General features: G+C 42.0%; 1 protein-coding gene and 1 long non-coding RNA gene across 7 annotated transcripts; one reads left to right on the top strand and one right to left on the bottom strand.

Annotated features, from left to right (window-relative positions):
* Positions 1 to 22,328: 22,328 nt before the first annotated feature.
* Positions 22,329 to 110,508, bottom strand: RNF152 (ring finger protein 152). Of its 6 annotated transcripts, none has more exons than XM_055297387.2 (3): positions 110,223 to 110,508; positions 108,889 to 109,012; positions 22,329 to 30,851 (listed from the first exon to the last, which is right to left on the bottom strand). In XM_055297387.2, the coding sequence occupies exon 3, from the start codon at positions 30,714 to 30,716 to the stop codon at positions 30,105 to 30,107; it is 612 nt and encodes a 203-aa protein (XP_055153362.1). In that variant the 5' UTR covers positions 30,717 to 30,851; positions 108,889 to 109,012; positions 110,223 to 110,508; the 3' UTR covers positions 22,329 to 30,104. The 6 variants fall into 6 exon arrangements, with proteins under 6 accessions (XP_055153362.1, XP_055153355.1, XP_055153372.1 ...); XM_055297380.2 differs by having other exon boundaries at positions 110,227 to 110,508; XM_055297397.2 differs by lacking the exons at positions 108,889 to 109,012; positions 110,223 to 110,508 and adding an exon at positions 108,690 to 108,859.
* LOC129492286 (uncharacterized) lies at positions 39,513 to 45,307 on the top strand. The gene is made up of 3 exons (XR_008660776.2): positions 39,513 to 39,622; positions 42,128 to 42,168; positions 44,900 to 45,307. It is a non-coding gene; the product is annotated as an uncharacterized lncRNA (long non-coding RNA).
* Positions 110,509 to 110,865: the final 357 nt, after the last annotated feature.

Raw genomic sequence — 110,865 nt, 5'->3', positions numbered from 1 at the left:
AAAAATATCTGATTAAACCACAGCCCAAATGCTTCTTTGTTTTCTCAATACTCTTTCTTAATAGAGCAGCCCATGCTTGAGAACATGATTGGCATTCATTCAGACAAAAATGACTTTGCTTACCATGGTGGTTGGTGCCTTCGGATTGCATAACTAATGGTCTTATCAATTATTACAGGTCTTGGAAAGTTTGCTTCCTTGTTAGATTAAAGGGAATATAAATACAAGTAGTGACAGTCTAGAGCTCTTTTGGAATGGTTGATGATTTGCAGAACTTAAGGAAATTAACATATTACTTCTAAAAAAGTGTTATATGAATATTTTAACCCTAGTAATCATGCTGAAAAGATAATTAAGCAGTGTGAAGGCAGCAATCAATCCATTTGATAAATAATATAAAAAGTCTTAAAATGTTCTATAATACCCTAAAGGAGCTACACACTTAACCAAATCATTTGGGTCCATAATCACTCATTTATTCATTAAACAAATACTTACTGAGCATCTATTCTGCTACAGATTCTAGGTGCTGTGGATAAGCAATGACTCAAACAGGCAAGAGGGCTGCTCTTATAAAACTTTTATTCTGATAACATATTAGAATATATATTTGTATCTATTCATCAAAATACTGTTAGAATTGTCTAACAGCAGTTGGGTATTTTTGGCAATGTAAATATTATCTAAATTGTAAATGTCATCAATACTGACATTGCTATGTCCTTTTATCATACCAACAAGAAGATACAAAAGAAACTCCAAAATTTACTATGAAATATTCTTACTTGTTGAATTTTTACTTTGGAAAAAGTTAGTATGCTTTAATATTGGTGTGCTGTAACAATTGGATTAAGTATAAATCATAAATTACATAAAGTATAGAAAGGAAATAAACTCAAGTTCCTTAAGGTTAACAACTTGTGGTTATCTTGGGTCTATTTAAGTTGATAGACATCTGTTTTAGAAACTTGCTGGGAAGAAACGGTATCTTTATTTAATGAAGGGCAGTGGTATCTATCAGTTAGCTTTTGCTGCATAACAAGTATCTCTTAAATGAAGAAAATAAACAACATTTTATTTAGCTCGAAATTCTGTGGGTCAGCAGGGATTTTCTTCTGGAATGGCTAAGCTAAATCTATCCAGCACTCTCATGCACTGTGGCCAACTGGTGAGATGGCCTCACTCAGATTACTGGCAGTCGGCAGGCTGATTGGTCCGGGGTCCTCCACTGAGGTGAATCATCTCTGCTCCAGATAGTGTCTTTTAAAAATTTTTTTGATTTTTAATTTTTGTGGGCACATAGTATGTGTACATATTTACGGGGTACATGAGATGTTTTGATACAGGCATGCAATGCATAATAATTACATCATGGAAAATGGGTTATTCATCCTCTCAAGCATTTATCCTTTGTGTAACAAACAACTCAGTTATACTCTTTTAGTTATTTTTAAATGTACAATTAAGTTATTATTCACTGTAGTTACCCTGTTGTACTATCAAATAGTTGGTCTTATTCATTCTTTCTATTTTTGTGTGTGCCCATTAACCATCTCCACATTTCCCCAACCACCCACTACCCTTCCCAGCCTCTGATAACCATTCTTCTACTCTCTATGTCCATGAGTTCAATTGTTTTGATTTTTAGATCCCACAAATAAGTGAAAACATGATGTTTGTCTTTCCGCGCCTGGCTTATTTCACTTAGCAGAATGCTCTCCAGTTCCATCCATGTTGTTGCAAATGACAGGATGTTCTTTTTATGGCTGAATAGTACTCCATTGTATATATGTACCACATTTTCTTTATCCATTCATCTGTTGATGAACGCCTAGTTTGCTTCCAAATCTTGGCTATTGTGAATAGTTTGCTCTAACAAACATGGGAATGTAGATATCTCTTCCATATACTGATTCTTTTCTTTTAGTTATATACTCAGCAATGGTATTGTTGGATCTTGTGGTAGCTCTATTTTTAGGTTTTTGAGGCACCTCCAACTGTCTCCATAGTGGTTATACTACTTTACATTTCCACCAACAGCATAGGAGGGTTCCCTTTTCTTCACATCTTCGCCAGCATTTGTTATTGCCCGTCTTTTGGATATAAGCTATTTTAACTGGGGTGAGATGCTATGTCATTGTAGTTTTGATTTGCATTTCTCTAATGATCAGTGATGTTGATCACGTTTTCAAATGCCTGTTTCCTGTTTGTATGTCTTTTGAATAATGTCTGTTCAAATCTTTTGCCCATTTTTTGATCAGATTATTAGATTTTCCCTATAGAGTTGTTTGAGTTCCTTATATATTCTGGTTATTAATCCCTGGTCAGATGGGTAGTTTGCAAATATTTTCTCCCATTCTGTGGGTTGTCTCTTCACTTTATTGATTGGTTCATTTACTGTGCAGTAGCTTTTTAACTTGATGTGATCCCATTTGTCCATTTTTCCTTTGGTTGCCCATGCTTGTGGGGTATTACTCAGGAAATATTTGCCCAGACCAATGGCCTGGAGATTTTCTCCAATGTTTTCTTGCAGTAGTTTCACAGTATGAAATCTTAGATTTAACTCTATAATCCATTTTGATTTGATTTTTGTATATGCCAAGAGATAGTAGTCTACTTTCATTCTTCTGCATATGGATATCCAGTTTTCCCAGCACCATTTATTGAAGAGACTGTCTTTTCCCCAGTGTATGTTCTTGGCACCTTTGTTGAAAATGAGTTCACTGTAGGTGTATGAATTTTTTTCTAGGTTCTCTATTCTGTTCCATTGGCCTATGTATCTGTTTTTATGCCAGTACCAGCAGTTTTGGTTATTATAGCTCTGTAGTATAATTTGAAGTCAAGTAGTATGATTCTTCCAGTTTTGTTCTTTATGCTTAGGATAGTTTTGGCTATAGAGAATAGAGAATGCAGAAACAAATCCTAAACTTTGGGATTTTTTTTCTAGTTCTGTGAAGAATATCTGGTATTTTGATAGGGACTACACTGGATCTGTAGTTTGCTTTGAGTAGTGTGGACATTTTAACAGTATTGATTCTTCCAATTCATGAACATGAAATATTTTTCCATTTTTTGGTGTCCTCTTTAATTTCTTTCATTGGCATTTTACAGTTTTCATTATAGAGATCTAGATGTTTAATTTTGTAGCTATTGTAAATGGGATTACTTTTAAAATTTCTTTTTCACATTGTTCACTGTTGGCGTATAGAAATGCCAATAACTTTTGTATGTTGATTTTGTACCCTGCAACTTTACTGAATTTTTTAATCAGTCATATTAGTTTTTTTGTAGAGTCTTTAGGTTTTTCTAAGGATCAGATTATATCATCTGCAAACAAGGGTAATTTGACGTCTTCCTTTCCCATGTGGATGCCTTTTATTTCTTTCTCTTGTCTGATTGCTCTAGCTAGGACTTGCAGTACTATGTTGAATAACAGCAGTGGAAGTAAGCATTCTTGTTTTGTTCTGGATCTTAGAGAAAAGGCTTTCAGTTTCTCCCCATTCAGTGTAATATTAGCTGTGGGTCTGTCATATATGGTTTTTATTATTTTGAGGTATGTACCTTCTATACCCAGTTTTTTTTAAGGTTTTTATCATGAAGGTCCACGTGGCCTCTTATCTCCAGTAGGCTAGCCTGGGATTCTTCACATAGCAGTCTAAGAGTTCCAAAAAAACAGAAAGAAAGAGCAGGTCCTAATATTCAGTGGGACTACTTTTCTAGTTTCCAATTGTGTTTGCTACTGTACCATCAATCAAAGCAACTCATGTGGCCAAACCCAGAGTTAGTGTGGGAGGGTGCTACCCAAGGACAGAAAAGGAAATTATCGTGCCCATATGCACAAACAATCTACCCCAGAATCCCATTGCTAGGGTATAGATTTTTTAGGGGGGAATTCTCCAGAAACTGCTCTTTTGTAGGAGAAGTTCCCAGTTTGGTCCTGGGCCCCATATACACTGAGTTCACATTGTTCCTGGTGAATATAGTCCAGGGAAGATGGCACCTTTCAGCATCACCATCCTTCATGCAGTTCCAGGATCTGGAGGGGCACACCCCCTGCATACCCTAGACCATGCTAGTTCCATCTCAGAAGCTGAGGCTTTCCTATATTAAAATGGCTTTATAAATTGTATATATACCCCTAATCTCCAAGGAGACTAAGCCACTATGTTTTTAAAAGAAGAGAAATATATTTGTGATACTATTGTGAATGTCCCTATCTCAGGACTCAAAAACAAACTGTCTTCTCCTTTCTTCAGCCAAAAGTATGAGTGAGTCACTGTTAGAACCATTTGTAGGGAACTGGAGATGCAGAATCCATGGGAACTGGGTCAAATAAGGAGCTCAGGAAAAAGAGGCAACTAAACCTCCTGGGCAGACTCAGATTGGTGATCCTGCCTCAAAGAGAAGAGGAGGCGTAATCAGGTGAAGAAGGCCAGCAGAGTCTCTTCTAGTATCTACATCTCTTTGTTTGGAATTTAAAATTCCTTTAATAAATTTTCCTCATCTGGGCTTTGGATATAGAATATAATTGCCACTAATCACTCTCTATCCATGTACAGGAGGTAGCTTAGTCTAGCTGTTAGGAGACTAGGCTCTTGCAAACAGAATCCCTTCAAGTACTGCTTCTGCCATTTTTTACCTGTGTTTCCTTGAACAAAATGGCCTGTGCAGGCCTCAGTTTCTCCATCTGTATTAGTCATGGATCTTCAGAGAAACAGAACTAATAGTAGGTAGATAGAAATACAGATAGCTCTAGACAGAAAAAAAAGAGGCAGAAAGAGAAAGAGAGATTGATGTCTTTCAAGAAATTGGCTCGCACAGTTGTGGGTCCTGGCAAGTCTGAAATCTGCAGGACAGTCTAGCAGGTGAGAAGTGAGGATAAGAGTTGATGTTGCAAGTCTTGAGTTTGAGTTCCACAGGGCAGCATGCTGGAAACTCAAGGCAGGGTTTGTATGTTACAGTATTGAGGAAAGTTTCTGCTTCCTCAAGGAACCTCAATCTTTGCTCTTAAGATGCAATTCAACTGGTTAGATGAGGCCCACCCACATGATGGAGAGTAATTTGCTTTACTCAAAGTGTACTAATTTAAATGTCAATCACATCTACAAAATACCTTCTCAGCGACATCTAGACTGCGTTTGACAAAACAACTGGGTACCATAGTCTAGCCAAGTCAACACATAAAATTAACTGTCACGCTATCGTTAAGGGGAAGAAAAATAGTACCTATATCATAAAATTAGGAAGCCACAATGCATACAAAGCAATGAGGATGGCTCTCAGCGTTAATCCTAGTCATTATTATTGTTGCCCATCCCCTACAGTTACAGTAAAGGATGCTTGTCCATGAAAATTTGGGGTGAACGGAAGGTTTGGTGGATCTGCAGCAGGCAGGCTGTCTTATTCCATGTACAACTTGAGCAGAGCATTTGGGGTTAGTTTTAAATTGATGTTTGTTTTCAAAAGAAAAGGTATTTAAAAACAGCCCTGTTCCTTTAAGACTGAACTATTGCTTCAGAGACCCATCACCTAGCAACAGGAAGATAATGTCTCTCTCTTCCAACAGGTAAACCTCCAGCTTATCCAATTGAAATTTCAGGCTACCTGCCACACTCCTAAAAAACTATCACTTTAAGGGGATCAAATCGTACAAGCCAAACAAAGTCAGATTTGAATGTGCTACTTTTCAAACGGCAGGCTAATGAGATTTTCATTGGGAAAAGAGATATGAAGCTTTACAGCTCATAATTTAAGTAGCTTTGTTCCATTGGCATTCACTGAATCTCACAACAGAAGTCTGCAATAAAATTCCGATTTGACTTCTGTCTGGGGATCAAAGATAAATGTTAAAGCAGAAACAAAGTGTAAATTGGAAGAAAATAAAGAATTAGCTAGACTTTTCACCAGGTTGAGTTATCTTTTATTCCTCCCTCCCTCTTCCCAGACCCTCCCCTGCCACAGTCATCACAAATGTCATCCATTCTGCCTCTCATTTCATGCCTTTCCATTTCACTGCCACTGCCCTTTTCAGGGCTCCTAATTGGTCTCTCTGACCAGACTGTCCTGCTCTAATCCACCCTTCGCATAGTTGGCCAGTGTTTTCATTGCAAGACACAGCCTTTCCTCATTCCACCTCTCTGCTCAAAATTTTCAATAGCTACTATTGCTTGATTTCAATGAAGTTCAAACTCTTTTGCCTGGCATTTAAGCCTTCTTGTGTGATCTTATCCCAAATTTTCCTTCTAAGCTTATTTGTACCTTTTTTTATCCCCCAATTCCAGACAAGCACAAACTTCTTGTCTTCCCTAAATGCATTCTTAAGTTTTTTTTTTTAACACCCTGCCTCTGTTTATACTAAAACCTCTTTGAATGTCCTCTCCCTGAATCCAAGTAATTCTGCATACAGTAAAATTAGAGTCAAATGCCACTAGTGAGGCCACTTCCTCCAAGAAGCGTCCCTTAATTTCCCTTCTCCTAAGTAGAAGCAGACTCTTGCCTTCCAGTTACACCTTTGTCGTGATATTTATCAGATTTAGACAAGTCAACAGGGCACAATGGTTAAGAGCACAGCTTTCTAGCTGTGTTACCTTGGACAAATCATTTACCATCTTTAAGTCACATATTATGTTTGTTTGTTTTGAAAAAGGAGGTACCCAGTGGTTGTGAAAGTTAAATAAGTTAAATCGTGGAAAGTATTTAGCCCAGAGCCTGGCATGTAGCTGACAGTAAATATTAATTCTTATCGTTAAAGAAAATCATATTTAACTTGTATTACAGTCCCTTTGTATATTCTCCATCTCCTTCCTTCATTCTAAAATTCCTTCCTTTGGGGGCAAAATTTATACCATAATCCCATCTTGTCTCATTCCCCACAGTGCCTTCCACGCATGAGGACTATAAAACATTTTAAGTGAAAAAAAAATTTATTCAAAATCACACTAATTGGGGCCATGCAAAGCAAGGACTTCCTGTATTTGACTTTACTAGAAAGTATTAAACCACACAGGGTCAAGACATTGAAACTCAATTTTTGGAACATTTTATTTAGTTTCACATTTTTTCTTTACATTTCAAGAATGTTTTTCCTATTAATATAAATTACCGTGACTTCCCAATAACAATGAACTTCATTTACCCTGTCTTAAAATTTCTGTTTGTCACAGCCTCCCTTCTTCATCTCGGAGCCACCATTCTTCCTAACACATAAGTCATATCAGTTACAGAGTTATAATCATAATTAAACATTGATTCACTGAAAATGCCACAGTATGAACTTACACAGCTGCTATCTTCTTTTGGTAAAAATGCCTTTATCATCTTAGGAAGAGCCTCCTTGTGCAAAAATAATCAAGCCAATCCAGAAGCCATGAATTCCTCCCCCAGGACTGAAGGATGAATTTGCATGAGTCCATCACACTTTCTGCCCTTTAAACAAGGACAGGTATTGGCAAAAGGATGAGACATGATAATTTAATGCCATCGGATATGGAAAATGCCTTGACTTCTCAAGAGATGAAGTCCATTTCTTCATCTATGCTCTAGCCATTGATAATCTAGCCAGTCTGCACTCATGAGTCGTGTTTGTTCTTAAAGACAATCCCAAACCTATTGATTTATTATTGACAACAACCCAATCTATGCTTGTGCAAAACAAAAAACAAAGCAAAACAAAAAAAACCACGTCTTAAGGTACAGTCTACGCACTTGAGGGTCTTAAAATCTAGCTGGGGTCATGAGACAGATATATTCATTGACTATGTCTTCAGAAACAGAGAGTGAGGCAAAATAATTAAATTTTCTTTTTTAGAAAATATGGAACTTTCTGGCATGCCTACATGACATTATAAAAAATAATATGTGATAAGAACCAAGAGGTATAGACATAATAATTACTACAGGAATGAAGAGATACCAAGGAAGGAAGTTGAAAGACGGAAAAGTTTTACTAAGGAGGTGAGATAAAGGAAAGGTAAGGCCAGGCTCAGGGGCTCATGCCTGTAATCCTAACACTTTGGAAGGCCAAGGTAGGAGGATTGCTTGAGGCCAGTAGTTCGGGACCAGCCTGAGCAGCAAAGCAAGAACCCTATCTCTACAAAAAAAAGGTATTAAAACAAAAAGGGAAAGGTAAGACTTAAATCTGATATAGGGAACTCAAATGGCCACAGAGGCCAACCAGAGAGCATAAATGAATGAGACTAAGTATGGGATAGAAATATTAATTCTGCATGTCCAGGGCAGACGGGGAAAAACCACTACCCACTCTATGATACTGGTAACACACATCTTCTGATTTTTCAAGAAAAGTTAGAAATCCAGATATTTGTAAGAAATAGCCAGATTTAAAAATATTGGCAACTAAGAGAAACACGTTTGCAGGTCAAATGAAACACAGTTTCTGGCTGGATGGGACTATCGCTTTGCAGCTCTGACCCAGGTCAGCTAAATGAGCAGCTTTTCCTCTCACCCAACACTTTGCATTTCAAATGACTTCAGTTTTAGTGTATGCAGAATATATTTAACCCCGGTTACCCTGATATAGACACAGTGCATTTACTCTGGATAATTCCCTAATTTTAAAGAGAAAACTTAAGATATTTTTCTCCCTACCACATGATTTTGCTGTCAACAGTAATTGTTCTGAGCCTTTGGTGCACTGCTAAGAGCTGGTGAAAAAGGCCTTGCCCTGATTAATTAAACTCTGTTTGCTGAGAGCAAGTGTCAGAGTCTCTATTTCGCTTCCCACCTCTTTGGCTGCCTCAGGAGGAAGCTTTGGTCTCACAAAACTGCTAGCATTCCTCCTCATTTACTTTTTATCTTAATTTTTTTTTTTTTTTTTTTTTGAGATGGAGTCTCACTCTGTCACCCAGCCTGGAGTGCAGTGACACAATCTCAGCTCACTGCAACCTCTGCCTCCCAGGTTCCAGCTATTCTCCCACCTCAGCCTCTGGAATAGCTGGGATTACAGGTGTACGCCACCACACCCAGCTAATTTTTGTATTTTTAGTAGAAATGGGGTTTCACCATGTTGGCCAGGCTAGTCTCGAACTCCTGACCTCAGGTGATCCACCCCCGTCGACCTCTGAAAGTGCTGGGATTACAGGCATGAGCCACTCCGCTCGGCCTATTTTCATTTTTTTTATTGTGGAAAAATAGAAATAATATTTTCCATTTTCACCATTTTTGAGAGTTAGTGCCAAGTCAGTGGCATTAAGTATATTCACCATGTTGTGCAACCATCACTACCATCAATTTCCAGAACTTTTTCATCATTCCAAACAAAAACTTGGTACCCACTACACAATAACTTCCTATTTCCCCTCCCCTAGTCCCTGGTAACCTCTATTCTACTTTCTATCTCTATGAATTTGCCTACACTAGAAACATAGTAGTATAATCATTCAATATTTGTCCTTCTGTGCCTGGCCTATTTCACTCAGCATGTTTTCAAGGTCATCCATGTTGTAGCATGTATCCCACTTTTTAAACATATTGTTCTTTTCTCCCATATTTCCTTCACCATTTGCTCTACTTTAGTTGTAAATACATACAAAAGGAATAATGCTTTTGGCATTAAAACTGCCTAATTATACATCGTTCAAAGCTTTAATTCTCTGAAAAGGAAAGGATATTGATATATCCAAATCTATGGTTTTCAGACAGCTTGGATTTTAACCTTGCACCATTAGCTACCTATAAGGCCCTAGGAAAGTTATTTAACCTTTTTGTGACTTAGCACCCCCATCTGAAAAACCAGGATAATAATAATTCTAATAGCCAATGTCATATATAACATGCATATACATGTACACGGTAGCATGCATTTATTCAGAAAACTTATAGTAATTTCATTCCATCTCAGGGACTGGTTATAGGATAGAGAACTATTGATCTTTATAAATATGTAAGTATATTTCAGTACTCTATATAATTTATTTAAATTAGTCCTTATTAGTTATTCAGACAATTTGCTAACCAGAGACTGATGATTGATAAAGGATTATTAATGGTAAGGATAAGAGCTACCCAAGTCCAGGCACATTTCCCCGTAAGACATACAGTGGCCTCATCTTCAGCCTTCACACTGAAAGTTGGAATCAGAGGACACTACACAGCAGGCTCACAGGGACAACTCTCAGTAGGGAAGTTGACAAAAATATTTGGAAAGAAAGAAGGAAAAGAGGCAGGGAGGAACAGAAGAAGGAAGGTTGGGGAGGAAGAATCCAGCCTGGTGTGGTGGCCCACACCTGTAATCCCAGCACTTTGGGAGCCCGAGGTGGGAGGTTGAACCCCTGAGTTCGAGACTAGCCTGGGCAACATAGTGAGACTCTGTCTCTACAAAAAATCCAAAAATTATCTGGGCATGGTGGTGGGGGCCTATGATCCCAGCTACTCATGAGGCTGAGGCAGGAGGATCACTTGAGCCCAGGGGGTCGAGGCTGTGATGAGCCATGTTTGCACCACTGCACTCCAGCCTGGGCAACAGAGTGAGATCTTGTCTCAAAAAAAAAAAAAAAAAAAAGGAATCCAAGCAGAACAAGCTGTAGCCATTCAGTGTAGGTGCAGAAATCCTGACTTGCCTTTCAATGGCCCCTGAGAGCATCAACTTTTCTGATAGCCAAGCACTAAACAACGTGGTGTGGACAGAAGGAAAAAATGTAAGTAAGATCCTATCCCTCTTTACAGGCAGATCACAATCTAGTAGTGGACAGAGACACATAAGCCAATAAATGCTAAGATGATTAACACAAGAATACAAATCCTTAATGTACCAGGGAACCACAGAGGAGGGATAGCTGAGGTCTCTCTTGTAGGGTCAAGAAAGCTTCCTGGTGCATATGACATCTGTGCTGGATTTTGAAAATTGAAAGAGAGTTTCCCAGTCAGACCAGACTGACAGGCAGGGAGAAACAGCATATGGACAAATGCAGCTAGGGAACATTTAAAATAGTTTAACACTGCTGGAGCTTAGAAATAGACTGGAGGGGTATGTAGGTAGGAGGAGTTTCATAAGGAACCTGAGTGTTATTATGCTAAGTTACCTGGAACCTGGTCTTCTTGATGACAAGGAGCCAGAAAAGGGTTTAATGAGGAGAAGGGCATGCTCCGAGATCTGTGGTCTTTGAATGAATGCACAGCTTTAGTAAAGAGTCGGTGGTAGAGACAGAGCAGAAGACAGGGCCATTAGTCAGGAGGAGATTGGAAATTCCTGATGAACATCTAAATCAGGGCAGTGGCCATAAAGAAACAAAAGAAAAATAAACAAATACAGTGTTTCTTTTATTAGTCTTTATAGTCATTCATTTAACAGGCATTTAATGAGCATTCACTGTAAAGGGAAGCATTTCATTAATATGTGTTATACTTTTCAGCTTTTTGAAGCATTTTTGCAAGCTTCATTATATTTCTTGATGCCAGAGTAATTATGTCAGGCAAGAAGTATAGGTTTTATCATCCCCATTTTGCAGATGAAGAAACTGAGGTTCAGAGGGATGAACTCATTTTTCCCAAGGTTAATACAGATCACACAAAGTATGAGTTAGACCCAAATCTGCTTACTGTGGTCCAGGTTTCCTTCCACCATCACTCCATGGAATTATCAGCTCAAAACAATTTCCTGGCCAGGTGTGGTGGAGCTCACACCTGTAATCCCAGCACACTGGAAGGCCAAGGCAGGAGGATCATTTGTGGTCAGGAGTTTGAGACCAGTCTGGTCAACACACACAGTGAGACTCTGTCTCTACAAAAAATAAAAAAATTAGCCAGGTGTGGTGGCACACACCTGTAGTCCCAGCTACTCAGGAGGCTGAGGTGGGAGGATTACTGGAGCCCGTGGATTGATGAGCTGTGTTTGCACCACTGCACTCCAGCCTGGGTGACAGAGCAAGACCCTGTGTCAAAAAAACAAACAAATCTCCCCTCCCCACAATTTTCCTACTTATGCATCCCCAGAAAATTAAAGTTTGCCCAACAATATGCTATCCGTCATGGGAATGAAAAATTTTAAAGAAAGTTGAAAGTTTTAGCAGACTGTAGGAGTCTCAGAGTTATTGATCTAGACACAAATGGCCTGGCAAATGGGAAGAAATGCAGGAGTGCCTCTGGTTTGCTTTTTAAATAAACAGTGAATCCACTTAGACACATGGCTCTGGCACAGTGAATGAGGATTTATGAGGTGCTTGACAGGATGCCTTCACCTCCTCTCTGCTGCCTGGGTAAAATTTCTGCTTTAGATGGAAAGGCTAAAAGCGCTGTGAAGATCTGTCTCCATCACTAAGAAAACCAAAAAGCATCTGGTGACCTTTTTAGGCTTAATTTGCCTTTAGGCTTCTCTGACATCATGAGAAGTGTGCTGTTGTTTGGCACATTCATATACACTAATTTTGTTTGGTGTCTCCATTCTCCTGCATCCCAAATATGAGTGCATTCAAAAGGCCAAGGTCACATCTTCCCCCTCTTGCTAAGCACATCATTTATTTATTGCTCCCGGATCTACTTGTTGAAAAATATTTTCCATTCAGAGTTAAATCTGGCTGATTCTGCCAATGTATTTACATGACTGGGTCTGCGTTTATTGCTATAAAAAGGGATTAGTCCTTCTGTAATAATATTTTCCATTTAGAGAGCACTTTGGGCTGAGAGGCCCATTCAAAGCCTCATTGTTCTGAGGCTGCCTTTTCAAAAATCAGCCGCTTTATCCCATTGAACTTTGACTGTGAAGAAAACAAAAGGCCTTTGACCCACCTGATAGAGGGAATGAACTTAAAGAAGGGTATGTTGGCAGTTTCTTTCCAGAATCCCTTTGAGAGAAGCTGCCCAAATCCACATTTGGATCCAAACTGGTTAACCAAATTTTTGGGGAAAGACTGGCTGGAGAAAAAGTATAGTAGAACTGGAAAGCACCTTAGAAATCACCAAGAGGAGTGATTTTCACATTTCCTTTTCCCAGCACAACTCCTTTTCCCAGACAAAAAGTATGCTGGATTGGTTGGAGTGGCCACAGCCTTCCCTAGTCATTCCCTAGTGGCTCCTAGGGCTCTCAGGGAACATCTTTTGAAAATTACTGCAGGGCAACCTTGTCATCTTTCATATAAGAAAAGGGAGGTCCAGAGAGCTAGGTGGCTTGCTCAAAGACTGACAGCAAGTGACAGGAACAGCGTGGTATCCCCAAGGTCTCCTCAGCCCAGGAAGGACTTAAAAGAAGGACCAACAACAGCATTCTGGTTTTATTTCTATTGTTTCAATATTAGTACTTTTCTCCCAAATGGGAATCTTCAGACGATCTTCAACTCTGGTTCCCTTCAACAAGGGAAGAGTTTTGTTCCTTCCTGGACTCTCTTTAGTGTGGACTAGCATCTTTCCCTTTTTCTCCTTGAATCCAGGTTGAAACTACTAGAGACCTTTGGAGGACACACAATCATCCGCCTCAGAGCCTTTCCCTTATTGAATCACAAAACAAATAGCCCTCCAGGGGAACAGCCCAGGCCTTTGCAGGGCGGGTGGCAGGTGCCTCTGGCCTCCCGTTGCCCTCACACTGCCCCATGAGGCTCCTCTCTGATTACTCCTCTCTTACCCTGGGGCTTAGCAACACTTCTCTTGTGCATGTCAGTAAAAAGACAAGCAGTGTGAGCCTAAAATGTCCAGATCCAAGAAAACTATAAGACCAACTTGCTTAACCAAGCACTTCTAGAAGGGAAGAGTCCTTTTGACTAATGTTTTTAGACTGTTTGCTTACTCTTCATCTATCACCAGTTCTTGTTTGCCATTCTCAAGCAGATCATTTATATGTGCCCAGAATCCCTGGGTAGTGGGCAAGCTGTAAGAATCAATGGAATAAATAAATTAGTTCCTAAGCTTCTCAAATAAATCCAGTTGAATTAGATGTATCTAAAGTCACTCAGTCTTGAAGAGTAAAGTGGAGATGGTAATGAAATGAGAAACAGGCTCTTTATTTGAGGAAAAAGTAAGAAAAGGGGGAAAAAGCTCTCCAAAGGCATGAAAAATTCAAGGAAGTCATATGTGTACAGAGAATCTGTCATTGTTATTTTGGGGGCTTTGTCTCCCAACCGCCTTTTCCTTAGCCTCAATTCAGCTTATCTCTCTAGAACCTCCCATTGAGATTTCAATGCAGGTCTTCTCAAGTAGAGTCAGTTGGTTGCTTGATAAATACTGTATATTCCCAGAGAAAAAGGAAGGTTGTTTCCCCTCAAGATCTCACCCTCAGAAAGGAAGAGGTAGCTCTCACTTACATCGTCATTGCCCTTTCTAGTATGAGGTTCAGATGCTTTGAACAACAAAGTTCTACCTGGGTTAGACACACGGGCTAGAAACACCTACACGTGTGAGCGCACACACACGTAGCAATGCTTTGCTGAGACCTCCCAATATGCCAGGAGCTGTCCTAAGTCTTTTATTTGCCTTAATTGTTTTAATCCTCACAACAACCCTCTAAATCAGCTACTATTACTATCCTGATTGTAATATGAGGAAACTGCTAGTTTTATTTTACCTTATTTATTTTTAGTTTTTTATTTTTTGAGACAGAGTCTCATTCTGTCAACCAGGCTGGCGTGCAGTGGTGCCATCTCAGCTCACTACAACCTCCGTCTCCCAGGTTCAAGTGTTTCTCCTGCCTCAGCCCCCTGAATAGCTGAGATTACAAGCACTTGCCACCATACCCAGCTAATTTTTGTATTTTTAGTGGAGACGGGGTTTCACCATGTTGGCCAGGCTGGTCTCGAACTCCTGATCTCAGGTGATCGGCCCGCCTTGGCCTCCCAAAGTGCTAGGATTATAGGTGTGAGGCACCCCACCAGACCAGAAACTGCTGGGTTTAGATCCTTATATAGGTCACCTGATATAATTGGTATTTTAAAAAGGCAAATAGAAAAACATAAGACTTAAAACCTGTTGCACAATGAAGGTGAATTATATTTAAAGTGAACATTTCACATCTACATCTACAAAAGTTTACATCTTCAAGCTGGCCTAAATCATATTTTGCTTTGTTTGTTAGGTCTTCTCACTGGGAAGATAAAGTATCACCTTGTAATTTGGATTATTTTACACTTTGGCATATGCCATATTTACTGAGCACCTACTATGTAGAGAAGACTGCTTTGGCAACTGTTGGGAAACCAATGATGTATATCTGATCTTGCTTTTGATCTAGTTACAGTCAAGACTAACACATGCTCACACACACTCAAATCTTCCCCCTCCCAGTGCCAGGATGGGGTGAGGAAAGGGAGACCCCCGAAGGAGTGAGAGCGCCCTAAAATGTTCCACCCTAGGCGCCTTGCCTGCCTCACCCCAGCCCTGCCCCCTGCCTCTTAAACCCATACCAAGCAAGCACCATAATTGATACAACAGAATGGAGTGTAATTATGTATTCAAATTAATGGACTATGGGGAAAATGCACAGCATCTGTAGATGGTCAAAGTAATAGGGCAGATAGAGACTTGACATTAGTTAATTCTGATTTACAACCCAGTTGCCAAGCCAGTCAGCCTTGAGCATGAACATTTTGAGGAAGAGAAAATGATTTTATTTCAGGAAGACAGCCGAACAGAAACAGCTCATTAAAATGGGTTTGATGGGAGGGAAAGAGAAAGCGAACTATTCCCCATAGCATTTGCAAGACTCTAAGTGCAGAAAATTATGAGATCTGCCAAGAAAAGAGACCCAACTACCCCGAATATTCCAAAACCGTTGGTGCATCCCGAAGCCTAATAATGTTACCCAATTGTCTCAGCAGACAATATGACATAGACACTCATTCATCCAGCAAATATTTACTGAGCAGCAATTACCCTCCTAGGTGCCGCGGGATGCAGTAGTGAGTGGCAAGAATGGATAGATGCAGTCTATCAGTGACATTGCAGGCAGGAGCAGCGGGCTCTCCCCTGCCAGTGGTGCCAACTTCAAAAGATCTCATTGGAAGTCTTCCCCATTTCACCCCACGTTCACTAATTCTGCTTCTCTGCAAAATTTACTGTTTAGTCTATCCTATATTTTGTAAGCAAAACATCACTTACGTAAACAGAAGTCATTGTAAAATTAATAACCATTTCCATATAAATATACAAAACTATCAATATCTTCTTTGTGAAGGGCTGGAGAAGCTAGCCTGAAACTTAAGGAGGCACAAACATTTTACATAGGAATGAATTTTACCTCTCCAAATGTGGGTGATGAGGCAACAATATGGGATTTTTAAAAAGTAGACAATTTCTTGGTTGTCTGACGTAACGCTACGAAGAAGGTGTGATTTGTCCTAAATGGTTGGGGCAGGGGTATAATTTAATAGGAAACTTAACCAATGCACAGTGGGATCTCGTGTGTTTAAAGTACATAAAAACTGATAGAAATTTATAGAACCTGGATAGTTCTTGTCTTGACTATCTCCTGAGCATATTTGAAAGTAAACAGTATAACTATTGATTTTATTCCATGAAATTTTATTTCAATTAAAATGATGTTTTATGAAATGTATAATTGCTTTGTTTCTCATTTATATGTATTGCCCATGTTCAAAAATTCCTTTTTTTGTTTGCCTAATCTTCTAGGGAGTGGTTCTCAATGCATGGCCCTCTGCCCACTTGGGAGGGCCAATAGGTTTTATTAACAGGTTGCCTACCAACCCCAAAACTTCTTAAATGCCTGAATGAGATCAACTCATTAATAACTGCCTACAGATGATTTGCTAAATTTTGCATTTTTTGAACCAAATGAGTGCTTTTCAGAGCTTAGAGAGTTTAGCAATTGCTCCAATTCTGTATTTTGCTAATTCAATATTTTCCCAACATTGCTAGGCTCCTACTGCATGTGCAAATAATTGAAATTCCTACAATTTGTGGGAAGGATATTTATTATCAGTACTGTCTTGAATTGATCATGTTTTTCTTAATTGCGGTTCTTCTTGCTTAATAGCAAATTATTGTTGGTTTTGCTCATCATTATCAGTTTAGTTTGTTGTGGGTTATTTTTAACCCCACAATATGTAGCAATGAATATTTATAAAATTTAGGCTATAATTTTCTAAAACTAGACTCTGATATGTATGCACTGCATTTAAGTATGATTCATCCATACCCTTATTGCTAAAGCAGATGTATACATATTTCCCCCACAATTTGCTCATGTAAGAAAATTTCATTGGTAATGTGTGCATTACATTTTAGCTTGCAAATTACTTACAATATACCATCAAGGCAAATCTAATATAAGTATTGGGTTATTTTATGTTTACATGATATTGTTTTAAAATAAAAAACAAACCATGAGCTAATGGTTCAATCTTCTTTTGTAAATATGAGCACTTAATTTATAGGTTGGTTGGTTGGTTTGCTTTGGGCCAGCCTTTGATTATCACTTCAACCCAGAAATGAAAGGAGTAAGTCAAAATAGTGAATTATCATTCAAGGCCAGTATTCCCCCAACTGTGTTCTACTAGACATCAATAGACATTCTGCAAATGATGGATTCTTTACTCAAATAAATTGGGAGAAAGTGTTACATGTTATGTTCCCATTTTAGAGATTTCCAGGGCCCCTTAGCATATTGTGATGGTTAATTTTATGTGTCAATTTGGTTAGACCATAATACTAAAATATTTGGTTAAACACCTTTCTGAATGTTGCTGTGAAGACATTTTTTAGATACGATTAACATTTAAATCAGTAGACTTTGAGTAAACCAGACTGCCCTCCATTATGTGTGTGGGCCTCATGCAATCAATTGAAGACCTTAAGAGAAAAAAGACTGACCTCCCCCAAAGAAAGGGGAATTCTTCCAACAGGCTGCCTTCGGGCTCAAGCTGCAGCATTATTTTTTCCCTGGGTCTCCAGCCTGATGACCTACCCTGCAGATTTTAGACTTGCCACAATCTACAATCATGTGAGCCAACTCATTAAAATCTCTCTCTCTCCCTTTCCCCACCCCCACGCCCAACACACACACAATTGGTTCTGTTTCTCTAAAGAACCCTGACTAATCTGCATATTAAAGGCTCTGAAAAGTTATGCAATTAAAAAAAAAAAACTGTTTAACCCAGTTTTTTCCCAGCTTATTTAATCACAAAACATTTTTCATAAAATACCTACCGTTAATAATATCTCAAAACACAGCTTGGAAAATGCCCTTTTCAAGACTATACCTCAGACAGAGGTTTATTTGCAGCCTGTGTCAGCAATATTGGAGTCTGAATCTGTCTAATTCAGAAACTAGTGGCACAAACATTGGAATAAAAGATTCTGTGCATTGTTTTCTTCTGCACAGAGCATAGGCAGAAGAAAATAATTACATGTTACATGAACATGATGAAGCAAATGTCCATTGCAGAGCCAGTTTCACACGTAATTATGTCTTATGAAAAAGTATCTACCTATAAAATCAACCCTATAGTTGCGCTTTTGTAAAATGCTCTTCTATGGGTGCCTTAGTCTGTTTGGGCTGCTATAACAAAATACTACAAACTGGGTGACTTATGAGCAAAAATTTATTTCTCATAGTTCTGGCAGCTGGGAAGTCCAAGATCAAGGTGCTGAGAGATGTGGTGTCTGGTGAGGGCCCATTTCCTGGTTCATAGATGGTGACTTCTAGCTGTGTGTTCACATGGCGGAAGGGGCAAAGCAGCTCCCTTGGGTCCCTTTTGTAAGGACATCAGTCCCATTCATGAGAGCCCTACCCTCATGACCTAATCACCTCACCAAAGGCCTCACCTTCTAATAACATTATCTTGGGGTTTAGCATTTCAACAAATGAATTTGGAGGGGGACACAACATACAGACCATCGCAATGGATATTCTTGGGGACTGGCATGTCACACTGAAACATCATCAATTGCAGTGTAATTGGCACAAGACAATGTACAAACAGCAGGGAGGCTAACAGGAGAAGTCAACTTACCCCAGAGAGAAGTCTCCATGCCCTATGCCTCCTTTTTCTTTTGTGATCCCTTCTTGAGTGTGTTTCCAGAAATGTTCCTCACCGATCCCAATTCATCCCTCAGCTCTTATCCTAGAAGCCACTTTTTCCAAAATGCCTTTTCTGACTCTGCTCCTACCCCAAACCCATCAGGCAAGCCTTCCATCTGTCTTCCTTGTTATATGCATTCAAATCCCCTGCACCTCTGGACCTGGACATTGTTTATTATCAATGCCTGTCTTTCCTACAAGACTCTAAGGTCCACGTGAAGTCAGGGTTCAGAACATGATACCCCAATGTATGGCACCTTGGCATACTGAGTATTTTAAGCTGAAGGAAATTGAGAAAGCTTCAAAAGCAGGAAGGTCTCTCTGACTTTCTCCACCCTCTTTCTCTTGAACTGGGCCATAGAAACTAGAATTCCACCTGCCCCTTCTTTTCTGAAGCAGACCTTAAAACCTAGGAAGCTCACTCTCTGATCTTCTTCCTCCTTTCTCCCCTGAAGATCCCTGTGTGACAGATGTGTCACCTTATAACCAGAGAAAAGAAATGGCATGCAGGGATGCCAGGAGGAATCTGAACAAACAGGTCCTACTAAGTTCCCCCCAACCCCTAGTTTATTACCATAAGATCAGGCCCTTTTGTCCTCCAATTATATTTCTGCATGACTGTCCATAAAAATAATTGCTTCTGAGTCTTTGGGTCTTATTTCTGAGGGCTTCCATGTCACATAAAACTTATATTAAATAAATGTGTTATGCATTTCTCTTATTAATGGGTGTCAGCCATAACCTTGTGATGGTTGAGAAAAGAAGTTTCTCTTTCTCCCCTACATGGTCAGGGACTGTTCCCACCTTGCTCATCTCAGCAGCCATAGTGCCTGGCCATCATGGAAACTCTCAGTGAAGTAACAAAAGGTTGAAGGGACTTTCCTTCTCCCTAATTTTCCTCACGATTCCATAGAAATAATCCTTTCTTGGCCGGGTGCAGTGGCTCACGCCTGCAATCCCAGCACTTTGGGAGGCCAAGATGGGCGGATCACCTGACGTCGGGTGTTCGAGACCAGCCTGACCAACATGGAGAAACCCCGTCCCTACTAAAAAAATACAAAATTAGCCAGGTGTGGTGGCGCATGCCTGTAATCCCAGCTACACGGGAGGCTGAGTCAGGAGAATCACTTGAACCCAGGAGGCGGAGGTTGCAGTCAGCCAAGATTGCACCATTGCACCCTAGCCTGGGCAACAAGAGCGAAACTCCATCACGAAAAAAAAAGAAGACGACGTAATCCCAAACCAGAGTGTTTTCCTGATCCCTCTTTAAAGACCTTCACCCTCTTAACCTTGAAAAAAATCTATGCCAAGAGTCCATGAAATGTTCACATATGCACTCGTATACACACACATGCCCACGCACATGTCTATACATTCACTTACTCTTGCAAATAATAAAAACAAATAGGCATGTGCCAACACAATAGTGTAAAGAGGGGATTCAAGGAGCAGTAGTTTTGGGGAGTGAAAGAGACTGAATCCAATTACAGCTGTGTCACTATATGGGTCAAGTAAAATTGTGCAAAAGTTTTCAAATCTATAAAAAGAAAAGCAGAGATTCAGTCTTGATTCTAGAAACCCTTCCCCTTCTCCCCTGCCATTTACGCAGCCTAGTGCTATATTGTGTACACTGAAAATGGGTTTCTCTTCCAAGAATTATCTCTGAAAACAAAAGCATTAAGAAAAAAATAATGTATTGGCAGGTAGACGGGCTTTCATTTCAGGAAATTTGGCGGAGTGTTGGAGAGCTGTGTGTGTGGAAGGCCTGAGGGTGAGGATGGCATGCAGTGAATGCCAGACCTGGTTACCCTCTCTCTGCACCTTCATATCCCTCTGCCTGATCTTCAGCTACTCACACACATTCCTCCTTTGCAGGGAGCTGGCATGGCCTCAGCCTCTCCTTCCAGGCCCACATCCAGAGGCAGAAAACCTGTGCCACCACCAGTAGTGTCATCTGAAGAGGTTGCCAGTGTGTCTATTCCCAGGCAAGACGCACCTATAGGGCTTTCCCAAGAACCTCCTCTCCTTTGCTGTGTCCCCATCAAGTCTACAGGTGAGTCTTGATAACATAAGACTATAGACACCATTGGCTCCAGGCATGAAGGAGTTAATACCTGGAGAAGTCAGGGTATCTAAATGCCTTCCTTAAATGCCTCTCTGCCTTCTTCCAATCAAGTCCTTCTGTAGCTGATAGAGAGGTTCAAGCATGAGTAACCAACTCTAACAAAGAAATTCCTACCCACCCACCCACCTCTGCCCCACGCTACTTGAAACCAGGAAAATTCACAGATCAGAAAAGTTTAAATATGCCAAATAAATTTTGCACATTTAAAAATACAGAGTAATACAATACTCCTTGCTTTTTTGGTATAAGAAGTGCGTATTGAATCACAGTAATGTCTCTTATTTATTTATTTATTTAGGAGACAAGGTCTCACTCTGTCACCCAGGCTGGAGTGCAGTGGCACAGTCAGGCTCACTGTAGTCTCAAACTCCTAGGCTCAAGCGACTTCTAGGCTCAGCCTCATGAGTAAACTAGGACTACAGGTGTGCACCACCATGCCTGGCTAATTTCCTCATTAATTTTTGTAGAGACAGGGGTCCCACTATGTTGCCCAGGCTGGTCTCAAACTCCTGGCCTCAAGTGACCATCTAGCCTTGGCCTCCCAAAAAAGCTGGGATTACAGGTATGAATCACTGTGCCTGGCCACATCTCACTTTTAAAACTATGGGGATTACTTTATAATTTCCCAGAAAGCCAGAGCATGCTTACACCTGCACCCATGCATATCAGGTCATTGATAGCCCTTAATTAGGAATAGGCTACCTGTTAAACTAAATTGAAATTCATTGATATGATCCAGTTATCGAAAGACAGGGTGCTTTTTATCAAAAAAGTCTCTCCAAAATACCCTATTGATGAGAACATTAATTGAAGGACACCTTTCCAGGCTCAGGGCCAAGAGGCCAAGTCACTCTAACCGACTTCACAGGGGCTGCATGAAGTTGTTCTGTATACGGTGCAACAAGTTGTTCTGTATATGGTTCACCTGGGGCCTGGGGCATGCAGCACAATTTCTAAACAGTGGAGGATAAAGGAAGGGCCACCAGAAGCCATGAAAGCCCAAGTTGCAAAGACAAGCTTGGGCTTACTCATTAAAGATGTGTTTTTGGCCTCTCGGAGGAGCTACTTGAAAGTCACCTCCACTTAAAATCCTTGGTTCAGGATCTTCTTACTGCTTTATCACCCAAGTCTACTAAAATCCTTAGAATAACTGATGATGAAAATCTCAGCCAATTTTTTTTCTTTTCCTGGGGTTAGAAGGGGGAAAAAAACCAATACGTGAGTCTATTTGAAATCATTTTATGAATTTTAATCATAGCAAATGTGTTTTTACAGTAGTCATAAAATCAACATTACCACATATACAAAGGACAAGACACCAGTTTGGCATACAAAAATACCATATATTAAAATTGGGTTCATTGGAAAACTCAGGACTGGCTAAGATACCATCTATAACAGAGAGAGCAAGCAAGAATGCTTTTAAGACATTCAGATTTATAAACAGCAGCTTGATATCCCCTTTACGAAGTCAATATTTGGCAACATTTGGACAATATTTTCTACACAGCCCAGCAGCTCATTTATCTGTAGGGCTATTTGGCCCTTAAAAAAAAAAAAAAAAAAAAGCTCCTAAAATAAATAATCCACATAATTGTAAATGAAACACACCAAGGATTTGAGTTAATAGCCTCTGAGCAGCATTAATATAGCCATTAGACTGGAGTATTTGTTATCAAGAGGGCCAGGGAACCCACCGCTGAAGCCCCAGGGTGGGAGGAACCCTGGGTTGCAGCTACACGGCTTATGTTGGGAGTTTGTAACAGCCCCAAGCTGAAACCAGCTTCTATACCTATGACTGTTGAGTGAGGCAAACACAAACAAGTGGTGAAATGAAAAAATATATGACAGCAACCAGGATATATAAACTGAACTATTCTTGAACTCATTTTCCCAACAGTACTAACATACTCAAGTCAGGATAGATCCACAGGAATAGGCCTTGCATTCCATGGTTAAGAGGATTCCAGAGTCTGTCTGCACTGACGTGGCAACCAACTCTAGAGCGGGCTCTGAAATTGCCTAGTGTGCTAACAATCCAAACCACAAGCACAGGACAGGGTGATAGGGAAAATGGGGCCTCCTTGGACCCTCATCAGCTGAGCACATTACCCCACATGTCTTCAACTGAAGCATCCTGAATTGAACTTGATAGTCCATACTGGAATGACAGATTGTGCTTGACTAAGTTGTCCTAGTTGTCATGTGCTTCTTTCTCCAGCTGGTTTCTGCCATGTCTGGCCTTCAGCTCCTATATGTCTTGTTTTGCAGCTATACTCTTCCTTTATTAAGTATTTTCTCCCTCTGTGGGTATATCTGCCTGTCCCTTCACATAGACCCAGCGCTTCACGTCTCCCTCTCCCTCTCCCTCTCCCTCTACTTAATAGTTGGGTTGTCCCTCAATCCAGAAAATCCTATGAGGATTTGTAAATGAAATCTTCATAGGATTTTCCTAAAGCACAGTGTAGGGTACCAGCTACTGTGTTCTCCCACTATTTAACAGAGGTATCAACTAGATCCCCTTTAAGAGGCATTTGTCATCTCTATTTCCTTCTGCTTACAGCCCATGCTCTTCCACCACTATTATATCCAACTGTCTACTTCTGGATTTTCAAAAAGCAAATGTTGAATTACAAATGGACCATCCCTTTGGAAAACTCCTGTTAGAATAACCCAATAACTCACACCCCAAGGAGATTACAGAAGATTTTCACATGGGCTACTAGCCCTACATCCCATGGCAATAAATTTAGAGCAGTGTTTTAGAACAAAGACAGCTACAGGGAAGCACTCCCACGAAAACAAAGAAAATGCATGCTGTTGCAGACTTCAAGAGGTCCCTCAGTACTCTGCCTCAAATATTACTGATTGTCCCTAAAAATATCATAGTATGAATAATATAAAAAACCTTAGATTAGAATAATAAAATCTAGCTAATGAGATGAGTGTTTCAAGCACCACTACATCATAGGTGAGATATATATAGTGGGATACCCCAGGCAGTGAATTCTGAAAAACAACAAAAAAAAAGTCATTGGCTTGACTGAGCAAGAAAATTTGTGCAGAAAAATGGGAACCAAATTGCAGGGGTTCAGGAATAATGGTGCATTCGCCCTAACCACTTGAGCAGATCCAAAAAATAAGGTATTTGGAAGAAATTAAATGCCCCATCTGCTTATGTTCTTCAATGATCAATGGTTTTCCAATAAAATGTATGCAGTAGAACCTACCTCTTCATACATTTGAAAGGTTTCAAGTGTTTATATAGACACTCCCAAATGTAGTTAGTTTGACATAATGCATGCAGCCCATAGCAACAGTTAAGAAATTAGTATCTAATCCAATATTGTATAACTCACAAATTGGAAAACATGACTAATAACAGTTTTTTACTGATTTTTAACTCCAATTACAGCTAAATCGTGGTGTGTGTGTGTGTGTGTGTGTGTGTAGTAAGTCAGTTGTGTCAGAAAAATCAATGGCTTGAATTTCCACTTATCTTTTAGAAGTGTTTCATGTTGGCTGAGTGCAGTGGCCCATGCCTGTAATCTCAGCACTTTAGGAGGCCGAGGCGGGTGGATCACCTGAAGTCAGAAGTTGGAGACCAGCCTGACCAACATGGAGAAACACTGTCTCTACTTTAAAAAACACAAAATTAGCTGGCCATGGTGGTGCATGCCTATAATCCCAGCTACTCGGGAGGCTGAGGCAGGAGAATAGCTTGAACCTGGGAGGTGGAGGTTGCAGTGAGCAGAGATCATGCCATTGCACTCTGGCCTGGGCAACAAGAGCAAAACTCCATCTCATAAATAAATAAATAAATAAATAAATGTCTCATGTTGAACAAAATCCAGCAACTGAACATCATTGCTTTTTAAATAGACTATTACTTTCAAAACAGCTACTGAATTATCTTGACTATCTTATTCTTCTCAATAGTTTCTGTTTTGGTAAGAATTACCTTGTAGGTGACAATTTACTGAGAATGATGGAAACGTCAAGGAACAGCTTCTCTGTCTAGGTCAGGGATGACAAACTGACTACCTGACACTTCTTATGTGGAAACAAAATGCTGACTGGTGGGCAGCATCATTTTTCTGAGAAAAGATAGAAATCGAGGTCTTTTGTGTATCACTCCTTTTGCACCGATAACTTTTGAACTTCTATCTTCCTATTAAGGCTAAAGAAAGATTACTATCTTGGCAAAAAAAAAAAATTAAATGATTTTTAAAGGCAAGCTAAGGAAAGTCTTGCACATTGATGACTTCTAGAAAACAAAACCAACCCATTTCTGCTAAAATGAAGTAAATGTATTTTGTATATATTCCATTTGGAAAACGATGAAAAGCAGACTAACCAATTTTGAAACAACTTAAGTTTTCAAATAAAGGGATGGGAACTCTTCAAATCAAAATCTAGACTGGAATAAATACCAGATTATCAGTAAGAATCTGGTCTTTATAGGAAAATATATCTCAAACCGAATTTTCTGCTTCCTTTTATTTAGCTAAAAAATAATTATTGTATCTTTAGTAACCTTCAAGTCTCTAAATTTCATGGGCAATATTTTTTACTGTTAAAAAAAGTGCTTTTGTGCAAAGCTTCAAATCTTCAACTCTTTCAGGGATAACTGAAATTTTGCTTAAAAAAGAAAGACACTAAAACAATGTCAAATCTTATTCTAAAAATAGTATCTACATTTTAGTTTGGCATCTGAAAAATGATGCCCACATATGCCTACACCAAATACAATGACAAGCTGGCCGACTTCAAGGGCAAACAAAACCAGTCTGAACACTGCAAAACATGCTTGCTCTTATATTTGCACCTTACTAATACAGCAATGAAGTTTGGATAAGATATTGGAAGTGAACAAGAATTTCATTAGGCTTTTTTTTTTTTCCTGTAACATTTACTTTTTGGCCACAAGACCCTAGACACAATTTCACAGTACAGATCATGCATAGCTTGCAAGTCAAACGTTTTACAGCTACTGTCTAACTACTATTTTTGGAAAATAGGTTAACATGCAGCTAATGATCCCAGAAAAGGGGCTTAATTATGCACTCTTTAAGCTTCACTGATCATTCCTTGGCCTAAAATCTATAAGCAACAGTTCCAAAGGGCAACAATGAATTTTTACTGTCATTCTTGAGATCACATACTTTTTAAGCCCAGAAAGGAATGTTTTGCCTTTTGCCAACTGCATGTCACTAGCCCACAAACTCTCATCTTAGCCTCACTGTTACTCCATTAATACCTTGATGCTGGATCCCCAAGCACTATCACCCGGAACTGCGTCATTCAATATGGCAGCCACTAGACACATAGGGCTATTTAAATTTCAGCTAATTAAAATTAAATAAAATTTGAAATCCAGTTCTTCCCTTGTAGTAACCCCATTTTAACTGCCTAAAAGTCAATGTGCCCGGTGACTACTGTACCAGACGGCACAGGTTTTCAAGCATTTCCATCATCACAGAAAGCCCTATTGAACAGTGCCAATCTAGAAGATCTCACAGGTTATACCATCACATGGTTTAACCTTCAAGAGACCCAATCTGTAAGCCATGCAAAAAATTAAACTTAATTCTATTTTTAAAGAAAATATCTTAGAGCTTTCTGATCATTAAGTATGACTGGAACCAAAAACCAAGTTGCCTTTTCATCACAACTTATGCCCCAAGTCATTATACAAAATTTTTCCAAAGACAATGCTTCTTAGTAGCATTCTTGGCTCTACTTAACATATTAAGCATTCTCTTCCTTATTTCAAGGTCATTAATAAAGATGAAAATTCATGCTTCTTATAGTTTACTATTTACACAACACTCACTGTCCTTTACATACAAGTGGGGTGGGAGGTTTGGACACCAATGTTTTACAATCTTCAAAATTCAAACCACATGGTTTGATAGTTGTCTTTCAACATCTATACTCATCCCTAAGTCAACCCTCCTTTCATTTTCCCAGAGAGGTAGATGCTAACTAAAATGAGTACATAAACCTACAAAAAAATCCGTTAAAGCAATAGTTGACTCAGTAAAGGGTATTCATCAATCCTAGAAAGGATCGTAGCCAGATAGAGACGTAGACAGACCTAGGATGGAGCACGAAGACACTGCAGTGTGAAGTTCATATCCCCCCTTTCCTGCAGAATTACAAAATGGACTCATCTACAAAATGAAGCCACCGGAGGCTGCTTTCAGCTCTAACTTTCTGTGCTTTCCAGTTGTGACTTTTCATTAATGTGCAAGTATGAATCTTGGCCTCTTACGTCAGTGGACTTTGGTCACATGGGTAGATGTGTTTGTTAAGGGTCATTGGTAAATGCCAGAAGAGGCCAGAGCAATGGGATGCCAAGCAACATTAAAACATCATTAAGCCTCTAAAATTATATCTGGCAGACAGATTCTCTCTCTCTCTCTCTCTCTCTCACACACACACACACACACAAGAATGCACACCCCAACAAACAGGTACACAAATAACTGCAAGCAGATCCATTTAAACAATTTAAACAATGTTTCTTAGGTCAGTAAGACTTACAAAAAAAAATCTGATTTGGGTTGTTATTGTTAAATTTAAGGTCAAGAATCTACCATAGAGCCGATTAATTTTGCACTGCTTAATGGCAACTCTAGCATGGGATTGTTTTTAAGTAAAAGTTCTATGGACATTTTTACTCTACAGATTTGCACTAAGAACCACAGGACACTATCATCACACACATTAGTGTCTATATCTAACCTACTTTAACAAGTAGAACTCTATCACGTACTACACTACAGGGTCAGTCATTTCATACTGTACAGAAACATATGCAGATATCACTCACAAAATTAATCTGAATATGGCATAGCTTAAAATTGCAAGGGCAAAGTCTATTTGAAATGTAGCATTCTTAATGCAACACTTCTGTGGTGTGTGTGTGTGTGTGTGTGTGTGTGTGTGTGTATTTTCCTCCAAGAGAAATAGAAATTAGGTCAGACATGCATTACGGCAGCCTGGGAGAATTTGAGAAATTGACACTAACCCAACAGTATATTATGTTATGTAATAGAGGATAGTATTCAGCTAATATGATACCTAAATTATTAATACCAAATAAATCCTAGATTATTTGTTGTATAATGCCCAAGAGCTTACACAATAAAATGGCATTTTAACCTAATTTCTATTTTGAGCTTTCAAATACATTTCCTAAAGGTTTTATGACAAATTTGAAAAATCAGAGCTCACAATTTTATGTTGAATTCTCATGCCAATTAGCAATATTAGCTTTGTATTCTAGCCATTGTATTTTTGTTTTATTTCACATTAATTCCATCACTTTCATATGCATATTTTGTGCTGCTTGAAGATAACAGGCAGCATGTAAATAAATTGAATTGTCTTGACCTCACAGGGCTATTTTGTAGCCTTGCTTTTTGGAATTAGCCCTGCTTGTCTTTCCTTCACTTCCCCCCACCCTCCTCACCATTTTCAGGGATTGAGTGGAACATAAAAACAGTTATATTTATAAGTGGAGTCCTTGTCACATACCACTTGCTTCATGAATTCCATAAAAGAAGTTAGATGAGAACTGTAAAGCTCACAGCTCTTTCTGAATGCGCATGCACCCAGGGATAGGAATTTATCACTTACTTCTAGCAGATCTTTCTTCATGAGCATCTATAGATCATTACACATTTAAGAATATTTGACAGTTTATGAGGAACCGGTCCACTTATATTGGGAATTTGAGCTGTTAGTTTACCTTGCCACCTTTCTCAATAAAAACGTGTTAAAATACAGGAGATCTTCTCTCATATCAACAAGAAGAAACTGGAATTCTAACTGGCTTAACTCTTGTGGAAGAGCATCTTTCAAAAAAGAGTCACAGATCATCTATTAAAATGTCCGCCCGGGTTGGCCATCAGTCACAAACTCATGGCCAGCACAAGACTCCAAAACCAAGAGAAAAGACACTCTTCTGTTACTCTCCATTTGCCTCTTACAAAATGCAGGACTTAAATACACAGAAGGGGAGCGAGTGTTGCAGGTGACGTGTAGGAGACTCCTCGCTGGGTCAAGATGTCCATGAAGTGGCCACCGCTTCAGAGACTTGACTCATTCATGCCCATTGAAGTCTGAATCCCAGGATTCTTCAGCAAAGACTCAAACACCTGAGGTAAATCAAATTAGACACACATACACACACACACAACTACACAATATTTACATTTGAAATTCTTATTTTGTGAGATGGCTTGAGGAAAATCGGCATACAGGTTTCCTGTGGGATTAGACGTTTCTCATGATTTCTCAGTTTATTGCTCCCCTGTTGAGCTTTCAGTTTCATAAACACGTAGCGAGGTCTAATTACAAGTGAAGAAAAGGAAGGTTCATGACAAAACACAACACATTGGAGACACTTGTTCAAATATTTTCTCCAAAAAAAATGACTGTCCGTTTTGACTTATTTTGTTTTGGTGCCATTCAAAATGTATAAAAAGCCTTAGCAACTAAATGAAGACTGGGTTTCAATAAAAAGAAAAAAAAAAGTAAAGAAGCCAGCAGTGCATGTCTTCACTGAATTTTTACACAGATTTGCAGGTTTAATTCTACTTGTCTACATAGCATCTTTGTTTGAATCTACTGCATTTAGAGAAGGTCACATTGTACGCACTTGCACAGTTTAACGTCTAAGTAGAATATGTCTATCTTGTAACATGATTTTGAAAAATCATAAATTACAATCCATTGAATACATGATTATGAGGATGCATGCAATCATCTTCCAAGCTGTTGCCATCAACACTCAGAACAATTCACCTGGTATCTTGTTGAGACCTCACCTTCTGCCCTTTGTGTCTGTCTTGGGGTAATCAAGAGGCAACCCAGAGGCCAGCGCTCAGCACCAAATGGTCAGTGTCGCCCCCCATCTTCTCACCGGGATCTCATCATCAACCTGCTCAACCCCTAAGTTGGCACCCACAAGAGACTTCCCTGCAGCCCTCTTCAGCCACAGGATATCACAGTGAAGCGCTTAGAAATGCAAGACATGTTGTGAAGCACGATGCCGAGGAGGAAGACCAAGACGCAAGCCACCAAGATGACAGTGCACACCCCCGACCAGGTGGAGCTTTTCACCACGCCCCGCCTGTCCTGCTCCTCCTCTGCCACCTCCTGGGGAGCCCCGCCTTGCAGAGGCTGCTGTTCAGCAGGGATGGTCACCACGGTGACGGACTTCTGCTGGCTCGCGGGCAGCAGGCGGCAGCCCATGTCTCCGGGCAGCAGCGCACGCTCCTTGGAGATGGGCAGGGGCAGCATGTAGCACCCATTGCTGGGAAGTTTGATGAAGACCGGGGTGTGTTCAGAAGTGTGTGGAATGGCGATGACAGCCAGGACCTCTGGGTCGTCCGGGAGCTGCGACACGGAGAAGCCAGGGGGCAGCTTGGTGACACCACGGCACCAGGGGCACCGCACATCCTTCTGGCTGGTCCTCATCTGCTGGAGGCACACTGAACAGCAGGTGTGCTTGCAGTCCAGCAACTTGGGCCTGCGCCGGGGGCTGTAGTAATTGAAACAGATCTGACATTCCAGCAGAGAGTCCTGGGACAGTGTCTCCATGGTGGACCGTGAGCAGGAAGGGCAAGGCCAAGGTGAAGGGGAAGGAGCTGCTTGTCAGAGGCCACCGCCCTGTGCCTTTGCAGTGCAGGTGATGGCAAGCTCACAGGCATCCAGTACTCGCAGGTGTGTTCATTTCTGAGAGAGACAAATAATGCAAACAATCTTAATTATTTCAAAGAAGTTGAGATGTCAACATATCTAATGGATTTATACCATTGCTCAAAAGTCTTGACACTGGGCCAAAAGCCTAAAATTTTACCATTCTTCAGACTACAGGATTCCCATAACGCCCAGTGAAAGGTGAATGAAAGTTGTCTCAGAGAGCATGTCATGGCAAATACTTTGTTCAGTTCTAAAAAAAATGAACAACTCCAATAGTTGCAGACGATGCGTCCGTATTTCATAAAGAGGGAGTCTTTCGTTTCTGTTTTGTACATTTCAGCAAACTCTGGGTCATCCTTCTAAAATATACTGGAGAAACTCTCCGGCTTCCAACAAGTTCATAGCATTTCCTAGAAGTAAATTTCTCTCCTTAGATCCTCTGACCTTTTTTCCTGACTCTACTTACCCACTTGTAAGTCTTAATTGCAAGATTTAGGCAACTTCACAAACCTAGGTACTTCCTGTAACTAGCTCGCTCAGTTTACATATATGGGTTAGGATTGTTCCTCTTCACAGAGGAGTAAAGTGACACTGCAGAAGAAGCACACGAAGGCATCTTTTATCTTTCCCAACAAACCATTTGAAGAGAACAAAACAAAAAACCCCAAACAGCAACAAAACCAAAAGCAGCAGCGAACCTTAAGGCGGTGTGGATCACAAAGGCACACTCCTCACAAAGGCATCACTGACATTTTCCAGTCAGTTCTTTTTGTTTCGTTACTACTTAGGCTTGTACCAAGTAACACAACTAAAAGCAAGTACAACTGACCCACGAACAACACAGGTTTGAACCACATGGATCCACTTAAGTACAAATTTTTTGAATAGATACAGTCAGCCCTTTCTATGAGTGGGTTCTGCATCTGCGACCAAATGACATCAAAAATACAGTGTTCTCAGGATGCAAAGTCCCTGTATACCGAGGGCCGTCTTTTCATATTCTTGGGTTTTATAACACCAACTGTGGGCCTTGAGTATTTGCAGGTTTTGGTATACATGGGGGTCCTGGAACAAATGCCCTCAAATAGATAGATGACTAAACCATTAATTCCCTAATTGAAATCAAATATTCTATAGTTAAGGGTTGTCAGAGAAGACTGGCAAGCATTCCTCATTGTAAAAAAAAAAAAAAAAAAAAAAAAAAGAGCAGTGTTAGCATCCTGGTATGGAGGGGAGGCAGAGAAACTTATTTCAACTTCACTGAAGTTTGGGAATGTCCTCTAATGCTCCACTGGCATTTCAATAAAGGCTGCCTGACTCAGTTTCCCATTGAAAGCATCCAAATTATGTATCCCTGGATAGAGCCATGATGACTCTAGAAAGAATTACTCAACCACTATTGCAGAAAAAATTGCTAGTCCTAGAATCCCACCAACACCTAGAGATGGGAGCTATAACAAATAGATAAGCTCCTTCACATTTTTCTTAAAAGTGACCCTTCTTTTTCCTTTCTAATTTCCTTTGTGAAATTAAGAAAGCATCCCCCCCCCATGATATATAATGTGTTAACAATCAAAATTAAGAACGCACCAAAAACCAACCTGGCCAATGTGGGGGCTCACACCTGCAATCCCAGCACTTTGGGAGGCTGAGGAGGGGGAATCGTTCGAGCTCAGGAGTTTGAGACCAGCCTGGGCAACAGAGTGAAACCCTATCTCTACAAAAAATACAAAAACTAGCTAGGCATGGCGGCAAGCACCTCTAGTCCCGGCTACTCAGTAGGCTGAGGTGGGAGGACCACCTGAGCCTGGGAAGTTGAGGCTGCAGTGAGCCGTGTTTGCATCACTGCCCTCCAGCCTGGATGACAGAGTGAGACCCTGTCTCAAACAAAACAAAAACAAACAAACAAAAAAAAAAAAAGAAAAAGAAAACCAGTTCAAAGACAAAAATAACCACTGTTAAAAACTAGTAGCAATCAGAAGATCAACATACTTTAAAATATATTAGCTATATTAAAAAACACTTCAGTTACTGAAAGTGAAATACAGTAATGTAGCATTCAGAAAGTTCATATCAAGATCAACTACACAGCTATCCACTAATTCAAAAAATATTCATGGAATATCTGTTGTGCACAAAGCACAATGCTAAATACTGTAGGATATAAATCAGACCCAGATTCTACCCGAAAACAACTTAAACTTAGGTAAGAAGGAACACATGAATATATATTTTTCTTTTATTCATTTATTCATTCAAATTTTCATTGAATATCTACTATGTGTCAAGCATGATGTTTCTTTTTGTCCCTTGTAACTAAGATCTTGTCATTGCCCATAAGAAAGTCCTGGCCTAGAGATAGGAGTGCTAAGTACTTAGACAATTGTAACGTAAATACAAGGTACCCTAAGGGAGCCAAAGGAATCAGGGGGAGTTTAGTGAAAAATCTGGATTATGGAATTAGACACAAAAAAATCAGAGGACAGGCTATTTTCAGGTTATGGAATCAGAATTGAGCAAAGGAAAGAAGGTGAGCGATTACAGAATTATTTCCTATTCTACCTGGGACACTGGCTAGAGGACTGGTTCTAATACTAGAGTAACTTACGGAAGTCTTCTCTAAGAGTTTGATCGTTTTAGCCCTTACAGTCTCTGATACAGATGTCTTTTAAAGAAATAAAACTCTCAGAGAACCTGCAAGCACTCTCCCCAGACCCAACCAGGGATAGCAGATCCCACAGGGAGGGGAGAAATGAGCTTAGTCAGGCACAGGCCACAGACTGTGGACTGTGGGCAGCCCCCAGTGCCAGGCCAAGGATTCAGGAGTTTAGAGTGAGCAATGGGAAAACACCAGAAAGGTTAAGAGTAGCAGAACAATTCATTCAAGGGAAGACTGGAAAGACCTATTAGGAGGCTATTACATGAGACAAGAGTTAATGAGTAGCTGAAGTGAATAGTGATGATTAGGACGGAATGATGAGATGTGAGAAGAGGTTCACAGAATTCCAGCAGGATTTTGCAGGGTATTGCAATGAGGTTGTACAGTGAAAGAAGCCAAAAATGAAGCCTTTAGAGGAAGGTAGCGTCATTATGAGAAATAGGGATCAGGAAGAGAAATGCAATGAGTTCTGTTCAGCCCATATTCCACTGGAGGTGTTGGGGAAGGTATTTAAGTTATTCAGGAAGATATTAAAGAGTCAAAGAGAAGTCAGGCACAGTGGCTCACGCCTGTAATCCCAGCACTTTGGGAGGCCAAGGCAGGTGGATCACTTGAGGCCAGGAGTTTGAGACTAGCCTAGCCAACATAACGGGACGCTGCCTCTACTAAAAATAAAAAAATTAGCTGGGTGTGGTGGTGCACACCTGTAATCCCAGCTACTCAGGAGGCTGAGGCAGGAGAATCACTTAAACCCGGGAGGCGGAGATTGCAGTGAGGCAACATCGTGCCACTGCACTCCAGCCTGAATGACAGAGTGGGGCGCTATCTCAGAAAAAAAAAAAAAAAAAAAAGAATCCGGCCGGGCACGGTGGCTCACGCCTGTAATCCTAGCACTTTGGGAGGCCCAGGCAGGCGGATCACAAGGTCAGGAGATCGAGACCATCCTGACTAATATGGTGAAACCCCATCTCTACTAAAAATACAAAAAATTAGCCGGGCGTGGTGGTGGGCTCCTATAGTCCCAGCTACTCGGGAGGCTGAGGCAGGAGAATGGCATGAACCCAGGAGGCAGAGCTTGCAGTGAGCCAAGATCGCGCCACTGCACTCCAGCCTGGGTGACAGAGCGAGACTCCATCTCACAAAAAAAAAAAAAGAGTCAAAAAGAGTAGGATAAAATTCTTCTATAATTTTATACCCAAGGTAATACATTTTTTTTTCTTAAAACAAAACAAAATACAGGGTTCATTGGTGAATCCTGCTCTATCTCTCTCCAAGTTAAAGCGCGCAGACAGCGATCGGGTGAGACTATGATTGACTCTACTGAGATGTAGCTGTGCCTGCGGGGAAGGATTGCTCACGGTGAGCTACAGGTGGGTAGGAACAATAAAATTGAGGCAGGGTACAAAATTTTACAGACTCCTGCAATTTTATGAATTTGGAGAGACTTTTAACAGGAAACCCCTCAATTGCAAATGAGGTTGGGGACAAAAATGTTTCATGACATCATATTAAAACAGTGACCACCGATTTATGTATTAACCTTCTTCCTTTCCATACTATTTACCTTAACTTCTACATCACAATGTGGGAAGCAGCTCAGCAGAGTGGGAAGAATGGAGGTTTGGGACTCAAAGAACCTTGGGCTCAAAGCCTAGCTCTGTCACTAACCAGCTGTGATACCAGGCCAAAGTCATTTACCTTCTCTGAGCCTGCTTTCTCCCTGGCCAAGCAGGGATAATGGAGTTGTGGCTGAAGGTCAAGTGAGCTCAGGGGATCCACATACTTCCACACAGTGAAAGGTTCAGAGAGGACAGTGCTTGTTCTCCACTTCCTCTCCACTCAGTCTAGTGCTCTGCACTGAGGCACAGGTCTGCCCAGAGGCACTTCCTGGCTATCAAAGAGCTGCCACTTGGAACAGCTTGGGAGGAGGCATGCAAGTGTTCTTCCTGGCCCTGCCCCAAGACCTGCGTACCATCATTTGTCAACAAAACCAATATGCAATTTTATTCATGAATTTATGTTCCAAGTAATGTTCCCTTAATTTGTGTTAAGCTCCCTTAAAATTAGATTATCCTATTCAATTTCCAACTCTATCCAAGTAAGTTCTAGGCCTTGCAACTCAAGCTGAACACAAAAACAGAATGGGAAAACAGTTCCTATTTTCCATGCTCAGCCACTTAAGCCATTTTGACAGCAGCCTCTCTGATTTATGCACTGATTTGTTCTACATGAAGCCAGCCTGTACTGCATTCCAGTTTATTTTCTGGAGCATAATTAGTAATGATGATGATTCGTTAGATAAAGAGAAGGAAATTTATGAGGCTATGGAGTGAAGCTAATGATGGATCATTCCTTCCCTCTTTCATCATAAAGTCTAAAGATGTGCGTCAACTATAGAAGAAAGAATGGAAACCAAGTCCATGTAGACCAGAAAAGAAATTCAGAGTTCCCTGTCAAGTGTGTTATAATAAACACGTATCAGTGATTACTTTAGGGCAGGGGTCTCCAACCCCCAGGCCACCAACCAGTACCAGTCTACAACCTGTAAGGAACCGGGCTACACAGCAGAAGGTCAGCAGCTGGTGACAGATAATTATCGCCTGAGCTCCACCTCCCGTCAGATCAGCGATGGCATTAGATTCTCATAGGAGCACAAATCCTATTGTGAACTTCACATGCGAGGGATCTAGATTGCACACTCTTTATGAGGATCTAACTAATGCCTGATGATCTGAGGTGGAACAGTTTCATCCTGAAACCATCGCTCCCTACCCATCCGTCCTGTGGAAAAATCGTCTTCCACAAAACCGGGACTGCTGCTTCAGAGACCAGTGTTTGGCCTTGTTTTCCTTACAGGAAGAGCAAGATGTGATATTCCAATAAAATACTCATTAAGATTTAAAGGGAAAGAGTACTTCAGTAGCATGCAGAAGAACATGTATATAAGAAAATATATGAGAACAATTTTTAAATCTCACCACAATTTATTTGAAAAAAACTTAAAGTCAAGAGCAAAGAGAAAAACAGACCACAAAGAGAAGAATAGTGGCTCAGGGAGGGCATTCTCAAAAAATAGATGGCTCCCAAGATAGAACTTATTTCAAACATAACCTCATGAAACAGTACATAGTTACATAAATAGTATTAATTGAACAATATATAGATAAACAAAAAGGGTCTTTGTGTTGTTGCTGTTGTTATTTTGAGGCCATAGATATTTGGTGCTTTTGAAAGTCCTTTACAATCACGATTTACTTTCACAAAATAAAATTTCTTTTTAAAAAGTATACATAATTTTATGCATCTTTTGAAAAGGTACAGGTGTGACAAAGTGCGCCCATTCATTTGGTAGGTGGTAAAATAGCAAAGATCTCCAACATTGAATTTTTATAATCCCAGTTGCTTTTAGAAGTCTAGGCATATGAGCCCCAGGATGAAAAAAGCCAGTGAAGTAGATAATCCAGATAGTTTTACTCTGCTTACACTCTTAAGAATCTTCATATATTCTGCGACAGTGGGGTTAATTATGAAGCCTCTCTGTGGAATTGTGGCCTGAGCTGATATTGATTACATCTGGCTGACCTTGAAGTGTTCCATTTGATAGTCTCTATGAGGACCTTAAATTCAATGGTTGTGTTGAGAAAAAACTCAAATGCAGAGATTAAACTAGGCACTACATTGCTTTTCTTTTCCTATTGAAATAGCACATCTTTCTGATACAGGCCATCTACTTAAATCTTCAACAAAATATAAATATTTGAAATGGGATTAAACAAAATAATCACAATTCCATTTCATCTGGTATTTCAGCTGGCTTGCCAGCCACTTAGTTATATTGGATCTTAGCAAACACTCCAATTAGTGGCAAGAATGGGAATGCCCAGTGACAGATGTGTCATTGACTTTTTGTCCTCTGGTAGCAAAGAGCAATCCTTCCAGGGCACAACTGCTGCATACATGCGTAGTCCAATTGATGTAACTATAGTCATTGTTTTAATGGAGCAGGACTTTGACAAATCTCAACTGAGAATTCCATTGGCTTGAGCTCTAATATTTGCACAGTTTCCTCCTGTGAGCATCCTAGTTTGCTGTATTTGATGAAGCAAAGAAACCAGAAAGTGAAAATTGTCATTTAAACATGTTTTTTGTTTTTTTGAGACGGACTCTCACTCACCCAGGCTGGAATGCAGTGGTGCAATCTTGGCTCACCACAACCTCTGCTTCTTGGGTTCAAGCTATTCTCCTGCCTCAGCTTCCTGAGTAGCTAGGATTACAGGCGTGCACCACCACATCCGGCTAATTTTTTTGTATTTTTAATAGACATGGGGTTTTGCCATATTGGCCAGGCTGGTCTCGAACTCCTGACTTCAACTGATCTGCCCGTCTCAGCCTCCCAAAGTGCTGGGATTACAGGCGTGAGCCACCATGACTGGCCTTTTGGTTATTTAAGATGTTTAAATATTTAAACAGGGAATAGGGCAGGCGATGCTGACAGTGCTGGAGGCCAACTGGCCCAGGTGGCGGAGGCAGGCAGGATGGGACCGAGAGAGTAATACTGGCTGAACCAGACAAAAGCAGCACACCATCCAGAAGGCCAAGGTCACCCCAGGGACTCAACACACAACTGAAGGCCTGGCCCTGCCAGCACAGCCCACTAAGACAACTGTGGGCCCAATTGGCCTGGCTGCAGCCTAGGTGCTGTCCCTGTCTGGATGTGCCATGGAGCCAAGGGCATCCTGTGCCAGGGGACTCTGCTAGGGTATGTGCCAATTCTGTCACTACAAAACTCAACTAACTAAGCGCCATGGTCACCAGAGAGGTATTTACCCAGCCCCAGGTGCATTTTGTTTATGTCAAATTAACAAACAATGAATGAATTTGACACCTCCATGGTTTGGTGATGCATATTTAAAAATCAAAGTATATTGGAATCTAGACATTTTTAGGAATTAAAGCCACATGTCAGTATTGCAATGAGTGATGATAACTACTGGTGTTTGTTTGGATATCTGCCAATCATTACTATTAGGTATCAGGAGACAGGGATTCTAGCTCTTATTCTGTCATTACATAGATAGGTTACCTTAAGCAAATAACCTCTAGATGAGCCTCCTATTTCCTCCCCTGACAAATGAGGACTCTGGATTAGATGGTCCCCTAAAGCACTTTCTAGTAAAAATATTCTATGACCTAAATAATTGCTGAAAACACTGCTGGGTTTCCAATCGCATGGCAGTACTGCCAGGCCACTTATTCTATGCTTCTCATCCCTGACAGATCATTTACAAATATTATCTGTTAGTGATCTGGCAAGAATGCGCATTTATGTGAGATGGGGGAGTGGGCATATAAACTACTTAGAAATTTCTCCCCTGATGCCTTCAACCTAATGAGTGCATCTAGCTAGAGCCCATATCCTAACAGAAAATGCTACAACTTCAACTTGTTAGCAACTATCAAAAGAAAAACTCTTTCAAGTCTAATCAGCAGCCTTCCCAGATCAAGAAAGATATTCCTATTACCCAAACTTGTTACCAGATGAAGGGGGTCCCAACTCTACCTTGAAAAGAAGCTGCACAGTTTTCTGGCTTCTGCAGGAAGCCAAGGTTAGCGCTGGCATTCATCAAACACATGGCTTTATCTTCATTTGTTCTGATCGCTCAGTGACAGTCAAGAAAAAGTTGCTCATGGTCATTAAAGCAGGAAAGAGCTATAAAAGACTGTCAGGAGATCCCCAGGCTCCCTGGAAAGAGGGAGTGATAAAAGATGCTGACAAACAGACAGACAGACAGGTAGAGCAAATAAAGATGATCAATTACCCTGACTGCTAGAATTCTGAATAGAGTTGAAATAACTGACAAATCAAGCATACAGGGAAAGCCAAAGAGATGAAAAAAACAAAAATCCTCCTAAGTCTTACCAGCTGCTGAACAGCTACAAAGCACACAGTGGTGAGTAAGCAGAAATTTATTGTGAACTCACCTTGTGTACTATTCAAGGCACTGGGGTTGCCATGGCAAACAAGAGTCCTACCCTCAAGGAGCCTGGATGTACAACCAGAAGGAAAGAACCATATAAAGAGAACCATGGGAAAGAGAGAAGGGTAGACAGAGCACTGGATGGAGACTCTTCTTCAACTGAGCATGTATGTCCAATTGATCATATACAGGGATTAAACAGAACCTTTAAACAGAACTATCATTGCCTGTCACGGTCAGAAAGGACATTTGGAATTTAAGGAGCCTGAAATCTGGCCCACTGTTCTTTCCACTCCAGAGATACTGGAGAGAGAAGAAAACTCAAGGGAAGGACAGTGGCATTACCTGTATTTGATTAAACATCACAACTGACCCTGTCAGCATCATACAGGCAGACTCCAACCACAAACCTCAAGAGATGCAAGATATTAAGATGGTAACTTAAGGTCTGGAGGCAGCTGCAGACCAGGGAAGCACGCAGTCATCACTGGAGGTGAAGGGAGGGTTTGAGGGCTGAGAGTTGTGCCTTAGGGGCTGCAAGGGCCTCCAAGTAGCCAGGCTCCCTTGGAGAGCAAAGGCCTCTCTCTGCTACAGCCCTCCAGTGTCCCTACTCTTCATGTCCAAGATATACAGGACCCCCAAAGGCCCAAAGTTCCCATGTACAAATTTATATTTTAATAAAATGAACTACACATGTTCCCTACTCCTAATTTTTTTTTACCAACTACAAATTCCAGAACAAATTGAAACCTTAAGTCAATTTGTTGGCTTTTTAAAATATTTTCCCATTATATTTTATCTACGTCAGGGACCCACAACATTTTCCTGGAAAGGGGCAGGTTATCCAGCTTCTAGGCTTTGCAGATACTACAGTCTCTTTCACAGATACTCAACTCTGCCATCAAAGTGTGAAAGCAGTCATAGACAATATCTCAAGGAATGAGCAAGGCTATGTTATGTGGGGACCCACTGGAAACCCCAGAGTTGGTATAAAGACTATTTTCAGCTGGAGGCATTTGAGACTCAATAGATGCAGAAAGAAGTCTTATGGGGCATCCCTTATCTGACCAAAAGCAGAAACTTCTGAGAAATGAGAACTGCCATAAATTCCCTCTGTAGGGCAGGTCTATTTCCAGGAGGGAAACAAAGGGAAACCCACCATAAATCCCCTCTCCAGGGTAGTTTCATGGCCACAAAGAAGACAGAAAGACCACTCACACATGCAAACACACATCTTACCACAAACATTCTTATCTCCCGTTTGAACTCCTAAAAACCCATTTGTCTTTCCTAAAGATACCTATTTGTTCTTCCCATAGAGGCCTTTCTCAACCCCCTCCCTTTCCCCTACTAAGTTAGGTATGTAATCCTTACATTCATCTGGGCACATGTTGTATGCATATATAAACTTTTTCTCCTTTTTACATGTGTTTGGTTACTTTCATTTGCATGTCCGTGATACTGAACCTAAGACAAGAACTTTTCCTCCCCAACAGTTCTAATAAAACTGCACTTAGAAAAACAGGCTATTATTTGTTGACCTCAGATCTACTCATTTTCCATTAGCCCTTCCCTGATTCTCTTAAATTTAGTATATTATTCTGGAGACACCTACCTCGAAATCAGCTTGTTGCTCCAACAGTGGTTACCTTACCTGAGTTTTCTGTCAAGCTCCAGAATGCAAACTGTTTTCAAAATTATTGTGCATTCTATTTTGGAGATAATAAGGCTTACAGATGCAACTTTGTTTTTAAATAACTGTTTCCAGACAACAAGAAAGAGCTGAGCAAAGAACATAAACAATGGCCATCATTTACCATTATTGAGAACGTACAGGAAGGGGTCAAAGCTTTCTTCATTCTTTGAAATATGGATCTATTATTTCAACAATATGGGCAATGACACCAAAAGTCATAATGATAGCTCCAGATTAAAGGTAATTCCTTATCTGATGAAACTTCACAAAGACATGATGATAAATTCCTCCTTATAGTCTGAACTTTGGCCATAATTCCCATGTTCCTTTGCATAGCTATAGCAGGCCACAAAGTAGTTGAATAAATTTCGATTTGGCCAGGTTAATCTCAGTCTACACAGCAGTATCGTATGGTGGTTCACCTTGACCATCAAGAAGGGACATTGAATAAATTGCCCAAACACATTCAGTATTCCTTCAAAATACTAAAGAACATGTATGATTTATGATGAGTAGAACTTCATTAATTTGAGGTACCCGAAGGCTGGAAGGAGGTGCATGGAGGGAAAATCTTGGCTCAATGAAAAAACAAACAACAACAAAAACATACCTAATTGTTAAGACTCATTTACTTTCACACATTAAAAAATATATATTTCTTTAAATTTCCTCAAATTACCCAGAGAACATTCTATATTAACACTTGGAAAGAATGGTAAAGTAAAAGGCCAGTGGGTTTTATAGATATCTCTTTAAATAAGTCTATTCGAAAGCCATTCACAACATTATTTTCTTTGAGCACAGAGTGTTTATTGCTGCAATTTCTCTACCTACCCTCAATATTGATGATTCATTGCATGAGTTAAGCCTTACACTGAAGTTGCAAAGAATTCCTAAAGGCATTGGTACTAAAATTAAGCACTCCAGGGAGTCAGCTGTCAGTCTGCTCATTACTTCTGCTTTTTCTTACTTCCAGCTGCAGTAACTCAATGAGGGCTGATTTTCCATTTAGGCAAGGTAAGAAGGAAAGAAAAAAGTACAAACCTGGAAACTAGATATGGAACAGCGGTGCAACCCAACACCATCCATCATTAATCCACCTTTTCTAACCTAACAAAAAAATCCAGAAGATTCCTCCTCTTGCTTTCTTAAATTTACTTTGTAGTCAGCTTTAAGGCAAAGTGTATCAGCAATAAAATGCACATATTTTCAGTTTTGACAAATGTACTCACCTGTGTAACCGCTCTGCCAATCAAGATATTTCCGCCACCCCAAACGTCCCCTTGTGCCTCGTGCATTTCATCTATCTGCCCCTATATCTGCCACTAATAGCCACTGCTCTGCTTTCCAGAGAATTTGAATTTGTGTTTTTTCTTCCTTCCTTTCTTTTTTAAGAGACAGAGTTTTGCTATGTTGCCCAAGCTAACACAGTGATTATTCACAAGCATGATCATAGCTCATTGCATCCTTGAACTCCTGGCCTCAAGCAATCTTCCTGCTGTAGCCTCCCGAGTAGCTGGGACTACAGATGCACACCACCATGCCCAGCTACTTTTCCAAAAAACATTTTTTTGTAGAGACGGGATCTTGCCATGTGGCCCAGGCTGGAGTGCAGTGACACAATCATAGCTCACTGCAGCCACCAACACATGGCCTCAAGTGACTCTTCCACCCCAGCCTCTGGAGTAGCTGGGACTACAGGTGTACACCATTGCGCTCACAAATTTGTGTATTTAAAACCCAGTCCATAGGTATTGGTTTAGAAAAAAAAGTGGCAATATTCTCAGTATACTTTAGTGTGTTTTTAGAAACAAAGTTTTCATCCAACTTCATATTTGTATTTCCCAGAGAAAGCCATAGAGTAACAAATACTACTATTAACATAGGCACATTCAAATACATATTGAGTATAAGGCACTACTCTAGGTTTGGGGAATCTGAAGAGAAAAAGACAGGGCCCTCTCCTGCTAAGGCCGGTGGGGAATACAGGCAGCCATGCTCGACATGAAGAAACCACAGTCGTGTGATTGATACTTTATGCGGGAGTATCAGATTGAACTGGAAGAAGGAGCACCTATGTCTGTCTGGGGCAGCCAGGAAGGATTTTTCAAGAAAAAGTACCATTTCAATGTCAAGGGTGAGGACTCAGCAGACACAAAGGCACAGAGACCAAGACGAGGGGAGGCAGTGCCCAGGGTGGTTACGGGTAGGGACCAGAGCCTGGGACCTCCAGTAAGTCAAATCCCCCTGCAATAGAGTTGTTAAGATTAACATGCATTCATACATGTTGAGCATGTAGGGCGGCACACGGCAGGTGGTTTAGCTCTTCTCCTAGCGAATATCACTGTAAGGGGAGGCGGGAAGGAGACGCAGGGCACAGCCTGGAGGACTGGCCTGCCCAGCGGTGTGCGGTGTGACAGTTCTCAGGATGACTAATCAGCCCGGCCAGAGGAGGCACAGATCCAGAGACAGATGGGGGTTAAGGTCCACTCTGCAGGCCCCAGCGCTCTAAAGCAGGGGTGGTCCCAAGGACCAGAGCCGCTGTCCCTGCAGCCGGGATGGGCCAGGTCACTAGGGGGCAGCAGAAGCAGAGAGCAAAACAAGGCCCAGGGAGAGAGGAGAGGGGAGAGAGAGAGAGAGAGATCGAGGGAGGGAGAGAGAGAGAGAGAGATATTGGGGGGAGAGAGAGAGAGACTGGGGGAAGGAGAGAGAGATAAGGACAGAGAGAGAGAGACAGAGAGACATCGTAGGGCGGTTGAAGGGGAGTGAAGAGGGGAGGACCAGGAGGTGAGGGGAGAAGGAGCAGGATGCCGTCCAAACCTTTCCCCTCCTCTTCCAATCCAAAGCAACGGGTGCTGAGAAAGGCCAGGCCTCCAGGAGTAGCTGGAAGCGGAAGTTCTTACGTTGTGAGAAGAAGTGAGAACCTGAGGAATGGAAGAGAAAGGCCGGTCCCCTCCTATACTGTAATCTGGGTTTTGTCCTGTAGGCTGTGGGGCTTGTGAAGACTTCAAGGGGGCAAGTGTAACCATTATAACGGCGTTATTATTGCTATTAATATTCTTACTATTTTAGCCATTTAAAAATGTACAATTCGGTAGCTTTAAGTCACCATCATGTGTAGCCATCGTCCCCATCTATTTCCAGAGTGCTTCTTTTTTTGTTGAGACAGAATCTCACTCTGTCGCCCAGGCTGGAGTACAGTGGTGCAATTTTGGCTCACTACAACCTTCGCTTCCCGGGTTCCAGCGATTCTCCTGTCTTAGACTCCCGAGTAGCTGGGACTACAGGCACGCGCCACTGTAGTCTGGCTAATTTTTTGTATATTTAGTAGAGATGGGGGTGCCTCGCTATTTGGCCAGGCTGGTCTTGAACTCCTGACCTCAAGTGATCCACCCACCTCATCCTCCCAAAGTGCTGGGATTACAGGCGTGAGCCAAGTGCCCGGCCCTTTCCAGAGCTTTTTTTATCATCCCAAACAGAACTCCATCCTCATTCAACAGCCGCTCCCCATGTCTCCTGCTCCCAGCCCCTGCTAACCTGTCACTTTTCTGGCACTGTGAATTTGCCTGTTCCAGGTACCTCTTAAGAGTGGGATTGTACACTATTTGTCCTTCAACCATTGTCCTAATATTTGTCTGGCTTATTTCACTAAGCATGTCTTCAAGGTCCACCCACATTGTAACATGTATCAGAATTTCCTTTTTATGGCTGAGTAATATTCAATTGTGTATTATTTTTTCTTTTTAAGCCACTCTGGCAGTAGAGTGAGACATGAATTGGCAGAGGCTGAACTAAAGGAAAGAGGGGCAAGGCCGGAATGAAGGTAGGGATGAAGGAGGAGGAAGAAGGCTTGGAGACTGGCTGGAAGTACAGAGAGCTGAGAGTGAAGGAGGAGTATAGAAAAGATCCCTGATTTCTCAGTGAGGCAACTAGATGGAGGAAGCATTTTTGAGGGGCACAGCTGTGACAAAGGTCAGTGAAGAGAGTGGCATCTGAGGGTTACAGAGACGGCCAATACTCTCCTGAATCTTGAGATTTTGTACCTAGCAAAGTCCTGACTTGTATGTGTAATTTAGACAACTATTGGAAAACTAGCTTTACCCTATAATTTTATTTATATGAAGTTATATTTCACTAAGTCGGTTATTAGACAATAAAGAAATAGGTATTTCCATTAACAGGCCTTCTAGAAAGAAACAAAGGATGTGGAAGAGACTATGAATCACGAATATTTATGTTTATAGAGATTAAACCTTAACAGCACTCAAATTCTTCTCATCTCTGAAAAGCTGCAGCTAAGTACTTAGAAGCGGTTCTGTGCACCAGGCTGGAGCTGGTCCCTAGGTCCTCAGATCACCACTGTCTCTAGTCCACAGCCACTTCTCGTCTTGTAAATCCCTCCCACTCTAAACCCTGGGCTGTGATTACAGCATCAGCTTGAGGAAATGCTCGGATTCATCATCTTTCCCTTTGCTGCTTATTTAGCTTGAGCTCCTTCCTCCTAAGTGGACATATTTTTTAATTACCCAAATTCTACCTATGAATTAAAAAAACAGCCTGATTTTACAGACTAATGAAAGCTTGCCCAGCACAGTAGATGGCACACACTGGGCATTAATTTATTCAACAACGCCAGGATGAAAATGCATCCTGCTCTTACTGTCTCCCTCATTATCTCCATAATAAGAATATTCAACTTTCTAAGGAGCCAGGAACTGAAATGTGAGGTTATGGATTATTCACACTTTTATATCCAAGACTACACACAAAGTATTTAAGATGTAAGATTAAAAAAATAAACAATTTAGAACACAATGCTCACTTCCTACTGTCACTAACTACCCTCAAAGCAGAACAAACAAACAAAAACCACTGTAAATACAATTTCTATGTCGGGTAGAAAGCAATAATTCATTTAATTAAGAATTTTACATGTTAATGACTTCTATTTTTAAAAGTGTCCTGTCAAATGGTAAAAACTTAAAGTCCTGTCACCAATAAGAAACAATTTACTTCCAGAACATTTTAAAAAATTATGTAACCTATTTAAAATGTAAATAATATTATAAATATAGTATTATGTGTGGAGGGGTGTGGGTGTGTGTAGGGGTGTGTGTCTTGATCTGTAATCATACTCACACATATAGACCAAATAAAATCCAATTCATTTTCTTGAAACCAAGAGACACAGTTCCTAAGCCTTGAACTGGTTTTGTTGGAGTCGTTGCAATTGTCCTTCATAACATCAAATGTATTCAATTTTAGGGGAAGTAAAATATCCAAGTCACATTTGTAAACGGTTGAGAGCCACTAAACATCTGAATTAATCGATAATGATCAACACTTAATAGTAATTTCTACCAATGCAAAAGGATATATTTTTGATTGGGGTGAATTCATTCTAAAGCATTTCAGATGTGCACAAGTAGGAAAGTCTGTACTGCTGTTATTCATAGTATATGGATTTTTGTTTTTAAGTGCACATGTATATATGTACTACTTAACTAAAACTACTTTAAAAATAAAAATGTCTATTTTTACAATATAAAATATTTATTTGTCCTAAGCTAGTCATTTTAGTTAAGGTAATTAAGTTTCATATGGTAAAAACTGCTATCCTAATTCAGTAAGACAAAAATATTTCCCAAATAGCTATGCATACCCTGTAGAATTAAGCCTGTTTAATCCACAAATAAATTCTTGAGTTTCAGCTTTCATTTCCTTTGTGAAAAAAATTCTCAATAACTTATCTTTCTCAGCATAGTCATGAAAAGTATCTAAAATCAATAAGTTAATATTTTTTAATTACCCAAATTCTACCTATGAATTAAAAAAACAGCCTGATTTAACAGGCATGCGTTTTATAAGCAGAAAATCATTACAAGAGTCTTCTGGGCCAGCAAATAAAATTGACAGGATTTTAAAAGCCACCCTGTGTTTAGAGCCCACCGTATTATTAGGTTTTGCCAGATACAAAGAACATGGTTTCAATCACCAAATAGTAATTACATGATAACACATCTTGCCAGTCGGCATATCATGACCTTCACTCCACACAGGGATATTGCTATAGCTTTTGTCAGTCTGTTCCCACTTTATAAGTACCTATAACATGGAAAATCTGTACCTGCTTAATTCAAGGTATTTGTCAAAGCAGAAGAAACAGTAAGGCATGTATTATTTCAGTCACTGTGCCAGTTAAGGGATGGTAGCGTGCTTTCTTCCGTTCCTCAACCTGTACCTCTACTAAAATTCACTGACTTCTACCAACAGAAAATTATTATTTCCTTGCTTTATGCATATTCTGACACCTTTCCTGGAGATGTAGCAATACTAGGAGTAAAACAACAAATACAGATTTAAATGAAGATAGATTTCTCACAAACCATTAGCTGATGTAGGTCGCAAGAATCAGATTAAATTGGTTTATTGAGACAGCCAGTCTATTTCAGAAAATAATTCTCTAACTAATACTCTCAAGTTATTGAGTAACTTAAAATAAAACAAGGTCAAATTTAACCTACATTCGAAAGAAGGTGGAGGTAGCAAAGCCTCAAAGAATCCAAATTTAAGGTGATTCACAGTGCCCCATTGCTACAGCTGCAAATCCAATTCCAGCTTCCACCAAGAACTCCTGTCCTTCAAATGATCGTTTTAATTGTTGAAACTCCTCTGCGTTTCCCTCTAATGGAATATCAATGAAACCACAGAACCGCAGACACGCACAAACACGATTTCCTGAGGAAGTGATTCTAGGGCTAACATAACTGAACACGAGGGCCGTCTGTTAGTCTCGTCTGTTTGTTTTTCTTTAGCTGATGGGAAACATTACAAGAGCTCTCAGGGCCAAAGGGACTATGCATTTTAAAAATGTCATCCATCCCTGAAGCTGGATTATAATAAGCAGATAAAGAGACAAAAGCATTGTGACAACAATTTGAAGAGATTTTTCTTTCTGTCCATAGATCTAGAATGGGGTGATACATCACCTCAGGTGACCTCTCTCAATTATAGCTACTTTCATAATCTGGTGGCCATTTGGGCTTTTAAAAAAAAAATTTTTATCCACAAGATAAAATATCAGATACGCTAAGAATACCAACTCCTTTAATTATGTGTGGTTAGCAAAAATCTAATGCAAAACTGCTCTTTTCCACAAATCAGCAAGTCGTCATTCACTCAATCAACCATCCAATGCTTTATTAAGCACCTACTATGTACCAGACACTGGAGCAAAAGATGTGACCCCTGGTTAGTTGTCCAATCTTATTTTTGTTATGTCCTGGCTTGAATCCCACACTCCAGCCACTCTGAGTCACTTGCACATCTCTAAAAGCAACGTGCCTTTCTCATCTCTAAGCCGTTCTTTCTCTTAGCTTGGGATGCTGTCCTTTTGGTCTGGAACCAAAAAAGAGAAGGACAGCATCCTGAGCTAAGAGAAAGAATGGCTTACAGATGAGGCACATTGCTTTCAGCCCAAATGTCTATCACCTCCTCCAAGAAGCTTTCCTGTTCCCCTCCAGCTGGCTTAGACACCACTTCTATGTTCTCCTAGGGACCCTTTCTAGAATGATCATATTCTGTGTCCTTGTGTCTCCCACACTGAAAAGTGAGTTCCTTAAAGGGCAGGCACCTACACACACACCCAGCATCTAGCCAACTGATGGACTCCATTGACTTTTATTTATCTTCATCTCCCTCGGCTACAAAGAAGACCCCAAGGACAGGGATCTGGTCTGTCTTGTATTCTTTCTGCAGTACCTAGGCAATGACTGGCACTCAGTAAGTGCTTAATAAATGCTTGTAGAAGGGGTGAAAACTAACTGAAATTAGGCCATTTAAAAACAAAATTAAGCATATCTGGCTACCAGTATTTGCAGGCAATTCAGAAATCATGAGTATAGTAAGATTCATACATCATCAGTATGCTTTTATTATATCTCCTCTCAGAATAGTAAGTTAGTTAAAAGAAAGAGTTACTAGGTAGGTAACTAAACTTAGATGTTAAACTAGTACTTCTACAAAATAATCTGAATCCACGCTTCATAATGTCCACTGAAAACATGATAAATCAGCGTCTGGGGGTAGGGTCCCACTGCAAAGATCTGCAAAAAGGCAAGGTTCCCTGGGTGATTCCAATGTCAATTGAGGGTTGAGAGTCACTGATAATTTCTCACTCTAACTAAAAAGGGCTCTAACAATTTGCCTCAAAATAGGCACTCTCAAACACTGCTAAATGGGAGAACAAAATGGTAGCAGGGAAATGTGGCATTATCTGATAAAGCTACATATGATTTAACTTTTGACCCAGCAAAAGTATCTGTAAGTATTCATTCTGAAAATACAGTTCCATAGTACAAAATAGCATATTTACAAGGTAATTCATTTCACCATTATTTGCAATAGGAAAAAAATCTAAATTCCTATCCATAGGAATCTGACTAAACTATGTCTCTCCACCTGATGGAGTAGTATGTGTTTGTAAAACAAGAATGAGAAAGAAGTTTATGAATGGCTTTGGAATAGGAGCCAGGTTATATTGTTACATGAAAGAGTTCACCTTAGTTCAAGGTGAAAGAGTGAGAATCTATATTTGTTTATTTTTACAAAAATAAACACAGAAAGGACAAATCAATTAAGGTAAGGAAAAGGGTCATGAATAAGGAAGCAGGTGGGAACAGAGAGGAAAGGCATGGGAGACCTCTCTCAATATGCCTTTTTTGAATTTTTGACTTTTGATCCATGTAAATATATTACATATCAAAAATAATAAATTTAAAAGGATAAATAAAATCAAACCCTAAAATTAAATACAAACAGAAACAAGTGAACTGGATTCAATGCAACAATAGAACCACATTCAAATCCCTTTTGAATACAAGCACTCCATATGCCTTTAGTGGGGTACATTCTTTAATAATAATAACTGTAAAGCAGTCTTAAACTTCACCTAGTTGGTTAGTTGTTGGTATTGGTATTGATACTAGTATAGTAGTCATTCTGAAACTATTTTGTATAGACCATATGCTAAAACAAATAAGCAACTAGATTGATATTGTCAGAAAACAAGGCCAAGGCTTTCTCACTGTAGAAAGAGAGACAAAAATTTTAGAATGGGAGAAGGTGAGAAGGAACATAGTTGTATTGAATTTAAATTGGAACTATCAGATTACACCCATGATTTAAAATAATACATAAATTTCTAAGCCTTGTCAACTGAAAGGCCTAGAAACAGTGACAGTCTAGTAACAATGAGCACACTTAGTTCCTAGATCTTGGTGTCTAAATAGCATTTCTCACTAAAAAGAAGCTGACATCTTTGGAGAAATGGTTGATTCCAGGTCTGGGGCAGGGAAAATACAAAGTGAGCCTGGAATGTCCTTTTGTGCCATCAAGTGGGGACATGGGGACATGTCAAAAGGCCCCAGGAGCCAGCTCACAGTGGAGTGGCCAAATTTGGAAACATTTGAATATTTAAAAAAAAGTGCTATAGACTGAATGTCTGTGTCCCCCCAAAATTCATATGTTGAAACCCTAATCTCCAATGTGATGACATTTGGAGGTTGGGCCTTCGAGAGGTAATTAGGTTTAGATGAGGTCATAAGGGTAAGGCCCTAAGATGGGATTAGTGCCCTTATAAGAAGAAGAAAAGATCAGCGCCCTCTCTTTCTCCTGCCAAGAGAGGATACAGCAAGAAAGTGGCTCTCTGCAAACCAGAAAGAAGGTTCCCACCCGAATCTGACCATGGTCAGCACCTTAATCTTAGACTTCCCAGATTGCAGAACTATGAGAAATAAATGCTTGTTCAACCCACCCAGTCAATGTTGTTTTGTTATGGCAGCCCAAGCTAGCTAAGACAGATGGTAATGTTTTATAAGACATTGAATTTAAAAAAAAAAAAATCCTTGACTCCATAGTAACACTCAAAGGGGGAAACATACAGAAAAAGAAGGGGAAAGAAAGGCAGGAATAGAGGGGGGATTACGATTGACTAAACTTTTTGAAAGCCACCATTTTACCATCTCCAATGTAATGACCAATTTAGGCATAAATCATCAATAGATGCTAAAATCATTGGATTAAAGGCTTTGAAAGACAGGATATTTACATGTCTCAAAATATCAGCTCATAGATTGCTTACTAAATGATAAAGAGAGTTATCTTTACAGATATCACCTTAACCAAAGATCAACTTTAGCACCCTCAATAATGGAAGAGCTGACATCATGCTTCCCAAGGTGATGCAATGGGAAGAAGGCAACATCCCTTATGAAGTATCATGCCTAAATGTTCGTCTTGCATCCAGTCATGACAGGGATGATGAGACATGTAGGACTAGTACTGGCTCCTCAAAACTGTCAATGTCATGGAAAGGAAAACAAAAAGCAAAGAGATTGTTCTAGATTTTAAGTGACTAAGGAGATGAGGAAACCAAATTTAATTCATGAACCACAATGAGATCCAGGATTGAGTGGGGAAAATGCCCACAGTGATACAAGGCATTTTAAAATATGAACTGCATATTAGATGATATTGAATTAATGTGAATTTCTTAGGTGTGATAATGGTGCGATTATGTAAGAGAATGTCCTTATTATCAGGAGATATTTACTGGAAGTATTCCAGGGTAAAAGGTCATGATGTCTGCCAATGAAATGAAATGTTAAGACTGCTGACTTTGTACCAGTCTCTCCACATTTCTGCGTATTTTACATTTTTCAAAGTATTTTTTTAATTACTATGGACTTATCTGCATCCCCATATAACAAAATCCCTCATACAGATCTCCATTCCACTTGCTCAGTTGTTCCTTTTATTTCTAAGATTCTTGATAGGAGAAAGCCTCAAAAAAGGGAAAGCAAGCCTCTTATGCTTCTAGAAAAGCTGCCAATAGCCCTTTAAACAACTTGTGTGAGGATCCACAAAAATAACGCTTCCTAACTTAGTGCTGTTCTTGATATAATTTTTATTTTGCACAGACAAAGTGTCTAGCAGAGTTCCTGGCTCACGGCACCCAAATGCACTCTTTCCTTCAGACTTTGCAGGGATGGCCCACAAGGTCCTGGGGATCTGGATCCAACAAAACCCAGGCCTCATCTCCTGCCCTCCTGTCTTCACCAAGGATCCACACACTCTTCAACTTCTGATTTCTCACCAGTCTTTGAAGAAACACACATATGGTTCCTCTGACTTGAAGGCTTCTCGCCCCCACATACAAAGGTAGAGGTTCTTTCCCTCCCAAACCCTCAGCCCTTTATCAGTCCCTATTAAACAATTCCCAAGCTGCATTATAATTACTTGTTCATTCACCATTCTCACCCACATCAGACTTTGTTTCCTCTAGAGCAAGAAACACATGCTCATTATCTTTGCAAACAGCAGCATCCAAAGCACATATTAGCCATTCATATCCTTCGGTGCATTGAATTAATATGAAACACGAACAATCCTAATTCAATTTCAGACTCCTCTTTTGGCTTTTCATTTGGTTTGGCGTGTTCAAGGGACCAAAGCAGCAATCACAAAAGACGCCAGAGATCAGCCCTGTAACCAGAGATGGAGGAGTCATACTTACATCCTCCCATTTTGGATCTGCACTTCCAGCCAGCCAAATTTTCATTAACATTAGCAGAAACGAATCTCAAAGAACAAAGATTCAATGAAATGGTCCTCAGTGTGAGCTTAAACCAACCTCCTTTTCTAGAATGAACAGTCATCATTCCTCTGAAGTCCCTGGCAATCCTCCAACTTGGTCCCAAAGCATCTATAGATAGCCACAGATGGTCCCCAGACAGCACTAACATTCACAGCCAGGAAGAGAAGGAAAAGCTGCGTTTATCAGGATGGCACTAGAGGGCCGACAAAGATTGATGCACCTCCCTCCGCTGTTCAAAGTGCGACTGCAGGCCCAGCTTTCACCTCCACGTTCAGATCTATCAAAGTCTTCATCCAGCCTTTTCTCATGACTTGACTCCTTGACGCTCTCCTTTTGTCAGCTGATGCTTCTTGACCCTAAACTGGCTACAGCATATCCCACCTGCCCTCTCATCCTCCTTGTCCCTGGAGAACCTGCTTCTCTGCTGACAATATTAGAAACTGCCCATTCACTCTCACCTTCCTTACACTTCTCCAATGCAAGCTGAACTTGGCCATCATCTTCTACAAGTTCAATAAAGACAATGTTCATCAGATCCCACTTTGTGGCTAAAAAAAAAAAAAAAATAGTACTAATAACTTTCCCTCCTTGAATGATTTGATAGTAAGGTGCAGGCCTGAGGTCCCGTTATCCCCATATGCTCCAAGTATTTTCTACATAACTGCAGTACAGTCATTAAAATCAGGAAATCTACTTTGGTACACTACCACAGATCTCATCCACATTTCACCCAGTGCTCCTCTAATAATGCAGAGGGATAGAGCCGAAGAAAACAGGTTGCATTTACTTGTCATAACCCTTTAGTCTTCCTCAATCTGCAAAAGTTCCTAGTCTTTCCTTGACTTTTGTAACGTTGACAGTTTTAAAGATTTCCAGAAGTTATTAATATTTCATAGAACATCCCTCAGTTTGGGTTTGTGTGATGTTTTCTCATGAATGGATTCAGGTTTACCTTGGTTTTTACTTTTATTTTGGAGAGGAGGAGCTATTACTGAAGCAATGCTATAATGTTCCCACTCCATCCTAGCAGGTGGTTGTGTTGTAGTAACTTTGATCACCTGTCTCTCCTTGGATTCTCCTTCTCTTTTTACATTTAAGAAGTATTTTGTGGGCTGGGCACGGTGGCTCATGCCTGTAATCCCAGCACTCTGGGAGGCCGAGGCGGGCGGATCACGAGGTCAGGAGACTGAGATCATCCTAGCTAACATGGTGAAACCCCGTCTCTACTAAAAATACAAAAAAATTAGCCAGGCGTGGTGGCGGGCGCCTGTAGTCCCAGCTACTCAGGAGGCTGAGGCAGGAGAAAGGCGTGAACCTGGGAGGCAGAGCTTGCAGTGAGCCGAGATCATGCCACTGCACTCCACCCTGGGCAGCAGAGCGAGACTCTGTCTCAAAAAAAAAAAAGTATTTTGTGGAACAATACCCTGACTATGTAAATATCCTATTCTTTATCAAACTTTTGCCCACTAATATATCATTCTTAAAAATGTCTCGCCTAATGGGCCAGGACTTCATGTCTAAAACACCAAAAGCAATGGCAACAAAAGCCAAAATTGAGAAATGGGATCTAATTAAACTAAAGAGCTTCTGCACAGCAAGAGAAACTACCATCAGAGTGAACAGGCAGCCTACAGAATGGGAGAAAATTTGTGCAATCTACCCATCTGACAAAGGGCTAATACCCAGAATCTACAAAAAACTTAAACAAACTTACAAGAAAAAATTAAACAAACCCATCAAAAAGTGGGCAAAGGAGATGAACAGACACTTCTCAAAAGAAGACATTTATGCAGCCAACAGACACATGAAAAAATGCTCATCATCACTGGCCATCAGAGAAATGCAAATCAAAACCACAGTGAGATACCATCTCACATCAGTTAGAATGGTGGTCATTAAAAAGTCAGGAAACAACAGGTGCTGGAGAGGATGTGGAGCAATAGGAACACTTTTACACTATTGGTGGGAGTGTAAACTAGTTCAACCATTGTGGAAGAGGAAGACAGTGTGGTGATTCCTCAAGGATCTAGAACTAGAAATACCATTTGACCCAGCAATCCCATTACTGGGTATATATCCAAGGATTATAAATCATGCTGCTATAAAGACACATGCACACGTATGTTTATTGCAGCACTATTCACAATAGCAAAGACTTGGAACCAACCCAAATGTCCATCAGTGATAGACTGGATTAAGAAAATGTGGCACATATACACCATGGAATACTATGCAGCCATAAAAAAGGATGAGTTCATGTCCTTTGTAGGGACGTGGATGAAGCTGGAAACCATTCTGAGAAAACTATTGCAAGGACAGAAAACCAAACACCGCATGTTCTCACTCATAGGTGGGAATAGAACAATGAGAACACTTGGACACAGGGTGGGGAACACCACACACCGGGGCCTGTTGTGGGGTGAGGGGGGGTGGGGAGAGATAGCATTAGGAGATATACCTAATGTAAATGACGAATTAATGGTTGCAGCACACCAACATGGCACATGTATACATATGTAACAAACCTGCATGTTGTGCACATGTACCTTAGAACTTAAAGTATAATAATAATTAAAAAAAAGAAAAAAAAAGTCTTGCCTAAATTAATTATAACTATAATAATTGCCAAATGATTTTTTAAATCCAAGCCTTTCTTCCACATTTATTTGTTGGCATTCTAGTGAAGTTAGAACATTCTCACTTGTTCCTATATATTTATAGTAACATGGACTCACAGAATTCAGTGAGTTATGATCTATTACACTATCTTTATTCTGATGCTAAAACTGTCCCAGGTTTCAGGTTTCAGGCCAAGGTGCTTGGGCAGGGCAACCACCTCCAAGCTGGCTCCTGTGTGCTTTTGATATGTCCCCATCATTCTTTGAGCACTGCCTTACTTTGTGACACAAAAAAATATTTCAGGCTCAACTTGTATTTCCCCATCCCCAGGCCCAGATTCAGCCATTTCTCCAGGGAGCCCTGGCTCCTTTTAGTGAAAAATGTCAGTTAGAAACCAAGGCCTGGGTAACAGGTGTGCTCACTGCCATTGGGTATCGCTGCTCCCATGCATGCCCATGGGCACAGCTAGAAAATAAATGTAACCTAAAGGCCCAAGGGAGCTTATTTGCTCTTTCCCTCATGTGAAAACACAGCAAGAAAATACTGTGTGTGACCAGGAAATGGGCTCTTCCTGACACTGAATCTGCCAGCACCTTGATCTTGGATTTCCCAGTCCCCAGAACTGTGAGAAATAAGTTTCTGTTGTTTATAAGCCACCCAGTCTATGGTATTTTGCTGTAGCAGCCTGAATGGACCACAGCGTCCAAAGTCTTGCTCTCACAAAGCAGGCAAGCCTCAATATCTGTAAAATCTCCTAGGATCCTGGTCTATCTTTCCTTCATAACCCAGAACCCAGGGCTGTGGTACAGGGCAGAGGATGGGGGTGGGGTGGGTATTCTGTCTCTAAGTGGTCCTTCTTCTCTTCACATTTTAGTCTGGAAACTCATAGTTCTAGCTGATTGCATCATCCTTGCCATACTCTGTGCATATGCTTCTAGCTTGTGGCTTCATAGATGGATTTTCAGAGTCCCTGGGTCCCAGGGAGCCTGAGAACTAGTCCTGCACCTTGCACAATTCCCTTCCAGCTCCCAGAACCCATCTTCTAGAATGGGGGCCTAGCGCCCAGGGACCTATTTGTTCTAGAGAATTCTCCCATTGAAAAATCCAAAAAGGATGTATATTTTTAATAGCAATAGTCCATCTTTCCCTACGTTAATCTCTAATGGATAGACAGTGTAGCATGTACCTTTCTAGGTTTGTGGAAGTGACAAGATCTGTTCTCTTCAGCTAGTTTTGCATTTCGGAGCCTTTTCCTTTCCCTACCTGTGAAACCACAGCTTTCTAAAAGCACCATTGTTATTCCTCCCTTGACTGCTCTTCCCAGCTTCCATCTCCAGAAGCACCTGTCCACCTAGGTAACACAAAACCACATATAAATTATCTGGTTCCTACCATCTACTGCAGGAGGCTGGCATGGGGTGATAAAGACCCATGGTACACATGGAGCAGCAGTTCATGGGGAAGCTGATCAGAAGTCAGGCTCGGTCCATTTCAGATTTCATCTTCTGCTTTTTAGAAATTCCTGCAGGGTTCCATACATGATGGAAGTTTAATAACACTGTCAAGCTAACTAGCAGTGATTTCTAGTTTCCCATTAAAAGTCACTACAAAGGCCTAAAATTCTGGACATTAGAGAGCTTTCACTTTATCAAGGTGGGAGAGGCATGTAATAAATATCTCCAGACCCGCAACATAACATGACACTAGTTATTAAGGCACAAGGAACCAATATTCATGAAATAGTCCCTTCTCCATTAATAATAGTTACAAAATGACATAGCCCACCTCTGTGCTGTGCTGCAAATTTATACTCTTCATTTAAGAATAATGAATAAATGAACTTGAGCTGGATCTATTTTTGGTGTAGAGGAGTAAGATCTTTCCAACCATCATTTCAGACATGAACCCATACTCAGTCAAGGCCACCCTTTCTAGTCTAGGGATTCTTAACTTTCGGGGGTTACAAGTCATTCTGAGAAAGTGATAAGGCTTACAAACCCCTCTACCTCTGAGTGGGTAGAGATGCAGAAAAATACACATCTGTACAAAAACAGAATTATGCATATAATTTCATGGAGTGCAATCACTTAAGCCTCTCCATGAAACCACAGGTGAAGAACTGGTCTTAGACTAGTGCTTCTCAAATTTCAACATGCCAGTGAATCACTAATCCTGCTTTCAGTGGCAAGGTTGTAGAACATGGGTCAATACACTCTTTGTACAGGGACAAATGGTAATATTTTAGGCTTTGTGTGCCACACAGCATCTGTTACAACTTCTCAACTCTACCACTGTAACAGAAAGCAGCCATTGACAATACGTAACAAATGGACATGACTGTGTTCCCATAAAACTTTATCTACAAAAACATGAGGTGGGTTGCATTTGACCCCAGGGCTATACTAAAAGGTATCACTTTAAAGCCAGCATAAGGAATCTAATAGCAAACCACAAAACTAAATTCAGCTCTGAGTTTTATTAAGGGTTCACATGTATTTTTACCACAAGTTTATCATATTCACTTTGTTATTTTCTTAACCAGCAATTCTGCTTATGACATTTTTTCCTACTGAACAATTTGTCGTGAACAAGCCATTGTTCCATTTTCTAGCCGACACGGTGAGTGTCAGAATAATTCCACATTATAAACATTTCCTGAAAGCCCCTTTGTGGCCTAGTTTTCTAACTCACAGCACAGTTCTATTAATTGACAGCTGACCACACACCAGACATAAAAGCAAAACACATTCTTTCACATTCCCCAGTGGCCCATTTCTCTTCTGGAGGCTGCTGTCATTGCTGGAACAAGGCTGGCAGCTGTCACACCCAAGCCAGTAGTCACAAGGGCTTTGTTTCCCTGGAGACTTGTTTTCACAAAAGTTAGGACCTGCAAGAGGCTCTTCTCTGGCCTCTCTCTTCCTTCATGGCAAAAAGTCAAATGCTTGACTATTGAGCACCTTCATGAGTGAGTTTCTGTCTCTTCCCGTGTAGTAGTCTATTTTTACGCTGCTGATAAAGACATACCTGAGACTGGGCAATTTCCCAAAAGAAAGATGTTTAATGGACTCACAGTTCCACATGGCTGGGGAGGCCTCACAATCATGGTGGAAGGCAAGGAGGAGCAAGTCACATCTTACGTGGATAGCAGCAGGCAAAGGGAGAGCTGGTGCAGAGAAACTCCCATTTTTAAAACCATCAGATCTCAGAAGACCCATTCACTATCACAAGAACAGCATGGGAAAGACCCACCCTCATAATTCAGTCATCTCCTATCAGGTCCCTCTGACAACATGCGGAAATTATGGGAGCTACAAGATGAGATTTGGGTGGGGACACAGAGCCAAACCACATCATCCTGTTTCATGACTGGTTCTGGTAACCTCTCCATTCACAGCAACCTGACTCTACAGAATGGAAGTGGTTTAAATGTGTTTTCCTTCCAAGTGTCTTGCATTTTAAAGTTCAGAGCTAGCCAGTTATTTGACAACCTGCTTTGTAGGAAGGATTTTAGAAGGCCAGGTATGTGCCAAGAGCACCTGAACAACTGTTGCTGAATGACTGAGAAAACTATTTTCTTTTCAACTCATGCACACGCTACAGAAAAGCCATCTCTCACTAGAAATGACTACAGCCAATGGTGTGTTTCTAGCCAGTTTCACTGGTTTCTTAGGCCTCACTAAATTAGATATTAACATTCTTCAGGATTGTTGGCCATTGTTTAAAAATCTATAGCAATAACTGTTGTTTTAAAACAGTATGTCAGTTCCTCAAAAAATTAAAAATAAAATCACCCTATCATCCAGCAATTCCACCTCTGAGTATTTACCCGAAAAAAACTGAAAGCAGGGTCTCGATGAGATATTTCTACATCCATGTTCATGGCAACATTATTTACAATAGCTAAAACATGGGAAAATACCCAAAAGCCCATAGACAGATGAATGGCAAAGCAAAATATGGTATGTCCATACAATGGAATATTATTCAGCCTTAAAACAGCAGGAAATTCTGACACGTTACAACATGGATGAATTTTGAGGACATTATGTTCAGTGAAATAAGCCAGTCACAAAAAGACAAATACTATGTGATTCCACTTACATGAGGTACTTACAGTAGTCAAAATTATAAAGACAGAAAGAATTAATAGAATCATGGTTGCCAGGGAATGGGGAAGGAGGACTTATTATTTAATGGACATAGAGTTTAAGTTTTACAAGATGAAAAGAGTTACAAAGATGGATGGAAGTTATGGTTGTACAACACTGTGAATGTATTTACCGCCACTGAACTGTATATTTAAAAATGGTTGAAATGCTCAATTTTATGTTATGTGTATTTTACCACAGTCAAAATAAATAAATAAGCAAATAAGGAGAATGAGAGAAAAGAAAAAGAGGGAGAAAAAGAGAGAGAAAGAAAGAAAGAAAGAAAGGAAAGAAGAAAGAAAGAAAGAAAGAAAGAAAGAAAGAAAGAAAGAAAGAAAGAAGAGAAAAAGAAGGAAGGGAGGAAGAGAGGCAGGAAGGAAAGACGGAAGGAAGGAAGGAAGGAAGGAAGGAAGGTAGGAAGGGAGGAAGGAAGGGAGGGAGGGAGGGAGGGAGAGGGGAGGGGAGGGGAGGGCATGCCCCATAGTATCTAGGAATCTAAAAAGCTCAAAGTTTAAAACTCTACAGAGCACAAATGATAATAATCATTTTGTATGAAAGCCAAAGTCAAATTCATGAGCAAATATCTTTTATAAAATCTCACACAACAAACCTGAGAGGAGTTATGAGTAACAGACTATTGGAAAATCATAAAAGCAATACCTTACCACTATCCTTCACCTTGGCAAAAGAAAACCATCCATTATGTCAATCTGGTGGGAAAAGCCACGCTGGCTCTGGTGGGTTTTATGTGCTTGTTGGCATTATTGTTTGTGTGTAAGAAACATGTTCAGGACTGCAGAATATTTACAGTAGCATTTTTTTTAATCTAAAAGCTAAGCTTTTAGCACAAACAGGCCAACAAATTATTCATCTTGTGTCTACCCAATGACTGGGGTTTAGGAGAGAATAAGTGTAACCATAGCATGGGTCGGTAGGTCATACGTGCTTAAAACCTGTATCTCTAATGAGGGCAGTAAGATGCAATGAAACTTGATTTATCAAGGGAAGGTGCAAAATGCATTTTAACCTAGTTTTAAAAGGCTCTGATGACCTTTAGATATTCACAATGGCCTTATTAAAAAAAAAAAAGGCATTTATTCACTTACTCGCCCCAGTGATTAACGACTTATGGAGGGCAACTAACAAAGAGCCTATTTCATTCATTTTATTCCTTCCGTTCCTCCGGAGGACCATAAGTGAACATGAGGGCTGAAAACCTTGGTGCCACTGTAGGATTATTATATAAGTGTGGAGGCTGAGTTAGGATGATTTTATTTTGTTGGTGGGTGGTGGGTTTTTTGTTTGTTTTTACAGACAGGATCTCACTCTGTTGCCCAGGCTGGAGTGCAGTGGCCTGATCATAGCTCACTGCAGCCTTAAACTCCTGGGCTCAAGCTATCCTCCCCCATCAGCCTCCCAAAGCAATGGGATAATAGGCGTGAGCCACTGCACCCACCCAAGACGATTTTCTTATTCACTTGTGGAGGTGACAGTTTCGGCTGTGCTGTGTAAGAACAGCAATGCTAGGGATCTCAAATAAAACCTCATTAAACAATGAAGTCCACTCAGAGTGCCAGACCTCTCGCCAAGCCCACACATCAGCCCCAGCCAGCTGGGCACGCAGAGCAAACCACTCAGGCCGCCGCTGCTCGAACTGACTCAGCCACCTGGGAGCTTTTGTGCTAGGAAACCATCAGTCTCTCTCCTAGTTAGGTGCTGAAGTTTGAAATTTATAGCCAAAACAGTTGCTTCCCTTAAAGCAGGTTTGGAAAGTTTTTATAACGTTTCATTTTAAAATGGTGGATACATTTGTACTTTAAGACATCGAAGGGTTTATGTGAAGTCAATTTTCCTCCAAAACAAGGCTACAGATTACTGCCCTATAATGCACTTGCAATCTTCATTCTTCAAGGAACTGACCTCCCATAGCAGAGGCAGCCCAAATAACAGTACTCCTCATTGAAACCCTCCTCTCAGGAATCACTTTTGTTTGATGAACCTGACCATAAGTCTGTTCAAAAATTTAGTCAATGCACACTGCTACAGTCTCAATGTTTGTGTCTCCCCAAAATGCATATGTTGAAACCTAATCACCAATGTGAAGGTATTAAGAGGTGGGGCTTTGTGTGTGTTGGCGCGGGGGTGGTGATGAGGACTCAGCCCTCCTGAATGGGGTTAGTGCCCTTATAAAATAAGTCCAAGAGAGCTCACTTATCTCGTTCCACCATGTGAGGACACAGCAGATGCCCTTTATGAACCAGAAAATGGGCTCTCACAAGACACCAAATCTGCCTTGATCTTGGACTTCCCAGCCTCCAGAACTGTGAGCAACAAATTTCTGTTGTTATAAGCCACCCAGTCTATGGTATTTTATTATAGCAGCCTGAAAGGACAAAGATACACACTTCATAATTCTCAACCCAATCAGTCTCTCTTGTTCTTGCCTTTTCCTCAATCTTTTCTTTCTTTTTTAATAAAAAAAAAATCCCCAAAACTATCTTTGGGGAGCTTCCAAGGTGTCATGTAATAAAAACTCAAAGGTACAACAGTCTCTTATTACCAAATAATAGGCCCCTTTCTCATCTCCCTCTACTCACTGTCCCTGTGCAATCTCATCTCATTCAATCTCATCGCTACATTGAGCCTCTGTTCATGTTGCTTCTGCTGCCAAGAGTTTCTTCTCTACCTCCCTGACCTGGACAATTCGTTGTCTTACAGGTTGAGATAAGAGGAAAAGTGGTCCCCAACTCACAGATGCACACTCGTTGAGCACCTACTCCTTCCTTTCCCTGCAACACTCTTCTCCTGAGTGATTCCTTACTAAATGTTTGCTAGGGTGTAAGCTCCACGAGTACTTGCTGCCACCAACTCAACACTGAGCAAACACCTGGCACCAGACAGGTATTCTGTACATTCTGGAAAATTCATAGAAACATTTATGAAAGAAGCACCAGACATAGAAATATTAATACTGCTCTCCTTACCTTCATTAGTAAGAAAGCCAGACAGACAACGCAATGCACTGTTATCTAGAAGCACTAAACAGCCTGCAGAGAAAGCTTTGCTTGAGCTGTGGAGACTCCAGAGCTTGGAAATCCACTAGTCTGGATTTGAGTCTCAATTCTTATCACCAATTAGTAATGTAGCCTTATGCAAGTTAACCTTACTGAGTATCTGCTTCTTCATCTGTAACTCAGGGACGATCATACCTCTATCAAAATATTGTTGTGAAGATTAAACGGGGGTAAGTAGCAAGGTATCCAGCCCAGTAGTGCACATAGTAGCTGCTCAGCAAACACTGGTACTCCTTCCCCATACTCACAGTCTCACCTCACTATTCGGAGCAACTGTAACATTGCCACCAAGAAAACAGAACTTTCAGAAATAAATAAAAAGAAAGAAGTGGAGAGAAAAACACACAAAAAAAGAGGTACCAGAGTAACATTTAAAAGCAAAAATACATCTAACAGGGCAGCAAAGCTTTAACACACAAGCAAACTGGGGCTTTGAGAAATGTGCTATTTCTATTTGCACGGGCCTGCTTTTGTGGGCAACTTGAAACTTTCATTGCACAATGCCATAAAACACAGCTCTGCTCTAAAAAAAGGTTTGGTATTATTACAGTCAGAGCTGGTCAAACAGTGGCAAAAATCTCTCAGCTCAGAAAAAATTCCCGCAAGTGTCCTTGAATCTGTTAACTATGCAGAGGTGGTTTTTGAATCAAGAAAAAATAGAGGCATTGCATATCCTGCCCCTAGGCTTACTCTCAAAATCACTACCAAAACCATGGTGTAAACATTTATTTTTCTTAAAACACACCTCAGAGAAAGCAAGCCACCAACAGTGATACAATTTGAAGCTTAAAACTACTAAACATTGACAATAGTCATGCGTTTGAGATCACTCCTTGGGTTTCTCACAGGCGTCTCAAAGCTAAGATTTCCAAAATGGAATTCCCGGTCTCCCTCCCATCCACTTCCCAAACCCGCTCTACCCACAGTCCTCCCCTTCAGTCAATGGCCTGGCCTTCACACCTACTCTTCCCTCTGCTTGGAATCTCTTCTCTCAAATGCTGATGTATTTTTCCTTTTCACCTCCTTCAAGTCTGAGCTCAAATATCACTTTCTTCAGAAGGTCTTCCTTGACTGCCTTTTTACACATTGCAAGCTCTCACAACACTCACGCTTCCCTTTCTGTGATTATTTTTCTCCAGATGCAGATCATCTTCTAACACCTTATGTAATCTACCCATCTGATTTTACTTGGAGTCACCTGCTATCTCCCCAGAACATAAGCCCTGCTGTGTGTTTCATTTGGGACTGCATTCCCAGCATCTAGAACTGTGCCTGGCACACAGTAGACATCTGATTTCAAAAGTGCCTCTGGGCTCCTCTCACATCAGCTAACTAAAACCCTATGAGGTAGCAGAAGAGTGGGCTCTTACTAACTATGCCCTGTCTCTCCCTCTCCCTCTCTCTCTGACCCACCACAACAGCTAAAGTTTTCTAGCTTTCTCAATATTTTTGCAAGATATCAGTGCTTCCACAATTTTTCTAACCATTAGTAATTATGCCACACTTTTGAACGATTCCATAGCCTAAAAGAGAAGCTCTAAGCTTATATGTCAAATATAGTCAAAGAAAAAACATTCAATACCACCCTGCTACCATCACCTTCCCCCAGATAAAACCAGAAGTCAGTAACAGAATAGCAAGCAACATCCGTATGCTTACCACACACAGCCCCCTAGACTGTACGTGGCCTCAGCCTAACACAGTTACCTTCCTAAGTAGTATTTGCAGAGAGGCTTCGGAAGGAACTATGTGTAGGTCTATGCAGGGTTAAGGGTCCAACAGGGCCCCCAGAGACCAGCACCTGTGAAAAGCCCCTACTGACCTCAGGATGGAGGGGGCAAGACAGCAGCTGTCATCAGAAGCAGTGAAAGTTTGGAGCCACAGAAGAGGCCTGCCCGGCAGGAGCTGATGTACAGATGGGGACAATGGGCTGAGGCAGGGAGGAGGAAAGTACTCAGAATTCTCCATCTTGTCCTTCAGTCTCCTGCCAGTGGCCTAACCCAACATGAAGCCAGAGGGTAAGAGAGCCAGGACACAGCCCACAGAGGTCTCAAAAGGCTGGAGAATGATCCACAGGGATGCAGAATCTCCAGCACAAACCAATAGCCCATGGAGATCCTGGACTCTGCACCAGCCCAGGGAAGAACAGGGAAGGGGAGCCTGGAGAGGGTCTTTGAGCATTCCCTACTTTCCCGTCACTGTCAGCTGTGAATCCCCCGGGACTTGGGAGCCAAGTCTGTGTCAACCCGCGCTATGACTCCCTGCCTCCTCTCTCTCGCTCCACTGAGGGGAGATGGGTGGAGAAACGGGAGAGTACTGCCCTGTGGGGGCTTTACCAGCTCATAACCTGAGTACTAATCCTTTGTCTGGGGCAAATGGTCTCCAGTACACAACACATAAAAACCAAGACCCAATCACTATGTGGCACGGCCAGAAATTTTCCTTTTTAGAAAATCTACATTTTTGCTACCTTGAAGTTAACCCTGAGGAATTTCCCTGGACCCATAATTACTTTTGAGAACTTGGCTCCCTTTTCTAAAATTATGTCAAAACTGTCACAAGTGGCCAATCCCTGAGCAATTACAACGAATACCTACAAAGCTTTAGGTGTCATTAGCACCTCTTTCCCCCAACAGCCACACGAAGGGGATTGAAGTGGCCACTGAGCTAATGCCAAACCCTGTGCACTGTTCCAAAATATGCAGAAAGAAATTTCAAAATCTAACCCAAATAGAAAATGCTTAAAACTATGGTTTTAGATCATCCAAAACAAAATGGATCTCTCCTCTATCAATTAGTCTGAAAGCATGCAATTATATGGACTGAATCCTCATTGAATGAGTGTTGTTGCTGTTGTTGTTTTGGTTTGGATTGGGTTTTTTTTTTTTAAGAGAAGGGGTCTCACTATGTCGCCCAAGCTGGTCTTGAACTCCTGGCCTCAAACCATCCTCCCACCTCAGCCTCCCAAACTGCTGGGACTACAGGTTTGAGCCACCATGTCCTGACATCATCAAATGAGTTTGAAGAGCACCTGGCTTTTGGGTTAAGTTCTATCAAGTACTATGTGACCTGAGGCAATTCTCATTCTCAGTGCTTACTGCCTATCTCTAAGATTTCTAAATATGGTTCCTCTTCATCCAAACCTGGCAGGGACATATTGGGGTGAATTAGCCAATATTTTCTTCCTGTCTCTTTTAGAGCTTCTTCTTTCTCAATCCACCTAACTGTGGATTCTACCCAAGGCAATAACACAGTAGTGTTGAAAAGATACAAGTCTGGAATCAAATGGAAGACCTTCCGCTGACAAGCTGTTTGAACGTGGGCAAGTTATCTAACCTTGTTATTCTTCAATGCTGCTTGTCAGTAAAATGTGAACACTAAGAAAGCACGACCTCATACAGTTTCTGGCTGATAAAATGAGAAATGTGTGCAAAGCCCTTGACATATCATCTGGCACAGAATAACTCCTTGAATGCAGAATGCTATCATTATCATCATTACAATCCTCTCATTTTCCATATGTAGTTTTTAAGTGAAATTGATGATAGAACAAAATTTCTTTGAGCACTTGCTAGAATTATTCTATACCCTTAAAATAATTCTTTTCTACTCTTGAAAAGCAGAGTTAAAAATCACACATCGCTATTATGATCACCATCAAACTCAGTTAACAGTTCTAATCACTGATAAATTTCAAGTTACTGAGAGACAGACTCAAGCTCCATATACTTGATTAGAGCACAATAAATATTTACTAAGGGAATCTTGGAAAAAGGAGGATTTCAGTTTGGACCATTTGCTATGAAAAAGATATAAATTCAGGACAACAAAGTAAACCTGTATGTGAATGCTACCCCAAAAACAGGGAGGTTAAAATATAGACAATTTTATGGTTTCTCCAAACTGCTTCTTTGAGCTCAGGGAACGATGAGAGCTTACCCACCTCCTACCTTGCATCCTCCCCCTAAGCACTTCACCCTTAGAATGTGAGGTGTGCACATACTCAGGAAGCTCCATCCAGGCAGACATCATGCACCCCTGAATGGCTAGTGCAGCTCTGGGCACATGGGAATGCCCAATCATCATGTTTGCTTTGATACATGATTGGCTGTGTAGCCAATCAAATCAGAAAATCATGGCCACTCCCCAGGGTACCTACCACCAGGTGCATCAGTCAGCAACCTTTCTCTGTTTGGTCCTCGAGACCATCTGCTGATATCCACAATGATTAAAAAAAAAAAAAAAAATCTTATGATCTGACTCTGGTTGGTGCAAATCATTTGAGGTCTTACCTTTCTGACCCATCAGAAACAGACAGGCTGTACTCACCTCATCCCTCCCTCCCATCACTACTTTGTGTCAACATTTTAAATCAAACTTTATTTTTTTATTTTCATTTTTAAAATCAAACTTTAAATCACTGCAGTCCTTCACAAGGGTGTCCACTTTGCATAAACACTGCATCTATGCCATTTTGCTACCAGTAGTAGGTGTCCAGTAAGTGCTTACTGAAGAGAGGAGGGAGGACGGAAAAGAGGAGAAAACACTTACCCAAGCGCCTGAGCTGCCCCAGCCTCGGGGTGAGGCTACAGTGAAACATTCAGGAACTGTGCCCAGTGTTCTCCGTGCCTTATCTCATCCTTACAACAGCCCTATGGGAGGGTATCTTATTTGCCCATTTTCTACAGATGAGGAAATGGAGGTATACACAAGTTAAGTAACTACCTGAGTATCCCCCAGACAGTAAGTTTCAGAGCCAAGGTTTAAACTGAGACAATATAATCCAGACTGTCTGGACACCCAAATTCACCCAGGGCAACCTTAAAAGAGACAAGCATTAATATTTCCATTTATAGTTGAGAAAATTAAACTCAATTGCTTAAATAACCAGTAAGAAGTTATATGGCACTACAACCTCTACTTGGTCAATACCATAGGATACTAGAAAATAACAACCCCATCTGTTCTTACACAGTAGTACATGAACATAATAAATTTATTCTACAGGCTTTCTATCATCTTTCCAACCTCAACCTAGAAGTCTCATTGAAAATATAACAACGACATCTGCACAGCACCTTGTGGCTTATTAAAACAATTTGATCTATAATATCCTCCCTGTGACATATATAAGGCAAATGACGTCACCTACTGTCAAAGGCCAGGGTGCTCTCAGTGACAGGCAGCTCAGAGCCAGCCAGGGGGCACATCTGCTCTCAAAACACCCAGGAATATGACGAGGCCAGCAGCAATGGCAATTTTCAAAAACCGTGGCTTCTGGAAACAGTGGTTCCAAAGGAAAACATTCCAATATGATTATTTCTCCTCCAAACTAGAAACATAAGGACATAAGACAGAAGTAAAGACAATATTTGGCAAGTCTCAAGGGACTTACCCATTTGAGGAAAAGGCCTAGACATCTTCCTTTTCTCCCCTCACTATAGCTTTTTTAAAAACCTCTGGGCAACAAGAGGAGGAAAATGTTGGCTGATTGAAAATGTGTTTGTCACCAGGACATACCAATCTGTGTGCTGAACATACTCAAGAGTGTTGGGTAACAAATACTTTTGTATTTCCTGCCACAATAACAGCATCGCTCATACACTGATCTGTGTATATCATTGAAAGATATAAGACAGAGTCCTCAACAGACCACCCACTTCCCCCAAAACTCAAAAGAACATCTAGATTGTCAGTCTTCAAAGAGAAACTGATTTACAATCTTATTCAGCAAACATAATACCTCTGCAGTGAGTCTCACCTTAGCTGCACACTTCCATCACCTGGAGAGATTTAAAAAATTCCAGTGCTGTGGTTTGGCTTCCTGAGGTTCTGATTCAATTGTCTTGGGGGTGCTGCCTGGACATCAGGACTTTTAAAAGCTCTCCAGGTGACTCACTGAGCACACAAGGTTGAGACCCACAGCTACAGAAAGTAAGGCACACACCTGCCTGCTCCCCTAAAAAGTGCCTCACAGGTACTAATGGCCATGAAGAATTTCACAATGAAGAAGTATTCAATAACCATGGATTTAACATTTTCAGACACAATCTGCTCACTGCCTAATTAAGAAGCCCTTTTTATTGTTCTCCTGGTCTTCCTGACATTCTAATCACAACTTGGAAACCTAGATAAATACAAAAAGATCCATTTAAAAAGTGGTGACATCTATGTAGCACTTTGAAATGTATAAATACGTAAGATACGGCCGGGCGCGGTGGCTCACGCTTGTAATCCCAGCACTTTGGGAGGCCGAGGTGGGCGGATCACAAGGTCAGTAGATTGAGACCGCGGTGAAACCCCGTTTCTACTAAAAATACAAAAAAAAAAAAAAAAAAAAAAAATTAGCCGGGCGTGGTGGCGGGCACCTGTAGTCCCAGCTACTTGGAGAGGCTGAGGCAGGAGAATGGCGTGAACCCGGGAGGTGGAGCTTGCAGTGAGCCAAGATTGCGCCACTGCACTCCAGCCTGGGCGACAGAGCGAGACTCCGTGTCAAAAAAAAAAAAAAAATACGTAAGATACGATGTCACATGTAACTACTACAAGAACTGGGATAGGCAAGTTTATTAGTTTCCTTTTGCCACTGTAACAAATTACCACAAACTTAGCAGCTTAAAGCAACATGAATTGATTATCTTATAGGTCTGGAGCCCAGATGTCTGAATTGGTCTCCTCGTGCTAAAGCGAAGGTGTTAGCAGAGCTGTTTCTGGGGGCTCTAAAGGGAGAATCTGGTTCCTTGCCTTTTTTTCTTTTTTTTCTCTTTTTTTTTTTTTTGCAGACAGGTTGCCCAGGCTGGAGTGTAATGGTGCGGGATCACAGCTCACCGCAACCTCTGCCTCCCAGGTTCAAGCAATTCTCCTGCCTCAGCCTCCCGAGTAGCTGGGACTACAGGCACGTGCCACCACGCCCAGCTAATTTTTTTGTATTTTTAGTAGAGATGGGGTTTCACCATGTTGGCCAGGCTGGTCTTGAACTCCTGACCTCAGGTGATCTGCCAGCCTCGGCCTCCCAAAGTGCCAGGATTACAGGCTGAGCCACCACAAATGGACAGTTCCTTGCCTTTTTTAGCTGCCAGTGGCTGCCTGCATTCCCCAGCTCACGAGCCCTTTCCTCGCATTACTCGTTCTGTCACTATATCTCCTACTACTAACCTTGACTCTTCTACCTCTTTTTCAGAAAAACCCCTGTGATTACATTGGGCTCAACCAGATACTTCAGGATACACTCACCATTTCAAGATCCTTAACTTCATCACCTCCTTGAAGTCCCTTTTGCCATGTAAGGTAACATATTCACAAGTTCCAAGGATGAGGTTCCAAGGATGAGGACAAGGACTTCTCTGGGGTCCGTTATTCACCACGGAGTAAGGCAAACATCGCCACCCCTGTTGTGCCCATCCTCCCTGCCCACCTGCCCATTTTTCAACTAAGAAAACTCAGGCTCAGGATTGCCTGAGGTCCAGGGTTGACTTGCCCAGGTCCACATCTGGAAATGGGCCAAGCTGATACCTAATCTTACAACTCCAAGCCCCACGTTCTTTCTGCCACTGCTTATTGACTCCCCGTGATAAGGTGATGTTTGCAATATTTTTTTCTTTTCTAAGCTTCCACTATACAGTTAACAAGAAGTGTTTTTACTTTCCCTCAGTTATCTCTGCTTCTCAGCCAATGCATAACAAATGGAAACTAACCAAGCCTTTCCCTAAGGTTCAAAGGAACCAGAAAGCCCACCAAGGCAGGAATTCATTATACAGAATGCAATGTCACAACCATCTAAGAGATTGGTCACGCATGGAAGTATATGGGGGAAAAAAGCAAGCTCTCAGTTGTGAGAGTGCAAAATAATCTGAACTTGCTAAGACATACACAGCAACAGCCTTGAAGGAAATGCACAATAGGTAACATGGGTGTTTTCCATGTTCAACACAATCTATTCAAAATTACACAGGAAACCATCCTCTCGATGATTTTCCATAGTTCCTTCCCCTCTTCCTCTTTCTCAACTGAGCGAATTAAAGAGGGTTGGGAGGTGGTATTTGGAGCCTCAATTAGCCATCTTTTGAATGAGGTATTATTTAAGCTGGGGTAATCAGAAGGTAGTGACTACGATTTTCAGTTTTCTACTATGATGGTCATACTGCTATTGGTAACCTGGAATTTCCTCTCTCTCTCCTTTCACTAGCACATCAGGGGGAAAAGAACCCAGTGCTGAATCATGGCCACTTTACCAATGAGAGAAGTAAACAAGCCAAGCAAAGCTCGCTGCCAAGCTTATATTTCGCCTATGTCTGTGTTCAACCTGACGTGAAAATAGCAGGTGGAAAAAAATCAATGTCACATCAAAATGCTACTGGTATAATAGCAGCAAGTTACATGATTTTCCTGAACTACAGATAACTCACAGACTGTCTCAAATACTATAAAATACCAGCAATAGGGCTTTTAAAGGTCATATGGAAGAATTCAAACAACCTAAATATTATATTTTAAATAAGCTAATGGTAGTGGGGAGAGGGAGCTGCTGGCTTGTGTTCATGCCAAAGCTGTGCTCTGAAGCTATTATCTTACACAATTATAACCAGTGGGAGGAAGGATTTGAAGGACAGCAAGATTCCCCAATATCTAAGAAAGAGTCAATTGTGGTCACTAATTCAGAAAAGTAAAACAATGCATTTTGTAAAGCTTTTCAATAAGGATGTCATTGTAAGAGAATTCTGGTTTACCAGGAGTCAACCTTAAAAGTTTAATAAAATCAGGAAGTTTTGGTTCATGTAATTCATTATTTTGATGATATCATAGTGATGGCAGAAGCGGCCTGTCTGGAGCAGCCACTGCAGGGACACCAGCTGTAGCGGGGGAGGCACGGCCAGGACTGTGCGCTCCATAGCCCATACTTAGGGGTTCCCCGAGCCAGGACTGTGACACCCCCTTTGGGGCTCTGCAGTTCCTGGCATCTCCAACCTTCTGGGTGCCACCGTGTTCTCATCCAGAAGGTTGGAGATGCCCGCAGTAGAAGCCACGTGCAGTACATCTGGTGCAGCTGCAACTTTGCATGGAGCCAGCACCTGTGCCAGCCCTAGAGCTGCCTGCCCCGCCGTAGCCCCCGGTGTGCCTGGCTGTGCACAGTGGCTGGACCCCACACTCATTCACCACACAACCTCATCACTCCATGTCTGGCTCGCCTTTGGCAGTTGTGGGATCTGGGCTGGTAGCATGAACTGAGTGCAGCTAGCCAGGCCAAGTGGACAGAATGAGCCCAGCAGGTACGAGCAATACCCAGGCAGAAGGTGCCATTGGCCACAGAGGTTTCCGGCTGGTGACTCCCAAAGGATCCCGTGACAAAAGCCTCAAAAATAAACTCAGTAAACTGAAAGAGAGTACACCTGCTAAGTACTCACTACTCCACATACTTTAATCTGACCACGCCATATTTCCCCACAACCAGGTACTTAAAGGACTCTGTGTTCTAGTCCTGACTCTGACACTAACTCACTAGCCTAGTCACATGATTTCTCTGGGTGTCAGGGTTCTCATCTGCAAGGGGAGAGGGCTGGATGAGATGACCTTCGAAGGTCTTTTCCAACTCTGACTCTAAAAGCTTCTAAAAGATCCATTAACAAAATTCACTGGCTGATTTCTATCTGAAATGAGATTCTAATTGAGTTGGTGAGTAAAGTGATGACAATGAAGTCAATGTCGAAGACTCTTGAAAACTAAATGCTGGAGAACAAACATAAGCTGGAAAACGACACGGGGAAATACACAGTGGCTTCCTGTCCCGGGAACACTACAAGGCTGGGGATCCCAAGAGTTAATTTTAAAGATGCCTGTTGGGAACTCATCTGCCACAGCACCTACTTCTTTCATGTCAGCTCTAGCACTCAGGGCCCCCTGCGCATAGACACAGAAAGGATGGAAGGGGATGGGAAGACAGTCTTGAGATGCAAATCCCATATAAAGAGTCATAGCTAGGACCCTTCTAGCCACCAAGGACTCAGCATCACCTTCCAGGTCACTCGGATCCAAGCATGGCTATTCCTGGGAGTTGATAACTGGAGTGTTTAGATCTGATACCCCTTCTTTCTGCTGTCCTTACTCATTCCACATCCTTACTAGAGGTGAGGAGTTGGGGGAGGGGTGGTCGAACAATCTTTTGTACTTTTGAGGGTCTGCAAAGTTAGGCACAGAAAATGAAAAGTGGATTCACAGGGCTGCTGACGTCTCCTGGGATTCAGTTCCCCGAAAAGCTAGCTCCATGTAACAAACGTGCTCACTAAAGTGGGAGAGCCCAGGAAAAAAGCGACAGGAAAATTGAGGACTAGCTAGAAAGCTCATCTTCAAAAAGCCGTAATTATCACAATAGTGTCACCTAAGCATTATTTACAAGCATCTGTACACACAATCCCTCCTCTTCTAACAGCCCTCATTTAGATACAGAGCTATTACCCAGGGCAACATTTCAAATTAATTAAGTAGTAAAACAAGGAGAAACCAGCATTATTCAATCAAAACTCTAGAGTGAATATAGTTAAAATACAGGCAGGGGAACAGGCATAAAAGACACGGAATCTCACTTTTTACTTTGTGCTGATAATTCCTACCCTGACTTGCATTATACGTCAGGGTTCAAGCTGTCTCCATTATCCCCAACACTGTAACACTTTTCTATTTTGCAGATGAGAAAACTGAGACTTAAGGAAATTAAATGATCTGTCCAAAGTCAATTCATGTCAAAAGCCCAGATCTTCAACGCCTGCTCCGGGAACCACACACTATGCCCACATGATTTTATTTTCATGGTGAAACTGAAATAATTTTTATACTAAAAGCTGTCAAATATTTTGCCTTGGAATTGCTTTAGAACTTTTAGGGCCTCAGAATAGTCTAGTTTGAATCCTGGCAGAATGAAGCAAATTTTCAAAAGCCATAAAAATGGCTTTTTCTCTTCAAACAGCAACAGGAAAGAGAACGTTCCCCACAGTCTATTGTTATTGCTATAATTTTTCTTCAAACCTACTGTTACTTCCTTTAAATGAGCACACCTTCCATCTCATGGCCGTGTTCTGATGATACAGGGACACAAAAGTAGCAAATAACACAAGTTCCATATCCTTCAGGGATTCGCCAGTGATTAAAAACAAAAAAACAAGAAAACAAAACTGTAGGCCTTTGGTCATTCTAGTTCCAGATAATAGCCTATCACAAAACATCTTTCAGCCTCAGTCCTGTTAATCAATAGTCATTTAAAGTAAATTTGTCATGGAAGTGTATAAACATCTACATTCAAGAGCATTTTCCAAAATAACACATTTGCCTTGTGATTATATAAATAATCAGACAACTAAAACAATAACAGCAGGAGCAAAAAACAACTCTAGTCAATCTGAGGTAGTGGGGATGGGTTTAGCTTTATGTTTGGATCTCCTCTGCTATAATCAACTAAAATAAATGAAGCAGAGCCACCCCAGCAGGGGCTGAAAAGGACAATTGTCTGTCTTTCTGAAATCTCCCTCTGCAGCCACATGCAAACCCTCTACCCCAATTTCCAGGACCAGCCCTAAACTTTGTAGAGACATTTAGGTAGTTTGGTATAACTCTCTGGGACTCCACCCAGGTCCCACTGACTGTGGGCTCGGCTGTGACCTCCTGCCCAGAGCTCTGTGACATTGAGTGCTTTCTTGGTTCCTTAGCTCTTTGAATCTGACACTTGTTAGACTCCAGCCAGCCCCTCCCTCCCTCAAGCCCTCTGGACCTATCTCCCCTGGAACCGTATACCCTAGGATGAAGAATCTGCCCCTGAGATCCAGCCACTTGTTAGATTCCTGCCAGCCCTTCCCTCCCCCAAGCTTTCTGGACTTATCTCCCCGGCAACCGTATACCCTAGGATGAGGAATCTGCCCCTAAGATCCAGCCACCTCTAGAAATATTTCCCCCGATACCTTCTCCCTAGACTTCACATCCCAACCTATCACCCCGAAGGATGTCCTGGGCCCCAACTCTACTGCAGCCCCTCCACTTCCCCCAGTGGTTGACTTCCACTCAGGGCTCCCACCAAGCCAGTCCACAGTACTCCTTCCTCGGTCTGGCCTTGTTCTTACTGAAATCCTGCATCCTAGCCTAAAACTTCTGTATTCCATGGAGACGAAGCTGGAGAGTGGCCATCCTCATCATCACCCCTGGCTATTTACTTGAGGTCTGCCAGCAGTTTGCATTCAGCAGCCTATTAATTGCCTTGCAGACATCATGATGCAGCAAATTTCACTATTTTCACAAAAACAGAGATCCTTTTTAATAAGAAATGTGCTTAAGTTCGGTCAGCAAGCCTGAGACAAAACAAAAACTAAATTTGGGGTCCCCTGGCTTTGTTCTTACTGTATAAATCATATTTGGGGAAACTCCATGTTTCTTACGCACCGGGTGATGTCAATATCCAATTACAGGAGGGTGAAGGACACCCTTTCTAACCCACATGGGCCCATCTGATGTCCCTCAGCCATGACTCCGTATTATAGACGAGGGCTGGTGGTTTCCTACAAGTCATCACCACCATTCAGATGCCACTGTGCACTTGTTCCACCTCGCAGACTGGGACAAGCATGCACTTGCTCAAATTCCCACCTCGGTACTTCTGACCAAACCAATTGTTTCAAATAAAATTGGAAGGACTTTTGTCCTTCCCACGGGTACCATCAAAGCCCCTCGGTTTCAGGCTTAGTTGACTGAAGTGAAACAGGCAACAGGGCGTAAGAGGGCTATTGTGGCGCAAATTCAAACTTGACATGCTTCAGAAACGTCATGTCAGTTTCACACACTGTTCCCGGGGCTCCCAACACATGCGTCAGAGACATAATTGCAAGGCAAGGGTTCCGGAGAGTCAGGGAGCTGCATTCCCATGCAGAGCAGGAGATGCTGCCCTTGAAGAAGGGCCTGGAAGCTACAGAGCAAAGGAGCATCGCCCACCTGTGTGGGGCAAGGGAATGGGTTGAGTTGTGTCTCCCAAAAAGATAGGTTGAAATCCTGACACCTAGGCCAGGCACGGTGGCTCATGCCTGCAATCCTAGCAGTTTGGGAGGCCGAGGCGGGCAGATCACTTGAAGTCAGGAGTTCGAGACCAGACTGGCCAACATGGCAAAATCCCATCTCTACTAAAAATACAAAAAATTAGCCAGGCGTGGTGGCAGGCGCCTGTAATCCCAGCTACTCAGGAGACTGAGGCAGAAGAATGGCTTGAATCCAGGAGGTGGAGGCTGCAGTGAGCCGAGATTACACTACTGCACTCCAGCCTGGGCAACAGAGACTCCAGCTCAAAGAAAAAAGAAAAGAAAAGAAAAGAAATCCTGACCCCTAGTAACTCAGAATGTAGCCTTATTTGGAAAACGGGTCACTGCAGATGTCATTAGTTAAGATGAGGTTATACTGGAGTAGGGTGGGCCCTTAATCCAACATGACTAGTGTCCTTTAATACAGAAAAGACTCACAAGGAGAGACAGCCATGTGATGACAGGAGCCGAAAGCCAGGAATGCCAAGGACTGCTGACAGCACGAGAAGCTGGGGAAGGGAGGAAGGGTTCTCCCCATGGGTCTCAGAAGTGCATGGGCCTGCCGACACCATGCCTGTGGACTTCCAGCCTCCAAAACTGTGACAGAATTTCTGTTGTTTGAAGCCACCTACTTTGTTAAGGCAGCCCTAGAAAACTCATCTAAGGGGGAAGCAAGCAACTGAGGAATCATAAAACCCTCCCGATTTAGAAGCAGCACCAAATAGCAAAGAGAAAATGCAGTCATGCACCACATAACGTTTCAGTCAATAACAGACCACATAGAAGATGCTGGTCCCATAAGATTATCACGGAGCTGGAAAATTCCTATTGCCTGGTGATACAGCCTTCAGAGCATTGTTGCACTGCAATGCATTACTCACATGTTGATAGTGAGGCTGGTGTAAAGAAGCCTACCGTGCTGCCGGCTGCATAAAAGCCTAGCACGCACAATCATGTACACTACATAATACTTGATAATGATAATTAACAACTGTTACCGGTTTCTGCATTTACTGTACTATATTTTTATCAGTATTTCAGAGTGTACTCCTACTTATTTTTTTTTAAAGTTAACTGTAAAATGCCCCAGGCAAGTGGTTCAGGAGGTATCCAGAAGAAGGCACTGCTGTCACAGGAAATAACAGCTCCATGCGTGGTATTGCCCTGAAGACCTTGCAGTGGGACAACATGTGGAGGTAGAAGGCAGTAATACTGACAATCCTGACCCTGTGTAACCCTAGGCTAATGTGTGTATTTGTGTTTTAGTTTTTAACAAAAAATGTTTAAAAGGTAAAAGAAAAAATATTAATTTTACAAATAAAAAAAGCTTATAGAAGAAGGATATAAAGAAAAATATTTCGGTACAGTTGTACAATATTCGTGATTTAAACTAAGTGTTATTACAAAAGAGTCAAAAAGTTAAACAAAATTTAGACATTTATAAAGTTAAAAAGTTACAGTAAGCTAAGATTATTATTGAAGAAAACTATTTTTTATAAATTGAGTGTAGTCTAAGCGTACTGTGTTTGTAAAGTCTACAGTAGTGTACAGAAATGTCCTAGGCCATCACATCCACTCACCACTCACATCCTGAATCACTCAGAGCAACTTCCAGTCCTGTAAGCTCTATTCATGCTAAGCATCCTATACAGGTGTACCTTTTTTATCTTTTATACAATATTTTTATTGTATCTCTTCCATGCTTGCATAAACAAATATTTGTGTGTGTGTGTGTTACAACTGCTTGCAGTATTCAGTATAATAATATGCTGTACAGGTTTGCAGCCTTGGAGCAATGGCTATACTGTATAGCCTACATGTGTACTGAGCTACACCACCTAGGCTTATGTAAGTGTACTCACTTCATAATGTTTACACAACAAAATCACCCAAAGATGCATTTCTAAAAATATATCCCTGTCATCAAGCGAGGCATGACTGTACATGTTACGCTCAGTGTCTTAGTCCGTTTAGTGTTGCTAGATAAGAATACATGAGGTTGGGTAATTTAGAAAGAAAACAGGTTTATGTAGCTCACAGTTCTACTGGCCAAAGGTCCAAGACTGGGCATTTGGTGAGGGCCTCAAGCTGCTTCCACTTATGGCAGCGGGCAAAGGGAAGCTGGCATGTGCAGAGATCACATGGCGAGACAGGAAGCAAGGGTGAGGAGACAGGCTCTTTGTAACAACCAGCCCTCATGGAAACTAACAGAGTGAGAACTCACTCACCAACCCACAGAACATTCATCTACTCAGGAGGGATCTGCTCCCGTGACCTAAACACCTCCTATTAGGCCCCAACCTCCAACACTGGGCATTAAATTTCAACATGAGATTTGGAGGGCTCAGACATCCAAACTATACCACTAAGGAACATCCTTCACAGCAGTGGCTTGGTTAAACTGGAAAAATGAATACAACTCCCTGAGGCCCTCAGAAGAACCTTCCTTCCCAGAAGAAGCTGGACATTCTATCTAATTCAGGTCCTAAGTTCGGGAAGGACCATGAGTGGGAAAAGGTAGGAATTGAGGCTTTTTCTCCCTATTTACATGTTAATACAAAGCCCGCCTCCTCCATCCTGACCCCTCTATCTCCTCTCTGTCTCATATGCTTACAGAAAGGCACTAGATGCAGTACTTTCATGTCTATCACCTCATTTAATCTTCATGACAATGTGTGTGGCAGAGAAGGAGGCAAAAATTCTCATTCCCATTTTACACATGAGGAAACTAAGGCTCAGATGGATCAGGGACTGCCCAGAGAGGAGATGACCACCCTGAAAAGAACTTCAGCTGACAAAGCAAGAGCAAGAGGTAAAGTAAGAGCAAGAGGCTTTTAAAAAGGTGGGAGGGAAGATTTCTGATTGAGGGTCTTAAGACTCTCCCATGAGGGGGTCCCACCCTGTGCCCTGGGGAAAGGAATGCTAGTGTCATGAAGCTTTGGTAAAAAAACCCAAGCGGACAGGGTTCAAGGAGCTTCTAGACAGCTGAACATGCTGAGGTTCCTGGAGGGTGGCACCCAGGGAGAGCACAGAAGCTTCACACCCTGTCCCCCATCCCTCACCCCACGTGTCTCTTCATCGGTATCCTTTGCAATATCTTTTACAATAAACCAGTAAACATAAGTAAGGTTTTCACCAAGTTCTGTGAGCCGCTCCAGCAAATTCATCAAAGCCAAAGCGGGGGTTCTGGGGACCCCAACTTGAAGTTGGTGGGTCAGAAGTTCTGGGGAGGCCCAGACTTATCACTGGTGTGTGGGTAGGGGCAGTCTTGGGGACTGAGCCCTCAATCAGTGGGATCTGACATTATCTCCGGGTAGACACTGTTGGAACTGAATTAGAGGATACTCAGCTGGTGTCTCCACCTGGGTGCTGATGATTGTTGTGGTATGTGAGAACAAAGAAAAAACAGAGTTTTCCCTACACACAGCCCAAAATACTATCTTAAAAAAATTTTGAAGACAGGTTAACCAAAGGTTCTGGAAGCCATCCATATCCAAAACAAACCAAATGTGTTGCCCGTAAAACATCTGCTCTTGAAAAGTAGTCCCTTGGCCAGGCGCGGTGGCTCACACCTGTAATCCCAGCATTTGGAAGGCCGAGGCAGGCGGATCAGCAGGTCAGGAGATCAAGACCATTCTGGCTAACGCGGTGAAATCCCGTCTCTACTAAAAATACAAAAAATTAGCTGGGCGTGGTGGCACGTGCCTGTAGTCCCAGCTACTCGGGAGGCTGACGCAGGAGAATCACTTGAACCTGGGAAGCGGAGGTTGCAGTGAGCGGAGATCGTGCCACCACACTCCAGCCTGGCGACAGAGTGAGACTCCGTCTCAAAAAAAAAAAAAGTAGCCCCTTGACTTTTTTCAGTTGTTCAGGTAACATCACTGTAGACACAATCTGTAGATTCTCCTACTGACTTTTTACATGGAAATATTTAATGTCTTTGAGGAAAAAACTAAGCACATTTTCCAGGCTGGAAAAGCCAAGGCTTCAGCTTTTGCATTCTGTCTCATTTTGTGCTTCCAAATCTTCAAGCAATCCTGTGTAACCGTATGGCCTGTCCTCAACTAGCATGCTGTACAAAGTGTGTTTTCCTGATTCTGGGCTTGGAAGAGTGCTTGAGAGGTGGGGGCATTATACACTAATGTCCGAGGACATCTGATGACTGGACAAATCTCTTCCCCAAAGCAACACCTGACAACAGTAAGGAAGGCAGAGCCAGGGCGGAGTGGCAGGTGTCCAAGGTAACGACAGGACAGGAAGGGTTAAGCTGAACAGCACTGATGATCAGGAACTTGGGTGGTGAACTTCCGCTCTAATTGGCTGCCTTTTCCATATATTTTAATCTTTCTCTTTCTGAAAACACACCCAGTCATTGGTCATCAAGAGAACCTGACTTCATCTTTCCTGCCCCTTACAGCCACAATCTGTTTCTACCCATAGAACATTTCTGACATCAAACATGTGGGTGTCTTCCACCTCAACAACCAAGTCTCCAACTCTCCAACACCAATCAGGTGTCCCAGAATTCAATTCCATTGTGACCCTAACTACCCAGAGTCAGCACAGACCCCACAGGTCAGGGGCTCAGCCCCACAAGTCTGCCCCCATTTCAGACACCAAGCATAAGTCCCAGGCCTCCTGTGCTTCTGACTGACTGGCTATCAGTGGGGTTTCTCACAACCCCCTCTCTGGTTTAGTAACTTGTGAAAATGGCTGGCAGAACTCTGTGAGAATGGCTGGCAGAACTCAGGAACAGTTGATGACTATTACTGGTTTCTGATAACAGACACAACTCAGAGCAGCCAAATGGAAGAAATACACAGGGCAAGGTTGGGTGCACAGAGCTTCCATGACCTCTTGGGAGGCGTCACCCTCCCCCAGCTCCTCGAAGTGTTCACCGACCAGAACCCTGTCACTTAGGGGTTTGATGGAGGCTCTGCTTTGTAGACATGGTCGATTAAATCATTGCCCACTGGGGACTAACTCCCTCTTTAGCCCTTCTTCCCTATCAGGAGGTCTGGGATGAGGCTGAAAGTCACAACCCTCTAATCACAGAGTTGGTTCCTCTGGCGACCAGCTGGCACTCTGAGGCCAGCTAAGAGCCCACCAAGAGTCATCTCATTAGCACAAGCTAAGGTATGGTTGAAAGGAGTTTATGGTCGGGCACAGTGCTCACGCCTGCCAAGGCAGGTGGATCACCTGAGGTCCCAGACCAGCCTGGCTAACATGGTGAAATCCCGTTTCTACTAAAAATACAAAAAATTAGCCAGGTGTGGTGGCGCGTGCCTGTAATCCCAGCTACTCAGGAGGCTGAGGCAGGAGAATCATTTGAACCCAGGAGGCGGAGGTTGCAGTGAGCTGAGCTCATGCCATTGCACTCCAGCCTGGGCAACAAGAGGGAAACTCCATCTCAAAAAAAAAAAAATGATGAAAAACAAAAGATATTCCTCTAACCTCTATCACTCAGGAAATTACAAGGGTTTTAGGAGCTCAGCACCAGGAAATGGAGGATGAAAACCAAATATATATATTTCTTATTATATCACAATATCATACCCCTAGAACCTTCAGCCAAATTGTCTGGCACATATACTCCGATACCTACCAATAATCATTCTGGGGAAACCACATCTACAAAATGCCATGCCACATTTTGTCAGCTTGAAAATATTAAACACTACTGAAAAAATGTAAGGTTTCTTCTTCAGATTTAAATGTCTACTTATTTCAAAATGAATTAGTAGTTCTCTGGGTTTCATAATGTTTAATTCATTAATAACTACAGCTCAAGAATTTGAAAGGAAATTGCTTCCAGGATAAAATTAAATGCAAAACTCTAAGCAGTGATTCACGGCTGTTCCTATCTAAATTACTAATCCATGTGACAAACCTGGTTGGCAGCACAAAAAAAGCAATACTATTTGTCCCCCATTGCCTTTATAGACTTTGCTGAATTGTTTTTGCAAACTTCCTAAATCCGAGTACTAGATAATCCCCTGCTAGCAGCTTCCATCCCATTGTGGAATTTAGTTTAGAGTCTCTGTTGCCACAAAGAGTTTCATAATGGACTAATACTTTGTACCTCAGAAAAAAATTTTCTGAACATTAGAGTTTAGACATAGAGCCCAATGGACTTCCAAGGAAACTCACTTTAAGTTGGAGGCAAATATTCCCATGAAAGCTGTCCCAATCCCCAAAGAAACCTACAAAAAATCTGCTTAAAAACATTTTTTTAAATGCCTATTTTCTTTTAGTTTGCAAGGAAGGCTAGTCAGCTGAGTGTCAATTACATATCTCCCTGTTAGAACAATCAGGCACTAGAGTCACCATGTTGTCCAACAGATGATATAAGGCTTCTTAAATTTCACCAAGCCCTGGTTATTCTGCCTCCTAAAATTTCTCTCAGGTCTGTTCCTCCCACTGCCTGGGTTCATTCTTATGGCTGTGTGGAGGAACAGGCAGGAATATTCCTGGGCATATACTCCCACCTCCAAGGGAATTTGGAGGGCTGAGTGGCACAGCGCCCCGCCCCCTCTGTTAACCCCTGCCCAGATCATCACAAAGCCCTGCAAACCAGGTTCTCCCTGCCTCTCATCTCTCCCCAATGCCAACCATCCAACCTACTGCTTCTAGACAGCAAGTCGAGCCCAGGCAGCCCCATGGATGGCTACTCCCCACCAGATGCCTTATACACAGGGACTCCTTTATCCTCAGGACAACTTGAGGAAGTCACCCTCATTGTCTTCTGTTACAGACCAGGAGCTGGCAGCAAAGATGTTCAAACACTCCCCCAAGCTACAGAGTGAGGATCTGCAAGGCCAAGGTTCACACCCACACTCTCTGCCCGCGTTTCTGTGCTTTGAGCCACCTGATCATGCCATCGCAGGGCTCCTTAGTACTAAGAGTGAGGCCACACACCCCAGCAGGGCCTCTGCGTCCTTTGGTGACTTGGCTACGTTTCCAGCCTCATCCGACCCATGCCCTCCATCTGCCCTCTATCTCCGTCAGTTACTTGCACATGGTGTTCCCTGTGCTTCTCCTCCATGTCTCCTCTCCCTGCTGTGTGCTTCTACAGTGCCATGTTCATCCCTTCATCAACCATTCACTACTTCCTCCCAACATTGGTGGTGACACTGGGGGTATGACCTCAAAGCAGCAGCTCTGGCTTTCCCCTAGTTGCCCGCTGTCCCCACCGCTGACCAGCACATGACAAGATGGCCTATAGCTTTGGCACCAAGGAATGCATTAAGGCAAATCATCGGTGAAACTTTAAAAAGCAAAACAACACAAAAAAAAACAGACTTAGGGGCTTATCCCAGAATGACTGTTAGATCCCTTATAAGCAGGGGTGGAGGGATGGGAAGGGGCTTATGTGGGCTTATTAAACACTGCACATCAGGAATTTTTTTTTTCTCACCAAACATCAAACATTGCAATCAAATGAGGGGAGAACACCTAGAAGCTCACCAGCTGAAGTAGGAAGAAAGCCTGTGGCAGATTTTAAATCAGCAAGAAGTGGGAACTCAAGAGTTACCCATGCATTACAAATACAAAGAGATTGGGGACTGGGTGCAGTGGCTCACACCTGTAATCCCAACACTTTGGGAGGCAGGTGGATCACTTGAGGTCAGGAGTTCAAGACCAGCCTGGCCAACATGGCGAGACCCCCATCTCTACTAAAAATACAAAAAATTAGTTGGGTATGGTGGCGTGCTCCTGTAGTCCCAACTACTCGGGAGGCTGAGGCAGGAGAATCACTTGAACCTCGGAGGCAGAGGTTTCAGTGAGAGGAGATTGCACCATTGCACTCCAGCCTGGGCGACAGAGCGAGACTCCATCTCAAAAAAAAAAGAGATGGCAAACTGAATCTTCAGCTCGGTCTGGTTTTTGTAGTTGTTTCCTGGGAGGAGGGGGAGCAGGGGCAAAGAGATATTTGAAAGGAGTTTGGTTGTTTTGTTTTTTATTTTTTTCATTTTAAGGAGGGAGAGCACCCACTGTTGATGAAACTGTTATGGCAACCCCCAACCCAGGGTGAACCGTATGTAAACCAGGCTGAACTCTCCACATCACCGGCCTCACCATCCTGGGATACAATTCTGACTATAAACTCAGCATCAGATAAACCTAGATATTACCAGAAATGCAGCAGGAAAAATAAAAATAACAACTGAATTCACAGTAATCATTTAAAATGTAAAATACTGCTCCTAAATCCTATAAAATGGCCACGAATGTCCAGCGCACACTAATTCTATAAGGAACCCCCCCATACTATAAAAATACACAAAACGCACATAAAAATACAACTTTACTATTATGTAAATTTAACCTTAAACGAATATGCTAGGTAACACAAACAATATATTAAATCAATTTTGCTCACCTTCTTAGAACTTAACGAGCCTCCTAGGGGCAATTCAGATACCCCAGCTCCTCACTTAGAAAGCTGTCCGAGGAGATTCACGGTAATGTGTGCAGCTGGGCTTTTCCTGGCTCCTCTCTCCAGTCGTTCTCCTCGTAGCCAGCACAGGCATTCAGAACAAGCTACCCACTGTAGAGGCTGGCCTTCAGGTGTTGCTGTAGACTTACAGCATATATCTGTGTTATGTTTCAGGGATGTTTAAAAGCATGTTAAAAATATGTCCCAATATTTCTCTTTTCCTCCCAGCTTATTCCAAGTCTCAAGAGCAGCTACACTGCTCTGTATCAGTTCAGAGACCACAGAATGGAGGTAAACCCAGCCCAGCCACCCCTCAGCTGATTCTGCAGGGCACTGGGAAGCCACCAAGTTCATGAGAATAAGAACAGGTTTTAGGCCGGGTGCAGTGGCTCACGCCTGTAATCCCAACACTTTGGGAGGCCAAGGCAGGTGGATTACCCAAGAGTTTGAGACCAGCCTGGCCAACGTGGTGAAACCCCGTCTCTACTAAAAATACAAAAATTAGCCAGGTGTGGTGGCAGGCGCCTGTAGTCCCAGCTAATCAGGAGGCTGAGGCAGCAGAATCTCATGAACCCAGGAAGCAGAGGTTGCAGTGAGCCAAGATCGCCCACTGCACTACTGCCTTGGCAACAAAAGCAGGACTCCGTCTCAAAAAAAAAAAAAAAAAAAATAAGTACAGGTTTTAGAAGGAACTTCAAAGTAAATGAATGTCCAGGAAATGAATGAAAAGCATTCAATCAGTAGTGTGCCTTGTAGTTATGTGGCAGAAGGACAGAGCAGGGGAGCGTGTAGTCAAGTCAGGAGCAGGCATTACAAAGGCAGCTATGCGAAAAGACCAGCAGCATCCACGCATGTCCATAGATGACTTAAAATCAGATGGACAATAAATTGCGTATACTTGAGGTTCTTAGGGTTCCCAGTTTCATGATTAGAGTAACTAAAAAGCATTCACCATTTGTAAGAACACAGGTTTTTCATAAGCATTTGAGGTTATCAGAAAAGATTCTGAGAATATTCTAACATCTCAGAGGTAATCTCGATTGTTATATAAAATTTCCTAAGTTCACCATGTCTTTTTAAGTAGGATGAGCTAAAGGAAAGCCCAGTCTTATTCATTTCACTGACCACAAAACCCTAATTAGTAAAATCCAAAGAAATAGGGAATGTCTACCCTCAAATTTCAACTGCTAACTCCACAAAATCACCAGGTGGGGTCAAAAGTTGTCAGGGGCCTTCTTCCAATCATACTTCCCAACTCAAGTGTTCAAAGAAAACTGGCCTCCAAGATTCATCTTTTAGGATACATAAAAACAACCCCTACTTCCAAATAAACGTGGGCCATGGAGGTATTGTCTCCTGCACCTAACAGGAGATTCTGTTACTGGAAAAGAACTAAATGTGGAATGCCCTGTCACCTCACCACAGACGGCACTAAAGATGAACACCCAGAGACCCACTTGATAAAGGAACACAAACTTTCGTGTCATTTCCATTTGTTTAGGTTTACTTTACACTCACACCTTCAATAAAGGATGCAGCAAAGTTTGGCATCAAGAACTTAGCTGATCCAGGAGGGTGCCAGGAAGACACCAGAGATCATTTGAATAAGTACAGGTTTTAGAAGGAACTTCAAAGTAAATGAATGTCCAGTAAATGAGTGAAAAGGAAAACTCATGTAACCGAGTGGGCACACACACATGCACGCGCACACATGCACACACCCAGAAGCTTATCATCTTCATAAACTCAGACAAGCCACTTACCCACCAACTTCCTCAGCCTTCATGATCCATGAACTTGGCACAACAATGATGTAAAGAAAAATGAGAAAGTTTATAAGCAGATGTACTTTGGACAGGAAACCATGAGAGAAACAGTGTCACTAGGATTTGCTAGAAGCATTTGTATTCCTTGATAGAGGCTTTTACATTGGGCTTGTTGATTCTGATTTTTATCCATGAAGGAAAAGACAGGCAAGTCACCATATAACTTGTTACACCATTAAAAAAGTATTTCCATTTATTCCAAACCTCACGCTCTCTTGGAAAGAAATAATTTGAAAACGTGGAAATATTACGTTCCTGCACCCACCTTTATCATGAATACCCTGCTTTCGGGATTATAAAGAAGCTGTGTCGGGTTGGGCTGTGGAAAGCACAGCAGGGAGCTGTTGGTGGTCAAATCCCATCGCAGCTGTGACGTGGCCTCCGCACTCCAAAGAGAAATAGGCTCTCCTGATCCCAGCCTCTGAGGGTGGGATTGATTACTGTAAACACTCACAGGCATGGAAATCTTCATGTCTGATGCATTTCCTGTCCTCATCTCCCACGTGGTATTTTCTTACTCTGGGATCTCCCCTGCTCCAGTTTTTTTCCACCCCAGGAAGAAAGGGGAGACCATGCCTGTCACCTTACCTACTAGCTTGCTGTCCCTCGAGAGAAGACTTCAAATCCCTGCCGACTCTGTGGTTCCAAAGCCCGCTATGCTGTTTGCCTCTTGGCCAAGCATGAACTCTGAAGGCTACTCCCTGTAGGTTTTCCATCAGGGCATTCTTCCTCTCCTTTTTTAGGATGCAGGGAGAAGGGGAGTTCTTTCAAGGTTAACCAAGAAAGAAAAAGGATCGACGTCCTATTTTCTACTATGGTTTATAGACCTCACTTCTTTGGGCCCAGGAAGAAAGGAAGTGAAACCCACATAAGGCTCCAGCTCCAGTCCAGGCAAAACAGTTCAGGGGAAACTGAGCATCCCTGTTTCTCTCTGTTCCCCTAACTCCTTCTCGACCTCTGATGCCCACCTGACTCCTAACCCATCACACACATCACACCCATGATTCCAGCCCCAAATCAGTTCAGCCCAGCTGTATAGATAATGTGCCACCTTAGTCTTTTCCATATTCCCTCCATCAGACATCCCCAACCCCATCCTGATAATGGCACCCCAAGGCCCTGCACCTGCTTCCCAGAGAGGGTGTTATTAGAATTTACTAGAAGCATTTGTATTTTCTGATAGAGGCTTTTACCTTAGGCTTTGATTCAAATTATTGGCTACTACAACTGCTTAGAGGTGTGTGCGTGTTACCTTCACAAGGGCACTGCCAGTTTAGTATAGGACTCACAGACAGTTAACTGCCTCCCACTCCCACCCACCCCCGCCCCCCAAAAAAAACAGAAGGGAATTGATTGACACTGAATTGTCCACCTACCAGCTTCTGGACTCAGACACATCATTTCATTCCTCTGGGCCTGCCTCTGGATTCCCACCTTAGACTACTATTCTGAGAATTAGGTAACACATATACAATACTTAAAACAGCACCAGATACCTTGCAAGTGCTCCAACACATCAATTACCAGGATTCATCATCTCCATGACCTCTCGAGATAGATTTTACTGGTCTCATCTTAAACCAGAACACAGAGGCTCAGCAACGCTGAGTAATTTACTTAGGATCACAGGGCTGATAATAAAGAGAAGGGTTATTGCCCTCAGACGACCAAATGAACAAAATTCGTGCTGTTTTCACCACATCATTAAGAAATGACTCTCTAATGGTAAAACCAGGCTATTCTGCAGGTTGTGGGATTGTATGGCAGTGGTTCATGGTATCCCGGATGCCAAGTCTTCAGAAGGTAAGGCTGGGCTTTGGAGCATGAACAGCCTGGCTTGTTCTGGTAGGGACAACTCATGGCCCACCTCAGAGCTGCAGAGCCCTTGGTCTATCAAGTTACCGCTTTTAGTCTCAGGTTTTCCAACTATAAAATAAGAGCAATTTACTTGAGAGGTAGTAAGCCTCTGATAGCTCCATTATCTTCACGGCAACAACTAAAACTACTTGTGAGGGAGCCTCCAAGAAAGGATCCTATATTAAGGGCAGTATATGGGTCAATTCTCACATTGCTATAACGAAATACTTAAGACTGGGTAATTTATGAAGAAAAGAGGCTTAATTGGCTCATGGTTCCGCAGGCTGTACAGTAAGCATGATGTTGGCATCTGCTCCGCTCTGGGGAGGCCTCAGGAAACTTACAAACATGGTGGAAGGCAAAGTGGGAACAGGCATCTTACATGGCAGGACTAAGGGTTGGGGGAGGTGCTATACACTTTTAAACAACCAGGTCTCGTGAGAACTCTATCAGGAGAACAGCACCAAAAGGATAGTGCTAAACCATCATGAAGGATCCACCCCCATGATCCAATCACCCTTCACCAGGCCCCACCTCCAACACTGGGGGTTACAATTCAACATGAGATTTGGGTGGGGACATAGATCCAAACCACATCAGGTAGCAAACCTGATGGTTGAAGTTCCTTCCAGTCCTAGAGGTGGAAACTTCATAGAGCAACAGGCTAGAGACTAACAATGCTTGTTTAAGAATCTTACTATCAGAGCCAAAACTGTTGCTAACAAGCTTGAAAATGTCTGGTTAAAAATTCGAAATTAACTCCTTGCAGTCCAATTTTTAATCACCAAAGTATTCATGAAACCACATCCCTCTCCCAACCCCCCATTTTCATGATATATTATAAATCCAAAGTTAGGCCTCTTTCCCTTCCGGCTTGCCCTACATTTGAAAAGCATTTGCTATTCTACTGTAGTGGACTTCCCTCAAAATAACCTCATTATTCTCTTCTTCCACAACTATGTCATTGATATAATCACTACCATCATGATTTTCGCAGGCATTTGTTGTGCTATAATTTCCAGATGAATTTCTGTCATAGAAACAAAACAACCATAATAAGATTTTACAACTCTATTATTACTAAAGTATACCATGGCTGAAATTGAAACTAAAATTTTTAGTATTTCATTTTTAATACCATGCTCATTTTTGTAGTGAGCAAATAATTACTCTAAAGATGTTTATTATTAGTTTATTTTGTTTCTGATAATAGCTTCCTTTTGTTTCAATAACTTACTGCAAAATTTTGAAAGATTAATATATTTTAATGGACTACAACATATCAATGCTTCTACTTACCAGATTTGGGGTTCTGCCCCGGTTCTGCCACTTGCTAGCACAATCTTGAGCAAGCTACTGAAGTTTGTGCTTTCTGTCTGCCCATCAAAAAATACAGGCAAAGACAGAACCTACTCCTAATTATTATGAGAATGAAATTGGGTAAATTCTGCAGAGTTTCACAAAATGCTTAAAAGTTAATTATTGCCAAGTATATTAGCAATATTTTTAACTTACATAAGTACAAATATCAGAGATATTTAATATTTAAAATTGTACTCAAAATTTTGCAGTCTCCTTTCTTTTTTTTGTTTGTTTTTTGAGATAGAGTTTTGCTCTGTTGCCCAAGCTGGGGTGCAATGGCACTATCTCAGCTCACTGCAACCTCCGCCTCCTGGGTTCAAGCGATTCTCCTGCCTCAGCTTCCCGAGTAGCTGGGATTACAGGCACGTCACCATGCCTGGCTAATTTTGTATTTCTAGTAGAGACGGGGTTTCACCATGTTGGTCAAGCTGGTCTTGAACTCCTGACCTCAGGTAATCCACCCACCTCGGCCGCCCAAAGTGCTGGGATTACAGGCGTGAGCCAGCACGCCCGGCCTCTGTCTCCATTCTTAAACACGGGCAGCCCTCACATCTTACAGCAGTGGGGTTACCACCACCATTTGTTTTTTTTTCTGCCCACATAGTGAACTCTAATTGTTCAAAAGTCCATTATGAACATCAGTTTACCTGACATATTTTCTGAGGAAATAACACTTCTTCCCCCACAACCCAAGGAAAGTGGACTTGTTTTCCAAGAAAATAGAACATTCCAAGCCCAGGGTAGCAGATCTTAGCTAATCGGTACTAATTACTGGGCGTTTGTTGAGGCTGATGGAGATGAAATTTTATTAGTAAACAAATCTCATAAAAGGAAAAGTAAACCCCTTGCATCCTCTAAAGTATTTTCCTAATCTATCTTAATAAGCATAGTTTCATTCTGTTTATTCATGATCATTCTTCATACCATAGTAAGTGTACTTTGTCTAATTAATTTAATTTTAAAAATATAAAAACTAATTTTATACTTTAGTACTGTTTTACTTGTTTGGGCTTGAGTGTATTTCAGTTCCTGAAAAGCTACCCTGACATCTTAGGTAAAACCAAAGGCAAAATGACACAATTATTTCCCTAATATTACTTCCTCGCTGCCGCAGTTTAACAGCGCATGAACTGACCAAAGAGAAGAATCCATCAACGAAGTCAACGTCTTTTGAAGAGTAGACAAATATAAACCAAGTCACTGGTGATAGCCAACATATTGTATTTCTGATTACAAATACAGGATTCAGCTACCAAAGTGTAGTTAGAGTGCACACGTGGAAAGAACATTTCTTGATGAAAGAGCCCTCAATCAACCAACCAGGGCCACTGAAGAAATCATATTCAAAATAATGTGGGACTATTTTAAGAAGCATTAGATCACCAAAGTCCTTAAGGAGGCAGAACTAGGAAGAGACATAACAGTTCTCATGGTTACTTTAAGGCCTTTTTAGGATTTGCTGAAGGTGGCGGTACATAGGCTGAGTGGCAAGAGATGGTGAGGTATATCGGAGTTTATCAATTACAGAACAGGCTCCTCTGGAAGTATATAAAGCACTGCCAAGTAGTTTTAAGCTGTTGCTTGTAGTTCTCTGGTGAATAGTTTTGTTAATTTAACTACTTGGATTTAGGACTAAGCATAGTGGGATAGCTAATCCCAGTCTGGTTCTTAGCTATTGTGTTTTCAGGATATTGAAGTCACTTCCATAGTGTATTTTATTTCACCTGGGGTTTTTTTACAACTTAGATGAAGTTTAGCTTTATTGGGTACAGACCTTAAACACTCTTTATGCTGACCTGGTGAAAAAAATAAGTAAGATGCTTGAGATGCAAAGATGAATAAGATAAGCCCAGCCCTCAAAGACCCACCTGCATCACCAGCCAGCACCTGGCCATCCCCAGGGATATGCCATGGTCTGCAAGATGTTGGAGGCAGCAAAGGCCATTTCCAGTTGGAATCAGGGATTCAGAGATGGGATCTGAACAGGGTATTGAAGCAAGAGATAGGGTTTGAATAGAAGGATAGAGGAAGAAAGGGAAGGCAGGCATTCTAAACGAGGCAACAACTTGGGTAACACCTGGAGGCTAATGAGTTAACCAATTTGTGTGAGAAGGGATCTTCCAACCAGATTCCCAATATTCCAGACAGGGTCCTATATGTAACAGTCCTTAAGCACCGTCTGTAAAATCTTTTCAATATTTTAAATCCAGTTGAAATCATAACCAATTTGGGAATAATAAATATAAGTTAAGCTACATCCTAACTTTAAATAAGACATCAAATTTAATAAGACATCAAATTTAATTGTCAGTGCAGGCAAGTGTCCTCTGTTCCAGAAAACAAATTTATTTTCCTCGTTTCTACAATCCTTCAGACCTATGCCTTTACATGGTCAGCTCTTTAGAGGGCTTCTCTCCCTGATGGTAAAGTGTTTAAGCCTCACATTCATAATGACCATTTGGGCGTGGATTACCCACGAAGGCACAGCTCTGACCTGTACACTCAATGCTATTTCTAAAGCAAACTCTTAATTTCTCCCAAATCTGTTTTTTTCCCTGCAATTTTATATCTGTTACCATTATTTACCCAATACCTCAGACTTGAAAACCTGTGTATGTCTCACCACTCATTCAATTAATCTCCGAACTGCTACTAGTTCTGTCTCTGAAATGTTTCTTGCATTCATTCACCTTCCCATTCCTGCCACTCTCCCCAAGGGCTCCGGTCTTCATTACATCTCTGGACCCCCCCCCCCACCTCCATGGTCTCCCCACCTTCGTCCTTCCTGCTCCAATCCATATTGATGACTGCCAGATTAAGCTTCTAAAAACACAGCTTTATGACCACATCCTCCTCCAGTCCCCAAACCATCAATGGCTTCCTGTCAAATAAATCCCTAAGTCCCCCTCCCACCAACTTTTCCAATACTTTTTCATACTATTCCTACTCCCATACTCCCATACTCCCAGTCCCAGTCATAAAGCATTACTCACTGTCTGGAAGACAGGAGCCACCTACCCCCGTGCTGTCACCAATGCCATTCCTCACTGCCATGTGTCCAGACAATTACTGTCTACCCTTCACGGGCATTGTCAAATACTACATTTTTTGTGAAGGCATTCTGAATCCTCTGAATTCCACTGCCATTTCGTTCCTATACCACCTGGCAATTGCATCCCTTTGTACACATGTTCTTACTCCTGCAGGGTAACCTTCTAAAGGAGCATCTTGGTATAAAAATAACCAAATCAACGTGCTAATGAACTACTTTCTGACATGGAAGCATTATGCCAAGAGTTAGGGAAGATACAAGAGCATCAGCTGACAATGAAGTTGAGAAAGTACACTCAGCCCACAAAGCAAACAAGCAATAATATCAACAACTCTTTTTAAGCATCATATACAGATGTTAGTCGAAGTCATGAAAATACAGGAGATCTCAGAGAAAGCACATCTCCTTAACAGAATGACGAGGCTGCAACAGCATACTGCAGTGGCTTACAGCATCAATGCTGGAGACGTCTTGACTGGGTTCTAATCCCAGCTCTGGCTTTTACTTTCTTTGTGACCTCAGGCAAGTCATTTAGGCTCTCTGTGCTTCAATTTCCTCACCCATATAATAGATATATTAATAGAACCTTCTACTCCACCCCATAGGATTGCTGTAAGGAGTATGCACGCACTGTAAGCAAAACCCATAGAGCCTGGCACACAATTCATGGCATAAGTGTCAGTCTCATGCTCATTATTGTGCAAATGCTTTATATGGGGGAACAAAACACTGGACTCAGATATTTGGAAGTTAAGACACCTAGCAGGATATTTACTGGAAAAAGAGACTTGACCATTGTATCCTCAAGGCAGATTTGCTATATTTCCTGGAGACAGGGATTTTGAGTGACAGGTATGGTGAAACTCAGTTGGGGTGGCTCTTTGTACAAAGGATTGAATCCTGTGCAAATAGAACAGGCACACAGACCACTGAACCAAACACAAAGCTTCCAGCCATCGAAGGACTCATCCACAAACAGCCATTGTCTCCCACAAACAACTCGGCTGTTGTCATCCAGATGGGCACCAAATGAAACCATTTGACTTACGTATTTTGGTCAGGGGTTCTGCGTAGACACAATGACAAACACAATTGATTGAAGCAGAATAAACTTAGAATGGTGCACTGAATTTAGTCTGATAAGCAAGTTCTCGGGTTCAGCATTTTACAGGACACTAATCCATGGCATTCAGCTGGACTAAGCACATAAGAGTCCATTTCAAAGACTGCCATATTATACAGTGATTTATTTATTAATGTTGTGGGAAACAGCTGTGACTGCAGGGTATCCACATTTGTCACTGTTCCCAAAAAATGTTAAAATGCATTATACATAAATTGCCACAAATATCTCAACTTGAAGTTGTGTTGCAGACACATATACATACACAGTGAAATGAAAACTGCCAGTACACTTGAGGTTTTATTACTTTCTACTGAAAGTATTTATAGCTCAAAGCTGCTTGTTAATCACACATCAAAATTATTGGAGTAGTAGGAATAACGAATTTTATCATCATCTCATTTTCTGATAAAATATAGAAATTACAAGAATTATAGCAATAAGACTGATGCTGCACAAGAAAAAACAAACAAAATCTGTCCCTTTTTTTGTGTTTGGAATCTCTATTTTTACTCACTACCAGGAATACTGGCACGGCTGCTTCAGCAAGGTCCCTTCATCCCAAATGTCAGGGAAAGTCAGACAGTAGACTGCCAAAATGAACACCCCCAAACCTGAGTGGCCAAATGCAGTAATGGTTTCTCTCTTCTTCACAGTGTATTCCAATGACATTTGGCAAGGGAGGATCTGCTCCACAAGGTCTCTTAGGAACCCAGGTTCTTTCTGCCATATCCTGGGACTTCAGACTTCTCCCCTGGACCCTTGAAACTGACCAGCAGATTAGAAAGAGAACGAGGGTAGAAAAGGCATCCCACTCTGAACTGCCTCTCATTTCCATAAACACCCCATTGGTGAGAACCAGTCACATGGCCCCACCTAGGTACAGAAAGTGGTATAGTCGAGTGATTGTCAACTAGGGATAATTTTGTCCCCTAGAGGACATTTGGCAATGTCTGGAGACATCTTTGACTGAACTGCGACAACTGATTATCTAGTGGGTAGAATCCAGGGATGCTACTAAACATCCCACACTGCACAGGATGGTTTTCCCACAATAAAGAATTATCCAGCCCCAGAGGTCAAAATGCCGAGATTCTGGTGAGCATCTAGCCAGCCTCTGCCACAGTCACAAGTCCATGCTCAGGTCTAACATCTTTGTCCACTAACATACACCCTAAGCAATCCCAAAAAACTCACATGTTAATCATTTGTTTGTTCATTTGCTTGTTTGAGCCTCCATTCATTCATCCAAACTCCTGAACAAGACAAGATTTCTGCCTTAGTCTGTTTGTGCTGGTACAACAAAATACTTGTGATTGGGTGATTTATAAATAATAAATATTTATTTCTCACAGTTCTGGAAGTTGAGAAATCTAAGATCACAGCACCAGTGGATTCAGTGCCTAGTGAGAGGCCTCTGTTTCCAAGATGACATCTTATTGTTGTGTCCTCACGTGGCAGAAGAAATGGAAGGGCCTTGCAGTTCTCTGAAGCCTCTTCGGGCATTAATCCCATTCACAAGGGCAGAGCCTTCATGGCCTAATCAACTCCTAAAGGCCCAGCTCTTAATACCATCATCTTGGGGTTAAGTTCCAACATAAATTTTGGAGGGACACGTACATTCAAATGATAGCAGTTCCTACAGCTAAAGAACTTATAATAGAGCTGGAGAGGCAACCATACGCAGAATTATCACGCACAGGGTAAGTGGGATTAGAAAGAACAAATGGAAAGAAAAGTAAGTCCGCCTGAGGGAGCTGGAGGAGGATCAATAGGAGAAGTGAAATGGGAATGAAGTATCGAAGAAAGTACAGTCTGCCCTCCATATCTGGGTCACACATCTGTGGATTCAACCAACCATGGATCAAAAACATTCAGGAAAAATAACACTAAATGGTTACCTCCACACCAAATGTGCACAGACTTCTTCACTTTGTCATTACTTGCTAAACATACAGTATAACAACAACTTACATTTATATTGTGTTTAATTTACATCATGTTTACATTACATTTGCGTAGCATTTACATTGTATTAGGCTTTATAAGTAATCTAGTGATGATTTAAAGTATACTGGAGGGAGTGCATAGGTCATATGCAAAAACTATGGCTTTTCATATCAGGGACTTGAGCACGCGTGGATCTTGGTTTCTAAGGGGGTTCCTGGAATCAGCGCCCCATAGATACCAAGGGATGACTGTATATATGGTACTTACAGCTTTCCATCACTATGCTATGTTTTGCGGGAGGGCGGAGAGGAAGGATAGGGAGAAAGCATGTTCCAGGGAAAGGGAACTACACAAAGAAATGGGAATACAAAAGGGTATGATTTATTCCACTTTCTGGTATGGGGTCAGGGAGAAACAGTAACTAGGGAGGGAGGATTATAAAAACATTTTTTTGAGGCCAGGCACGATGGCTCACACCTGTAATCCTAGCACTTTGGGAGGCTGAGGCAGGCAAATCACCTGAGGTCAGGAGTTCAAGACCAGCCTGACCAACATGGAGAAACCCCATCTCTACTGAAAAAATACAAAATTAGCTGGGTGTGGTGGCGCATACCTGTAACCCCAGCTACTCAGGAGGCTGAGGCATGAAAATCACTTGAACCCAGGAGGCAGAGGTTGCAGTGAGCCGAGATCACGCCATTGCACTCCAGCCTGGGCAACAAGAGCAAAACTCTGTCTCAAAAAAAAAAAAAAATTATTTTTTGTTCACAGCTTTTCAGTAGTATATTCTGAAAAATCCTAAGCTTCCAGCGTCTGACAGAATCTCTCACATAACTATATACACTGGTGTTCAATTAAGTGGCCCTTCTAGAAACAATTCACACCCTGACTTCACAGAAACCTGAATTAGCACAGGACAAAACTCAGGTAATAGCCAGAAATCTCGCTGCAAATCTCCCAACAAAACTTGACACGCATGCTTTCAAACAACCCATTCTCTAAGTCAACATCAAACACATTCAATAGATGGGTGGCCAAAATTGTCCATCTTTGTTCCCAAAGACAGGTCAGCAAAGAAGTCAGATCTCTTCCTACATTACGTTACACTGAACCAGTTTTCAAAATGCTGTCGAACCCTAATCCCAGTTGTGAGTGTGGCTCACAGGCAGTTAAGAGGAAGGACTCAAGCCAGACTGCCCAGGGTCACATATCCCAGTTCCACCTCCAGTACAAACTTGCCACGTAACCTTGGACAAGTCACCTGGCTTTTCCAAGTTCCACTGCCTCCCAGATAACATGATTAAAGCACTTTAAACTGAAAGCACGAAAGCGTCTAATAAACACTATCTACTACTATATTTGTACTACAGTTATCTCCTCCACTCTCCCAAATTATCTTTTGGTTGTCATGAAATACACTGTGGAATCCAAGATAGTTAGGAAAGGAAAATATCTGATAAATTTCCATGTCATTTTCTAATACATTATTAATAATAACTTCAATTTGCATTGGGCAAAATGTTTTTAATTACGAAGCCAACACCACCATGTAAACAACAGTTGTTCTTCATTTTGACTAAAATCGAATTTTTAAAATACTGTACACCTACGCAATTCTTTACCCTTATTCTTCTCTTTACTCACTCCTCCTCCCTCAAACTGTTGTCTTTCTCTCTCTAGTTTCCTTTTTTTTTCTTTTTTTTTGAGACGGACTTTCGCTTTTGTTGCCTAGCCTGGAGTGCCGTGATGCAATCTCGGCTCACTGCAACCTCCACCTCCCGGGTTCAAGCAATTCTCCTGTCTCAGCCTCCCAAGTAGCTGGGATTACAGGTGCATGCCACCACACCCAACTAAATTTTGTATTTTTAGTAGAGATGGGGTTTGATCATATTGGTCAGGCTGGTCTCAAACATCTGACCTCAGATGATCCACCCACCTCAGCCTCCCAAAGTGCTGGGATTAGGCATGATCCACCGCGCCCGGCCTTCTCTCTCTCGTTTTCTTATTTTCACTGTAATCAGCTTGGGGAAAACAAAGTGTATTTAGCTGTTAAGTACTATAGATTATATCGAACGACACCAGTCACCTGGCACTAAAAAGCCTCATAAAAGGAAGAAATTTGTTTCTTTACAAGTCAGAATCTCGAGGGAGAAATAAAAATGAGGGAAGCGGACTCCAGAACCCAGAGGACAATGAGCCTGTTCAGAACTGCTTCCTCTGATGGGAAGAAGAGAACTGCAGATTGCAGGCAAACAACCCATTTCCAGGGTTTCTGTCTCAGTAAAATCACATTCACCTTTACTAAAAGCGGTAACAGAAGCTAATACTGTTGCCCTTTGCAATAGCCAAAGACATGAAATCAAATAAATGCTGAAGCAACTAGAACTAGGCTGACTCAGGTTTAGAATCCAGAATTGATTATCACTGTCTTCCTAATTTATAAGGAATTCTAAATTATCTAGATGGCATCTATTTTTCAATCTTCATTGCAAACTAGATTTGACCCCAAGAGAATGTTATTTTAAGGAGCACAAAGAGAGGGTTTAGCATCTCCACGCACAAGTTCTACAAATAAGATGAAATAAATTTGGGGTGAAATCTGACATAGTCTTATTTCCTTCTCAGTGAAGACATTTTTCCTTGTTAATTAACAGACTTTTTATAGGGCAGTGTGGACTGCCTTGAGATGCAATTCTTAAATAACTTATTATTTTGTTGTAAGATATAGGGTGTATGAAGAATTAATTTTTAATAGATCTGACACCTCTGTTGGAAAAAAGAAAACTACAGTTGAGCATTCAAATTCAAATATCCGAAATCTGAAATGCTCCAAAATCAGAAACTTTTTGAGTGCAAACATGACATTCAAAGGAAATTCTCACTGGAGAATTTTGCATTTTGGATTTTCAGATGTGGAATGCTCAACCAGTAAATATAATGTTTGAATATTAAGTGTAATGTAAATATTACAAAATCCAAAAAAATCCAAAATCCAAAACATAGATTAGCCTGTACTTAATCTGCAGAGAAATGAACTTTTTGTACTAATATTTAGCACTTTGTGTATAAAAATAAAGGCAATTTATTAAATGCATTTTGCTTGCCTATAAGATTCCCCTTCCAAAAACAAGTCATTTGCCTTTTTATTCGGTGAAGTAATAGACTATGAAGAAATCTGGCTTGCCAGGAACACAGTGAATACAGTATCTTGGTGTGCATGATGATTATATGGGAAAGAGGCATGCAAGTGTCTGGCAATTGCCTTCAGGAGCTCTGTGCATGAGGTTACAGAACTGGCAACCAACAAACTAATTGTTTGTTGCTGGCAATTTGCTAAGGTTCCAAGGAGAAAGAGAGCACAAAGGGTTATCATTTGAGGCATCAGCTAAATACTAGAAGAATTGGTGGCTTGGCTAAGGGCCTTATCAGTCTCCATCAATCCCACATGTTAGTAATGGAGACTCAGAGAGAGGAAAAGCTGGCAAATTGGAGGCCAGCTCCTGAGATCTCTAAGATATCTGCTATACGGTGGAGCCAGGCCTGGTTCCCTTCCCAGACCCCACTTGGTATTACAGACTCATCACTAAAACCCTCTGGAATCTTTGGAAAGAAAACACTGGGTGCTGAGTACACAATGCCCCCCTCCATCCAACCCACACTACCATCATGTTTACAACATAGGAACGTTCCAGAGGCATCCTAGCTTCAAACAAAAGACAAAGCAACTTGTCTGCTAGCATCATGCGGTTCCACCAGAAAGAAAAAAAAAAAACACAGTCATGAAGAGCATCAGCTTGTCCATAAACACACTCAGATATCAGCACAGGAAACCCAGAGCACATCTAGACGCGTGCATTTTCAAATGAGTGATGGAAGGGCCCAGAAGAGTGAGGCGCAGACTGGTTCAAAGCCCACAGTGTTCAGCCCCTCAACCTGTCCTGGAATGCAGGTCTCAGAGGCCCCTTGCACTTCTCTATGCAGCTTTCAAAAGTATTTCTGAAGAATAAATTGATGCCACCATTTCAGTAAGTCTTTACTGAGTGTCTACTGTGTACCGGGCCCCAAGCAGCTACCCCTTTTTAAGAAGAATTTCTAAAAGGTCTCATTAACTTTATATTTATGTTGTATAGCCTAGATTCCTTGCCTTTATTAAACAGTTCTCTTCTTTTTAATAATAATAATAAATATCCCATTCCAAAAAGCAGATTCCTAAATAAAGGGGTTGACAAGGCTACAATGTTTTTTCCCATCTTACTCTGCCCCGTTTGCTCCTCTCTTGTAGGATGGTTGTATCTCTACTAACAATGTCAGATCTCTACAAAGCCTGCTTCAGGATGCCAAACAACAATCACACAACAAGACTGGAGGGTGACCAGCTCATCCCAATTTTTCTGGGACTATTTTAAAATGGAAAGTTCCATGACCCAGGTATGCTCTTAGTCATGGGCAAATCTGGGGGTCACTCTACTCTCAAGAAAGCAGACCCTGAGAAAGAGGATGTCCTTCATTTCACTTGGGAAGAGTGAGGCCACAGGAGAAAGGTGACTCATCTCCTTTAAGGAAGGCTCAAGTTGCCTGTGGGCTAGCTCAGAACCCTTTCTCAGACTCCTCTCCACCAGTTGCTTCCAGCTTTTTCCCACTGCCTCCTGAGAAGGTCTATCATTTTAAACTCAGAGCCACTTAAACAAAGCTTTACAAAGACTTTCCAACCGAAAGACTCTGACAATAATGACAGGCAAAGGAAACTCCCGTGTAAATGCTGAAGGCTGTAATTATCTGGATGTTGTTACCTCCTTGGCTAGCTCAAGAGCTTCTTCAGGTTAGACCATGCCTATTCATCCCGATATTTCTAGAACTGAGCCCAGTGATTGGTGGATGGTAGATGCTGGATATAATGATGTTAGCAACAGCTGCCATTTATTTCGTCTTACATTGTGGGGGGCAACACACTAAGCACTTAATATGTAAGTCTCTCCTGTTCTCACACTAACTCAATGAGGTTGGTTCTCCCCCATTTTGCAGCTGAAGAACAAAGCTCAGTAAGACCTTGTGCACTCAGGTCATATGGCAGACATGAAATTTAAACCCAAACCCATCTTACTTTATAAAATTCCAGTTCATAATGACTTACCTGAATTAGAGCCATGTAAGGCAGGCATATATGCTAAGGTATCAAGAATTGAGAGAATATCAGATACATTTCTTTTATTCTCTACTCTTTTAGCTTTGCCGTTACAAAAAAAAAAAAAAAGCAGAAAACCCAATTCATTATGAGTTAAATACATACAGGAAGCTAGAAGGCAGGGATTTTTGTTAGAATTATGCCTGGTAAAACATAGGCATTCAACATTTTTTTTTTTTTTTTTGAGACAGAGTCTCATTCTGTCGCCCAGGCTGGAGTGCAGTGGCACAATCTCAGCTCACTGCAACCTCCACCTCTCAGGTTCAAGCAATTCTCCCTGCCTCAGCCTCCAGAGTAGCTAGGGTTACAGGTGCCCGCCACCACGCCTGGCTAATTTGTATCTTTTAGTAGAGATGGGGTTTCGCCATGTTGGCCAGGCTGGTCTTGAACTCTTGACTTCAGGTGATCTGCCCGCCTCGGCCTCCCAAAGTGCTGGGATTACAGGCGTGAGCCCCCATGACCGGCCATTCAAAATACATTTAATGAATGCAATTGTTTGCCCAATAAATGGTTTAAATACCTGATGCTCAGTGTTTCAAATGCTATTTTACACACCACCATAGGTGAATAGATGGATCTGTACCTTCAGTTTCTGAAGTACCAGTGCGAAGGAGTGGGAGTGGATGGAGTATTTATCCCAGTTAAGGACGCCTCTTTACCTGCATGGTTGAATTAACTATTACTCACTTAAAATGGCAGTAATCTTATGTCTCATGCAACAAAGGGGTAAATTCTCCAAAGTACACAGATTTGTCCATGTGCTAATCTCATATTATTAACCTTCGAGGAAGCAATTTGCAAACCTGCCCCAGAGCAACACAACTGCAAAACAGTATCACAACAAATACTTGGTTCCTGAGACATTTATCTCAGCCCTATTCACTACCCTTTAAACTGAAAGTGTTTCGTTTGTTTGTTTTTTTGTTTGTTTGTTTGTTTGTTTGAGACAGAGCCTCGCTCTTTTGCCCAGGCTGGAGTGCAGTGGCGCAATCTCAACTCACTGCAACTTCTGCCTCCGGGGTTCAAACAATTCTCCTGCCTCAGCCTCCCAAGTAGCTGGGATTGCAGGTGCACACCATCATGCCTGGATAATTTTTGTATTTTTAGTAGAGATGGGATTTCACCATGTTGGCCAGGCTGGTCTCGACCTCCTGACCTCAGCCTCCCAAAGTGCTGGAATTACAGGCGTGAGCCACCACGCCCAGCCGAGAGCGTTATTTTAATATTAATGTATTTCTGGTCATTTTCTTCAAGCAGCTGAACATATTTCCCTCTTTCATAATAACACTCTCATAATGATCAAGCATTTTGAGTATCAAAGAAGAGTTTCTATCACGTGAATGAGTATTCCAAAATCAAAAGAAGGGAGGTAAAACAGCTGTACATCACAAAGGTATTGAAGCCTTTAATTATAAAGGCAGGTGGGGCAGTCAGCAGTGGGCAACTAACTACACTCAGTCATCACAAATCCAGGCATCAATGCCTGCTCCTTTAGATTGTGGGGTGGCCTGGTAGGCCATAAAGTCCTAAAGCTGCTTGTTATATGTCATCAAGGAGAGGGTTTTTTTCTCTTGCTTTATTTTTCTTTTTCTTTTTTTTTTTTTTTTTTGTGGGCAAAGTAGGAGGCAAATGGAAGTTGAAAAACAGACTTTGAGTAACAACTAATTTTGTTAGAATGATGACCCTCATTGAGAACATTCACCTCCCAAACATTGGTATACGCACTGCAGCCTAGTCATTATAATTTGATTCAACATTTAATCATTATTAATGCAAGTAGGGGAAGCTCTTAAAAATAAGTTTCTATCTTCTTAACTTCCTTTAAGACTTCAAACTAAAAGGGTCTAAAATTCCTTTAAATCACTGTAAGTCAAAATCGTTTTCTGTGTTGTCAAAGAGTCACCAATGATTTGTTTACTGAGCCCTTCCTGTGTACAAACATGGTGGCAAACACACAATGGTGTAAAGCCTCATCTAGTCATCTTTAAGGAGCTTGCAAGGGAACTGAGATCTCTTTGAGTGCCTATACAACCAATCTGTTTTTCACTTTCAATACAGTATTCAATAAACTACATGAGATATTTGATGCTTTAATACAAAATAGGCTTTTTGTTACATGATTTTGCCCCCATTGTAGGCTAACTGCGGTCACAATTGCTACATCAGCCAGCCACAGGCCCCCTTGGAAGGAACTGTGCCCCCAACCCTCTCCTGCACTAAGCAGGTCCAGGGTGAGCGATAACTGGAAGGGTCCCATTCACTGGAACTCTTGGGAAATGTGGCTTAATGACAAGACATCCTGGGACATCTTTTCAATTCACCTCCCTTTATGCAAACTAGCTTGAGTGAATTTCTATTCTTTGCAATTAAACAGAAAGAAAAAGACACTTCAATCTTAGGTGATAATACAAGACAATCTATGACAAGTGCTCTTTGTAGAATGAATGAATGAATGTTGAATGAAATGAGAGATGGAGGCAATTTTGCCAGAGAACTTTGGATTATAAAGAATTTCTAAAGGCTAACGTGATCAAGTTAAATTTTTCAGAAGAGTTCAGAGCTGAACTGAGGCTTTAACGATAGGATAGAGGCAGAGGAAGGAAGAGGACATTTTAGGCCACAGAATGTGCTAGAATAAGAAAGAGGCAATGAAAAACATTTTGGGCAACAGTGGATTAACCATCCCAGCTAATGTTCAGTTTTAAAGTCAGGCAGAGGAAAAGTCAAGGTTGGAAAGGAAGTTGGGGGTCAACCTGGGGAAAACTTGAAAAGCAAAACTGAAGAATATGAGCTTCCTCCCACAAGGGCAACTAAAAGTTATTAAGTGAGGGGATGAAGGATTAATTGGCCTAGTGGTCTAAGAGTGACAGCATTTTCCAAACTGGAGTGAGGGTGGGAAAGCCAGAAAGTGAGCAAGACCATTGTCATAGCCCAGAGAGAAACAACGTTCTTGACTAAGATGCAGCAGTGAGAACTGTCACTAAGGGGGAACAGTGAATCTGTTAAGGAGCAGAACAGCAATAGTAAGAAGAATGCTCCTGGCTAGGTGTGGTGGCTCACGCCTGTAATTCCAGCATTTTGGGAGGCCAAGGCGGGCAGATCACGAGGTCAGGAGTTCAAGACCAGCCTGGCCAACATGGTGAAACCCTGTCTCTACTAAAAATAGAAAAAAATATCCCAGCAATCCCAGCTACTCGAGAGGCTGAGGCAGGAGAATCGTTTGAACCCAGGAGGCAGAGATTAGAGTGAGCTGAGATCATGCCCCACTGCACTCCAGCCTGGGTGACAGAGCAAGACTCCATCTCAAAAAAAAAAAAAAAAAAAAAAAAAAGAAAGAATGCTCCCTATTTCCACAGTATCTGTCAAAACTTTTACCAAAATCTCTTCAATTTTTGTCAAACCTCAGTGAGGAGTGCACCAAGTGTGATTATCTGGATGTCTAAATCAGAACTGAGCCGGGAAAGTTACACTTCCTTGGTAGGTGGGAATGCGATAGTGGCAGGGGAGAGGAGGTTGTACAAAGAGAAAATACAAGCACAGAACACAGCATTTGGAGATTCCACTTCCTCATAACTTGGCTCCCACCAGCAGCACATCTTCATTTGCTCAGCCCCTCCTTTGCATGAAAGGCAGGTAACCAGGAAGTCTACGTGATGTTTGAGTAAGTTTCATCACGCAGGATGTTTGCAATGAGTTTTATTTATGCAGGCATTAATACATCAAGGGGTAAATAAGGCATCCTCTCCACTCCCAGGAGATCACAAGCAGCCCCCTCACAACTCCACAAAGAACGTAGTCCAGGCCTTAGCAGCCAAACATGATCTAGGCCAAGAAATTATGGACATCAAGAACCACCCAAAGGAGATGCAGGTCACAGATACACTATTTGAGGCCTCCCTCTTTAAATCTTACAATGACGGTGAGTCAGTTAGAAATAGAAAATCCTTAAGCATGTAACAAGCACAGATGGTTCCCTACTTACAACAGTTTGACCTACGACCTTTGATTTTTTGACTTTACAATGGTATGAAAACAATACACATTCAGTAGAAACCATACTTTAAGTGCCTATACGACCAATCTGTTTTTCACTTTCAATATAGTATTCAATAAACTACATGAGATATTTGATGCTTTGATACAAAATAGGCTTTTTGTTACATGATTTTGCCCCCATTGTAGGCTAATGTGCATTTCTGGGCACAGTTAAGGTAGACCAGGCTGAGCTATGATGTCAGTAGGTTAGGTGTATTAAATGCATTTTCCACTTAACAATATTTTTAACTTATGAGGGGTTTATGAGGATGTAACCCCACTGTAAATTAAGAAGCATCTCTACCAACTGTATCCCAATTGTGATTTCAATCACGGAGTCAGACTGCTGGATCACACAGTGTAACTCTCGAAGCCATGGGGAAAGGAGCAGGAAAACCAATGCCTTCTTCCTTTCCGGTTTCCATGACATCACAATGGGCAGTGCCAGAAACCACTTTCATGCCACAAGTGTCCTCTACCTGACCAGCTGACTTGGGTATGAAATTAAAGTGGTAGGGACCCAGAGGCCAGGGAAAATATAGAAATGCATTTTCAGGCTTCCCAAATATAGTTCAAGACTAGTCCCTCAGGGCTTCATTTTCCTTCTCCCTCAGTCTGTGCCTGGCCCTCGGCCCAACCCCAGGCACCCTGAATGGGTTTTTGGATGGTCTATATCTGGTTCTTCCTGCTGGTCTCCAAGCTGCTCATCTCCCAGTTCAGAAACACTTTGGGTGCTACATCTTATCACTTGAATGAAGCTGGGTGGTCTCAACCTCCCTAGGTTGATACTGATATCCCCTCAGTCACTGTGACTTGGAGACTAACACAGTTTACCACACCACTTCCTTATTTGGAGAGCTATCTTTATAAAAATGACTTTGCCAAGGTGATTACTGAACCAAAAGCAATATCATTTTGTTAAATTCTATGCTTATGCTTAAGGTATTTATCAAATCTTTAAAATGCTCATCCATGCATGCAGTTATCACAATGTGAACAAAGATATATGAGTGAACAGCTCTTCCCAAAGCAAAATCTCTGCAAGCCACCAACTGGTGAATCCAGAGTACCTTGCAATGCCTATTCCATAGCATCCAACTCTTTTTAGGGAGAGTGAGGCAAGGAAGGCTTTAAAACTCACCACCCTCCTAGTCAATACAGTTGCTGATGGAAGCACAAATGTCCCCAAACTCTCTCGGTGTTCTACTAGTCCTGTGACCAGAAAAAGCCTCTTGTCCAAATTGCTTTTTCTAAACATCAAAGTAACAAAAGGGTGACCCAAGATTACCCTAAACACATTCCTGTCCCCTTTAGATCTTATCTGTTGCTCTGTGGTCTCTGCTGCAGGAGGCCACCTCCTGGGTGGCCCTAGGCCCATTGCCACTCTTTTTCTACCCTGGGCTGTTCCAAACAAACTCAGGAAGCCTTAAACAAGAGGCAGATGGTGAGGAAGAGAAAGTCTGTAAGTAACACCACTCTATTACATAATGCGAAGCTCACAACCTCCTAGAATCAGCCTTGAAAATACCTAATGGCCTTTCACTTCAGAGTAAACATGTACTTGAAATAGGCAAAGAGAGGATTATAATTATTTTATTTGATGACCAGTGTACAACCATGTTAGTAAATGACATATCAACATATTGGTAGTACATTACAGGTTGGGGTAGGACCATATATTAGTAAATTACAGGTTGGAGTAGTAAATATGCAGGTTGTAAATTACAGGTTGTTGATTTAATCAATACTCTTGTGACATCCAATACCCACCAAGCACTGAGCTAGGTCCCTTAGGACACACTTTCTAACCTCACCTAGACCAGATCACTGTGGAAGTCACTAGTGCTACTCACCCATATCCACTTCTCCCTTTTTCAGCACAAGAAATATTGAATTGTGATTAAATAGGGTCATATGCCCAGTTCTGGCCAAAGTGATGGAACTCACCTCAGGGTGGGATCACATAATTGCTAGAGCAAGACCCTGCAGCATTTCCTTCCCAATGCTGCAATGATCTTGCAAGCTCACATCAAGACCAAGACTCCATCAGTTTGAGTCCTTGAGTGACTACGATGAGCAGGGTCCACCTGCCAAACACACTGGATACAGCATGGGAAGGAAAGAAACTGTCTTTAGCCATGGAGACTTGGAGGTATTTGTTACTGCAGCATAACCTCACCTATCTTGCTGGTATGTCACTATTTAAAAAAGAGAAAAATCTGCAAAAGCATCCCATCAATCTGTTTTCTAAATCAGATAATACGGAAAAGCAGCATTTGTTTCAAAATTCACCTTCATCAGGAACTGAACACTACCTTGAAAAGCAGAGGGTGCTGACAGTATAGGTGGGTTCAAACAACTCTGAGGGAATTAGAAATGAAAACAGAATGACCCTCAACAATGTAAGGATCGAACTCTATGGAATTCAGCTAAAAAGACTACAATGAAAAGGCCACCTTCTGACAACAGGAACAGCCATTTATGAAGCAGTGAGCTCCTCAATGAAAGAGGCATTAAAGTCGAGGCTGGATGACCATATTTTCTCTCCCCAGAAGTCCAATCCTACCTCTCTTGAGCTTCCATTGAAGTTAATTAGAATCAGGTCTTCCTATAGGGAGTTCAATTTTGTGTCTCCCCCTACAGCCAACCCCAACCCCTTGAGTCCATTATCTATCACAGAGTCCACTATCTATCAGGTGCCAATAAACATCTGCTAAATGAATAAATGAGCATTGTAGAAAGGAAGCAGGCATTGGAGGCAAAGATCAGTCTAATAGCCTCTAGGGATCCTCCAGCCTAAAGCTAAACACATCTGAGGGTGGGGAGCCTCCTTCTTATATAAAAAAAAATTAAGCATCAATGGACACTTTATTATGATTTATTACTGTACACAATTTAAAACCACAATGAAACCTAACACTGCACCGTGGCTATCTTTGTTCTTGGACGTGCATTTACATGTGCAGGCTACTGTTTTGCCATGTGGAATTTTGCGTGTGAAGTGTTTATTCTATTAAAAAAAAAACCACGCCCTTGTTTCTACTGCATTATTACATTCCCTATTATCCCATCACGTTTTTTCTTCTTGCAGCAACACAGTACACACCCTGTACTATTGCTGACATAAAAATTACTTGTCAAAAATACCTCTGTCTTAGCACCGTATTACTCATCTGATCTTTGCAAAGCACTGGCCTTTGTTTCACCTGGGACTAGATAACTCAACTACTTTTACTAGTGACTCCTGAATGCTTGTAGTAGAAGGATAAATGCTAGTGTCACCTATGTTTTTAAAGTCACCTTCCAAAACAAAACTACATTAGAGGTGAATAATAAATCTTTCAAGTTTTTAACTTCATTTTTCAAGGGATTTGGAGGAAAATGGTGAAGAGAGAATCTGTCACAGATACCAAGGTGCTGCTGCAGTGTAAAAGAGAGTATACCAGGAGCCTTTGGCCCTCAGCAATCTGTCTTCCTACAAGAAAAATCGAAAGCCCATTTCCATAACCATTCTTATTCCCTGCTACTAGTGTAGGATGCGCAGGACTCTGCCCTCTAGGAGAAAATGCTAATACCGGAGTGTCCTGCTAAGTCTGAAGGTTACGTTTTTTCATTGCACTCTTATCAAGATAACCCCAGATTTGGTTAGGCTGACATCAAAACAGAACTATCCTTGGAAAGAAAAGAACAGGCCAGAGTTTTTGGAAAAGCCCCAATAACCTAAAGATAAAATGCAGAATGAGTGTCTACTGGTTCATGGCTATCTAAAGGGAAACTTCACTCAAGCTGTTTTCTCTGTTCTCTTTCTGCTGCCCCCAACAGCCCTCCCTTCCACCTCCCAGTACTCACTGCTAGCATGTCTCTCTTAATATTGCAAACACTATTACAATGAAGGAACAGGAGAAAGACAGTATTTCATAAGAAGGTCACTGCATTTGACCAGTGCTCAATTAGAGCACTGGGCAAAAGTACAATCAGCCTTCCAATGATACCTTTTCAACAAAGGATACCCCACCTCTAGACTGAAGCCTAAATATATTACTACAGATAAGAAAGCAGGCATCTATGGAAACCTCACATTCAGATACAACTGCCCGTGTATTAATTATATGAAAATTCCCATCAAAGGAAACCAGGTGGGATTTCTACAATCCCAAATTCACCCTGCACCTACCTCCAATGGCTTCTTCAAAGGGAAGATATAAAGTCATTTGCAATTTCTTTCTTTGAACCAGGAGTTTTAGCAGCCCCCACACCTTCTCACAGATAGGAACGATGTCGATGCAGAAACCACCCAAACAGCCCTGTGCCAGCACTGTCGGCCCAAATGACCCAGAGACACCCAGGAGGCTACCCAGATCGTGGGGGGTTACCTGTATCTGTCACCGAGTCTCTTTCACCCCCTTCTGCGTGATGACATCAGGTGGAAATGGTACGCGTTTAGGAGGCAAGAGGCTGACAGGCAGGAAACACAATTGAGACTGAGCTTTCTTCAGCCTGCAGTGAAAATACATGCAGGAAGGGTTAGTTACGCGCCTCGGAGAAGGAAATCCAAGCGCCCTCCCGGGCCGACGGGGCTGGAGAGGGTGCACTAGGGAGGTGGAGCAAGGCAGTTGAGGTGTGGAGGGCTGGCGGCCGAGAAGGGGGCGTCACGGCTCCTAATTATCTCTACAGGATAAATAACCACCTCCCCCCTCCTCCGCAGTCTCCCCCGCCCACGAGTTCCCCTCTGGTGGCAGAGCGTCTACTAGCAACAGTAAGCCCTAGGAAAGAAAGAAATCGGAGCAGGTGGGGAATAACATCTTGGGACAAAGACACAATGGCAAAATCTACTAGGTAACCCGGTCATTTGAGAATGCGGGGCGCCTAGTCACCCGCGCAGACAGACACACAGCGCGGCAATCCCGAGCATCTTTCTTTCGTTTGCCCCTGTCCGCCACCTCATCAAGTCACCGCCACCTCATCAAATCACCGTCACTCTGCTTTGGCAATTTCTCTACTCTCTCCAGACTCGGGCAGCGCTCCCCAAGCCATGCCCCCACCCCAGGCGGCATTGAGGACCGCCGCTTCCCGAGCAGCGCCCCACGAGTCCAGCTGGCTTTGTCCTGCCGCTGTCCTTCCAGGAGCAAGCGCCCCAGGCGCGTGTGTCTGCACAAAAGACCCCCAACATCTGGCCCGTCACAGCGCCCACTCCTCCCGGGAGGGGCCCTGGGGCAACTTCTAGGGGTGGAGAAGGCGCGAGACTAGAGGACCGGGAGAAGACGAGCCGGGGTGTGTGCGGGCCGGGGGCGCAGCTGGGGCGGGCGCGCGCGCACGTGCACACCCAGGGGCGCGCGCGGCGCGGGCACTAGGCGAGCTCCTTCGGACCGGAGCTCCAGGGGCATCCGAGGACTCTGCCGAGCCGCCGACAGCGCCGCTCCCCGCCGCGGCCGCCCGCCCAACTCCGCCAGCTCTCGGGAGACACGCAACTCCCGGGACCACCTCCCCCGTGCCCCGCCAGACCCCGCGCTCCCCTCCCCGGGACCCCTGTGGCCCCGCTACCCCTTCCGCGGTCCAGAAGATCCCCACAGTTACAGCAGGCGGCAGCTGCCCTTTCCCGCTTCCACGGCTTTGGCGCGGCCGCCGTGGCGGCGCAGACATCCCAGCGCTCCCCTCTGCCCGCCCCCGACCCGGAGCCGGCAGAGCAGAGAAACAAACCGAAACTCACCGACCTTTCTCCGCGGCGGGCTCGGGTGCTCGCTACAGAGGCGGCGGCGGCGGCGACAGCGTCGCCGGGTGGTCCCGTAGCGCCCGCTCCGCTCAGCCAGACGCGCGCCCCGGGCAGGCGGCCGCCGCTCCTCCCGCCGAGAGCAACGGGGCGGGCGCTGACAGCGCGGCGGCGGCGCCTGCAGCCCGAGCTCCCGGCCCGGCCCGGCCCTTCGGGCGGCACCCGCACCTGCCCGGCCGCCCTCCGCGTTCGCGGTCGGACACCGCCGCCAGGCGCTCGGCACCGAGCGGGAGCTTTTTGTGTCACTGAGACTCCGGCACCAAAGGGGGTGGGGGGAGAGGCTGGGCTCCGCTCCCCGCGGCACCGCCCTCCCCGGCGGCTCCACCCCCTCCTCCCCGCCACCAGCCCGGCGGGCCCGGGACTTCTGTCCGTCAGTCCCGAATCGCCCACCTCCCCCGGGGTGAGGGGCTGCCGACCCTCTCTCGCGCGCTCCCTCGGCTTTGCCCCCAGTGCCCAGCTTCGGCCAGGACCTCGACGCCGTCTCTCTACGGTGCAAAAGCCGGACCTGAGCTGGCGGCAGGTGTGAAAGGAGGCCGGGGCAGCCGGGAGGAGGGGTAGGGCCGGAGTGGGGGCCGGGGCCGCG

The sequence above is a fragment of the Symphalangus syndactylus genome, chromosome 1, assembly GCF_028878055.3.
Source record: "Symphalangus syndactylus isolate Jambi chromosome 1, NHGRI_mSymSyn1-v2.1_pri, whole genome shotgun sequence".
NCBI classification, from domain to species: domain Eukaryota; kingdom Metazoa; phylum Chordata; class Mammalia; order Primates; family Hylobatidae; genus Symphalangus; species Symphalangus syndactylus.
The sequence above is the reverse complement of the archived record's forward strand: the minus strand, read 5'-3'. Positions and strand labels throughout refer to the sequence as shown.

What these genes read in the sequence shown, in the direction of transcription:
- RNF152 (XM_055297387.2), bottom strand. Translation starts at nt 30,716, where the DNA reads ATGGAGACACTGTCCCAGGACTCTCTGCTGGAATGTCAGATCTGTTTC.